This window comes from Falco rusticolus, chromosome 5 (assembly GCF_015220075.1).
Source record: "Falco rusticolus isolate bFalRus1 chromosome 5, bFalRus1.pri, whole genome shotgun sequence".
Classification (NCBI taxonomy): domain Eukaryota; kingdom Metazoa; phylum Chordata; class Aves; order Falconiformes; family Falconidae; genus Falco; species Falco rusticolus.
In genome coordinates, this window is record NC_051191.1 from 65,360,193 (window position 1) to 65,504,371 (window position 144,179).

The 144,179-nt window shown below is 40.6% G+C and overlaps 3 protein-coding genes and 1 long non-coding RNA gene across 5 annotated transcripts; 2 read left to right on the forward strand and 2 right to left on the reverse strand.

Annotated features, from left to right (window-relative positions):
* The first annotated feature begins 17,158 nt into the window (after positions 1-17,158).
* Positions 17,159-45,502, forward strand: FAM180A (family with sequence similarity 180 member A). The gene is made up of 3 exons (XM_037390452.1): positions 17,159-17,402; positions 41,541-41,641; positions 42,609-45,502. The coding sequence occupies exons 1-3, from the start codon at positions 17,327-17,329 to the stop codon at positions 42,948-42,950; spliced, it is 519 nt and encodes a 172-aa protein (XP_037246349.1). The 5' UTR covers positions 17,159-17,326; the 3' UTR covers positions 42,951-45,502.
* Positions 45,503-46,800: 1,298 nt separating this feature from the next.
* Positions 46,801-73,488, forward strand: SLC13A4 (solute carrier family 13 member 4). Its single transcript, XM_037388749.1, has 16 exons — positions 46,801-47,788; positions 53,795-53,923; positions 56,543-56,679; positions 57,235-57,416; positions 58,175-58,229; positions 59,869-59,908; positions 60,567-60,644; positions 61,763-61,953; positions 63,231-63,350; positions 66,178-66,279; positions 67,402-67,503; positions 68,613-68,710; positions 69,873-70,003; positions 70,812-70,973; positions 72,508-72,645; positions 73,289-73,488. Exons 1-16 carry the CDS (start codon positions 47,690-47,692, stop codon positions 73,424-73,426), a joined length of 1,902 nt encoding a protein of 633 aa, XP_037244646.1. The 5' UTR covers positions 46,801-47,689; the 3' UTR covers positions 73,427-73,488.
* LOC119148504 lies at positions 56,670-58,187 on the reverse strand. Its single transcript, XR_005104408.1, has 3 exons — positions 58,060-58,187; positions 57,204-57,392; positions 56,670-57,120 (listed from the first exon to the last, which is right to left on the reverse strand). It is a non-coding gene; the product is annotated as an uncharacterized LOC119148504 (long non-coding RNA).
* A 7,271-nt stretch (positions 73,489-80,759) lies between the features above and the next one.
* STMP1 (short transmembrane mitochondrial protein 1) lies at positions 80,760-87,205 on the reverse strand. 2 transcript variants are annotated; one of them, XM_037388752.1, is made up of 3 exons: positions 87,073-87,205; positions 83,552-83,605; positions 80,760-81,223 (listed from the first exon to the last, which is right to left on the reverse strand). In XM_037388752.1, exons 1-3 carry the CDS (start codon positions 87,085-87,087, stop codon positions 81,143-81,145), a joined length of 150 nt encoding a protein of 49 aa, XP_037244649.1. In that variant the 5' UTR covers positions 87,088-87,205; the 3' UTR covers positions 80,760-81,142. The 2 variants fall into 2 exon arrangements, with proteins under 2 accessions (XP_037244649.1, XP_037244648.1); XM_037388751.1 differs by lacking the exon at positions 87,073-87,205 and adding an exon at positions 83,738-84,095.
* Between the last annotated feature and the right edge of the window lie 56,974 nt (positions 87,206-144,179).

Here is a 144,179-nt window from a genome sequence, read left to right on the forward strand (position 1 = left end):
GAAGGTGTAAGTCAACAGCACCTTTGCTTGATGGAGCAAACATGGACATGATGGGGTCCAAATTTATGACAGATGCTTTGCTATAGTTCAGGTTTTATGACGTTCACAGTCCCTTTTGATGTTTTAATAGAATTGTTAAATTCCAAGCATGAAGATGGCCATTGTAACATTTTTAATTCTGGTCCCCACGCAAAGATGTCTTCTCCTGCCACTCAATTTCTCAGCATCTGTGGAGAGGTTCAGGGAGCAGTGGGGAATCCAGAAGTAACGTGTGTCTCTGTTGGCGGTGCTTGCACAGTGGCATTTCATACAGCAGGCTGTACCCAGAACACCCAATACGTGGTCGCACAGCAGTATGGAGGGCATTCTAGAATAGGCAGTGTTGCAGCAACGGGTACATTTGGTCCAACTGCAAGTGCCATGAGTCAGCTGGAAGTGCAATACTAGTTAATTAAGAATGGAAACACTTGAGTATTATTTAAAGTTCAGTTTTCTTTGTAATGGCTTGCTTTTTAGCTATTTTTAGATGAAGTTTATTATTTCCTTTTATTTCAGAACACATTAAAGCTTTGAAAGTCTTAAAAAACCTCATCTGTAACCAAATCCACACTTTTTCTTTTTCTGTTTTCACCCAACCACAAGAAGTGTAGGGTAATTTCTTGTCTCCTTTACACATTTATGAAAAAAATCATACCAATCAGAAAATTTAGCAGAACAGATATTTTGTGGTCCAAATGTCCAGCATATAGGTCATGTTTCATGACAGAGAAAGTGTTTCAGATTAAGTCATTTCACATTTTAATTATGGCATTTTTTTAGAAATACTTTTTTGAAACTTTATTTCATGTTTTCAGAAAGCATGTTTATGGTAGCATCCAAAATAATAATTCAAATAGCTTTTCTTCTTTTCTCTCTTTTTTCCCCATGGCTTCAACCTGATGTCTTAAAGCTTACTTAGACTTTGAGGTAGGAGAAACAGAATTTGTTCTGCCTATTTCAAGAAAAAGCTAGAAGAAGTATTGGTAAAAAAAACCTGAAACAAACTTTAAAGAAGTCATAAAGTCTGGCACTATCAGAAAGTAAGAAATGCAGCATTCCAATGAAATATGAACTTCAGCTCTATCTGTGCTTAAATTCAAAGTCCAACCTCTTCAATTTCACCAAGCTGTGAAAACTTCAGGAAAAAAGGACAAAATGTTCGTGATTTTTTTTCTCAGTTTTTGGGTAACTGGAAAGCAGATCTCTTTCTGGCATAGCAGAGACTTTATTGACCAGACCCAACTGTGCTGTGCTTCATGGTCCTCAGCCCTCTCTACTGGTGGTGGAGACGGGAGGAGCTACAGCCCCATGGCCACCAGGCAACCCTCAGGGACAGCTGGGAGGTCTGCCCACCTGTGGGCGAGGTCCAATCCCATGACCTCTGTCTTTCCATGGATACAGGCAGCACAAGCCCTAAGAGGGAGGAGAAGAGGTTGCAAAAGCTGTGGGTTCCTGTGTGAGGTTTCCTCCTCCTCTAGAGTTACAAGACTCGGGTCTCTACTGGCAAAGGTCAGACCTGAAATCTTGGAAGCAGCTACTGAAGGTGGCAGTCAGGTAGCAACACCAGCATTTCACCCTTTTTTGGTAGCAGCCAGCTGAGCTGTCTCAGTGAAGCATCTGGGAAATATATTCTCAATGCAGTGCATGCTCTCTTGAGTTACAATAGTTCCTTTACAACAAACAATTTGAGATTTACTTCTATGAATTTTTCACAGTGTGCATTACTTTCTTATTTCTTAACTTTCCAGTGCTTCTCCAAACACTGATCTGTACTCAGCAAGTATTTTCTTTCTTCTTGCTTATATGTAACTCTCACATATTTACAGATACTGTTAGAAGGGCTTTTACCCTGTAGGCAGAATTTTAGTCTTGCAATCAGTCACACATTGAATTTTTTCTTCCAGAAAACAGGAATTCTTTGCCTGAAATTGTGCAACAAGGCATTTTGAACACAAAAATAGCTTCAGGTCCAAGCTAATGGTCATAAGGCTCTAAAGAATGTGACAATTTTCTCAAGACAATTTAAACCAAATGCAATTCATATCAAACGGCAGCATATCTTCCTAGCTAGCACAGGCACCAAATATTAATGGTGTCATTTTCTTACCACGAACTAACTAAACCCCAAGAAAAGTCTATGTAATGCTCCCTTGTTAAGAACGAATGGTTCATTTAAATAGGATTCATAGCTTTCATGACAAGTTTGAGAACCTGAAAATTTAATTTCTGTGTGGGAAGACAAAGTGTGCTTTTTTCCTTTCCTAAATACAACTTTCCTCATTTTAAAAAAGGGGCCTCTGAACCATGGTGGAACTTCTTCTTGTGATCTCCCATCTGACCTATGGTGGTGATAGCAGGAACGCTTGCCCTGTATTCCCTTTCCAGGTGTTACTGTGGCTGCAGAGCACCAGCTAGCTTCTTCAGAGAGCTTCTGTGTCTTCGATACAGACTGCTTCTGCCACTGAAGGGTTACAACTCTCCTTCCACCACTGTATACCCCAGCTGCACCCACTGAGATGGGCCATGGTGTACCAGGACACAGCAAATGCTGGTCTGTTTGTTGTGACTCCTGGTCCTGGGCGTGCAATTCTGTATTAGCCTACTACAGATGTCAGCACCCCTGAGCAGCGCCCATGTTCCTAAGTCCATGTCTCTTATCGGGGGTGGTCTAGGGTGCTTTGCCAGCTGGTTGCAAGAAAACTGTTCTGCTCTTTGTGGGGACAGGAGCGGAAAGTGAACTGTTGGGAAAGGCTTGAGGGGCCGCAGATGTCCTTTTGCACTCATATAGGTCTTTCTCCTCAGAGCAAGGAGAGGAGATGCCAGCCCAAGTCCAAGCAGATCTCAGGGTATGACCACCAGGTGCAGAAATCCGCTAATCCAGGACAGAGGCTGCTCCTCTGTGTTAACCATGCAGAGAAGATCTAGGCTAAGACAGAGCCACAAGCTAAATAAAAAACATTTTTCCTTTCCTTGTCACAAGAAACCTAATTTTAAAACTATGTGCTCACTGTGAGTCTGACAAAGAGCCTGCTGGGCGTCTTCCTAGTAGCTTCAATAGCCTTGGGTGGGGTCTTGGACATTTTGGTTACCTTTTCTTGCCAATGGTGTCAGCTGCTTTTTCTGTGGTGATGTGTGTGCACGAGAAAGAGAGAAAGGAAGCATTGGGAAGGCATTGGCACACCTTCTGTCTCTCCTGGAATTCAGTAATGCCTCAGCAGACTATTTAGCAAGCCAGAGGGAGCCACAGACACTAGGCACTTGTGGATATTATAATTAGGAGTAAACTAATGAGAGCATTTGGACAAAGAGAGAGGCAGAGTAAACAACCACAGGTAAACTGCTCAAAGCCACAAACTTAGCATACAGTGCTTGGCTCCCAACTCTCCTCTGCTCCTGCTGTTCCCCCTGCCCCAGGGGCTGACACCAGGAGGAAGCAAGACACAGGGTCACTGAAGGGGAGACTATGGGACAACGAGGTAGAGAGAGGTAAGAACAACAGGCGGAGCAACCATAGTGGCTGGAGAGAATGTGAATCCTCCCCGCTTTGCGGCTGCTAATGGGTCAACACTTCGGGGGGAGCAGTCTCTACTTCAGCATCTGAATGTCCTATCTCTTTGCTGCCAGTCAAGCACCAAAGTTCCTTCCCATTCAGCTATCCATAAAGACCTAACAGTTCTCTTGCAAGTATTATTCTGTGATTGAAATGGGAGTCCTGAAATACGTACGGTCCCCTCGTCTTAAAGGGTGTTTCAGGACCAAGCCCTAGTTTACTAGGAGAAAATTAGAATAACATCAGAGCTATTATCTCCCTGGGACACATGCTTGAACCCATTTATCTGCTAAGTTACTTTCTGCTTTCCAACTAAAGACAGCAGGACATGCACATCCCCAGAGGGAGGGGGTGGAGGGAATAAAAGAGGTTATTGTCACAGAGGCAGTAACCTGCAAAATCTGTAAAGCTGCCTTCATCTTTTCCCTTTGCTGTTCAATGTTTCAGAAACTTAGCTCAGCTGTTGGTGTTTTCCGTTAGGCTTACTGTCAAAATAAAAATAAAAGAGGAAGATAGTGACTGAAAAAGAGAGAGGGAGAAGGGATCAGCTATCTTTCTTTTATAATTTCAAAAAGGATTATGTTAAATTCCTTTTTTTTTTTCTACGTCCCCAGTTTGCTAACATTTACATTTAATCTCACTTTGATACTTACTAGCATCTGCTTCAACATAATCTGTCTTCTTCTCTTATTCTTTCCATAACTATTAGATCCAGCCCTTAAAGATACATGGTCATTTTTGCTTTCCCTTCTGCTATGCTAGCAATGGCCAGCATTATGTGAGGAGAAAGAGGGACCTTTTAGAGAGGAAATGTACGTAATTTTGGAACACTCTACTCATCTGGTCCTGTTGTTTTAGTTTAATGAACAAGTAGTTATACAGGTCACAAAAGAAGGTTACCTAATAATGACTTTAATAATGATATAGACTCTACATTCAGAGATTACTGGGGCATAGAAGTGGTCTCAAAAGAACTGTCTGGACATTTTGTCCTACTCTTTTTTCAAGTGCTGTTTGGTTCCTAAACAACCTGGTAGCACACACTGTTCACAACACTGTTGTTATCACTGTAGTTGTGCCTACCTGTTTTCAGATAAAATTTGCCATGCATGCTTTCCATATCCAGCCAGCCCTGCACACCTTTGTTAGCACAAGGCATGAAATCTGTCCTGGAAGGGAACCAGCTCCAGACCAGTGAGGTCAAGCAGTTCCCAGCTGCACCAGCGTGCCAGTGGAATGGCCAGGAAGACAGACCAGTTAGGGGACCAGAGTTGTAGTGAGGCTACAGGAGTGAATGAAGCCACGCTGGCCAGAGCAGGGGAGACTGTCCTCATCCCCCAACATGGAGCAGAGACTTGCCCTGGTGTCTAGGAGGGATGGGGGTGCTCATGGCCCAATAAGGCCCCTGGTAAATCAGCTCCTGTAGTAATCAGTGGAAACATCAGGCTGGGAATGCCCAGTATCCTAAGGCTATAAGGCTCTTGACTCATGTTGTGACTAAATCCACAGAATATTGTGCTAAGGTGGATTTTATGTAATTTTTTCTCATTTCCAGCCATGCTTTGGAGTTTGGTTCAAACCTTTGCTTCCATTCTACAACTGCACATGCATTTGTCAGGATGTTACCTCTTCCACATTTCTTCCTCTGTGCTCTCTTCTCCCCTTTAGTGTCTGCCCTGCAGCACTGCACCAGTGGAGTTATTTCTTATCTCCCATTACACCTCCACATGCTCTCCTGACCACCTTACTTACGCCTGAGAGCACTGTAAGAGCTTTCCAGCCTCTGCTGCATCAGTTAACCTCACCATGCCAGTAGTGCTGCATAGTTGTCTTCCTGTGGGCTCCTACAGGTGGAAACATAGTACAAACAGTGGGATGGGTCTCATGTAGTTTTGCCCAGCTCCCATCGTACTTTTCTCTGACTCTTGATGGCACCTAACCTCTGCAGCCTGTAGGTCAGATACATCTGTCTTTCCTGCACTCTGGATGGTGACACTAATGCACCCTCTTGATGCTGAGCTCTTCCCAGCAGATCCATATTACTAGAGACCTAAATTCTGCTTGGTGATATCTAATATCTGAAGCCTGGTTTAGACACAGGGTGTCACAGCTGTGTGAATACAAACATATGAAAGACAGACAGACAGGCATCTTGTTTTGCATTAGGCATTTGCATGTTTCTTTGAAGACCATTTTCATGAAACCTGTATCGGTAGATGAAAACCTACCATTGCTTTCTGTGGAGCCTGACATAATGATTTGGCTCCAAGAGAAGTCAAACTGGAACCATTTCTTCAACTGCTTGCATAATTCTTTTGAGCTTTGTGAGGTCAACTAAAAGAAGTACTAACTCCAAGCCATTCTTGGTTTGGATTTTAGTACCCAAACCTCACCTCATGAGGTTTATGAAGCCTAGTTCTGCTTATCATACTGCCTGTTACAGGGGCACAATTTATATTGAGTGGAAACCAGGTTTCCTGTCCTGCAAAATTTTTTCCATTGTCAAAAATGTTCTGTCTATGTTAAAACAAACCCAACACCTTTCAGAGAGGAAAAGAGAGAGAGAGAGAGAGAGGTTTGACTTCAATCCTTTTGTTGGAGTGTTTTTACTTTGTGTAAGTAATTAGTTGTTAAGAAGAAGAGTGAGGACGGCATTAACTAGGGTTATAACATGCTCACGGCATATGGAGAGGCCAAGTTGGGATCCCTGCCTCAGTTAATATTGGTTTGCTTGAAGGAAATAGAGTGCTTACAATGAAGGAGCCTGAAGGACTCTCTCCTCATGTAGGCAATAGACAGATAAGGTTCTTGTCTCACATAAGGAAGTTACAGGAGCTTAAATCCAAGTTTTCCATACCTTATAGCATTGAACTGTAAGATTTCATTCATCCATTGAGTACCAGGTGCTCTTTCAGGTTTGACCAATAGTTCCCCTCTGGGATTTAGAAAACATTCCTCCCCAGAATTGGTACACACATGTTTCCCCTACCTTGGAAAATTTAAGTTTTATTTAACTGATGTTATTCCAAGAAAAATACACTTATCATGCGGTTCCCTACCACCTCTGAATTACCCGAATCTCATTGATTTTGCTGTTTAGAAAAGGGAGACAGTTCTTTCTCCCTCTCTTTTGCAGCATAGCCATCATTATCGGTAAACACTTTGCCTTTTTTATCTTAGGTGACACACAAGAAATGGGGTCAGTCTGGCCTCCGTTACAGTTTTTACTATTGTGTATGGCAGAAACAGTTGGAGACAACAGTAATGGCTGAAGCCCCACCGAAGCAACTTAGCAATAGTGAATTGTTCAGCTTACAGGTACGAGCTAGGTCTCCAGTGTGGCCAGTACCATCAGTTCACTGGAGATTCGCTGCAAGTCAAGCTAATTAGACTCTTGGTCTCTTGGCACTGATAGCACAGCCCAGGATGCAAGGTGCAGCTGGTACAGCTTCCAACGAATGACAAGTGCATACTTGTCAGAGAGGTAAGGTTGTTGCAGTGCAAGCAATTCCCTACTACTGTGCTTTGCAAGTACAAGAGACAGCTTTCTCTCTTGCTGAGGGAGCTGCTTTAAGCAGCACTCCCTCCTTTCATATGCATACACACACACATGCATATACACTTATATGTATAGTTCTTCAAGGAGAAAAAAAGGAGGTGAAATTTGCTGGCTTTTCCATTACATTTGCTTTCAAGCTTTTGTGGCAAGCTGAGGAAGGAATAAGTGGGAGCATTTCAGAGAGAAACCAGCCCACACCCCTCTTAGCAATGAGAAGGGTAATTTGGTTGTGTTGTCACCCGTGCACTGTGCCGTACATAATCAAGAAATCTTGGCAGATAATAGGAACAGTGTGCTATTAATTTTTGGTGGCTTGTGGGTGCTAGGCACAAGAGAGGCAGCCTGTCCTGAAAGGGATCAGGGAAATGTAGCAGGCGGCAGCACCACCACAAGCTAGATTTTCCCCTGAGGCAACATGTCTGACACAATTGGCAGCTCATTTCTCCTGCCCTTGGATGTGAGCTGCTTCTGAATGCCTCCCTTGTGCTAGGGCTGGTACTGAGCTAAATGTGGGCCTGGTGCCAATGATTACAATTCCCATTAGCTGGAATATACATTAACTTCAGAGGTTGTGGACCTCTCCAGCAAGGGAATAGCCTGCTGTATGCATCCATTATTTTTCCGGAGGAGAAGGAACTCTGTTGTGCGTTATTATTCACTCACACAGTCTGTTTGTTTGGTTTTTTGGTGGGGTTTTTTTGTTTGGTTGTTTTTTTTGGGTTTGTTTTTTTTTCCTTAGGAAACTGGCAGCACTGAAAACAGTTTTATAAAGGCCCTGGGCCAGTTTCATCACCAGACTGTAGCATTTTAGGTTGTCAAGCACTGAGGCACTGGGCAGCTGCAGCCAGCTGGGGATGAGGACATACCCCAGCAACAGGCGGGTCCTCGAGCCCGGCAGGATGGCTGGGAAGTTTGCATCAACCTCTGCCCTGCCACGTATATACACACAAAGCAAGAGGATGCCCTGTGAGCCTGAGCAAGGAGAGAGGGATCATAGCTGGGAAGAAAGCCTCTTGAAAGCTGCAATGGTTTAAAGCAGCTGCGAGAGCTCTTTTGAACCCAGGGCATTACCTGTGGTTTACACTCACCTTTGCTCCTTTATCCTTGAACAAATCTACCATCCCTGACAGATATTAGCTATAAGCATGAGTAGTTAAATCAGTGAGTTGTCTCTCCTCCTGAAGTGTTAGATACAGTCTATTGCAGGGGTCCTCAAACTTTTTAACCAGGGGGCCGGCGCGCGGATGCAGTGGCAGGCAGTCATCTGCAGCTGCTTGGTTCCTCCCCCTAAACCCCCGGCGGGGGCGGGGGGGGGCAGGGGGGTTCTGCAAATACCGGGGGCCAGATTGAGGACCCTGGGAGGCCGTACCCAGCCCGCAGGCCATAGTTTGAGGACCTAAGTCTAGGGCTTTAAGGTGCTGTTCACTTTAGAGCTACTTACCAAGAAAAATCCTGGTTCACAAATGAACAATCATCCAACACTTCATGTGTTCAGGGTATTGATTGCTACTTCAGTCTGTGCAGCCTAGGAGATTTAATTGGCTCTGACCTCCTTTTCCTCTCCAACCTGTGTGTTATTTTCTGTGCTGTCAGCAAAACTGTGTGTCTCGGTTCTTATGATCAAGCTGCTGTTTCACAACAGGGAACCAAGGAAAGGCCTGGAGAAGTAAGAAGCTGGTATCCGCTTCTGCTCTTGTGTGTCCTCACACCCCACCACCACCGAAACAAGGTGGGATTTTTCACTTGGTCATTTTTTTGTCTCCTAAGACTGCTAAACAAAGCTGTGTGCTAAATATCTCTGTGGTTAGGTCATTTGGGATTGAATCAGAATGTGACCTCTTGACGAAAATAAAGTGATAATTGCTTTCTCTCTTCCTTCATCTTCCTGGCTCACTATAAGCAAAGGCACGGTGTTGGTGGATTGATTGGACACCTAAAGCATCCCAGGGCCTCAACAGAGGTGAATGCTCATGTGTGCTTAGTATGGAACATACAGCCTCTGGCCAAGAGGTTTTAAAGTCAAAAGAGATAAACAGATGAGGGGCAAGGGCAGTATTGTTTTCCCTTTTCTGCACACAGGGAGTCAAGGCAGAGAAAAGTCAATGTTTTACTCAAAGTTTGCCTGTTGCCTGAAGCCTGCACCACACAGAGAAAAGAATGGAATGGTCCCTGGATTCCTCTTAAAGACCTTTGCCACAAAGTTGTTCTCATATTGGAAAACTTTGCTGCTTCAGAAAATTATGAATTGCTTCTTTGGAGGTCTGACAGCCAAGCATGCTGGTAGCATGGAAAAGTAAGTCTTACATCTGTGAAGACCTGTACATTCTCAGTGGATCTGAAGGGTCAGGCACACATTAAGCCTCCCAGTTTTTGAGGATGTCTTGGCTCCCTGTATCATCGCTACTTGCAAGCTGGTGTAAGGGGCTTATTTAGGCAACTAGAAACTAGCAGGATTTCATTTTGAAGAAGAAATGCAATTGTTTTGTTATTTTTCAGTGTAAACAAGCTTGATGGGGTGGAGATACTCATTTTGCAGAGAGAATGATCAGTCTGCAGACTAGGATATCTTAAGGCTCAGACTATGCTTTGCAGGTCACCTGTTGCATCTCTCATTGCTTTCCTTACATGGCTGCTCAAGGAGAAAGGAAGAGCTGGACCACTCTTCAGCTTCTGTCTGGGGGGAATAGGTTGAGTTGTCCTCTCATCTCACTCCTGTTTTAAATTATCCACACTCCCTTGAAAACCCCATCAGTGCTACACTGGAGTAAACGAGTGGGAAGTCAGTGTGTTAACTGGAAGAAGCAGTAGGTGGAAGAATTAATTCAGAGCAGGAACAACTGGGATCTAACTTTCATGTGTGTGCTTCCCATTGGTTCAAGTTTTACATCAGGCCTTTTAAAAAAAGAGTCCATCTCTGTTCATTCCCTGTGCCTTTATGCTGATGCCATAACCTCATCTGCATCTGGCACTCATTTTTAATCCCACCACTCTTCTGTCATCCTCTTTGTATGATCAAGCCTCATCCCATTCCCATTTGACTCTTTATGTAATGCCACTGCATTACACCCAGCCTCTAATACTATCACCACATAATCCATCTTTACTGTGTCTCTAATCTCTCAATTTCATAATTATTAGGCAGAGCCTTTGCCTCTCTCTTTACCCCAGGACAATTTCCATCCACAATTTCAACAAACTGATGAATCTACAGTCTAAAGTAAGCCATAAAATCTGTAGAAGGCTCTGGTCTGGCTGTGCTTGGTAATAACTTGTGGTAATGAGCTTATGTTTATAATTTGGTGTTTCTTTGAGCTCCGGAGATGGCATCGGTTATTCTTAGTTTTGTGCTGTCAAATTCTGGTATTGCTTTGGATTTAACATTTCGTGGCTATATTTACTGAAGAGACTTTTTTCCTACTGTTCTGAGGATTTAATCATAAAACTCCCCCTGTGAATGTTCACTGCTGTCATTATTGACTTTCTAGGCTTGAAAAGCAGGAAATTCCCTGCATAGCTGACCTTCCTTTATGATATTAGCAGTGATTTATGACAAAACATTCTTGTCTACTTCGTTTCAGACCTCATCTTACAGTAGCACTTCTAACACCGTTTTCTGTTGCTTAACTGCAAGTCATGGCCTTGGTGTTTGCATTGGCTTTGTGCCACTGGAGCTTACATTGGCAGCCAACAGGTTGCAAAGAGGCAGAACTGACGGAATCTTTGAAAAGTTTAAAAGAGTTATGCTGCATTACCCAGCACAGACTACATGCTAATAGGCAGGTATAAATCAGCACAGTTCTTCCCTATGGTAGGTGTAGCTCTAATCATTTACATCAGCAACTCCCCTAGCAGACACAAGGAAAATTAAGTCAGTATTTTGTAAGTTTATATTTTACAAGAAAAAGAAGTCAGACTCCCATAAGTGACTTTCTGTGCTAGCTTCTGCTGACTTCTGTATCTCCATGCTCCTTCCTTAGTGTGAGTAGCACCACCTTGACTGATGTTTGAGGATCAGAACAAAAAGTCTTTCCATATTGTCTTGAAAATCTTGGGGAAAAAATGTGACAACCTTAATATTTTATGTAGTGCAGCACACACTTGATCAAAGCAGCCTTACTAGCACATCAGTTTTGTGAATTCTTGATTTAGGAGACACCCTGGCTCAGCATTGATGGGTTTAACTGTGAGCATGCTTAACTTCACTCTAAGCTTCATTCCCAGCCCCAGTTTCAGTATTTAGGCTATCTGTACAGTGCCTGGGGAAAAAGCCTGATGTCTGATGATGACTCACATAGTCCAGGCTGAAACGCAGAGATTATCTAAACTAGTCAAGAGGAAATACCAAGGAGAAAGGGGCATAATAAATTTTGTGTCTTTTTGGAACTTGAAGCTAGTGAGAGTTATTTGTCTCTGCTCAGGTTTTCATTGCAAACATGAATCCTCCCCTGACTTTATCTAAAAGATGAGAAGGATCTCTTCTTAGTTAATTAGTTGGTGTACTTGACCAGGATCCAAGAACCTGGATTCAAATACCTCTTATTCCTGAGGCAACTTGAACTTTCATCTTTTATATGAGCCTTTGAATAATGAAGTATCAATGGTATGTATCCTACTTCCATATAAAAAGGATGGGTAGGTAGTAAGACATGCATCATATGTGTGAGTGCTGTGATCACAGTGAAAGGGTCATCCTCACGTTCCTTCTCTCTGCCACAACAAATATTTAATTACCACCCACAGATAGTAACAGATCCAGCAAATGAGTTGAAAAGTCCCATCCAAGAAAATCCTGTAATTCAGGTCTTAGAGTCATCTCTTACGGAAGGTATTCACATCTCCTCAGGCAGAGAAAGGATCTGAGCCAGGACACTTTAGAATGCAGGCAACTTCTCAAACAATTGGAGTCAACGAGTAAAATATATATTCCATCTGCTTCCTGATTATGTGGAAAAAAACTGAAATGTGCAACACGGGACTTGAGATGGGGCATTGTGCAGTCATATATTTTTGTAAATATTAACGCAAGTCTCATTATTTTGTGTGAAATATGAAATAGGTTGTAAGTGGCTCAGTGTTTTCAAGGTAGATACAGTGATACAAGCATTTTAAGGAGACTCATAGGGGAAACTTAGGCACACAAGGAATTCAGATATCTGCAGAGCTGGATTTAAATGTTGGTTATTTAAATGTGGATCTGTAAAGTATCAGCTCAGCATCTAAGTGCTCTTGTGAATGTGAGGTCAGGCAGCTAGATCAAGGAAGCAAAGAGACTCTGGGGCAGAAGGACAGCTAAAAGATTGCCTCAGAGTCCCTTCCAACTTACAACTCCATTGCACTGTATGGCTATGTAAGGTTCATCCTGGCTGCTGTCACTTTCAGGCTCAGTGAGATTCTGCTGTCCAAACTGTTGCTGCGGGAAGCTGCAACTTCAGCTGAGGGGCCAGCAAGAGTCATTATGGATAATGAGGTTCAAATGCCAATAGTTGAGTTGAAAAAAACAATGTTTCTTCTCCTGGCAGCTTGTCTACAGCTATTTTTTTTTCCTCTCTTTGTGCTCCTAGCTATGAGGGTATTTCTTGGCTTCTTGTGGAAGCTATTGGTATATGGCACTGGTGCTGCGTGAGCTGCTGAAGTGCCAGACCAGCGCCTTATATTTTGGGCAGAGGAATGGAACAGCTCTTGGTTTCTATCCACAGCTCTACCACCAAGTCATTCAGTGAGTGAGTCACTTCGTGCGTATGTCTCCACTTATCTGTCTCAATGGTGGGAAGGAGACCAATGCCTGTGTCATGCATGAATGCTGTTCCACTGTGCTGGCACACTAGCAGGAAGATGCTGCACTGCCTACGGTGCAGGGCAGGGCTCTGGCTGCAGGACAGACTTTCTGGTTCAGAGGAACTTCCTTCACACACACACTCTGTTTTCTAATTGAAACAGGGCCAATCTAAAAAATACGTGTTTCACAGAAGATTTGCAAGGGACTCTTAACTGCAACTGAGGTGTCAGGGCAGACTGCAACGCTGCCTTGGGTTTGCAGGAGCCCATCAAGGACAAAGCTGAACCAACACCATGAGCTGGTACTGTCCAGTGAAAAAGAGATTATTTTTTTTGAAAGACCCACAGGCTGCTCATCTTGGATCACTTGTTGCCTTGTTTCTCCTTCTATTATCTTTTTAGATTATAAATTATTTCACACAATGAGCTACTAAAGAAGACACATAAGGGCACCTCACCTGAAGCACTGGTCACTCCAGAGCATCCCCTGTGAAATACAGAGTTTCTACACTCCCAGCCTGCTGAAATCCTTTTACCATGACAGCACCTGAGATGGGAAGGAAGGACTGCTTTGGAGTACCACAACCAGCTCTGCTCCCACTCTGCATGGGCTGCAAAAATGCAGCTGGCAGCTTCTCTGTTCCATTCTTCACCCACTTCTTTTCTCCCTTCCCTATTTCCAAGTTTCTTAAAAAGACTGTGTGGGAGTAACAGCATGTACAGACGCTCACTGACAGCATCAGGATGGAGGAATCGAATGGAAAAGCTGCTCCCTTGGTATCTAGTCATACTGCTGATAGTTGCATAAATGTCCCTTTTCACCTCAAACAGACTGCCAGAGTCTTTCTGTGCCTGAAGGGTCTCACAGATCTAGGAGCACTGGAGGACTTGCATCTCCAAATTTATGACAACTGGAAAAACATAAATAGTCACCTTAACATAACTGTGACACTGTCTAGCACTACACCGGCTTAAGACCTGAATATTGACCAGCCGGCAGACCAGCTCTCAGCGTCCTGGCTTCAACAGCATGGCACCCTCTCCTACCGGACATATATTCAGGATGAATTCTTCACTGTAAAGCTCCTCTGCTTGATACTTCCAAAGCAATCTAGGAGTGTTTATTATTTATAAATACAGACGATTTCTACCCTGCTTCAGCTATCATTATAGTTGCAGAGATTCAAACCTCCAGCACAGGCAGAATTTGTCTTGAGCTGAAATTGAGCAACTATCTAATAAAATATAGTCATGAGATGAATAGAAACTATATAATTGAAGTGCCCTGAGCATGCCTAAGAGATTTATTTCTTGGCTTCATCTGGAAGGCTTTTTAATATGGAGGGTATGACTCTGCCTGTATATAAATCCATATGGGAGAAAAAAAACCACCTACAGTTTTAAGAGGGGGAAAGGGGCATTTACACTTCTTAAGGAGATGCTACAGGGAAAGCATTATTTATTTTACATGGATCTGTTATATTTGCAGCTGCATTTCCTGTAAGAAAATATATATGAGTACATCATTCAAAGTCTTAAAGTCAAATTTGCCCTACAGTTGTGGTACACACAAGGAGGCAGTCAAAGACGGGATGACTGAAGACTGCACTGAGGAGTGAGGCTTTGAACCACAGATGGGGAGCATTTGTATTTGAGCTTAGATAAGGAAAAGGCTGCTAAAGAGAATTCTGTAGTCAGACTCAGATTAAGGAGAAATAAATAAAAATAATAAAATATATCACATATAATGTAGCTTCAGAGCAACATCTCCAGGGTCTGAAAATGGAGAGAACAGCGATCATTTCATACTCTTATATCCCTTTGACCTGTATGCCAGTCTTATCACACATCTCTTCTGTCTCTCTCAGCAACTCTTCCTCTGTTGCTGCTAGGATGCTTGCTCCGGAGGCTGGTGGCAGAGGCGCAGATTAAGGAAGGAAATTCCTGGTATTCTCCTCCCTTTCTAGGATGGATATATTAAGCAGTGACAAAGAACAAGCAAAGGAAGTGTCTGTTGCTGGCAGCCAGGAGACAGAGCCATTTTGCAGGGCTCTTTCTGCAAAGTTGTTCTATTTCTGGTTCAGAGAGGGCAGAGCCCTTCTGGCCTCCTTCATCCTCTTTTATCAGCTGCTGTTTCCTTAGATGTAAACAATTAAATGATACAGCACCTCAGAAGAGTTTCCATGCCCTCTCCCCAAATAACAATGAAAATGTGTTCCTTCGTTACCCCACAAGATCTTCAGGTTGCTCATAATTTTCTTTCATTTCTCAAGCCTGCGACTTGCTTCCTAAGTGCTGCTTCTCCCTTGTCTACCTGACTTTGAAACATCTCATTCACAGACCCTGCTGACATTAAAGTGATCAAGCTGGGTAGCTAGGCTGATGCAATTAACTTAATGAAGCCTTCTATACCCACTGTGGTTGCTTGTTAAAGGGCTTTCACTAAGGTGGTTTACTAAATCAAAGTGTACTTCCTCAAGTTCTCCCTACTGGTTGAAGTCTTTCCAGTATTAGTTATAAAACAACGGTTTTTCCTCAGTGGTTGACAGATCATTATCCCCGTACTACGGTGCAACTTGCACCTTCTTGATGCAAATCATCTTGATGCACATCATCTCAGAATTGGCCATGCTGATGACTGGATCCACCTTCTCCAGAAAACAACTCATCCTGTCATAAGTGACTGAGCTAAGTAGGAATAATCATCCTCTTGCAGCATCTCTCTTTCTCTCTCCCCTTCTCTAGGGAACACAAAACTAGTTTGCTCCAGCTCTATAATTTCTTCACAAATACATTTGAGTGAGCCCACGTCTAGCTTTAACCTTGCATTCAGATCCATCCCTAATATGTATGGTAACAAGAAGAGTATACAGCAAGAGAGTTAGTTAGCCACCCTTTGCTTGAGTTACACATTTTGTCATCTCCTTGGCATGTAAAATACTGTCTTACATTCATGTGCTGTTCATGTGGGAGTAACCTGTGGCAGTCTGAGCACTGGAAAATCTGTACATGTAGGAAAAGAAGTGGAGTCGCCTTAAGCAAGACAACCTTATTTGACCCTCCTCCTTCCCTTTACAGCTGGTGTTACTTGAAGCTGGGACAGAGAAGAATGAGGGGACTGAGGTTGAGGCCAGACATTGGCATGAGGCATACAGGAGTTGAACAGGTTTTCTCCATGCCTTCCTGCCAGTGCTTATTAATCCTGAGCCATAGTGCCCTCTGTCATGCCAGCTCTTGGTCTTTTCCCTTAATTCTTCTATTTATACCTTCTGAGCTGGAGTGTCCTTTCTTAAGTGCCAGTTTTACACCAGTGTAAATTCATAGATGTCTGTGGATTTGTTCCTGGCTTACACTCAGATAGAAAATAAAAGACTAGATTCACTTCTAGGAGCCAAATGGAGTATCTCCTATTGCTTGATTCTGCTAAATACTTCTTGTGTTCCTATATTTCATCGGTCTGTTCCAACATACAGCAACCTGCTGCTAATCCAGCGCTGTATTCCCACAAAGCACACCCTGCTGCGGCTGTTGAAACTGTGCCAGGGACAGTACATACCTGCAGATTCCTCCATGCCAGGTCGCTCTGGGATAAAGGCTTCCAGTGTTGTCTTCCCTGGGGCAAGTGTCAGCAAGGAGAAGTCTATCAGCAGCCTTTTTGTTCAGCATTACCTCTCCGCATTCATCCTGGTTACTGTAGATTGTCCTTAGGATTTCTTCGCATTCCCCATAGTACCGTTGAGAAGAGCCAGTTAAGGATTTGGATCCTCCTGTTCTCTGCACTGGCCAAACGGAGGAAAAGGCCAGGACTTGCCTTGCAGAACTGAAGTCTAAGCGCAGCATTATATGTTCTTAATAAAGGAATGATTATATGAATCACAGTAGCAAAATGTTCTTGCAGATCACATGCCCCTCTCCCTGGCTTAAGCATCCAAGGGCAGCTGTACATCATTCCAGAGGAGGGTTTCGCCTTAGACACAGGTTAGCATATAGCCCCCTGCGTTGCAGAGCAGTAGCTACACAGCTAGGATCCTTTAATGAAGTTACTTGTGGCTGTTTATTGGACAAAAATAAATTCCAACTGGCCCATATAAGAAATGAAACTCAGCTACAAAAATGTAATGATATTTATTCACACAGTTGCCAGCAAACTCACATGCCCCATGAGTCATTCCAGATGTGGATAAAAACAAAGTCTGTCTGTGAAAGTAAGTTTCCTGATCCCGAGGAGACTTGGTTTGAGAGAGGAGCTGCACACTGACTTCAGCTGTACTCAGAAGAACAGACAGGTTCTCCTTCAAAGGGGGAGGGGGAAAGGAAAAGCCATTTATTTATTCCTGAAAAGAAAGGAGGTAGGAAATTAAAAATCAGCTATACAGCTAGACATACGTATTTTAAAGAGAAAGATGCTTTGGAAGACTTTGCTGCTGCTGCTGTTCTATTACAGTGCTCATGCCACTGTGACCCACAGATGGAGCAGAGGTAAGATTTAAACATGAAAAATTATTTAAGAGAAAACCTTGAGTTTGTAGATCTGGTCTGAAATTATGTTCCATTATACCTATATATACCTATATATTTATATACAATATTTCCCTCCCAACTCTGGAATTCTTTTTCTCCATTAAATAGGTCAGCTAAATAATTATATAGACAAATAGAAAAATACACATGCATAAGTGCATAAAGGTAAAATGATATATGTATTCTATTATAATCAAATATATATATATATATAAATATCCCAAGAACCAAAACTCCATTCTTTTCTCATTTTGTTCCTTTCTCTCTCCTTCTCCTTTTTCTCCTGCATTAACAACAATTATAGGTCATGGAACCTTAAAGCAAAAGCCTTTGCAGTCACAGGTGACGTGACATAATCTTCTGCTCCACCGGGCAGATACCTGGCAATAGTAAACACAACAATGAATTGTGCAAGGTGCCTAGGAATGCCTGCCACTCTGCCCTGACAGACTAGCACATACAACATAGAGAAAGCTCTCTGCGGTGTTTTACGCTTCAGCTGCCAATACAACAATATAGAGTTGTGACATATTGGTATTCAAGTGTGTGACAGTAACACATGAAATGGTTTGGGGCTATTGGATTGCATATGAGATGCTTCCTTAAAAGCTAGTGATGATGTCCTTTCCCTTTTTTGTTTTATTCTCTCCTCTGGTATTTGGCACGGGTTCAGTAGCTGCTGGAAGTGGAGAAAGGAAACACCTCCCAAAAGATTTCTTTGGTTCTGATTTTGAAATTCACAGAATTAATGGAACCAGAGTCTGTTAGAAAACCAAGCATTCAGATGCCCCACTCTGCACCCCAATCTCCCATGTTTTCCTCATTATAGCTGGTTCCTTTCTAGTCTGCTATTTAGGTTTTGTTTTGATTTTGTAGGGGAGGCAATGGCTGAGCGAAGGAATGAAGAGCTGTGCAGTTCTGCTAAGGCTGTGTGAATGCTCAGTTATTCCTTACAGTTAGTGGGGGCTCACGGACAGGGCATGGACCTGGGTCTCAGAATGGCAGGTTCTTTCTGCAGCTTTTCCATCAGCCTCTTGGATGATAGTGGATGGTCATTATACCTGCATGTACCTAACTTTTCTCTTACTTACTGTGTAATAGAGGTAGTGACACCGACTGGCATCATAAAATCCTTTAATTGTGTAGATAAGAGTTTGTCTTTCCAGGGATGACGCATAAAAAGGTGAGGAAATCAGAACTAGATCTGCATATATGAAAAAAACCCAACCCTACCTTTTGGAAGAATGAAGTCACCTTACTTATGAAATGTAAAAAAAAAAGAAAAATGAAAAGAAAGGGGTTCATTTCCATGGAATAATCACTCTGTAATTTAAGGATGTTCTTCACTTTTGCTTACACACTGATTTTAATTAGAGAACACCACAACCACATTCCTAAAAAGAATTCATGCAACTATTAAAATCCAATTTTAATCACCATGAATATTTAAAGGAAAACATCAGAATTCTGTTGTGCCTTTTAGGAAAGTAGGTTGTTTTCAAGGTGAAAGCTCTAGAGCTTGCTTTTGGAGACTTCAGAGGGAAGAGAAGATTCATCCCCTGTTGTGATAAGGAGTTCAGTTCTCACAAATATTGTATACAGACATCTGCTGAGGAGGAAACCAAATTTCTTCTCCACAGCTGCTGGGACTGTTTAGCTCCAAATATGTTTCAGAGGCATGACTCCTTCAACAATAGCTTCAGAGAACCTCCACTCCCCTAAGCTATCTGTGTGTCAACCTAACCAATCCCATCCTAATCTGCAGTATGTAGAGGGCCAAAGCACTGTCCTAATTTTTTAATTGCTTAGAAACCAAAGAGGAAACTTGAGTACCGAGACATGACACACCCTTCTGCACACTCAGAGCTCTTCCCTCCCTCCACAAATGACAACTGAGCCTTGCCTGGGTTAAACCTCAGTAATTTAGGTCTTGTCCAACTGCTGATCTGAGTTTTGCAATGGAAAAGCAAAGACAGATCAGCATCTGGTCTGATGGAAGTGAAAGACAGATCTGCATATCATTTCCATGTTGACTAGTAGTCCAGATTGTTTACAAAATAGTAGAACAAAGGGTTCTGCTTTATTTATCAACAGTTATTTGCAATAGAAATGAACAGTCAATATTGGATAAAACAAGGTCTAGCTTTTACTGTTTTTCCGCTAGGGAGCACTGGGGCAGCCTTGCAAGCCCAACCCTTGTAACCAAGTATTTAAGCTTTGGCTCAATGAAAAAGTCAGATGGGAGTAAACTCACTTGTGCTGACTGGTGAGTGGGAACTCCAGACTGCCACCTCCCTTTTCCCTTTGCTTTTACTAGCATCAAAGAATGGGGGGCTGGGGCGGGGGGCGGGAGAGAAAAAAAGATTTCTGGCAGGAAAACTGAGTGCATTTTCTTTCCTTTTTTAACTCCGTCACCCATTTGCAATAAAAATCACACACTGCTCAGCCTGCCTAGATCCAGCTGCAGACATTGGTCCAGAAGTCACAGGCAAAGCTTGCTACCTAGGATGGCCATGTTCAGAATAATACAGAAAAGATCCTGAGTGGTGATGAAATATTTTGCTTGTCATCATCTCAGGTTTTCTTCTTGAGCCTCTTGTAGGCTTAGCTGTACAATATTACTCTGTTAGATTTTGTGAAGTGCCTGTCTAGAGAGAAAAGGTAACATTAGGTCTCTCTGAGTGGTATTCTCTATGCAATAGTAGAAGTGGGTCCTTCATTTCTCAAGGTCCCAAATAAAAATTCCAGATCTTAAGAGGTGTGTTTGCCAGAGAAACCAAGGAACAAATCCTATTCTTTAATGACAAAAATAAACAAAAAAACTATACAGCTGTGGTAACCAGAGACAGTGTCACTTCTTGCCACCCAGTTGCTTTCATCAAACTGTTCTGATCAGTGCCAACACATTGGAAAGCAGAATGTGCGTTATAAGAATTGCCTGTTCCCCGAGGAGAAACTCGAAGGCAATCCTTGCTAACACGTTTTATCTCAGCTGGCTGTAGTTTATTTGTTGTAAGGGCTTCCTGATTCAAATAAACAACACACAGACAGTAGCATGCTTGCTACACAGGTGTTCACTTGTTCAGGGAATGAACTACTGAGGTTCCATGATTTTGGGAAATAGCTGTGCTGTGCTTTCCAGACATCAAAAGCAGTATCACAGTTGCATCCAGATCTATCTGGTCTAATGTATTATTTTGTACTCAGTCTCTAGTGCTTGGTGAAAGTCAAATGGTTGTTCCATAACATCAGGGGAACAGTTTGTTCTCCTTAGAGGCTTTCAGCAGAAGGAATTACTTGGAAGAACAGAAGGCCCATCCTCCTTGATTTCCCCACAACAGTACAAACTTTGAGTATTTGCTCTAGTGTTGTGGCAACTGAGTTTGTGAGTTTGATGGAGCAGCTGCTACATGAGCAACTTTTGCATGGTTCTTCTGCTTGTGGGCTTAGCTACAGCAGGCTGGCAGCTCTTCAGTGCCAGGAGAGGGAAAACAATGTAAAAGAGAGAGACTAGCTGTTGCTAGAAGGCTAGACAGTCCTTTTATGAGGAAGCAATGCTTAACATATTCTATACTCCGATCATTTGCTACGTACCAGACTGCCGATGATCTTGCTGTGTGGGCGAAAGATGAGTGCCTTGGTGATTAGGGCATGCACTGCATCCGCACACATTTTGACCTAATTTGCCTCTCTTTCCCTGCATTTCATATTGCATCCTTACAGCCAGGCACTCCCTTCTTGAGCAACTTCTGGGTTTCCACTGCTGACAGTAACACCTATGTGACATTTTTGTCTTGGATAGCACAAGCAAAGAGAATGAGGCCTGATCGACACATGGAATTACAACACAAACGGTCAAACACATGCACACATATTTGCCCAGCAGGCTTTGAGTATGCCAGGTTATGGGTTTGGTTTATTTAAGACATGCTGAGGTTTCCAAAGGTCTGGTCCAAGGGTAAAAAGTAATTAAATCATCTGGAGTGGCCACAAGAACTTTTTAAAATGCAACATTTATTTAATTTCCATAAAGCCATTTTTATCCAATTCTTAATATGTAGTGCACATAAACCAATGAAAGATATGAAATGTTATGAAACTGAGCCAAACCTGTCTAAGCCTGGCTGTGTAAAGAACATTTCTTCTTATTCAGAAAATGTAATATTTCCCTTTTTTCTGGCTCCCACATGATCACTTGGAAAATTGCCTCTACTGCACCAACTTCCATGCTTGTTGGATCCATTCCAGTGACTCCACCGGAGCTCCAAAAGGCTTGATCAATCTGCTGCAGAGGTCTTTTCCACCCACCCCAAGCCTGTTCCATAAGTCTGTACCAGTTCCTAGGAATGCATGCTTGTAGGCTGGAGTATCCTGGTATGGGGATTTATTTGCCTGATGTAAGTTATTACCACACCAAGTACCACAAGTGCACCTATAAGAGAGGAAGGCACTGCCTGAAGGGTAGCCTGAGACTGAAATTCAGAGGAATTCAGGCCAATTGTGTGAGGTTCAACATGGCTTGGTGTCAGGTCCTGCACTTGGGTCACAACAACTCCTTGCAATGCTACAGGCTTGGGGCAGAGTGGCTGGAAAGCTGCCTGGAGGAAAAGGACCTGGGGGTGCTGGCTGATGGCCAACTGAATGTGAGCCAGCAGTGTGCCCAGGTGGCCAAGAAGGCAAACAGCATCTTGGCTTGTACCAGAAGTAGTATGGCCAGCAGGACAAGGGAAGTGACAGTTGGCACTGGTGAGGCTGCACGTCAAACGCTGTGCTCAGTTTTGGGCACTGCAAGAGGGACGCTGAGGTGCTGGAGCGTGTCCAGAGACAGGCAACAGAGCTGGTGAAGGGTCTGGAGCACAAGGCTTATAGGACCATCTGAGGGAACTGGGGCTGTTTAGCCTGGAGAAAAGAAGGCTCGGGGGGGGTGGCAACTGGAACTTTATCCCTTGCTACAGCTACCTAGAAGGGGGTTGTAGACAGGTGGGGGGTAGGTCTCATCTCCTAAGTAACAAGCAACGGGACGAGAGGAAATGGCCTCAGGTTGTGCCAGGGTAGGTGTTGATTGGATATCAGGGATAATTTCTTCACTGAAAGGGTGTTGAAGAATTGGAACAGGCTGGCCAGGGAGGTGGTGGAATCACCAGAAGTGTACAAAAATGTGTTAAAATGTATATGTATATGTATAAAATGTAAAATGTATAAATGTGGTGCTTAGGGACATGGTTTAGTGGTGGACTTGACAGCCCTGGGTTAACAATTGGACTTGATCTTAAAGGTCTTTTCCAACCTAAATGATTCTATGAATTAGCTTTGCAGCTGTATGACCTGAAGAAGACAATTTATATACCTGTGCTTTTACTTCCTGAATTCCTTTGCAAAGAGCAAAGTATAAATGATGAGTATAAATGTACATCACAGACCTAAACACAGATCCTTAAGAAACAAATTTTCCTACATTGTAAGTAGTAGGAAAGAGGCATTAGAAGAATATTTTCTGGCTTTTAAGAAATCAGAAAAAAATAAAGGCAAAAATATGTTTTCAAGCAGATGTGGAAAATATTTGAGAATTAATGAACTGAGGAGGCAACTGAGATATTTGTATGGCACAACTGTGTGTGAAGCTGAGATCACAGACCCAGGGCAAAGGCAATTTGCCTGCTTTGCATGTCACAGGACAAGGCAGGGACTTGCTGGTGTCCCAGCAGGCTGATAGTCACGTGCACAGCATGTGCCCAAGGGAATGAGCTCTGCCTTTCAACAGGGATCACCTGGCTGGACCCAGTGCCACACTGATACACCGCTTCTGGCTCTGGCATCTCCGCCCTCTGCTTTGCTGTGCAGCACAGATGTGGCCTTCCTGTCCTTGTGGCAGATCCCTTGGGCAATCAGCTGTAGTGGCAGTCTGAAACTATTAAACAAAACGCTATTGCAGGAAGAGCAGAGAGAGGACCGAAGAAGAGGCTGAAGAGGGATTAGTTATTGGTACCTGGGAAAGCTGCTTGGTATTGCAAAAGGTAGCTAGAAAATAACGGTCACTGAATGGATTTCACCTGCACAGGATAAATATCCAGTAGGGTAGGGCTGCAGCTGTTATCAAAATCCATTCTAGCATGCCCTGATTCCTCAAATACTCCTTTCGGGGCAGACTTAGTTAATTTAATCTGCATGGAGGATGATCCCTGAATCAGAATTCACAGTGGATACCTGAAAGACCTACAAAGGATGCTTAAAAAAAATCAAGGTTTCTAATCTCTTCTAGGGCAATGATGTTAAACTGTGATGAGATCAGAGGGAGGATAGATTACAGAAGTTTCCACATTTTAGTTTAGATCACAGATGGATATTGTACTCTATAAAGGCAGTCATGCTGTTAGCAAGGAGGGATCTAAGTGATTCTGAGGTTCTTCTCACCACAGGAAGCAGCCAAAAATGACTAAGGCTTACAGTCATAAACTGGTAGGCAGAATCAAAATTTTAAAAGAGAAAGGAGCTAGACAATTTTGAGGAAATCTGGGTAAGCAGCAAGAGGAAGACACATGAGGTAAAGCTGTTTTCTCTTTCCTATGTGCTAGACTAAGTGAGAACTGTGAACTGAAAGTGGCACCAGTAGAATCTTCTCAGCGAACCCACTTCCATCCCAGTGCTGAGGACTGGCAACTCAGTAAGACATTTGTTGCTACTTTGGTCAGTTTTTTTAGGATTCCTGTGCACTGTAATGTCACTTCTATTTGCCTCAGTCCCAGGTATAGAACTGTCATGGGTTCCAGATCAGTTTGCACAAGGGTCCTCATGCCCCAAAGTCCAGCTCAGAAGCAGCTCCTACCATTCAAATCCCTCTTTACACTTTCACATGGAAATAGGTCTTACCTTTAACAACTGCCTCACTGCTCTTAATGCATGCTGTTAAGGCAACGTTCCCTTCCATAGGTGAAGACGCTCAGTTATGAATGAAATAACTCATGTACACAAGCAAAGACTGTAGAGCATTCTGTGAGTTCCATCCTAAGTATCTTGTACTCGACTGCTGTGTCCAGAAACCCCTCTGGTACCTGGCATTATGCAAACACAAAGAGTAAAAAAAAATATCTTTCCTTTTCCGAAGAAATTTCAGTGTAATTAAGGAGAAGAAACATTAGCATCCCTTTTTATCTTGAGGCACAGAGTAATTACATCATTTGCCCATCTCTTCAGTATGACTGTGTGTGTGTGTGTATAGTCCTGTATGTTGTTAATAGTGGTGATCTTTTTTTTTTTTTTTTTTAAATTCTCTTTCTGAAGCATAAATTGCTTTTCTTGTTTTCTGGGCGTGGATCATGCCAGATTAGGCAGGAGCGTAATGACTTCTCAGGCAGAAGAAATCCTGTCAGAAGCACTGAATAGTACAACGTCACTGAAAGGAAAGTCAGCAGGTCTTAATGAACATCATCAAGCCACGGAGGTTCTGACTACTCCAATAATGACAGGCAAGATGTAAATTGCTGAGGTAAAGCACTGAGTGGTGGAGCAATTAACTTTACATGCAGTGCCTGTGCTCGGGTTCAAGGCAGGGCAGGACCCATAGGCCTGGCCTGGGGTGCTGAAGACGAACACCGCTATTTGCCCATGTGCACAGCCTGCATCCACCTTGAACTGGGGCTCTGCAAAGCTGTGCACTCTCCCTCTGCACCCCAGTGGCTCTGCTAAAGGGAGCTGAGTCCACCCAAAATGCAGAGAAGCTAGCTGGGTTCATGGACCCAGTTGGAGCAAAACTAGGAGCTGTGTGAGTGTCTTGAAGTGGGCAAACCAGTCTGCTTCCTGCTTTAGCTTTAAAAGCATTGAAGTGTGCAGACCGTCACCACTGAAGTCAATGGGAGTTTTGCCTTCTCAGGAGTGTGGACACAATCTCAGTCACTATCTGGAATCTGGTTTCCTGTAGTAACCCTGATTGTTAAAATCTTCCAACTGAAACACATATAAAAGTGTTTTTCAACAAAATGGCACTGCCATGAATGAAGCTGCTACAGGTCACTACATGGATAGCTGATGGTGGGAAGCAGAGGATGAAACACACCAAAGAATCATAACAAGGACAAAAAATGCCACCTTGAGAATAAGCTGCAAATAACACTTGCAGGAAGACAAATAGAAGTCCCCAAGGGGACAGTAACAGATGAGGGTTTCTCTCCCACTGGAAAGAAAGCAAGCCAAGGAAGGGATCCTGTATGCCTCTACTGTGCCTTTGTCTCTCATTACCCTAAAATCCTGGTTTATTTGGCTGTTGCTATGGCAGCTTTATGATATGTCTCCCACAGAATACTTTCTTATTCAGAGACATTAAACCAGCCTGAGTGCACCAGAAGCCACAGCGCTCCTTTGCTACTCAGTGGCTAAACCTTAGCCAGTAACTGTTTTTATATCCCCTGAGATACTCCATGCTGCAGTAATAACCTGGCTCCTCTTGTCTTGCTATCACGGTGGCAGGGTGACCTCAATGGTGAGCTTGAGACTAAGGTGAATGTGGGGAGGAGAGGAACAGAGTTAAATAAGCTCCACTATTCCCAGTTTCCACAAACATTCCTTTCTTCTGGTGAAAGCGCATGTGGGGCCTTTCCTGGCCCAGTTTGCCAGTTAGGTTTGGCAGCTCCCCAGTTCCCCTGAGATCAACACGCATACCACTCATCCTCTGGAAATTCCTCCCCAGCCACAGGGAAACAGGTCACCAGCCAGGAGCCAAGCTCTGAACTCACTGAGTCTCTCTCCACTTAGGAGGAGCCAGGTGGGTAGCTGAAAAAAAGTTGCTGAGAAAGGGAAAAATAAGTTGTTCAAAGCTCAGAAGTTATTTGGCAGGAAATGGGACAGTGGAAGGGCAATGCTATGCTGCAGTCTGATGTTAGAGACCCAAATGCACAAGGTCTTCTGCAGTGCCTGTGTGACCCCCTCCACCCCCTGCCATGGCGCTGGAGGAGTTTTGCCTAATATTGAAGAGAGTAAACTGCACTGGACTGGATGTGCACATCTGCTGCTAGCCAGAGCATCAGGATTTCATCATCTCCATCTATTTGGCAGGTGGTGGCATGCCCCAAATGGAGCCAATGCTTCTGGTCGCTGTCTTGAAAAGAGTACAGACTTTCTAATCTGACAGGGTTTATTTGAGCCACAGAGAGGGAGATGAGCAGTGAAGGCAAAAGGCAGAGGTGTTGGGAAAGAACAGAGAAGAAGCTAGAGGTAAAAATGGCAAATAGAAGGAAGTAGGGTGAATGAGAGGAAAGAAGAAAGAGAAAGGAAAAGTGTGGAGAGAGAAACTGTGATAAATGTGGATGGGAAAGATTAAAGCACACATACATTTGAGATTAGGGTAACATTCACACCCTTGTCAGCATGTTATGCAGCCCCATTTGAACTTGGTCTACAGCTGGTCTGCATCTTATCTGTCTGCTTCTCAGGCTCGTGGATTGGTTGCATTTCTCTGGAGCTGGCATTGCCTTTTTTGCATGTAAGCAGGAGTTGTGTTTGCTCCTGGTCCCCACCAGACTCTCAGTACACCACAATATTGAGATACATTAGTCCAGGTAGTTCACCATAGGTGACAGTATAGGAGTTGAAGTTACTGCTACTGAATCAGCAATATGTTGAGGACTCTGCACATCTCTCTCTATTTTTTTTTTTTTTTTTTACCCCCTTCCCATTGAGCTTCCTAAACTATGTAGGTAAGAAAAAAGACTCGTCCCCCTGCCCAAGAAACTGCCTGCTTTATTCCAGAGAAACTGCAACAAACTTGCTCTTTTAGAGGGCTATGAGGCTACAGCATTTCCCATAAATACTAGTCAAGCTTCCCTGTTATTGCCAGTCATGGTAACAGTGTCACAGCTGCACAAGTCCCTGTTTCCCCCTGTCAGTCCCTGGAAGAATGGATCAAGTTCTGCCAGCCCTCAGTTTCCTCCCTGATTTTCATAATGCTCACAGCCATGACGTTACATTTCTGTTTATGCCTGGGTCTGAGGAAACACAAAATAATTGTTTATTGAATTTTTTTTATTAAATGCAGATTTTATGTCTAAGGGAACTGTTCAGTCATAAGACCTCTCCTAAAATAAAAGACATTTAAGGCATGTGTCATTTTTATTTACTGTAATTATTCATGGCTTGGCATTGAACAAATTCCATTTCCAGTTAAACACTACTTGTAGACATCCTAATATAGTACAGCATGTGTTAAGTGAAACCATTCATTTGTCATAGTTGCAGCAACTTCTGGTTTTCTGGATTATGATGCCAATTTGGCAGAAAGTTTTTGAAGGTAGTAAGTCTAATGATAAAAACATATATACTGTTTTTTTCTGTTGCTTTCTACTACTAGAGTTTTTAATAAACAGCTCAAAGAGGCTGACTTACCTTGACTTGTCCTTAGCAAATCTAAAGCTCAGCTGGGTCCTCACAAAGATTCAAGGACAGAAAAGTACCCAAAGATTTTTTCCACACTGGGGTATCCCATAACAGGAATTACGTACAATTGACAAAAGTCAGATACAATCAGGCCCAATTAGGCTCAAGTGGCAAGGGACAGGGTGTGACTGCTGTCTTGGGCTCTCCAGCAGAAGGACAAGGATGACCTGGCCCTGATTCCACACAGAGTGCCTGGGAGAAGCCAGGGTGAAATAAACAGGCAGCACGGCGTCCTAGCTCAGCTCAGAGGATCCCAGTTTTGATGAATGGACTACAGTTACCAGGTGTCCTCTGTCAACCATCAAGAACAGCCAAAATCTGCTTTCTGGCCCAGGCCTGGGATTTTTAGCTGCCTTATCTAACCTTCCTGCCTTTCTGTACCAGGTCCTTGCCTCTCACTGTGCCCACCTCTCCCTAAAACCAGCCCTGCTACACAGAGGGAAGACAGCAGCTACTTGGCTGAGGTCAGAGTAATGCTGCATGCAGTGGATGAAGGGAATCCTCCAGGAACACAGAGAGCTGAGAGGGGAATTTGGATGTTTAGCAATGGAACTGAGAAAGATGAGACAGTCACAAGGTGACTATTGCAGACTAGGGGCTTGTCTTGCCATGGTGCGATATTTCTCATGATCACAGCAGGGAAATGCTGTGGGCTCCAGCTGATGAAGTCTGTCTTTAAAGAGTCTGCCTGGTAAACAGTTAAGTGTTAGAGATACTATAAGGAATTCTATTTCCCTAGAAAGACACTCCTTTTCTAGCCAGAAATTGTATTTAGAAAGCAGGCTGTTGGACATTTACTGGGAATTTCTGGATGCCCTTCAAACCCCGAATGACTAACTGTGTGTGCCACAGACCATCAATTCAGCATGGATCCAGTTATACCAGCCCTAATCTCTGTGCATGCTGCTCGTGGCCAGCATGGTCCAGCTGAGGTGAACTTCAGTGCTGAACAACATGTGCACCTATATCCCCAAAGGAAAAGATGGGGGCTCTTAAGTAAAATATCACAGTCAAGGCAAAGAGCTCCGTTTTTACTTGCACAAAATTGTCACTGAGGTAAATACAACCGACTCATCATATGTCTTATATACTCTATACCCCTCCCTCCTTTCTATTTACGTGATCAAAGATGGAAGTGTGCATCATGTCTAGCTGGATTTTCAGACCCATCTATGATGTTCCAAAGGAGTTTTTCACTCCTGTTGAGTTCATGCTGCCAAACAAGACATAAACTGTCAAGGAAGCAATTGTATCTCCGCTGATGCCTCTGTGTATGAATGCTGCTGAACCCAATGCTGGACCTCAGCACTCCCTGAACATCTGCCCACTGAAGTGGAAAAGCGTGCTAGTTCTCACTGCAGTTCAGCTGGGAACAGCTACTTGAACATATGGTGGTTTATTTGTCCGTCTTCAAAACGCAGTGCATTTCCGTATGTGTGCTTTTGTTGACAAAGTAGCACATACATTATTTAAACAAAGGTATTAATCACCTTCTGAGTGTCCCCTTCACAACAAACCAGAGTGCTCACACCAGCCTCTCACTGTAACCCAATGCAATGGGTGACAGCTACTAATCCAGTGTGTCCAAGGAGCTCAGCCATGACAAGCTGGTTTGCATTCTGCTCCATCCTTAATATCTGCACATTGCTCAGAGGTCAAAACAGAACTTAAAGATTACTGAGTGTAATTAAGATTACACTTAGAAGTAAAAATAGGGGGAAAAGTAGTCCCTGCCTTAGTTTGTGGCCACACTAAATGTCAGTCTACCCCTCCAAATGGTTAGATTGTTGTATTAGCGTGCTCCAGTATCCCAGACAATGATTATCTCTTATCTATAGGGCAAAACCCAGTAATGAAATATCCCTAATATGACAAAAGGAAGTCATATGAAGATGACATGATTATCAATCACATGTTCATAGCGGGATGATCTCTATAAGTTCTCTTAGATCTATAGATCTATACAATCTCTGTAAGTTATCTGGGACATCATCAGTACTAAGCCGAGGAAGAACTGTCATGCAGAATTATCATATGATGAAGTCTACCTTTGCAAGGAATGCTTCTCTAGGCACAAGACAACAGATATCAGCTTGACCAAAAGATTTTTCATTAGCAGCCTATAATGACAACCCACAGAATGAATACATGCTGGCAAAAAGTAAGCAGGCGTCATTATGCAAGCTTGAGAGTGTTTGAATTAGCAAGAAGAAAGCCCAATCCAGGAAAAAACAGATTGAAATTTAGAATGCTTCACAGCAGATTATCTAAAGTGCTTCTCCACAGTAATAATGTCTTCTTTACCAGTCCCCATGCACAAAGGAGTTAAATCAAAGAATAAACTCCCAGCTGGTTTCAGTCAGCAACATGCTAGAGGTTGTCACTGGAAATCAAGTCTTCCTCCCTTTCTCCAAATTTTTTCTTCCTAAATTTAGGACATGAGGTCATTAACATTTATTTTCCTGAAACATTTACTTAGACTATTTTCCTGTAAGCCAAAATCTATTTCACAACTTCAGCCCAAAAGACTCCAGGAGAAGAGAATGTATGATAAGAAAGAATATCACTGAATCAAATTGCAGGGTCCTCTTGGGTTGAAGAGTGAGAGACGGCATCCGCAGGGGCAGGAACTGCAGCAGCAGCAGATGTTTAGTTTTGATGTTGATGCTGAGTTTCCATCAATTTCAGGTGCAACTGTCAGCATTTGGTGCCTTCCAGGTCCCACTCCTCAGAAAACAAGATATTTGGGTCATTTTGTGGGCTTTAAGATTTCTGCAAGCCTGAATCTAACCTTCTTCTCTTCCCTCTGATCCCAAGCATGTCTTTCACAGCACAGGGCTCTCTCTGACCTGGCTGCCCACAGAGCAACATCACGGGGCTGGTGGTGCCAGCTGAGGTCATCTGGACCTCACCCACAGTGTCCAGCTGCCTTTAGCAATTTGCAATATTCAAAGTTCTGGCAGAGATTTCTGTATTTAATGGTGAATCCAGTTATAGAACAGTTTCAGTTTTATTTCAGCAGATTGTGAAACCTGAAAGATCTAGGAATAGTCAGATTTTAGGAGTATGAAATAACAAGGAACAGTGGAAAAATGACAGCTTTGCAAAATAGAAATCCCATATGCATGTATGTACAGTGGGGAAGGCAGCTATATCAATAATCCATTTTGCATTCATCCTTCAGATTTCTTTGCTATGTTTCTAGCAATATCACAAAGACTGTCTTGGGCCACCATTGTGTCTGCACACATTGAAATCCACTGATTAGATTTTGTGGATGATTATATTTGAGTTGCAATAATTTTTAATATTATTTTCATGCAGATGCAGAAATTAACATATCAGAGCCCAGGCATTCATGCAGGTGTGAACTTGACAGAATAGACAACTTCTCACACTGACCCTCACTCACTGCTCCAGGAGAGACATGTGGCTCCCCTGCCTTGTACCCAGGGCTACAGCACAGCTTTCACCCTTCATGTTCCACTCAGGTGGCAAAACAGCTGTACCAGTTCAGTTCAGAAAGATACCTGAATCCATCTTGAGTTCTGAGGCTCCACCATCTCAGGCTTCTTGTCTTTATCATCACTACTGGAAAACACACAGTGTTTTGAAAAGGCATTGTCTCCAGAAACAACTCATTTCCTCACAAAAAGGACCCAGGATACCCCTGCTTTTTGTTTATTGGGCAAGGCTGATTTTGACACTTTCTCCACCCAGCACATATTCTTGTAATTAAGAAAACCAGCAGCAGGTGCACTGACATTTGGAGCTCAATGAACAGCTGGAAAGGCAGCTGGGGTTTCCCTGTTTTTGAAGAGCAAGTGAAATCCCAGAGCAGAGAAAGCAAAAAACTGGAATTTATAAATTCTCCTCCTAAAAAATTATTTCAACCTGGATGGGGATTTGAAAGAAAAGGGAAGACAATTATGGTTCTTTCTAATGTGAAGGAGAAGAAATGGTCAACATACTGTTTATTTCTCCTCGGTTTTGAGCTGCAGTATTGATACTTAGTGAATTTGAGGAATAGCTTATTTTTTTGCATGTGTGCTACTATATGTGGGTGATTAGTTCATACACAAATAAAATAATAAATAGTTTGCTATCAGTTCAATAACAGTTCCTAGATCCACCATCAAACACTTGAATTTACTTGTCAGTTTAAACTATTCACAGATGGTTTAAGTGAATAATTCTAGGGTCCTCATAATTTCTTGTTTTTCTTCACCTCAGCTAACAGCTCCATGACATCAGGGGGACAGTTCCCATAGGATAATTCAGCACAGGACAATTCAATTAGCAATAACAAGAAATCTGCAGATCATATGGCCATAGATTTTAAAGTCAGAATGCCTATGTATTTTTTCAATTTGGCCACCTGAACAGCATTTCATGTAGTGTCCCTTGCAACAGATCCAATGCATTGTGTTTCGTTAACACATTTTTTCTGAAAAGGCATATCGTTCAAACCGGAAGACATCATGAGATGGAAATCTGCTAATTCTTTCATTAGCCTGTAGTGGGCCATTGCCGTTGTCCCAAATAAAAAGGCAAGACAATTTCAAAGAGATCTCCTAAACCTACATAGTGTTGGTCATTTAGATAAAGTACATGGTATTGTTTCTACTCTCTGAATAGACATTTTATGGAACTAGTCAATGACAACAGTTAATACTTGGACTGAAGAATCTGAGCTGTCATTTATGGTTATGAAATAAAATTCATACTGCTCCCTGCTAGGTCTGTGGTTCAAACTGGACCTTTGATTCTTTTCTTACCATCCGGTCTTGGAATAAATTTTAGATATTCTTTGTGCCAGTTGAATATACTCTGTTAAAAGTTCAGGGTAATGTAAGCATAGAGTGCAAAGAAGTGTTTGGCATCTGGTGGTCCCACAGCTGATCTTAACCTCTAGCGGGATCAAAGACTACACTAGTCGAGGTGGCCATCCACAGAAAGGAGATCATGAGCTTGGTGGCTAGATCAAGGGTGTGTAGGCATGAGGACGGGCTTCTGCTTTTCCTTAACCAGGGCTGATGTCCATCCTTATGTCATCTGAAAACTGGAATCATCACCAAATGTCTTAAGAGCAGCTGGACCACACTTGCACTGGGAGTTTCTCACATGTAAGGGGTGCTGCTGGTGTAGCAGCTGTGATAGAGAGTGAGACAGCTAAAATCTATCATTCTTTTTGGTTTGCTTTTCCTTCCATTCATGACGCGATCGATCCCTGGCTTGGCTCACTGTGTGACCACACAAAGTGGTGTTGGCACAAAGGGAAGGAGAGAAAAGCCCCACAGGTGGCAGGTGTGCTGGACTGCCCCTTGCAGCTGCAGCTGCAATTAGGTCAGCCTCAGCAAACCCCCAGCTACTCAGCCACCTCTGCCTGCCAAGAAACCAGGGAAGCCTGGCTGAAAAAGAAAGTACAACACAATTAAAAAAAAACATTCTTAACTACTAGACATCTCTCCTCTATGCGTAGTTTGTCAGCTCTGTGTAAATATGTATCTGGGAGGTGGTGCAGGGCTCAAGCCCACCCCTTTGGGCTCTATGTTGCTAATATAAAAAGGGCAAAGAACTGGAGAGAGCGAGCTGGTTTTGAGCAGCAATAGCGTAAGACACAGACCTCTTGGAGCTGCTGCAGCTCTATCTTTTCCTGCGAAGCACACCTTATTTCTTTTGCTCTCACTCCATTTTTCAATGTGAGAGTCATCCACTTCACTTTGCTCCTAGGGTCCTTCCCCACAGCGCAGCACCGGAATGCCAACACGTGTCTGTATTTCTTCCTTCCCTCACTCCCTCATTCTCTGTTCCTTCCTGGGAGAAATGGAAGTAGACTGGAGTGTCATTATATCCCTTCACTTGTTCATTTGTAAGGAACATTTTCAAAAGGGCTTAATTAAGATTGCTTTGTGCCTTGGCATAAGGGCTGTTGTGAGCAACACAGATATGGAAGCAAAGGTGACCCTGCAATGAAGACAGAGATGTAAAGCACTCTTTCATTTCCCAACACGGCCTGAAATTTCTTGTGTTACCAAAATTACTTATTGCCTCTGTGTTAAACCTGTGGAACGGGGTTGATATTTCCTTTCTTTATTCCAGCCCTTCACTCATATAGTGTTCACCATAGCCTATCCCCGGTTCCTGGTAATATAGCAGCAAACTGAAGGATAACAGTATATTTCACTTCTTTCCTTCAGTTTCTCTGTGTGCATTTTTTCTCTCCATGCCATGGCAACTTTACACCAGCACATCAAAGGCTTCTTTTGGCTGACTGCATCTTTTTTTGTGAGCATAAACATTACCAGGTAGGATCTGCTCCTTATGACCAAGGGAAGAATAAATAACACAGCATACATTGCTCCAGGCTGCAAACAGGTGAAAATGCTGCATAATGGAAATTCCATCTGAGGGAATAAATTCTCAGACCATTTTAGTTGGCTGATGTTAGTCATAGCTTTAAAACCATTTTACTTAAATCATAAAAGAAAAAAATACCCTCCACCTCTCACAAACACAGGCTCAGATGCACCATTTCCTTCTCTAGCAATACCTATTTCTGTAAATATAAACGGTGGATTTTTTTTCTAATACACCTTTACTTTTCTTACTCATGCCAAGTAGCTAGAAAGGCTATTTCCACTCTAGTTTTTATATAGAAACTCTGTTGCAGCTTAATCTCATCTAACATATCTCAGGACATTTATGAGGTGCAGAAGTGTAGGCTGGAGTGGGTTCTGTTTTATAGAACTGAGAATATGTGTGTTTCTTAAAAACGAGATAAATTAGTAAGAGGCCACTTTGAAAAAAAATGATTATGTGATAAACTAAGGAATTTGATACAATCTGCTATTAATTCTAAGAGTTTTAAACTGATATTTTTTTTCTTCTTAAGAACAGTGTTGCCTGTTGCCAACTTTTGTAGGGACATGTACTTCCTCCATCCTTATTGAAAAAACTTATACTTTCAAGTTTGAGCTTTTTTCTTGTAACCATTCTTTTTATAACTAAAGAAGAAACATGCCTATTTTCACTTTTTGCCAACAGGCAGGAATAAAAAGAGACCATTGCCACTATTAACTTTAGTCTTGGGAGCTAAGATAGCTAGGATAAGGAGCTGGAAGTAAGAAGAGGCAAACTCTCTTGGTAGCTGCTTTTAAAAATGTGCTAGTTCATGTTGGTTTGTAATTAAAATGTCTTCTCCCTCTTGCTGCTGTGTTCTCCTAAGGGGCATTGGGATTTAATCTCCCAATAATGGAGATTTAAATGTATTAAAGTTGGAATGCACTAGCCTTTGCATTGCACTTGTTGTCATGGGAGCTGCTTATGAGAGTATCTGCAATTCCAGATACAGGCTTCCGAAGCTAGCCTATAGCACTGCAGTGGGTTTTTTTTCCCCTTCTTTTTTCCAGGCTTTTGTGAGGTTTTCCCTTATTTTATTCCTCTTATTCTTCCTCCAGCTTCCCGCTCTTTCCATTTCTCCTATGCCAGGGCAAAGTGTTCAATAATTTCTAACATAGCAGTTTGACACAGAAAAGCCAAAGGTCAGGAAACATGGAGGAGTTATGCCTGAGCATGCCCCGTTGCAGGGCCAGCCACAGCCCAGGCTCTGCCCTGGCAGCGACTGCAGGCCCAGGGCAGTACAAGCACCTTGCAGATGGTGAACGTGTGTCCTTCTGGCGATGAGGCAAGTGCAGCACAAGAAGTAAATGAGGATGGGATTACTATGCATAAAGCCTGATCACCACTCACTATCACTGCACTTTTTGTGATTTACATGACTACTTTCACTGCCCACCATGCCTCTTATAGGTCAACATGACTTCACCCTGGGGGAAGCAATGCTTCTGGTATCAAGATCTGCTGCAAGCACAAAGCAGGTAGTTGCTAAGAGCAGAAAAATATTTAGTGAGTTTGACTGCAGGATGGTAAGGACAGGTATTTCATACAGCCTGAGGCAGTAAATTGGGGACAGTGAATTGTCACTCTAGCAATGGAGTAACTCAGCATAAGGACCCACCAAAGAGTCATCTGACAGAAATAAATATGTATAAAATATACTTCTCGTCTGATAGTAAACCCTCATAAGTAAGGTGATCAAAGAAGAACATGAAACTAAAAGTCTTTGTCAAGGGTATGTCAACTTTGACACTCATGTACTCTTCTCTTCTGCAAGTACATGTTCGAGGAGAAATATAGAGATTGAGTTCAAACCAGTGCTTCCCATACACCGTTAAAGAAAATCTGCTTGTGAGCATTTCTTCAGGCATTTGCCCAAAGAACAACATCAATAATGACTTTTAGGAACTTCCCAGCAGTCTCTGCATCAAAATAGGTTCATCCAGCAGTAAATCATTTTATTGCTTACCGATAAAATAAAGCCAAATAAGAAGAAATTGCTGTCGTTATAACTTAGGATAACTTCTTTCTGTTGAGGCTTAGGAGTCTCGACTTCAAAAGCTTTGAGCAGGAAAGGGAAACTTTTGCTATGAGAGATCAAGCTGGATGTGCTGCTGAGCTTGTAGAAGTTTCTCACTATTAAGGTGCGGTTGTGAGCTTGCAGTAAAAAGACAGTTGTGGTGATCTGAGTGGATATGACTTTGCAGAGCCCTGTTAATCCCTGTTACGACTGCTGGCAAACACATAAAGGAGTTTCAGAGATCACTTTTCCTTTTTAGGTCCATCACTGAGCAGGAACTGCTGCTGCTTGTGCAACTGCTCCCTGCCTTGTGTTCCCAGAAATAGGGGGCTGGTCCCAGGAAGACAGTGATGCCCAAAGAAATTATTTTAATGAGTTTCTTTTGATTCAGGCCCTAGAAACCTAAGACATGAGAACACAACTGGCAGCCTGCTGGCTGAGTTTGGATTACAGGACAACTCCAGCTGGGCCACTGATTTTCCCTACACCAACAGGTGACTCCTTTGCTTTGCTTGCAGGGAGTCAGGAGTTTTGGCCCACAAGTACTTTTTCCTTTCCTTCTCCTGTCCTTCATGAAAGGAGTCCCACTGAAGCAATGAGATAGCCCTTTTCCTTGCTCCTGAAGTCAATCAAAATAATTCTTACTGAGTCATGACCCAATTAAACTGTGTTCATGTCCTGGAGCACCAGGGAGATGTACGTGCTTTGGAGCAATGATCTGCACAGGGCCTGATTCCTGCTCTTGCCTTCATGCCTTTCTACAGGAGAAGAAAAGGGTATTGATGATGCACAAATAATGGAGCACTCCTGCAGCTATGCTCCATACTTATTGAGCAAACACATCAAAGGTAGCAAGTGGGAAATCAGAAGCAGGAATGTGAACTGGAAAGAAAAACTAAGCACCTGTACCCTCACCAGTGAAACTGCACAGAAAATCTGGAAGAGGATCACAAATGTTTTTCATGTGGCTAACGAGGTCCAGAAAATTCTGGTACAGTTCTTAAGAAAGATAAAAACATCTATAAAATAAAGCTCTTGTCAGCCTCAGATCCGACATTATGTTTAAACCGTAAAATTTCTAAGCTGTCATGAGTTGAATTGTTAGAAGCAGGCCAATATCTCCAGCTTTTGTTTAAAAATCCAGCTAGTCCTGAAGGAGAAGTCAAGTTGAGTTAGCAGAGCCATAGGAGACTGGACGGGCTCCTGCAGTGAGCAGTGCAGAAGACAGGGACTCCTGTACCACGTTTTGACAGGCATTTGTAGCCGCCCTTTGGACTAGACTTTCTGGCTGCCCACCATCTCCAGGCACAAGCAGTGGTGCACTCCAGGGCACAGGATGAGGCCGTTCAGGGTCGGCAGGTGGGCTGGGAGCGGGTGGCTGCACTCGGGCACAGTGCTCCCAGCCACCTCTAGCCCTGAGGCTTCAGTGGGCAACGAGGGAGGTCAGATCAAGGAGCACTCCTAAAGCCTGTCTGAAGAAGGAATTTGGACGAGGATGAGCCTGGTAGTACACAGATATATAATAGAAAATGTTTTCAGTAAGGATAACAATAACCTTGTTTTTCCTACCTCTGTGGATCATAAGCTTTTTGTTATGTGACTGCTCAGTCCCTAGGACAGAAACACCCACATCTCCATTGGAGATGTCTTGACACATTTGTATGAGAAGTAAAAACACTAAATCAATAAATGACTTCAGAGATCACTGGGTTGAGCTGTCTCTGTCATTACTGATCAGGGATCTCTGCCTTTTGGACATTCATGGGTATTGCCATTGAAACCATTGGCTGCAACATCAACATATAAATGACACACATTGGATGCATCTTCCTATGACATAATTGCTTCACAGCTTTTCAGGGAAACCCCTTGGGGAAGTAAATAGTAAAGAGATGGAAAGTCACAGTAACACTCCTCTGCTATATTTGCTACTGCCCGGCTAATTCATGTCAGAGATGGAAGTAAATGCAGGAAGAAGTCATGTCAGCACAAAAGTTTCAAGTGGAATTTGCAATTACTAAATGCAGAAACTGGCTGCAAGTATTCCTCTGTCTTAGCTTTTGTGCTTAACTTACATGCGTATTAAGTCAGGGTAATGAAAATCAGAGAGTGCTTGCTCTAAATGCTCACACAGTTTTGGAGGAACTGGCGAATTTATGGAAAGGACTGTGGAGGGAGTGATGGTGGAAGGATTTGACTACTGTGCAGGAAGAGAAAGGGAAGGACTGAAATAAAATGTGGCTCAGGAAAATCCGATCACCATGACAAATACAAAACAGTTCCTGAGCAGAGTCTCTAAGAACTGTAACAAAGTTTGATGTGTTTTGGGAACAAGATAGTGAGATCAAGGAGTCAGAGCTAGCCTGGTCCCTACAGAGGATGGCAAGCTTCTGACACGCATACAAAGTCCTTTTTCACAGTATAGCAGTTCAGGCTCTTGCACCTTTGAATCTCCTAACCTAATCCACGTTACACTGGGAACAGCTGGGTAGAAAAACCAAGCTGCTTTCTGAGGTGTTACCTGTGATTCAGCAAGTAGGTCAATACTAAATTGATAATATGGCATTCATTTTTGTGCAAGTCCTTCATTGAGGCTTTTCTGGGTGATTGATGATGGGCTGGTTCTGATAACTCCTAGTTCAGCTCCATGGTGGGAATCTGCATTTGGCCTGAAAGCTAAAAGCAATTGGTGTGATGACAGTGAGCATGACAGCACTGAATCAAGATGCAACATTTTTCCATGGCTTAGAGAATATTTCAGATGTAAACCATCTGCATATGTAGAGGTATTCTGTACTCTGAGGCTTTTTCCACTGAAAGGGCATCTAAAAGATAAAAATGAATTGTCATCATTATGGACTGGATTTCTGCCAGCTGCTTAGTAATTACAGTTTTAATTGCTTGGTAATAAAAGTTTTAATTACTCAGCAATTAGTGCTTGAAGTTTCAACATATGCACTCAATTGCATTCTCAAATTGCCCAGAGCAAGAGATGGATTATCTCCAGTGTATCTCAGCAAAGCTCTGAGCGAGAGAGGTGAACATCAGTGATGGAGCAACAACAGAAAATGGGTATAGCCCCAGTTGCCAGTGGTCAGCTAGGCAAACACTCCCACAGAGCAGAATCTGAAGGCAGCATGTGACTTTTCCCAAATTCATCACCTCCTCAGCTGGGCCAGACAAAATGCTTGGGCGGTAAAGGCATCACGCTGCAGAAAGGCTACTGCAGAAACCAAGTCCTTTTCAACATCTGTGTTCTTTTACTTGGTGCATTCATTCCCTCAGGCTTTTAGTCACATAACCTGCAGGTACTATTCTATTATTTAAACAAGTTTTAATCTAAACTCACATGGATCCAATAGGAAGCTCTGCAGGTGTCTTACCAAAATGCCTGAAGCCCATTCCTGCAGGATACATTTACAGTTAGTAGTATCCAGCTGCAGTATGTTTATTGCAATTTAACAAACTGTTTTACCTATTGTATATTCCCTAGCTAATTCAAGGCCAAAACACACGTTGCTGGGTCAGGCGTGAATTACTTCATACCTAGTATTATCCCAATTAATTTTCCTTATGCTAGATAGTAAAGGTCGTAATTAACACAATCTCTGAGGGTCTGGTTTCTTTCTCCTTGCATTACTAGAACTTAAATATCATTAACAAGTCAAACTTTAACAAAGTCAACAGCTGGCAATGGCCCAGGAAACAGGACTGCATTTAGGCTTCAGAGTCTAGAAGCAATTGCATATTTGTGATCTGCTTGGGTAATCAAAGAGGCAAATTGTCTGAGGAACCATATAGTCAGGGAGCAGGGACAACTTTTCCATAAAATAATTACAGTGGCTCCAACTTTCATTGCATGCCCAGCAGAGAGAGCTTTAAATGACATTCAGGTTTTCTACAGGCAGCATGCAAAATCCATCACAAGAACTTTGGCAAAACAAGACAAAATTGATCTAGTAAAAATATTTAATGGAAAAAAATCTGGTACAGAGAAGGTGGGATTAAACTTTTCAGAAATTCAGAGTAAGCTGTATGTTCCATTAAATGTTACTCAATTGCAGAACTTCAAATTTTGGAGGAGGGATCATAATACCACTCAAAAGGTGTTTTCTTCATTTTTTTTTAACTGGTTTCCAAATTTGTCTATTGGTAAACAACAGTTAAAGTTGAGAAGTTAAGTTTATGAGGAACATAAGCACAGCTTTGAAAAACCCTTCCTGTTCCTGAATGTTAGAAAAAATCCAACAAATCCAAACTATGGTTACCTAAACATCAACATCTAAAACATATACACTTAACATTAAAAAACCCCAGAGTTTTCCCCCTCTGCTCTGAAAGGAACTTACACCTTTTAATAGTACTTAGTTACCTGGTTAGTAATCTAGTTAGCAACTCAAAGCATTTAGGTGGTCTGTAATGTAGCATCAGATGTTTTCTATACTCTGGACTGTACAGGCCATTGATTCCACAAACGGTCTACTTCACTGGGGTGCTGAGTTCGGGGGCTATACGTATGTTTTCTGTCTCATTTCCCTGAGACAATATCTGTATTACATTTCACAGTGGTGAATAAAGACCCGATCATAGCAGACTTTGTTGTTTCTAGGTGTAACACTGTGAAGTATTAACATCATAACAAATTTTGATTCACCTCATTGAACGTAGCTGTCTTGTCTAAGCTCGTAACAGGCTCAGTGAATAGACACAGACATCTCCAAAGGGTGAGTCACTCTTCCAGACATATATGCCCAGGACAGATGAGATTACCTACTCTCTGTAGGAGTTGTCTCAATCAGCTAAGGAGATCAACTGTTAGACAGCTGAAACCAGGAGAAATGTAGTCTTAGAAGTGTGACAGTGGGAGAATGGCCTGAATAAAGTGGGCTTTCTTGAGGGTTGCTGTTGATTCCCCCTTGCAGAGCATGAAATGAAAATACATGTTTTGAGAAGAAGAAGGAATATTTCAGGCAATGTTGATGTGATGGTTATCATTATTATTCCTTACACCGCGGCTGCACCTCAGACTAGGCCTGGATTATAAACCGCTCTGTGTTAGCCACTGTATACAGGACAAACAGTTAACCTCCATCCCTAGTAGATTATTGTCTAAGCAGTCCATGCTACACAGTTGTACTGCACTGTAAATCTTTCCAACAGGCTGTAATTTTGTTGAATCTACTATTGAAAAGTGCTTCCTCTTTTCAGTGTTTGCTACTCTATGGAATTTCTCTTTTCCCATTATTATTTTCCAGCTATGCTTTTCCCAGCTGCTCAGCGATTCAAGAGGTCTTCAGCTGGCTTCCTTAACCCAGTGCTACAAAACTCGCTGGAAGATGTGGTCCTGCTTTATGAGGTTCGGTATATGGGAGCAGATGGTACCTTAAGCCCTAACCAAGACTGTGGTGACTGTCCATATGGGGGTTATCCACCTTCATGACACTTTCCCTCATCCCAGCAATAAAACCAGTGCTGGCTATGTAATAGCTCAGCAGAAGGCAGGGAACAGACATATATATGACAAACTTGGCTCTTTCAACACTTAAGCAGGCAGCAGTTGCCTGCAGTACCTCAAATGTGGGTTGTAGCTCAATCTTATCCAGAAGAGTTACGTACTAACAACACAATGCGTTTAAATTCTTTGGTCTAAGTCTCAGTCCCAAATTATTTGTTCAGATCATTAAAGGCACAAGTATCAGTCATTGCAAAGTAGTCCCAAGGGCATGACTGTTTCACTTCAAAATGATTCAGGTCCCCACTTTCACAGCAGTGGAGACTGCAGATATAATGCATAGTCTGGAACAGTGTCATACAGTTAGCTAAGGGAGAGTTGCCCACCTGAAGAAGGTATACGGGTCAAATCTATCTATCCCACACCCTGAGAAACTGGGATTGGATGTCCAAACAGGGGAGACAGGCTGGGAAGCCACTGCTGTGGTCTGTCACACAGAGCTAGGCCACTACTGCTATCCCTGGCAGGGTAAAGAGCTTTTCCCAGCTGTGCTGCTGCCTGTACCTCTCTAATTCCCATGTGGCACCAGCAGCAACCCATGCCTGTTTTGGACAACACAAGGCTACCTGCTTTTTCCTTTTCCTCTCTCCTTTCCCCATAGCCTGTCTCTAAGTTTCCCAGGTGGGTAATACAGGAGTCTGAAGTTCACATAGAGCCTTTCTGGTCTGCCTCACTCCAGCCAGTGCAATGAGAATTTTGTCTCCATTTGACCTAAAATAAAGACCTATGGACATGTTGATAATTCACATTTACTTTGCCTAGATTCTCTTGGAAAAGATAAATAGCTTTCTGTGTTCTGATTTTGTACCAGTTTCTTTTAGCTGAGCTTGACATTGACAAAGGTCAGAGGATCTCCATCAAAGATGAGGAGCTTGCTTCACTGAGGAAGGCTGCTGAGTTTGACACCATCTGCAATGAGATTATTCCCAAGAGCATCACAGAGATCCGCAGGCTGAGTAGCAGGCTGTCTTCCTACCCAAGGGTCCTCAAGAAAGAAGACTTTGAAAGGACAGTGCTGACCATGGTCTATACAGCCTACAGGGCTGCTCAGTCCCAGGGGCACCAGAAAGACGCTTGGGCTGAATCCTTTGTCAATCTTTACAAAGCGCTGAAGCACGACTTGATGTTCCCATACAACAAAGAGCCATCATAGTGGGAGACTTGATGCAACGACAACTCAGCCACCTCTTCTGGTTGATAAGGGACACGTAGCACGTCCACCACTTTATTCTATAAAGAGTTTTAATAGCCTGCTTCAAAAGATTATTTGTTTTCTAGCTCCCTCTTGTGGAATCCACTTTATAGTTCCATGTTAAATGGGAAAAAATGTTGTCTTGGGAATTCAATTTTTGTGCTCACTTGGAGGCACATTCTGTGACAGGCAAAGTAGGGAGTCCGGTGTACATGCCAGACAGATATGCCCTTGTGTCATCTTGTGGGTTTCCTATAAGCAATACATAAGTATACTATCCTTGTGCTCACGTACCTAAGTGTATGTGCTGGAGAATGCTGCTTTCCTAGCTGGGGAAACAAGTTCATATTTTGGTTGGCCAGTAAAAGAATATTATACAGAAATGCAAAAGTCCTCTATAAGTAGAAGAGGTTTCATAACTTTCAGTCTTCAGAAATTATGCCACTTATTATTCATTCCAAGTATTCTTGTAAATAAGCACTGTCTGATTCACTTCATTTGGCTGAGCCAGTTTTTAATGGCAATAACATCTGCAGAAGACAAAGGGCATTGTGAACACCAGCAGTAAACAATGCCTGTGAACATATTGCCTGCTTCATAGAGCCACCCTCCCAAACAGTCTGCAATGATTCTTTCATTATTTGCATGACCGTGTTTCTGCTCCTTGTCTTTTGACAGGAACATGGATTTGTTCTCAGTGAAGTCAAAGGCAAGACAAAGACCCTGTTTAATTTAATGATGACCCATTTTTCCTGGTTCTATCACTTGAACTAGTAGGTCACCTAAACCCATACTTCAGAATCCCCTGAGGCAAGGGAGGAAGGTGCATTAAAACATAACTGGTGCTGAATTTAGCAGTGTGGCTCATTTTTGATAGCAAACTATATATCCACTTGTGTGTATGTGTGTGTGTGTTCATGTATGCGTGTGCACTTAAGTGCTGAGTACATGGAAGAATCCTAAACTGTTCAGTCAGGAAAAAATTGCATCCAACCACTTAGCAGAAAAGGCCATTCACCAATCCAGTTGTGGGAATTATGAATTTTGGAGCAGCGGAAAAGCAGTACTTGTTTACAGCAAAAATTGTTTGTAGAAATAGTGCAACTGATTATTATAAACTGGAAAAAAATCACGGACAGAAGACGGAGATAAAAAGGAGATATATATATCTTGTCAGATAGCTGACTAGCAATGAGAGATCCAAACTATTCTAAAGCATTTTCCTCTATTTTTTGTGAAAAAATTATATGAACTCTGTTTCTCTATTGTAATTAGAGGTGCTTCTACTTCCAAAGCACAGAAAAACATCTGAACATTTATTTCACCTTTCATACCAACACTATCTCTCTACTTGCATCATATCTTAAGGATACAGGCCCAAATCACAAATCCCTGAAGGTGTAAAAGTGAACTGAGGGTTCCAACCCTGTTTCTGAATCGTGATTAATTTCTTTTGCATCACTTGAGCAAAAGGAATGAACTCTTCAGTGTCCCTTAACAGGGATACCCCAAGGACTGGACCTGAAAAAATTGATCCAGCACCACCTTGTTGCAGCAAACAGCAAATAGTGCAAGCAGTCAGAGTGCACTGGGTTTGGCAATCACCTGTGGGAATGTGGGAAGACAGCAGCTTTAGGGGCAGGCTGACAATGGCATAAGCAGCTGGGCAAAGGGCCTATAAAAGACACAGACAGCCCTGTTTCACCCAGCAGCTTCTGTATGTGTATGCATGAGCATGCATGTTTGCATTGAGACGCACATATGTGTAGGTGCACTTTTAAACCTGAAGATGTTTCTTGGCCATCTTCAAAGACTGGCCGGCATACGGCAAATGAAACTGAGAAGCTCAGCCACAAAGCTATGAGCCACAAGTACCTCTGTCTCCTCTATGTGCACACACAGCTCAGCACCCACAAATCAGCCTTGCGCTTTAAGCTTTCAGCATCAACACTGATGATCTGTTTGTGTTTTCTTCTTACGCCATGCTTCACAAACACATGGAGGGGAAACGCCATGGACTGCACTTCTGCCTTTCCAGCTCTCCTTGGCTCCCTGAAGCAGCACTTGCTGGAATAGTCTGGAACCCGGGCAATTCATAAATCCCTTACAGCCAGTGATGCCAAATCTGCAAAAATAACCAGAGAGCACCAAAGCAAGTATTGTTAGCAGTCACCATCCAGAGAAATGCCTCCTAGTCACACTCCTCACCCCACAACAGGACTGTTTAGCAGGCAGAGTTTACTAATCATAAGTATCCCATGGAAAATAATTACCGATAATTCTGAATATTGGATCATCCCCTATGGCATATATACCTTACTGTACCTTACAAATTGGTAATAGAAACGTTTATCTCCTCAGCAGAAGATAGTTTTTCTGAGTTTGTTTCCCTCCTCCCATTACTGTGTGTAGTGTAGGAAAAAGATCTATTCCTTGGGAATGTGCTCGGACTGCCCAGGTTAATTTAACTGAGACGATCAATGTAATAATAAAAATATTCTACATAAAACTAATTGTTTTTGTATTGTGTTGATTTCAGCAGTAGATTTACTATTTAACAGCTTGTAGCTTGAGTAATTGGTTACCTCAGCCTGCAAAACTCTTCATGGGAGCAACAGTACAGGAGAGAATAGGGAACAGACCTTCCCTCTGATGGGCAGGAGGAGGTAATAAATAGGAATGAGTGCCTCCTTTTTCCAGAGTTCAAGTGGAAATGAGCAATCTGCCTCAGGGCAGCTCTTTGGGCTTAGGGCAGCTTTCCTCTCTCAGTATTGCTTAAGATGCAGCCATAGGTTTCTTGCTCCCTAGCTCAGTTCTCAGTTTGCATCTCATCACTTCAAACTAAATCATGTTTATAGACAGTCCATCTCTCATGGGGTAAAGAGCCATTGCCCCTAAATAGCACCTTTTATCAATCCTTTGACCTTACAGATCATAAAAAAGTGAAATAAAGCATAGACTTTTTTGATTTAAAATAAAGCATTTTTAATTTTTTGAGTATTTTATACATTATTTTAGTTTCTCTGAAACAACTGACAAAACAGATATAAATCCTCTGACTGTATTGGCTAACCCCATATCTTCACATTAGCTATATTTTTGATTCCAGAACCAATTGCTAAATTTGCCTGAAGGGTCCCAAGGTTCTGCTGCGTGATGGAGGTTCCAAGGTATAGAAACATTACACAGTCTTGGATAATTACTAATTCCAGGAAGAATTCACCCTGCATATCGGACTCCTTTGCAGGTCTGCCTTTGCCAGTTCTCCAGGGCTCAGTGTCACACAGGCATTGCAGTCCAGTCTGGGGAGCCCAGTTTGTGTCTGACAGCAGAGTATGAGGAGATGATAGGCGAGCAAGGTTTGGGAGCATGGAAGATCCTAGGTGTGTGGCTTCCTATGAGGTACAGGGCAAACAGATGGCCATCTACAGGTCGTGCAGCACAGAATCCGTACAAGGGATTCAGTCCTAAATCTCCAGTACTTTCTGCCCCACAGAAAGCATTAATAATGGCAGAGTTGTAGAAATGTTTCTCCACTAGAAGACTAGAGTGGAAAGCCTAAAAATTCTCAGTTTGAGTCTGAATCGTACGGTTACTGTGGGCAAATGGATCAGTACAGAGATCGGTGTATGCCTTATGAATAAGTGACATTCACAGATCAGGAAGGAAGAAACATGAAAAACAAAAGATACTGTTTAGAAAACAATGATTATTTATTTATCATCACTACTGGGACCTTGAAACAATAACAAACTGTTCAGCAACTTAAAAAAGGTCTTTTTGTATGTTTGCGTGCATGTCAGAAAGAGGAGGCTGCTGATTTTCTCAAATGTTCTGACTGGGTTTTGGATCATGGGTGGAGCAACTCCTACTGACTACAGTCCCCATTGGTCAATTAGAGCTGCACGAAGCTTTTTAACAAGTTTTTGTCTTCAGACCAAGTATAATCTGTGTTGGAATTGCTGCCCTGTGAATTCCAAACTCAGGGCAAAAGTAGGGTAAAGGTAGTTACAAAGTAGAAGCCAAAACTATAGCAAAAAGACAAAATCTGGAGGAGCTGTCGGTTGGGTTTTTTGGTGGTTTTTTGTTTGTGCTTTTTGTGTTTGTTTTGTTGTTTTTTTTTTAAAGAAGGAATACCTGCAAATTTGCTTCTGTGCACTGAACAATAAACTGTTGATTTTAATAACTTTTCAACAGAAAAGAAACCTGCATTTGAGACATTCAGACTACTAAACAGGAGGAAAAGCAGCAGCCTGAAGCATACCTCGCCTGGTTTATTAAAACAGGAACTACATTGCTAAATGATGGAAGAAAAAAACTTTCCAAAACATGGAGATAAGGATGCAACACAGCTACATCTGTTATCCTGAAATAAAAAGAAAAATTGTCGAAAGATCACTATGCTCCAACTTGCAAACCTCTGCATGTTATGGTGTTATAATAATTTGGATGTGCTGGTGAGCCCTACATAAACTGAATGTCTTTTTAATTGAAAACAACCTTGTTGAAAAAAACAGATTGAAGAATAAATAAATTGAGAAAAATATTTTAGGTGACTGGGTGGGGATAGAAAATGAGGCAGTGAAAGACCTTTTGGGGAAATCGATAAACAGGTGAATAAACACGTAGAGTGGAAGCTGTAATATCTGAGGAACTGGAGAAGATACCCAAGGAAAAGAAAGCCACCAGAAAGTAAGAGTATGGCAATGATGAAGGAGATTCTCCGATCCAGAAATCTCTTGCTCGTTGTTTTGATTCCACTTCTGCTGCTTCCTCTGCCACTCTTATATCCCAGCAGCGTAAGTACATTTTCATTTTCTTTTTAGCAAACCCTCTGAATGCAGTAGGTAGTCATGATGTGCACAAAAAGGAACGCCAAGACCTAAATAAGCATAGCTCTTAGAAAAATCAAGAACTCAGATATGAAGGATTGGGAAGGCCACTGAGTCTTCACAGTAAGAGTCAGAACTACCTTGAGTCATGTCACAAGCAGAGGTGAAGAATCAGGTGAAGCTTGTAAAGCACTACTTTAAAGCAGAAATATTGTATTTCTCCTTTTTCTACAATAATATGTGTGTGAAAAGGGGAATGGAACAAACATATCCATAAAACTTTCTTTGAGGAGAGGTCTTTAAAAGGAATTCTTTTTGTGTCTTTAGGTTTTACTAAGAAGTATGTATGGAGAGACTTTCAGTTTAGTGTGGGTTTATAGGATAGCAATTCCAGTGAGGCTGGAGTTAGGACCATACATGGCGCTGGCTACTCTAAAGCAAGTGTAGGTACCTCTAGTGAAACATCGCAGCTCTGGCAGTGGCTCGTAAGTGATGGCTCAGAGACATACACAACGGTACAAAGGAGGGAATAGCCTGTGCTTAACACACAGACCAGCGCATGGGAGTGAATGCAGCTGCGATACTGTTTTGGAGCTAGTGAGTAGTACCCTTGGCCCTGTGGTTAACTCCTCTCTATGCATATCTCTGCTGTTGTAAACCATCAAATAACAGTTTTCCTACCTTATAGAGATGGTGATGTTTAATTTATAAAAAATTGCAGTGTCTGTGCAATATAAAAATTCTGTGGCTGGTGCTTCCATAATCCTAGACATAAATCTGGCCAACTGGTGCAGCAATTTCCATTCTGTCTTTCCCCTGCTAAAGATTAATTCTTCCTTCTAGTACCAGCGGATTTATGAATACTACAACTTTATCAAATAGAAATGGAAAGGATTAGAAATTGCATAGCAGTTTTCAAAAATAACACTGTAGGATTTTGTTTGGAAAGAAAAACAGGATTCATAGAAAGGAAATATTCCTACACCACTGAATTGTATGTTGCACTTTGAATGAGTTTTCCTGCTCTGAACTTCAACGTGTATCTCAGCTGTCCTCTCATAGTAGTTTTCCATCTCTCCTCTCTCTCTCAAGGGAATGAATGTCAGACAAACATGCTCTTCAGGGAACAGCAGGGCTCACCATTTCACAGAGGCTTGTTTTAAAAAAAGGGTTTAATCTCTCCCAATGTCACTGGAAGGGCGACATAGGAACAGATACTCTCTGACATGCCCATAAGGCACTGTAACTGCAGCATGCTCTATGTCCCTTGAGAACCTCTCCTCAGAAACATGAGATTCACTGCACTAAAATTTGTCACTCTTGTTTGCTCCCTACTGGATTCAGAGGAACAGGATGCAGTAAGGAAACTCTTTAATAGCCAAGGGAATTGTAACAGCATCATATGGATGTTGAAACAGAAGTTCACTGACAGTATTGCTGCAAGAATTGCTACCATACAGTACAAGCTCCTCTGTGCTATTACTCTGCACCTCAGTGTGCTTTATTGCAAAGTCATATGAAAAACCTTCAGATGCAGTTTTACATCCACTTTATATATACATGAATGACCACAGATGGTAAATCTGACCCAGAGTTGGACAAATGTTTACAGTACTATTAAGAAGACATCTACACCAAATAAACTCAGTTGACAATACACTATTCAAGTGGTTTAGTGTAGTATTTACTTTGCTACAACCCATTGACTATGATTACTTCTTAAACCTGAAGATTAAATTTGTTGCCTGCTCACTTATATTTTAATTTATCAGATAATTATTTTAGTTTTCTGTCTTTCTTATAAAGATCAGAATTACCAGGTTGTTTATATTTGCATTTCTGCAGGGAATCATCTTGCAGCTTCTTTGATGATATCAGCACAACTCTGGAAATGTCAAAGGAGCATTAAATATGTAGCAGCAGGACTGATCAAAGGGAGCACAAGGACTCAGAACTGTTTGTAGATATGGCTAATGGGAATAATGTCCACAGTTTCTTTTCTATTATTTTATGACAAGAAACGGTTGGGTAAAATTTCAAACCTGAGCAAATTTGCTTTCATTCTTCTCCCCTTTCCAAAGTTTATACCTGAACTATGGGTTGCACAAAACTTTGGGGCATGCATAAGTGCCTTTCAGGTCATGACACAGACAGAAAAGAACTTTGTATGCTTTACAAACTATGAATCTTTTTCATTCTGTCCTTACTTCCCTCATTGTTAACAGTGACATAGGAACATTTTTGTCTCTTTTTTTCATCTTTATCCACCTTTTTTTCATAAAGCCACTGTTAATACCATTAAGCATGTCAGATGAATCCAGTCAGCTGTGGGCAGGGTCTCCCATGACTGCTCATCCTGTGGCCACACTGAACACAGTCAAGGACATGTAGATGACTCCTCAAAAGTCAGCAAGAGTTGCTGTAAGCTGTGAAACCTGCAGCATCAAGTGATGTTGACAGCCTGACAAACCAAATGAGCAGAATGGACCCTAAAGCACAGAACAGGCTCTGAACAGCAACGGATGGTTTAATTTCGTTCACCTCTGGTTTTACTTACACAAGCTGAAAGGAGGGAATTACGGTGTGATTGCATAAACTCAAAGATGGTAGTCCAGAGACTAGATCACAAAGACTAGACTTTGCACAGCTTGACCATGTACCTGCTTGCAAGATATGCAATGCACATTCTTAAATGGTCAAATCTGCAACGCAAAGTTTATTCTTCTTTTTATTCACTCTGAGAGCCTCAGACATTTTAGTTACAAAAGTTTTATGCATGACCCTTATTGTGGAAATTTTATTTTTACCCAGGACTTCCTTTCAGCTCCTCTCTTTTCATCTAAGGGACTGACTGAAGATAGGGAGTAGTCCCTCCACCCATCACATGTTTCCTTATTCCCTGCTTCAAGTCCTGAGTTGGGTTTAACAGTAATTTTCAGGTGTACAGTAAGAAGTGAGAAGTGAAACAGTTAAAATTATACAGTTGCTACTTCAGTCCAGTACTTAGTAGCTCTGGTAACCATTAATTAAATATATAAATTCAGTTCAATTAAATAGAAGAGATTAATATGGTTTCTCTTGGAAATGAGCTGGTTTAAAGCACTTCGAAAATAAAGTTGCTAGACAAGCTGATTAAGCTTTTAGTGCAGATTATCAAACTTTGGCTTTCCTAGTACTTGCTACTCAGTTTTATACCATTTCAAAATGTGCTTTATTTTAGTTTTGTTTATAAACTGATTACAGCTTTGTTTATAGGAAACACAAAGACTCAATGACCAGCTTAGCTTTAGCTATGTTTTGATAGAGATGCAACTTCCTTTTGTCCTACTGCATTTCCACTATCAGTCTACTCTACAGACCAAGGAACAATAGGAAATAATAATCTTTGGTCAAAGAAATTAAAGAGGAGTATATTTGTGGAGTGAGAAAATAGTTTGTAATCCAGTTAGGATGAAAGTAATCTTACTAATTTTGGCAAAACATATCTCTTGTATCTTACATCTGCACTGCTTTAAAATGAAAGTCAATGTTTTTTCATTAAAAGGCATTTTTCACCTCAGACAAGTGCTGGATGTCATACAGAGCCCATGCAAACATAGAAGTTTGTTAGCAGAAACTAATGAGTTAAAAATTAAAAAAATATGTCAGTCACTAAGTCACAAAAATGACCCTATGCTCTGCTCTCTGTGGAATATTAACCATGAAGTACATGTAGTTAAAGATGACTGAGCAGCAAGGTGGCTAATGTTTATGAGCCCATCCATCGGTTCTGTGACTCTCATCTAAAATAGTTTTGTCTTCCTAGTAGAGATTTGTAAAAATCTCTAATGCCTGTCATACCACTTTTTAAATTATTTCCACTTTTAAGTCAAAATTATTTGGTTTTTTACTGAGTAATCACTTGAAATTGTTACAAACTGAATACCAGTCTTTGGAGTTTCAAACAGAATAGTAGTTCCATTTTATAAAATGCATGCTTCACAATCCATGAATGTTAAAAAACCGCCTCTGATCTCATCCATTCTATGCCAACCTCCTCTAGCCTCTCTTATAATTTTCTCTTGGTAGCACTGAAGCTACAACTGAAATAAAATCTTTTAATATTTTGCTGAATGACCTGATGGTAGAAGACTAGTGAAACCTGTACTGGAAATCTTAAAACCTAAACCACTCTTCTATTGTACTAAAGGAAAAGAAACTAGTGTGTGTATTTCTGTGTGGTTCAGAGGACTTATCCATCTGTAAAGGAACAATCCAGAGCTAAATTGCCCCAATAGTTTTTCAGACACTCTTTATAGTCTCTAAAGTAATTGGAATTTATCTGATTCAAGGAAATTATGTTTCCTGATAACCTTATTTCAGTTATTTGGTGGCCCTGCTTACTTGAATCAGAACTGTTTAATGTTACACTTTCTGAAACAGGAGTCAGGGCAAGGTCTGGCAGCTAATTTAAACTCAAGCTTCTGAGTAACCTTGGCTGCAATTTTTAAGCAGGTAAAGGAAATGGCACATAGCAATCTATCGTATTTTTTTCTCTGGGCTGTGTTCTGCCTGTCATCACTATAAGCTGTACTAAAAAAGAGGAACAGCTGATTGTGGCTCTTCATTAGAGGTATTGTAAAAAGAACAAGTATAAACATGAATTTAAATACAAGCTATTCATTCCATTGAACCCATATCCCTGTATAGTCTTACTTCAGACTTTACCACCTTGTTCACAAAACTGCTTGAAAAAAAATTAAGTGTAATACATGATCATTGATTTGCACAAGGATCTGTGGGAACTGCTTGTGTGACTTCTTGAAAGTTGCTTAATTTGGGAGTCATCCGGTCAGGAAACAAAAGTAATGAAATTATATTTTAACACATGCAAATAGCATTTTTGAACAGTGATTTTTCTAAACAATAGCCTTTGTGACCTGTGAATCCATGCAGCTTGTTAAGTTCATACAGAAGACCCAGTGAATAATGAAGAATGAGTAGATTTATAGCTGTTCTAAATCAGTGCAGACCCACTAGCTTCCACAGGACTACCAGTTAGCCCCATTACAGGAGCCAGCTTCAAATTTGATAAAAGGAAAGGAAAAATATTTACCTGAGTGTAATTTCTGTAATTATTAGCAGGAAATAGCCTCAGGTTTCTAAGCATAACAAACTGAGCCAAAGGAGAACTCCACTGAATGCCATAAATAAAGACATTTCTATCTAAAATATGGACCAGAAGACTTCCGTGGACTAGCTGTGTTTTCCTGTAAAAATATTCAGCAGATAGCACCTCTCCTCATCATATGAGCTCCATGAATGCTCATGAAGTTGTCATGGCTTTCTCTACCAGAGCCTTGGACAGCAGCAAATGTATTTGATTGACCCCATTAACCCATTGCCTGTAAGCCCTTCAGGTCTGTGGTCGTCTGCCAGGGTCTGTGGAAATTACTTGAGAAAATAAATTCAACTGAAAAAAAAAATAGGTTTGCGCAGTGTTTGAAAAAAAAGCAAATTTTCAGAGTATTCCCCCAAAAAAAGCCACAATATAGCTTTATTCATTTTATGGCAAATGTGAACGTTCTCATCTGATCCTGAAAACTATGGCTTCATGTTCTTGTCCAATGTTGGAAAGAAAGCCCTGTAGAAATACCAGCTCCACAGGCCCACTCTGAGGACTCACGGCTGAACACATGGATTATGGTCATCAAACAAATCCCTAAATGCATTTGGAACCATTATTTTGCTGATCATTATGTTTATTCCAGTGCTTTGCCCTAGCTTATGTGCGAAACCTTTCATTAGTATCATCTTCTGGAACTGGCCTAGATTTCACACCCGAACAGCTGCACCTTAGGAGGTCCTCATGCAGTCCTTGTTGAGTTTAAGTCCAAGCACCCACAGTCTGATGAGTCCTATGGGCATACTGACAAGGCTTCCACAGCAGGTGTTGGGACAGGAACCCATAACATCTGTGCTTTCTCTCTACAGGAAGCCTCATGCGCCTACGTGCTGATCGTGACAGCTGTATACTGGGTCTCTGAAGCGGTACCTCTTGGTGCAGGAGCCTTAGTTCCTGCTTTCCTATACCCACTTTTTGGAGTCATGAAGTCCAGTGAGGTCAGACCAGTGTGTACTTTGTTATGATTTAATATACTTACTCTAAGGTAATTACTCGAATAAAACTAATCTTAGTGGACTAGCAAAGACTAAGAGGTATGGGAGGAAGAAGTGTACACCTTATAATGTGTAACTTGGGCTGACCAGCTCTTTCTTCTACTGAAGATAGATATAGGAAAGGCTATATTAGCCAAGAGGGATGTCCATCCTGTCAGCTACTGCGTCACCAATTCCCAAAACCTACTGCATCAAAGGATCCCTCTTTTCCCTTCCTCCAGGACCATGTCAATAGCAGCTATGGGATAAACTGTAGAGTTTCCTTCCTTCCAATTATATTTATTATAGATGTTGTGTAAGGCAAGAGGCTACATATGCTAAAAACAGTTACTATTTATTGTATAGGACTAGATAATTTTGTTATGCTGTCTAGTCTTTTTCCCAACCTGTAACCTTACTGCTGCCTTGTAGCCATGAGTTCTAAGGCAAAGCAGAAGCCATACAAAAAAGTCTCTATGATTAGTTCTGAATTACTTACTTGAGGGTTTTTTTAATGTTACTTTCTTTTATAACATCCAAGAATTTATTTTATTTCATCTACAGCTTTCCCCCCCGTGCTTTTTTCTCTCTTTTTGGGGGGTAAGGGGGCATCGCATTTGATTTACAAGGATTAGAAATAGAGATAAGAACACAGAAGAATATATAGCAACCATACAATTAATGAATTTCTAACACAATCTAGCACTGGTCATACCCATCTATGGATAGACTCAAGCATAAACCAATAGTTTTATGACTTGTCATATTTCTCCCAGTGGTGTGAAAACTGTGTAATATAATCAGATTCATTTCCACACCAACACAGTAAATTATTTTCAGGATTTCTTTTTCCTCACATAAAGGTAAAGCAGTTACACATTTTCATTACAAAATACTGCAGCATATTGAAAAAGGAAAATTTAAGGGCAGCCTGAAAGAAATTCAGTGTATTATCAATTTAGATGACAGTGAGACTTGAAAGTGAGACTGCCATGAAGAATGTATTATTTGCTTTAAGTACAGAAATAAACCCCTGTATTTTAAAATAAACAACTCTGACGCTGCTTCAGTATTTCCAGTTTGCTGTTCTACAGTGCAAAAAAAAGTCCAGGGCTCTTGCCTAGCAGTTTAAGCTACAAATAACTCACAGGGGCTCAAGAACATGAGCCAGTGTGTCGTATATGTGGGCGTGTGTAGTAATAAGGATATTAGTATTCACTTATTTCTCAAAAAAGTCTGGGAAAGGAATAAAGGAAACAACAGATTCTTTGTGCTGTTGGCTTGATGGATTCCTTTCATTCAGTTCAAGACCTTTTTTTAACAAGGTAGCAGGAAAATAAAGAAAGCTAATGAGAAAGAAATCAGTGAAGAGAGCCAAAAAAAGTGATGTTTAAAAGCTGTGGCACACAGCTATGAGACCAAGTCTATTTAGGTCACCGTGGGGATTTTTTAAATAAATATAATTAAATACTTAACTTGCTGCAGCTTTCACAAAACAACATTAGTGTCATTCTTGCACTTCTATGGAGAAACGTCGGTATAACTGAGGACAATGGAAAAAATACTGCTTCTAATGATTTTAATTGTTTTAAAATGCTGGCACCTACATTTGGTTAGAGGAACAGTTTTAAACTGAAGAAACAATGTTTTTGGAAAAATATTCCTGCAACAACTTTGGAAAGATTCATCAGAATGAAATGAAAAATTTAGCTAGACTCCAAGCATCTTTTTGAAACTACTATTTTCTCCCATTTTGTTTGCTTTCACACAAGAGAGTCTCTAAGTGTGCATATATGTGAATGTTTTGGTTTGCTTCATCTGTTATTTTTGCAGCCACATCACAGAACATCATGTTGTATCTTAGCAAGCCCCACATTCAAGAATGCTGCTTTGGAGGACCACGTGTGGTGTCTGAATTTTTTCTTGAGCCAGCTGATGATTTACACTCACCCCCATTAAATTAAAAGTATTTTTTTTCTTTTTTTTCTTTTTTTTTAAACTTTGTTCTATTTTCTTTATCCAATGGAGATGGATGTCCATTTTGAAAAGTTCTGGCATGGTGTTTGTGGATCATCACAGCAATACCCCAACCTTCCTTTATTGCATTCAGAGAGCATGTCACAAAGGATTTTTTTCTAAAACTGTAGGTTCCAGCTATGTCACATTTTGCCCAACAGTTGAACAAGATAAGAATTATAAACAAGGTAGAGAATAGCATCTCCAGAATGATGAAGCACATGAATAAGCTGCCTTCAGTGCAGAGGTTTTTCTGTAGCTGTTTCAGCCTGGGCCAAGCTCAGTATGATTGATTAACTGCAGGCAGTGAAGTAAAATTTCTCTTGATCTGTTCAAAGCTGAGAAACGTACTAACAAGTGGGTATAGAGCCTTGTTATTTGTAAAAACAGCATGGAAGAGATTAAAGACAACATTTTGACTTATGAATTATTCATTTTCTCCAGCTCCATGTCATTCTCTAGGGGGAGAAATTCCATAATACCATATTTCCTCTCATTCAGCATGCTCTCTGTGTAGAGGGGTTACTGCTGTTTTAACTGGCTGTTTCCCTCTTGCCCTTAATGCAGGTGGCTGCTGAATATTTCAAGAACACAACTTTGCTCCTCATGGGTGTGATTTGTGTGGCAGCTTCTGTAGAAAAGTGGAATCTTCACAAGCGAATTGCCCTGCGCATGGTCATGATGGCAGGAGCAAAGCCAGGCATGTGAGTGAACCTTTGACTTTGGGGTAGCCTGAGGCTGACAGCAGCAGCCTGAAAAAGCAAATAACAACTCCAACTTTCCCATCCACGGGCAAAAGCTAGCTTGGTTTGGGACTCTTTTTCCCCCTCATATTTCCTTTCAGAGTTTGAAAGCTTACAAGTTTTCTCATCCCCTTTCTGCCACCTCCTGTTCCTTGGCTTGTTGTTCCTTTGCTTTCAATTTTTTTACCGATGCTGATTTCACTCTCTCTTTTCCTTCTTTGTGTGCTGTTTAGCCAACACAAAAGGATGCTTAAATCTTGGATATGCTGAAAATCACTGTTTCTTATGTCACATGCTGATTTCTACACAGGGCAGCAAACGGCTTCCAATGACACATTGCCTTATGACAGTTCTCAGCACAAGGCTGCATTTTACCTTGTGCACAGCATGATATTTTGGCACCTGCAAAAAGAAAAAGACTGTGTAGTTATCAGTTGACTAATGAAAATGTTAGGCAAGGAGGTCTTTAATATTTGTTAAAGTACCTCAAGAATATTTCCCTGTGTTATACTCCAGGTTGCTTCTTTGCTTTATGTGTTGCACAACGGTGCTTTCCATGTGGCTTTCCAACACATCCACCACAGCCATGGTGATGCCAATCGTGGAGGCAGTGCTCCAGGAGCTAGTGAATGCTGAGGAGGAGCATGAGGTCATCAGTACTGCAGGCAGCACCACTGTTGAAGAAAAGGAGCCAATAGGTATTTGTCAATACTGGTCATTCTTTTCTCATTAGTTATCAGTGACCAGACTCATTGATACGATACACATTATTCACATTCTATTGAGGTCAGAGCTATCTGACTTGTACTGCCAAAAAGGCTGCTCCATACTCTTTCTTTTTGTACTCTGATATTTCTTTCGAAAGCTCCAAGATGTGATGGGACAATTGGAGTTGGGAAACTCTTTACGTTGGATTAGGGTATGAACTGGAGATTGTGTGTTGGATTCTTAGGTCATAGGATTTTACAGGGTTGAAAAGAAACCTCTGAGAAGAAAGTCAAAAAAATGTAGAAGAGGCCTAAAAATGCGGTCTGTGACAATTCCACTCTTGTCCGTTCTGCCCTTCCAGGCTGCCCAAGTCAGAGCAGGTGTCACACACACACACACAAAAAAAAATTAGAACAATTGATAAGAGCTTTAAGATTTGTTTTGTTCATTCTTTCCCAGAAAGAAAGGATTTTGGAAGAAAAGAGTCTCCCTTTTCTTTCAACTCACAAATTCCAGGCAGAAAATGATGTCATCTAATCTTGCCTATTATACGTAGGTATTATTTTAATTGCCAGAAGCACGTGATCAGGACACTCTGTTACAATAAAATGCTGCATAAGGGTCACACAGTACCTGAGATGGTTTGGACAAGCTTTTTTTTGCAGTAATTTCTCCAGGTTCAGTGGTGAGTCCCAGGGGATCAGCTCAGTTCATATCCCAAGGGCGGCTTTCTCTTCCTTCGTTGCAGGTCTCAGCGAAAAGAATGGCCAGCCTTCACTGGAGCTCATCTTCATCAATGAGGAGTAAGAATGAACTCTGTACATCACGACTGGAGATTTGAGCCCTACACAGGTTGCAATGAGATGAACCCAGGAATAGAGCCAGGAAGGGCAAGCAGAAGCTTACAAATGAGTGTTTCAGATGTGACTGACAAAGGCTTATATAAGAAATGGGATTAATGTAATGGTCTGGATCTCACTAAAGCTTCCTAATATTCATATAGTTTTTAACACTATGGCCATTTTAGAGAGAAAGAAAATATTTCTCAGGGTTTGAAAGATCTTTTGAAGTCTGTGCTTGTGCTGTGTAAGAGAGTGCTGCCCACAGATTTTGCTTTCTGTTCCCCTGAAGGAACAATAATGGAGAGGATCCAAGCACAACATGGAGTATCCACAGGACATATCCAGAGGGAAGACATGTACAGAGGATTCCTGAGGAAAGTCTAAATTTCCTGGATTCAAGCGACAGTTGAGAGCAGAGGGGCAGAGGGAGGGAGAGCCAACCAAAGACACCCCCTCCTCCCCCCAAAAAAACCCTAAAATACTTCTTTTAGTGTAGACAAAGTTCTTCAGAAGCCTGAAACACTAACAGTTTCAACCAGATCTCTATTTGGGGTAAAATCTAGTAATGTGAAAAGAGAAAAAAAAGGAAAGGACTAATTTTTCTGCAGTTCAGGATACACAAAAGAATATACAATGTTATTGTCCTAAATCTATGTTATGGGATAAATCTTGAGCATCTTCTTACAAGGTGTGAGAATAAATTGCACAGTGCCTTCCTGAGCTCCTTCTATATTGTTCACAAGTGTTCTAAATAAAAGAGAAACAAGTTCTTGTAACATCTGTAAAAATTTTACAGATTTAAAATAAAAACTATAAAATCAAACAGAACCTGTTGACAACTTAAAGTTAATTTACAAGATCTAAATAGTTTTCTCATTAGTTTAGAGACTAATGGGTTCTCCAATATTCCCTCTGTTACCTCTTTTTATCCCAGCCATATTTTCTGTGCAGTATAGAATAAATTTTTCGATTTGGCATTGTGCATTAATCCCTTCAAGCCCCATCAAAGAGTATGTTTGGGATATTTCATAAAAGAACTATTAGTAAAATAACATTACTTGAAAAAGAGCTTGAAAATTGGTAGGAAAAGAAACGCAGCACATCTAAAATTAAATCTGTTTTCAGTGTCAAAGTAAAAGTTTAGTGGATTTTTTGTATGGCCCACATGCCACATAGGACAGATTTTAGTGAAGGCTTTAATGTAGTACAGGTGGGTGCTCAGAAAGAGCAGTTTGGAGAAGTTGATCAGAGAACTTGAGTAGAACAACACAGTAGTAGTACTGGATTGCCTGGTGATTCACTGCACTGTGAATTGAGTGCATTCCTAGGATGGGGTATATACTACCTAGAATACATATTTTTTCTGGCATGGAGATGGAACCCCATTGCTACATAGCTAGAGACAGGGCTGTGGAACGTAATGATGACTCATGTATCTGGCCAAGACACCACATAAGACACTGATAAATAGTATTCTTCACCACTTCAGTAGGCACTAGTTATCCTGCAGATCTTGCCTCTCCTACCCATGATGTGTGCCTATTGAGGTAGCTGGGTGAACAGGCATTTTTAAAGTATATTTTCCTTTCTTTGTTTTTAGTGCTACTACTACTGACTTCAGCTCCTTGATGCACTCAAAGGTATTGTCATAGGTACTATCTCCTGAGCTACACTGTCTTCTAATGCAGGAACCATCAACAGAGTCCACACAGCTCTGCAACAAAATACTGTTTCCTTTATTTCAAACAAGTAGTGATTGTTGGCAGAAAGTAAATATCGCAGCACATCCTGTTTTGTATTTAATCTATCAGACTGCTTGCACAAATCAAATTGGGGAACATTAGCTCTGTAGTGTTTGTTGTACGTATTGCTGGAGATCCTGAGATCCAGTCAGTAAACTAATGATTCCATATGGTTTCTAGAAAATTCAGATATGACCTTTTATAGTCCAAGTATTGCCAGCTTCTGCAGTTTAGTTGCTAGAACAACCTACACATACCACAAAGCCATAGCCTCTAGCAAGGGACCCGTTAGATTCTCATACCTGGCAGACGGAGAAGACCTAAACTTACTATAATCTGACTTTTAAGATTACTTTGAAGTAAAATCAGGTTGGTGGCTGTTGGTTATTATTTTTTCCAGTATAAAGTTTACAGCTGAAATTTTAGTGGGGTTTGGGGTTTCCCCTGCCCCCCAAAATCCCACTACCCATGACCTTTACAAAGTATCATAAATTCTAATCTAAGTGCCCCAAGGAACATAAGAAAGGCTAATCCAAAGGCATTTACCTCTCTACAGAGTATGAATGGTGTGCACATGATAGCCAACTCAATTGGAACGATGAATTCTAAGAGCAATGGGCAGCACCTACCTCAGGTAAGGAGATGTTAGACCCAGGGGGTGAGGGAAAAGACAGACATGAACATCACCTGCACTGGTATTTCTGCCTTGCCTGAAGGTATCCAAGAAGTGATTGCTGTTTGAACTACAATTATATAGTATCTTTATGGCATAAAATAATAATCTGGGAAAGGTTAGGCTAAAATCGACACAATTTTTTTTCACAGTTCAAAAGAATCTGAGTGCATGTTTTCAAAAGAGGCCAGTGGGCTGCTCCTGGTACTTGATTTCCTTTATATACCCATTTCCCATACACATTCAGTGGTTATTTTATAACTAATATACTCACTTCATTGTTAACCTACAGGGATTTTAGCTAGGGTACCCTCACAATGATGATGAACATATAGCATGACTGAATTTAGTAAATAAACCCAAATCCAAATTAATAAATTTAACTAATCTATCTGAACCACTTGCTGCATTTTCCTGATCCTAAATTATAGTCTTGGGTTGCATGTGAAGTGCCTTGAAGTACTGTACTCTTTTTCCAGTACGGGAACTTGATTTACCAACATAGAGACTTTCCTATCACTGCTAAGAAAGTTTCTTTTGGAACAGTATTTTCCTGTTGCTTTTTCTCTCACTTGCCTGTTGCCCAGCTTTTCCTTTTTTTTTTTTTTTTTTTTTTTTTTGTGTGCTACTTCTGAGACCCCTAGCACTCCATTCCTTATTAGAGGGTCTGAGCCACTGTAAGCATAAAAAGTCCACCAAGCATTTACCAAGCATTTGTCTGGTAGCTGCTCATAAACCTCAAGGATTATGGATTCCTACTGATGCAGTGCTGGCATCCTGCCCGTGCAGCCCACTAAGGCTTTTGGTATCCTACTGAGATTCCAGTGAGAACCGGAGCTGGCTCAAACCATAGCCAGAAGTCTGATTACTGTTTGTCCTACATTTCTGCCACAGACAAGGCAATTTCAGGCCCCTGGACAGGTTTCTAGTTCTGATCCCAGTTAATCCCTGTGAAGAAAAATCTGCCCCCTCTTATGCAAACCTGTTGTTTCTGAGGGACCAGTATCACCATAGCATTAGGGCAAGTTGGGCTTCTGTTCTGATCACCTGCTTTCTTTGGTGGATGTATTCCCTTACAGGCTCAGATACTGGTCCTGCCTCCTAAGCCCTCAGAACTGGGCCTGAGCACTAAGTACCGGTATCAGACCAGACATGACCACATGGTCTGTAAATGCCTCTCACTAAGTATCTCCTACGCGGCAACCATTGGAGGACTGACAACCATCATAGGGACCTCCACCAGCCTCATATTCTTAGAGCACTTCAACAAGTAAGTGATACTACTGGAGTTGTGTGAGAATGGTGGCTGGGTCATTACAATCTCTGTGGTGCTCCCCATGGGTTATTTACTACCTCAAGGAACCCTTGTAAGACAGTGTCTCTGAAGGCAATTTTGTTTCCTACTCTACTCTTATGTTGTTACTAATGGTTAATGGTTGAAAGGGGGAGCATAAGTTAATACATATCAATATCTTTCTCCCATGCAAAATAAAAATTCCTCAGCATGTGGTAACATTTGAGTTTCTTCACCAACTTCTTTTGATTTTACACACTGATTATCATGAAGACAGCAGGCACTCTGGAAAAGCAAACACTAAAGTCATGAAGATACAGCAAAGAAGACAAATACTCATAAGAGAAGAAATGTCATAAGATCAGCTTCAAGTTGTTCTATGGATTCTTAGAAAGCAAGTCCTTATGGTGAACCAAGAGGCATCACTAGCGGTACTTGGGCTGCTCTACATGTAGTGCAAAAAATAAATAGACCTAGAAATATGGCCTTACATCTTTGCTTCAGAGGAGATGGGAAACAGCTCTGTGGTCAGCTAAGCATTCCCTTTATCATATATGCCCAGGGCTTTCAAAAACATGAATGTTACCTTTGTCAGAAGCCTGGTGGTAATCCTCATGCACAGCTATGTGTCCAAGCTCAGACCTGATTCTGATCATCTACTGCCGCCACGGTATCCTTCATTTCTTTCTTTGAAATGGTGGTAGCAAAGAAAACTGATTTTGGAAGCCATCCTTAATCCAAGGATTTGGATTTTACAGAATTTCCAAAGATCTTGCTGTTATGATAGTTGTATCAAAAGCACATATCAGACATCTTTGTCAGAGCCCAGCAGACTATAGTCATTATTCACGTGGTCGACAGTAAGACATACAAAGAGACTCTGGGTGAAATAATTCTTAAGTCTGCTAACGCTAAAAAGAGCTTTAAAGAAACCACAGGTAGGGCCAGAATTTCACTCCTGGTAACTCTAAAGGTTTTTGAAGCTGGCTAGGTAATCCAGACCATTTGGTCTTAAAGGTGTGAAGTCTTACATGGCTCATCTCTTGGTCAGGCATGGTCAATGATTGATATTCTTTGGCAATTGGTTTCACTATGTGCATGTAATGCAGCTGTTGCAAATACTTCCTGATGCAATTTTTCTATCATGTCATGACAAATATATACACACATATATATATGTGTGTGTGTGTGTGCATCTGTGCATATTGGAGTTACTGTTCTAACTTCTGGTGCACCCTTTTTTACCTTTACAGCCACTACCCAAATGCTGAAGTGGTGAATTTTGGAACCTGGTTTTTATTCAGCTTCCCCATCTCCCTCATCATGTTGGTCCTGACTTGGTTCTGGATGCATTGGCTGTTCTTGGGTTGCAAGTGAGTGGAGGTTGTTCAAGATGCATGGGTTACAAAAGCAGGGCATCTGTGGCTACTCTAGAACATGTCTCATAAAGATGTTTCCAGTGGCAAGTAACGAAAACTAAGGCACAACTTCCTTCTTCTTTCCAGAACAGTTACAGAGGAAATCTGATTGTTTAGCTGTGCTGCATAGACAGGAGTGTACTGTATTGCTGCTTGAGAGTGAAGTACCTAGGTATTGCTGATGGAAATATTTACTATGCATTCAACTGATTTTTTTTGTACTCTCATGAGAATTCCAATGTGGACCAAAAATCTTACTAGAAGTCCTTTTGGAAAAGCACAGCTTAAAAGTTTAATAGAAAAATAACTGCAAGTGAACAAGTTACTTTTCAGATCTTCCCCAGCTCAATGAAATTAACATAAGGCCAGTTAAAATTAAAGGTAAATAGACTCCATACATATTTCTCTTTAAAGTGGGAAGGTCTCACAGCCTAAGAGATTAATATCTTTTGATACCAGTAAGTCTCTTAGCCCCAAAATAGGAACAACTCTCAGTCTCCCAGTTCATTTGTACCACGTACTCTTTTTGCAGAGGCACTCAGCAAAGTTAACGAAAATTGACTAAATGTGTGCATTTAGAGTAGATTAGTTAATCTGCATTAAATTGTGGTGCAGACACATATACTCAGAATTAAAGTGGTCTTAATTTGATTTAGTTTACTCTTAAAAGTAAGATGAACTGACATCACTAATTTATTTCACCTGAGACAATGAATAAATTGATAATGAATTCTGCTTGGTGCTGACCTTGATTAGATTTGAAGAAATAATGTAGAGTTCTCCAAGTCAGTCTCCTGAGCCTTCTGGTTCCAAATTAAAAGGTTGGGTTTTTCTAAAAAAAATCTTGAAACAGGCCCTAACATGACCTTCAATTACCTTATTTTCTTTTTTAAAAAAAATAAATATAATTGAAACTCTTCATTGCATCCAAGACCTCATGCTGATTAATGTTGTTCTAAATAATACCAGAGACTGAAGCATTATTGACTTTTTGAGAAGTACTGGTTGATTCCAAGCCTCCTTAATCTCTAACTCCTGTTTGCTGCAGTTCATTAAAGAATATATTATGTTAGGAGCTTGGCTACAATACTCTGTCTTTACATCCTCCTAAGCCTGTAAATACTTACATGTTGAAACAGCTGCCTAATGCCTGTGGATAAATGTTTACTGAATTCCCATAATGTTCTTGTTCTTTTCTAGGAAGCCCAGTGTCCTCAGTCTGTTCTTATCTGGCCCAGCTGGAACATGTCAGACTTGCTTTTTAGGCTCTAAACTTGGTCAAAGGGGAAGGATAACGGACCCACCAAATTATTTTTGCCAGCAAAGCAGAGCTAAGTGTAGAATCATTACTGTAGAACTGGCCATTATAAACCACATAGCTCTTTTCCAGCAACTGCATTACTGCTGGTGGGTTTTGCTGGACTCCAACAGCGAAGTCTGCAAGGAAATTTAAATACTTATAGGTGCAGGGTGGTGCTAAGTGCACTAAAACCAAGTGTCACATAAGTATCCATTTATGACTGAAATGAAAAGCCTGTTTAAGACTTTCTGTTTACCAGACAGGGCCTGCCTGCACCCTGAGCTCTGCAAATTCCTTTGAGAATCTGGCCTTAACCAGATACACAGAGTGAGACTGTACTCCATGGTTTGGCATGGAGCTGTAGTAGGATACCAAATTAGATATTAAAATAGCAGGAACTATAAAAGCAGGCCATGGTGCTCCCATGGTACTTCATTCCCTGCTGCTGCAGCCTATTTTAGCTTAGAATATTAACTTATATTAGCTTATAAACCTCTGGCTTAGCTGCAGAGGTTTCTCAGCCCACCCCACCCACCTTCGTGTGACAGAGCGTACAGCTGAAGCTGAGAGGCAGAGATCTGTGGCTCAAAGCACAGCAAAGTAACGCTACTAGAAAGAAGAAAATTTAAAAGCGAGTTTGCTAGTATCTCAATTTTAATTAGGAATGCCCAGGTTTTGTTATATTATGAAGGCAATCTGAATAAAGTAAGGGCTTCACCTAGTTTTCATACAAATGTATAACAGGTTTAAATACGCTCAGCTATGAACTGTGCTTGTGTGTCAAGAGTACAGGCGTTTTTGACCCAGACAGAACAGTAGGCTTGTTGCCTTGGCCTCTGACAGAGGCAATTTGGTGCTACACAGATTGTGCCTGGTTTAGAAACAGCTACTATTAGTAGAAGCAGACAGGTTGTAAAAGCTATTGGGATCCTCAGCACAGCTTTCCCCCATTACTTATTGTAAATCCTGAATATTTAAAGTCAAACTTGGGCTCAAAAGCCAGACTGGGTCCCATATGTTTTGGATAGCCCTGATCCAACTGGGGAGCATGCCGTTCCTCCATTAAGAAAATCTGTTGACAGCTGGCCTCTGTCACAGTTTTTCCATGCGGTGACAGAAATTAGCCATAGCCTTTGGAGGTTTCTGACACCAGAAGAATGTGGCCACCAGCAGTTGTTTGAGGAAGCCTACAGAAAGGGAGCCCAGTCAAAGCTCGAGATGGCTCAGTGATTAGCCAGAGCACCCTGGAGACCTTCCTACTACGTCTAGGATTGATTCTCAGCACATCTGGCAACTAGACTGTGCAAAGGTCACATGCAGTAATTTCCATTGCCATCAGGCCTTGCCCCAGTCACATCTTCTCCCAACAGCCCCCAGGCAACTGGAATTTTCAGTTTGTCTCATGGCTATTATTTTTCATGACTTTTTTTTTTTTTTCCCCACTTTATGCCTGTGCCTAATTTTACTGTGCTACCTACTCAGTTTTAAAGAGACCTGTTCTGTGAGCAAGAAGAAGAAGACCAAACGGGAAGAAATGTCAGAGAGAAGAATTCAAGAAGAATATAAGAAACTGGGAAATGTTAGGTAAAACATACCTGCCTTCCTCAGGAATGTGCCTGTTTAGGCAGGACCACCCTCTCATCTTGCCCTCCATGTTGCCTTTGGTTCTTAAACTGTCAGCTCTTTCCCCTTCTTTCCGGGATAGGAGTAGAACTAAATGCAAAAATGAACTAAAATCAGACTTTTTTTTATTTGTGAAGCAAAAGGAAATAAATGGAAAGATTCAGGTTTATACCAGGGTGCAAAGGTCATCTGAGTCAAGGTTTGTCTCTGCCTTTGAACTAAATTATTAAAGGACCCCCTCCCCCATTCAAGCACACACTTGTTTTGGTGGATAGACGTTCACTGTTAGCAAAGGCTTTGCAGCAATCTCCCATGCCAGAAGCTGTCTGCCCTTCTCAGTTGCCCATAATCTTTATTCATGGTGGCAAAATACGTCCCTTGGAAGGATTATTTTGCAAGATTTTAATTTTTCAAAAGGGATGATACCTCATAAAACTTGTTCTTCCCAAAACGTGTTTGTGTTGTTCAACTGAAATATTGACAGATCAACAGGCTGAATACGATCAACTCTGAATCCAGACTATTGTTCAGACTGTGCCTAAATATGACAACATGCTTAATTTAAAGCAATCCTAAATGAAAACTCAGTATCCTCAAATCACCTTATATTTATTCCATGTGTTTAAAACATTTGTGCTAATTTACATTGTCATTTGCTCTTAGGCTTTCTACACTTTTAGAAAATGCAGTAGAAAGTGTTTACAGTAGAATAATAACATGAGCTTTACCTTGTTAATGCATTTAATCAGATAATAATGCAAATACAGACCAAGAATTTATAGTAAGTTTCATTCAGGACTTGCACATAAATGATTGAACTGCAAATATGGAGGGATAATTTTAGCCAATTTTTTACTGGGCTTAGACGGTTCTCAGCCGGCAGCCAAATGTAAAATTCTTTAATTCAAACTAATCTTCCTTTCTATTTTCTGTATGGCTTTTATCCTTCTTTTGGAACAAATTTCTGCTTTTGTACTTCTGGAACTTGCTCTCGAGTTTTCAGACAAACCTTGGATTATATTCCTAGCTTTTTGTTTGTTTGATTGTTTTTGGTTTTTTTTTTATTTTTTCTTTTATTTCTAGCTATCCTGAGATGGTGACTGGATTTTTCTTCATTCTGATGACCTTGCTTTGGTTTACTCGTGAGCCTGGCTTTGTACCAGGATGGTCATCTTTTTTTGAGAGGTAAGTAAAATTCCCTAAACAACTTGCACCAGAATATGGCCTTGCTTCTTCTGACTTTCTGCAATAATTTTTGGCTTTAATACACCATCAGCCACTTTTAACAAGGTGGTGAAAAATTAGGACTTTATTTAAAAAATAGGATTTTTTTCTTTTTAAACTACACGTGTTCACATGGTGGAAAATTGTATTCCCTTTCAATAAGCAGAGTGAATTAAGTAGAGAAAACAAAATAAATGTATTTAAAATGTAAAAAAAATAGGAGGGTCATATTTTGAAGTTACATCATTTTAGTGCATTCATAGAGAGGCTGTCACCAGAATAGACTGGAACTATAATTGAAAATAATTTTAAATATATATATATTTTGAAAAAATATTTTTTTTACAAAAAGTGTATTTTTCTGAAGATAATTTTTATCAAGAAAATGTCCGTTTCCATTAAATATTACACAAAATTGTGACTGAAGCAAATATTTTTTATTTTAAATAACACCAAAACAAATAAAAGTAACTATAACACACTGCATATTTAAGAACAAGTTATTTAAACTTATATTTTCTTAACATTTCTACTGCATAAAATTATTTTAACATACCAATTTTGACAAGAAAACAATTCCTAATACTGGGATTTCCTGAGGATCTCTAGAGTTTGGTACTCCTCAAAACAGTTTTTCAGAATTAATTTTAAACATTTAATGTACAATCAATCTACAGTTCACTTCTAAAGGATCACTTGGGTTTGATGTTTCCCCAGCATGTTTACTGTTTCTTGCTTCTAATAAACACACTATTTTTCTGTACCTCCAAGTTAATAGATTTGTAAACTGAAAGGCATTTCTTATTTTTAATGGAATGTTAAAAATTGTTGAGCAGTGATTGAAGTTAGCCACAGGACTCAGTTTAAAAAAATGGGGGGGGGGGGGGGGGGGGGGAGGAAATCCAATTTGTATCCTTGACATGCAGACATATTTTTCTAGTGGGCTGTCAGTGAGATTTCAGATGAGGAAATACAACTTCATCTGCAACAATTTCCTTGGAGCCATGTACCTTGTTTGGAAATGTTTCTTTTAGTGAGGTTTTATGATAATCCCACTGTTTCTTTCCTAGGAAAGGTTACCGGACTGATGCCACTGTCTCTGTATTTCTTGGGTTTCTCCTTTTCCTGATTCCAGCAAAAAAGCCATATTTTGGAAAAAGGGGGAAGGGTGAGTAGGATGCAGCAAGAAAGAGATCTGGCCCATTTTCCAGTGACTTTAATGACATTTTCCTGTTCTCTGTAAAATATTCAGGAAGAGATTTTTATTGTGGAAGGTCAGGGTTCACCTTCCCCTCTGATACCAGCCCTTCCCGCATCAAGTCCACTCTTCTGTTGCTTTTATTCATATAGTGACATCCAGCAGATGACAAACAGGTCTTGTATCTGAGACCAGCATCTCTTCTGTGCTAACAGAGTTATCAAAATTTAAGACTGAGTTTTAGGAAAGGTTCAGATGGAGTTCCATATTGAGAACTGTAATGCAGATGTTTACAAAAGCAGCTGAAGATAAGCTCTAGTAAATAATTTGGTCACTGCTTACACAGCAGAAATAATTTATAATGTCCTAAAGTAAACATAAAAGTGGTCAGTAAATATCAGACAAAGTTCCAATTTTGCACAATGCTTCTCGCACAATCTTCTTGATATTAATAATAATTGGTATTTCACACTCACATTTGGGTAGCACTCAGTGGTATTGGTAAGTTTGCTGTGCCAGGCTTTCAGCAGTCCTGTATGAAAATAGAATTGCCTGCATAGACTCTTACGTAGAGATTGCAAATTTGTATAGATATGCTTATTTTTTTATACTGACATATATTATGCAGCATTTAGGAAAAATTATACTCTCTAACTCCTACTTCAAGAAAATACTTAGGCATCCATAAAAAATATTGTCCTCAGATAAAACCTAGGGGCATAAATCCACTTTTTCAAGCCTCATGGTCTACTGGAAAGAGAAAATGCCCTTCTTTGAGAAAATAATCACATTTTAACTCCATCTTTGCAGTCTACATGTAATTTGCACATGTGTATACACAACAGAGCACACCATTCCTCAAAAAGCCATAGAATGAAACACAGGCATTTATAATTATTCACATCAACAGAGCAGCCAAGGTAAAGTCAGGACATTTGGAATTAATATGCTGCATTTTCTGAGGCTGAGCTAAACAGAGAAATAGGTCACACACCTCTTCTTCACCGCTCTCACAGACAGTTCTCAAAATTACTATGGATATTACATTATTCCTACTAGTGTGAAAAATGTGAAGATCTTTGCAAAAAGGCCAATGTGATACTGGTCACACATGTACTTTCTTTTGATATAGGAGATGGTGAAAAGTCAACAGACATGAACACATTGGATCCCATCATTACCTGGAAGGACTTCCAGAAGACCATGCCATGGGAGATCGTAGTGTTGGTTGGAGGAGGTTATGCATTAGCAGCTGGATGCAAGGTACTGATTTAGCTTTTTACCCTCCTTCAGACAAAAATTATAAATCTGGACTTTCATCCCTTTGTATGCTCCCGAATTTGGATTTACAATGTGGATACTTTCAAATGTATACATAACCTAGTCCCAACTCCCTGCACTCAATGGACAACTAACTAACAAAAGGATGTTTAGGGCTCAGGACAATTGTGTAAGCATCTGCCATTTCAGACACTTTAGAATACCTAGATATTCCTGCAAGGCTAGCAGGCATGGCACAGGATCTGAGGGAGACCTCACACTTTCTCAACTAGCAGAGGGGGAACATCCCAGCTGCCACTGGATGCTCCTCTTTAGGCAACTGAGTCAAGCTCCTAGCGCTGACTGGCCAAACCATATGCTAGGCTTTACTGACTGTATCTACACTTAGTATAATTCATGAATACACACCTCTCTCTGCTATAGACTTCTACATGTAGACAACTAAATTTTTTTTATTTTAATCTCAAAATGAATTCTACCCAGACTGTGCAATCCTTCATCACCAAATTGCTATACTGCAGTTCTCATGCTGAAGAAAGAGGAAAGGTCATCTTTGATGCCTTTTTAATGTTATTAACTGCCAGATGTATTTCTTTGTTACTAAGGACAACTATCTATTAGGCACCGCAGTGAAATGAAATCCAATTTACTGAACAAAAGGAAAAGCAGAAAGCATTGACCTAAACTTTGGGGTTTTGCTGGTGGGATTCTCTAATGTAAACTGCCCCAAAGAGAAGAATCTGTTTCACAAACACATTAAGTAATTCTTGCCCTTCCGTCCTTTCCCCAGACCTCTGGTCTCTCTATGTGGATTGGACGCCAAATGCTGTCCCTGAGCAGCCTTCCCTACTGGGCTGTAACTCTGCTGGCCTGCGTTTTGGTGTCCCTGGTAACGGAGTTTGTTAGTAATCCAGCAACCATAACTATCTTTCTGCCTATTTTATGCAGCATGGTGAGTAAAAACAACAACATTTTTAGCTTCTTGTTTGCTGACAGGCTCATGGGAATGTTTCAGGACATCAGGGTATTGCCACTCTGTTCACATGAAACCTGGTCTTAGTTCCCAAACTGCCATCCCGCAGTCTTGAGCTCAGGGAAAAATAATAAACTCGGGCAGCCAAAAGCCCATTTTAGCATCAAGAAATTTATCCAATATCTCTTCAGGGAAAATGAAAACATAGCTCCTGCACCGAGGGATTCATAGTCTTCGTACAAGAAAAGGTGACATTGCAATCAACAAGACAGGTGATGTCCACATAAAGCTTGAGATACTCTCATCAATGTTATTTTAAATGTATGGCTCCTTAGTTAGTAGTCATCCACTCACTACTTGTAAGAAAAGACTGTATGATTGAATTTTATATCAGATTTAAATATGTTCAAGGGGGTGATCTGGTAAGTGTACTATCATTCAATACAGAAAGCAGAGATGTTTGTAAGGGACAGAAAAAAATGAGAAGACTGGTGACAAAGGCAGAGGAAAGAAATACAAATTGAATTCTGTATGGGAATAGCAGTTACAGAAAACTGTCTTTTTTATTTTATGTAATGTGAAGCTTTTCATACCAAGAATGCAGGTCATTAATTGTGTTTCTCTATTATAACAACTTTACGGGACTGTCCCAAAGTACATTATGTGAGCAGCTCTGAGGTAAAAGGAAGATATGGTCAGATGAAAATAAGTAATTACATTTGTATGGATTATGAGTTCAGATCTACTTCTGCTCCATGCATAAAAAGGCTCTCCTGATGAGAAATTTAGAGCAGTAATCTACCTTCAGTAGTCTGAACTTCCATCTTAAGGCAGTCTCTCTTTTTTGATGTAAAAGTATCCTGGACACACTTCCCTTTCCAAAATGAAGTTAGCCTTGTGAATACCCTTCCCTTGCTCTCTGACATAAAACAAGGCCATAGCAATGTAAACAAAATGCGAAATTTCACCACCACTGAATGCTGCAGTGCAAGAATAATTCTCCAGACCACTGTAAAGAATATTCCAGCATCTCTGCCTTCTCACCATGCAAGCTTGGACCACAAACTAGTTTTCTTAACCACCATTCAGGAGGACTTTACATAATGGTCTCAGTACCCTCAGCAACTGAAAGAATTTTGTTCTTCATGTCAAGCTGTTGTGACTTTTCTTGGGTGAAGACTGAAATGGCAGTCAATGTTAAGCTCCAGAAGACACAAACAATGACATGGAGAACAAGTGGGAGAAACTGCAAAGGCAGTCTAATAGTAGCAATCTCCACCCTCCCTCAGTGTGAAATGCCTCAAAAGAAATCCCTGGAGCATGACCAGCTCCAAATTACAGCACTGCTCTACTCTAAAAAAATACCACAAAAGACTTCCACACTTAAGTTTAGAAATCAGGGAGAGGAGATTCACAGAATCTTTACATAGAGCAGAGAGGGTCCTTTCATCCTAATTGTAAGCAGCAGCTTTTATTTGTGAAGTGAAACACCCCTCTGCCTTTCTCCTTCCAGTCAGAAACCCTGCTTATCAACCCTTTATACACCCTGATTCCTGTCACCATGTGTATCTCGTTTGCGGTGATGCTGCCAGTGGGTAATCCTCCAAATGCCATTGTCTTCAGTTATGGGCACTGCCAGATTAAGGATATGGTGAGTTTTAAGATTGGGTATATCCTCCCATGCTTCATGTCACCTCAAAACCTTGTCCTCACATCCAGCAGCCAATAATAATAATGATGATATTAGTGCTAATATAAACTCATATTGATCTGCACTGCTGTTATAAAAATGAGCTGTCAGGTTAAGAACATCCACACATCTGCTGGAGGAAATGTACATTTCTATTCTTAGTTTTTTAGGAATGTAATTGTCTGAAGAGGTATCAAAGAACAGGAGTACACAATTCTTTGCACTGACCTCTTAAGACAAGCACAGGAGAGGATGAGAAATTAGATTTATCACATAGCTCCATAGTAAGTCATGCAGTTATTGCCCTGCTGTGTGTGGTATAACTCCCCATTCTGATTATCTGATTGAGAAGTTCAAGTGACAAACTGAGCAGTTTTCCAATGAGCTGTAAGAGCCTTTGACTATCACTCCTGAATGTTCCCACAATGTACACTCCAATACATAATACTCATTGTGTGTTTTTTTGCCCTAGAAATCAGTGTACATAATTTATCACACCATATGTAAGTCAGTATACATACATCCTATTGCCTTCTTTTTTCCCTGTTAACTGGTTTTAATCAAGTTGTCATTGGTTGTGCTCTGATTCATTTTGCTTTTGTAGGTGAAAGCTGGCCTGGGCGTAAATCTGATCGGCCTGGCTGTTGTCATGGTGGCAATCAACACCTGGGGAATTAGACTCTTCCAGCTGAATACTTTTCCAGAATGGGCAGCAGTCAGCAACATCACTAGCCAAACATAATCTCCCATGAAAGATAAGAAAAAAAATTAAAAAATGCAAGACCAAAGCAAGTTGGGATAAAATATTAAAACTACATTGCACATACGAAAGAAAGGAGAAAACTTGTGTATATGTAGAACCAAGATCCATAGCAAAACCATGAAGAAAATCCACAGGGAGGTCTTCTGCATAAGCTTTTCCATTCTGAAAATCAAGAAGAGTTAAAAGGAGAGATTAGTCTTGCTCTATTTTTTCCCTGGGATACCATAACTGAAATAACACTCTCCTCCAAATTCTCTGCCTATGTTTTTTTCATGCCCTAGAACAACTATGTAGGACTTGTAAAACAGGGGATATAGGACGCCAATGGCAGAAGACAAGTATATACACACTGGTGTACTCAGTAGCCAAGTATTCAGTCCTACCATTGACTCCTACAGTGAATAAAGGGTGAGTCTTATTCACAAACCCAGAGTTTTATAAACCTACTTCTTTTAAAGGCAAATTATTATTCTTGTGAGGTGACTCATCACTGTGTTGGAAAAAAACACTTTCCTGTCTAACCACATGGCCTGGACAGAAACACAACTACCAACTACAGCATTTCAAAGGGATAACAGAGACCAACAAACAGATAGGAAGAAGTCTTCTCAGAAGGAGAATTTTTTTTTTCCACAGCACTACTATAAAGTTTCCAGTGTTGCAGTACTTGCAGTCTCTGCTTTGGAAGAAAGAGCTTCAGAAACAGATAGAAAGTTTTGTTCAATACCTTCTTTCCTTGTCATTGTACTGCAGCGGGGACACTGACCAGCAAAACCTTACCAGGCCAACAGGCCCATTGGTCTCTCTTTGGCTGCTGTTTAGTTAGTTATGCAGTTATGATTTCCCTGACAGAGAAAGTACAATCTCATCCAAGATGGCACTCAGTGCTGCTCCATGAGTAAGAAGGGAGAGGGCTGAAGTGGAGTGGTGCTGGTCTATCTCCTCATCGTGTGCATTCACTTGAACATCACACCCACCTGCTCTCTAGCAGCCCAGGGAACAGGAACTTCAAATGTTGGAAACTGTGACGTAGAGTGGATAACTACTAAACCAAAAGGCCAATGTCTTTATAGTCTGCAAAGTGAATGCCCTGCTTTTCTGACTGGATCCCTGTGATACTCAGTAAACCTTCTCTTGTATTATGTCCTGGTTTTAATAATTTCTTTAATGTCAATGCATTTAAGTTGTTTGTTAGGATGATCGAATCTCATGTAATCATGCTCTTTATATATACACTTTAATGATTTTTTATGCTTTACATTTATAATCTAGTCTCTAGATATTAGTGGGAATATCTATTCTACAAAAATAAAATGTCAATAAAATAAATTATTCACTACTGCATATTGTGGTGCTCTATGAGAATATAAATAGGATATATTTCACCTCACAACTCACCGAAAGTTCTTAGGGAAGCAGTGTTGAGCAAGAGGCGTTCGTTACTGCTTCTGCCAAAACAGAGGGATCCCAAAGACTTGTCTTGGAAATAAACAGACAGAGTAAAAACATAGGTTGGCAGAAGAGGAATGAAATGGTAGGGGGAAAAAATAAAACAAATCACAAAATCATGATTTAGCCCTTGTACAAAAAGCAGGAGGCAGCATCCCTTAGCAAAACCATTGCTATTCATAGTAGTTCCTGTAAACCTGGTTTTGAAAAAGCATTCCTGTGAATTAACATCTCAGTGCATTCCCATGCCCTCCTAATCCACAAAACAAGACCTCAGCCTCACTTTCTCAACGCTTCTCAACTACCCAGTCCCTGTGTTGCCCCTATCCTGAGCCTGCTGCTCTGCTGCACCCCAGCATATAAAACTCATGCCTGCCGCTGGGATCCAGATCCTCCACACCACTCCGGCTCCCCTCCTTGGGCATTTTGTTCACAGTCCCCCAAACTCCTTTCAGCCATCTCCCCCTGCCAAGAAACTCTCTGGCTTGGTCTCTTCCCAAGGCTTCAGCTGCTCTGTGCCTTTTACTCTGCACTCATCTAATGCTTTTCACTTCACACTTCATACACCATCACCTTCAAATTGCCTAGCTGCTCAGGGACAAATCACTCCCCACCCTCCCCATACTTATTTCTTGCTCAGCTCAGCTCCCATCAGGCCTCTGCTATCCCACAGCTCTCCCAGGGGATATGAACACAGGATATTCTCATTTGCAAGAGACAAGCTGCTGGCACACTAATCAGCTTTAGGGAGATCTAGGATTACTCACAAATCAAACACAGTGGCCACCGACACTCCTTGGTAATAACACCAACAGCATTAGCTAAATGGAAATTGCTCAGTGCTGTCTTGTGCACCTCAAGCAGTATTCCTTCAGAAACATTTCCATGAGTCTCTGGCATAGTTTGTGTCTCATGAGATTGGTGCAGAGAAATTTGGAGTGGACCCGGGCAAGGAGTTTCCCCAGCAGCCTCTCCTCCTGTTTCAGTGCTCTCAGCACACTTCCATGTCCACAGCTGCTGGCACTTGTCACTGCCCTGTCCCACCAGGCATTTGCAGGAAGGCAGTGCACTGTACCAGCCTTTTTTCCATATTAGATAAGCCAGTGCATGCACCACAGCCAGATTCTACCCTTAGACATACATGTAGAATTCCCTTTATTTCACTGAAGACATAAGAACGTACCCAAGAAAGTATTTTGTGGCAGAATCTGAATATAGCAAAGGAAAATAGCAGCAGGTGAGTAACAAGCTTGGGGCTTGGAAGCTGCGCAGCTCATAGCATGACAGCAATGGGTGCTGACTGCTGCTCTGTTTTTTTTAAAAAAATAAAATAAATGGCAAGTGAACAAACAAGTGGGATATTTTCACTGGTAATTTATAGCATACTGTCACTCAGCTTCACATTTGTCTCTACCAATAACCAAAGCTGAAGTATTTTCACCAGAGAGAAGATAAGCCTGATTTCAAATTAAGTGATTTCCAGATGCTTTCAATATTCAGCACATACATCAAGTCCTAAAAATAAAAGTTCTGCTTTCAGCCCAGAATTTAAGATTCCTATCCAAAAAGTATAATCACATTAACTAGTAAGCAGTGTACTATTCTATGTTACAGTTTCATATTACATTTTACTAGAATCCTATTAAGGCTACATATATATTCTTTTCACAGTGATATAAAACCTGAACAATTTAACTGAAGTAAACTGAGGTGATATATATTGAGCAATTTTTCATTCTTTAACTGATAGGCTAATATTTTGTTTCTCAGGAAAAAGCAGCAGAGCACGATAGCTGTACTTTATACTTGTACATGGGTTGTTCAGTTCTCTCTGGTTTGCAGAAAATGTGAATAATAGAATTTAAAACAGGCCCTTGTTTTTTTGTTGTTGTTTTTTTTTTTTATACATTCATTAGTATCGTACTACTTGGGTTGCATCTTTAAACCTGAAGGTACAGTTGTCAGAGAAGGGCTCTAATTGGTGTGATGAAAGATTGCAGAACCCCTGTTTTCACACAGAAACCCAACAGTATGTTCCACTCCAGTGTCTGGGCTTACAAGATAGTAAAGTTACTAGAGTAGTTATGGTTTGAGTTGGCGATTTACAGAAATGGGGTATGTAGGTATTTTCCAGATGTATTAAAGACTAAAGCCAGAATTGACTTTGGCATGAATATCTATTCTGGGGGCAATTTATGCAATTTGTTCAACAAAGGGAAATAAATGCAAAGTCCTGTATTTGAGGAGGAATAATCCCACACACCAGTACAAGCTGGAGCCCACTAGTTGGAATGCAACTTGGTAGAAAAGCACCTGGGTGTCCTGGTAGATGAGTTGAACATGAGACAGCAATGTGCTCTTGAGGCAAAGCAATCCAACAGTACCCTGAGCTACATTAAGCACAACATCCTCCACAGGCTGAGGGAGGAGGTGATGCTTCCCCTCCTACCCCTGCTGAAATACATCTGGACTGCTATGTCCAGTTTTGGGCTCCCCAGTACAAGAGGCACATGGGCATACTAGAACAAGTCCTGTCCAAGGGCCACGAAGACCAAAGGGTGCATCACGCACCATGAGACAAGGGGTTGTAGTTCTGTGACATAAAATGGCACCACTGCACATTCATGTTAGTTCTGTGAGGTAAATCCACTGTCTTTATTTGAGCTCTGGTGCCCAGTAGGCTAATGATTAGCTTTGCTATCTGGCGTTTTGTGATTTTCAGTATTAATCCTTTACTGTATTCAATGGAAGATAGTCTACAGGAGCCTTAGGGCAGCATTTCCCATCACAAGATAGTAAGTCTCAAGCCACAGCAAATATTTGATTAGTAGCTCATATATTCCTTTACCTCCCTTCTGCGTTGAACCTTCAGCTCCTAGGACATGTCTCAAAAGAATCAATACATGAAAGTGAATACAACCGCTTTTAGTAAAGGAAGGAAGATGGCATATTTTAGGTGGAAATTCCAGCTATCCACACAGGCATTTTGAACATGCAGGAATTCACAGTACCCACTGTAAGCGGGAAACTTGCTCCTGGATATCTTGAAGGTGCATGCATCCTTTGTGACCTGCTATGACACCACTGCAACCAAAGCCCTCTGAGCCTTCAGACGTAACATCTGCACCAAGCAGATCTCTGTGTACTTTCTGCCCTCTGAAATACAAGGTTAACCTCTAGTATCCTCTAGGATAGCCTCAGGCTGAATCACTTAGGTAAAATGTGTCATACAGTAGTTGTAAAGTCCACAAGAACTCTGTTACAATGTTATACAGCTCTCCAGCTTACAATGTGGGGCAAAAAAGACAGCTTGAGCTAAAATGGGAAGTGTTACAAACTGTGAAACGTTTGTCCTATCTTTAATATTAATGAGCATATACTGTTTCTACAGCACTACAGCTGGCTGTAGCTGGTTCACTTCATAATCTGTCAGGGAAAAAAAATAAAATCCTAACATCTGCTTGGAATGCTCAGCTGAAAGTTTCAGCTCCAAATAACACTTTGAGTAACACAGGCCTGTTTGGCAACAAATAGAGATTGCAAATATTACTTCCTTTCTTGTCTCTGTATAAAGGGAAGAACATAAAGCATGTTTGAGGAAAGAAATAATCCAATTTTGAACATTACCATAATTTTATATGACAGGCAAAGAAATATGGATGGGTTAGAGCCAGCATTGAACTCTGCTCAAAAATAGGAAAGAAAGAAATGGGGATGGGGGGGGTGGGGGCAGAGCAGGAAGCCAAGTTCACCACATTCATGAAAGCATTAGAACAGCTGTACAGAGCTGTCTCACTCTATGGAAAAGTTTGTGGGTGTGTAAGACAGTTCCTTCAATCTGGTCTGAAGTCTAGGAAAGCCAATGGCAACGCCTTTCAAAGACCAGAGCGTACACTACTGCTTCAGTACAACAGCTGTACTTTGGGAACTCCCTTCACCAAGCGCACTCTTAGCATCTTCTACACATACTGCTACCACTGTGCTTCTGGTAGCTAATGTTAGGTAGCACAAATAATTTCTCCCTGTTCAAGTTTTTTGAGTGTTCACTACAGGGAGAGTTGGTAGCATAGCTAGTAAGATTGTGGTTTTTAAACTTGTCAAATATTCATCAGTAAAGACTGAAAGTTTTTATGTTTAGCTACACATTTCAGGGCAGATGGTAAAAGGAAGGATGGGAAATTACAGGTGAAGTATTTCTCATACAGGTATATATACATACATTCCTTAAAAAGGAGAATCTTTAGATGAGATATACTTTCCTCAGTTGCAGAACCGCATTGTAGAACAACTCTGCCACCACCAAACTTTAGTAAAGGAAGCAAAAGTTTGGTGTAAGATACTCTGAAAATCTGTCTTTGCCAATTCAGTGAAAACTCCTAAGCCTGGAATCCACCTCGATGTATCCAAATTAAAAGCTTTGGGGTGGAGGGTGAAAATTACAATGGGTACATGGGGATCCCTGTACTTGAGAGCTTTCATGTTATGTTTATCTCAGAGAGCACAGTCCACCGTGTCTACGGAGCAAAACAGTTACTGCCAAAAGCTTGTGGTATCTTCCCTCCAAATACCTCTAGGCCAGTCTCATGGACTAAACATCCATTAGAGATCAAAGCACATCTTCTGATTTAGTCTCTTCTGAAAGGAATCCAGTCCATGTGCTCTACAGTTTTCCTATAATGACAATGAAAACATGGTAAAAGGGCAATTCACTTTGAAGGCACCATCCTTACCCTAACTAAAACACTACCGGAGAAGCACTCTAGGTGTGCTTTAATCAAGAGCCTGAAAGAGTAGAGAAGGTCATTCTCTGTGCTTGTTCCTCCTGCTTGTTCATAGCAGTCCATCACCAGGCATTGTTAATAAAAGCAAGGAGAGTATCTTTCTGGTGCTTTTCTCTGTCCTTCACGGCCTGTCTGTCAGGACAGACTGTCAAGAGGACTCAGTGATTTAAGCCACCTTACAGAGTTGATAGATCTCATCTATTTTACAGAAAAAAAATATTAAATTTTATTTGATAGACTGTTGAATTAATAAAACTTACATCTATTCAAATTATGGCAATATTTTCTTCAGAATTTACAAAAGAATTTCTGCACAACTATGGTTTCCAAATGCAGACTGGTTTTCATTCAAAGAAATTAGGACACCGCTACAATATATGTATTTTCTCACACACCAGGGTTTTCAGTGGCACAGTGGCAGCAATGGGTGAAGAGCATACCAGACAACAAGGGAGACCAGCAGATCAATGGTTCTAATTCTAAGAAAATACATGGTAGACAACTGAAACAAATTGCAACGGCAGTGGGCTGAAGACCACGCACAGGAATGAGGAAGTAATGACAATACCAGACTTACTTGATAGAAATACTGAGCTCTAGTCCTTGTTCCACAACAAGTAGCAATAAAAAAGCATACTTAGAACAATTACACATATTGGGTCATTAAGTAAGTAAATAAAGTGAATGGTTTGGATTCACAATTTAACTGCTGACCTCCATGTGCCCCAATTACCACATGCGGAAGATAACTCTTCTCTCCCCCATCCTCCCCAATGCTCCAGAGACACCCTCAAGCAACCAAGCAGAAGGGAAAGATGAAGAGACAATAATAGAAGAAACCATAAATTTAAAACATAGGTTAAAGTTGATGGCCTTTTACGCTTTTTAAAATCAGCCATGTTTGTGCAAAGTCTACACTGCTGGAAGTGATGATTTAACATAATGGAAAAGGCAGGAGCTCCCCACTTCCCCCCAGGTTTATAGTTTGACAAATGAGCTTTCCCCATCTCCAATAATGGAACGCAGATCTTGAGGACAGTGAAGTATCACTGCTCACAACAAATGACAAGAAACCCTGAAAGTTACTTTTCTATGCATTTAATTTCTTCTGCGATGTTCTAAGACCTAGGGTTTTACGAAGTGTGAGGTATACATAGTAACAGGACTAAGAGGACTCCAGTTTGGTCAGGTAAAAATGGGTTACAAAATATTAGGAAAAGCAATAACAAAAATTACAAATGATCTTATCCAGTCGCATATCAGCTGCAAATCCAAATTCTGAAACCCTTGAAAATCAGTCCCAGGAAAAGTTCACGGCTGCTCTTTCCAAAGAAGGACTTTCCAGTTCTAGGAGACTAAAAGTGGTGGAACCTCCCATGCCAACCCTCTACTTGATCTTTGTTGCCTGAAAGGTAAATTGCATTCTTGATGCACACACAGAGATGACCTGGGTAACACTGCTCTCTTAGGACTTGTCGCTGGGAGGTTTCTTCTTAGCTTCCACATCCTTCTTGAAATCTTCAAGCTTCTTTGCAATGTTAGGAATCTTTAAAGACAAAACAACAAAAAAAACCAAAAAAACCACAGAAATTAACAAAATCTCCTCAGCTACATGAGCTTCAGCAGGAAAGACAATACTATAAACACAGCAAGAAATTCTATGAAGTTTAAACTGGTTTCTAGAAGATACTTGCTTCCAGGATGTTACCTTGCACAGAGGTTAAAAACAAAGCAATATCAAGCAAACAGCTGACAAAAACACTTCACATGAGGCTTCAGGAGATATTTTAGATTGTTAAGACTAAAAGTCAACCAGTAGGAACAGGAGGAAAAAAAAATGTCACTTTACAGGAAGTTTATTAAGACCAGTCTGGCTTCCCCACTGAAAGATGACAGACTGCCAAGAATAAGCCAATTTAAACACTGATGCACAAACTTTAATAATGACTTTTTGAGGGAAAATTAGATTGTACTATACTCATCACAAACTAAGAGAAAAAATAGGTTCAAGAGCAGCAAATATGTTCTCAAGAAATTTATGAAGAAATACTTCTCCTGGTCCACCTTTGGGAACCAAACTTCCCCACTTGGGAATTCTACTACATTGCAAATTGGTGACCTTTTGCAGTTTCACACTTGAATGAAAATTCAATTTACTGCTCGTGAATTTCAAAACTTCAGCTCTCCCATGCAAATAAAAGCATTTTAAAAAAATAATCCAACAGTAAATTTTGACAACTTTTTAAAAAATAGCAGCAACTTTAAGGAGCAAGGAATAGATTATCTCATTACTCTAGCTAAAACGGGGAATTGACAACACTGGATTTCACAAGCTAACTGATTAAAATGAAAAGAAAGCAAAGTTCCCCTTGGTATAATTGTGAAAAAAAAATCATGGGGTTTTACTTCGTATGTAACCTGACCACAGAGCAGAAGTGAATCCCAACAGACTGGATGGTTTGGGCTAATAGTACAGGTAGCATCCTAAGTTTTTCTCTTACCTTCCCTTTCAAAGTTAAGCTCTGTTTGTGCAAACAAAATTAAGAGCCCAGCCTGCAACATGCCTGACATTTAAGCTAAACCAAGAGAATTCCACTGCTGTCAAGAGAACCCTCCATGTGTTTATAACTAAGCACATGTGTGTACAGCTGCAGAATTAGGACCTCATTATGACATGTTTATCTTAGATGTCATTTAAAACAAATCATCTTCAATACCAGCAATAAAATGACCACGTTCATCCTGCAAGTCAGTGTTACCTTCCCAGGGAACCACTTCCTGCAAATCAAAAGCATGTCCCCCTCTTGTGGCAACACTTTATTAGTGCTGCCAAAAAAACCCACTATACCATGCTTACAATCCATATTGATACACCCAAATATATTCTTATGGTTACATTTTCATAATACTGTTAAAACATATATTGGAAAGAAACACCAGATTTTTATTAGTACTCCTACAGGAGTGCTGACATGAAGCATCACAACAGTTTGTGCATGACCAAGAAGCTAAAAATAAGAATTCTGAAAGCGACATGACTTCAATACTGAAGATGAGAGGAAAGCAAAACACGTCTTCAGAGATTTGAGCCTCAACAGCTTTGCTTTTTTAAACTAGTCTAATACAGTTTGCATAAGAAAGGAAAAAACTTAATGTTAAATTTTATTAACTCCTCTAGCCTGTAAAAAGCTAAGTGGCACTGCTCTTAAAAGGGATTCTGCTGACCACTGAAATTAAAAGCTTGTATTGAAGACTCAGCTCTAAATCTGCTCTAACTCCCACAGTGAAAAACCTCTGTTCACAGTGGGAACTCAGGAAAGGAAGTTCACTCTCTTCTCACTGTGAGAAAAAGAGGAAAGAGACTGTAGCTCAACACGCTGTTTGAAGTAGGAGCACATGCTGAATTTTCCACAAAAGCTGGCAAAACTTACTTTCATTATTGGTACAGGAGACAGAAATTTCAGATGCTCTGAAGGATTTTTAAGTAACAAACAGGTGTAGTGAGTGGAGAACACTGTAAGCAGACAGTCCATCAGTCAGGAAACCAGTATTTTAGTGCTGATATAACCCATAAACAGGTGCTAAACCTTTTCTGTTTCTCCTGTCTCTACCTGTGTAGATACCTATTTACCATACCTGTGCTCTAGGGCCCTAACACCAGTAAAGGCTATAAGCATTACTCCTTCACAGGGAAGATGTCAGAGGTACATGTTTGGTTCCATTTACACTCAAGTTCACCTGTAACTCAAGTCAGATCTGCACTGTGTTTAAATAAACCATCAAAATAAAAACTGATTCAGTTCCAACTGAGAGAAAACAGCCTTATATCTTCAGTTCAGAATAGGTTTAACTCTGAGAATACAAGGATACTCACATCATAGTTCTGAGCCAGATACATCCCAACCACATTGCCAAGAGTAAAACCAAGCTAAAAAGGGAGAGAAGAATAGTTAACGAATGTGCTTTTGATGGAAGGATGTTAACATAAAATTTTAAAAAAATAATATTGCAAGTCATGTAGACTAATGATTTTCAATTCCACTTCTACTTAATTTCTCACCTTTCCTCCAGAGAGGTGCATTTTAACCATCTTCCTCACTAGGAAATCCTTGTCATCATTTCCAAAATACAGCACAGTTGTGTTGTCAATACACATATCCAAGACTATTTGGATCACTTTTGTAAAGTTCTCTGCATACCCACAAAGGCAGCAACTCTGATAAAAATGGGTGAGATAGCAGCACAAACCTACATAACACATATCTCTTGGTCCATGCCTGTAAAGCCTCAAGAAACACCCCACTAGAATAACACTCCGTGCTGGGAAGGGACACACATATACAAAGACATAACACAATAATATACAGTAAAAAAAAAAAAAAGTTCACAAGCTTGAAAGTCAGAACTCTTGAAAGTCAGGCTTTGACTGCAAAAAGATCCCAGTCTCACCTTAAAATGCTTAAAAATAGAGCTTCTCCATCAGCTTAAACTGATGAAAGTTCTCTTCTGCAACAATTAACAGCTGTTCACCTCCAGACCCTTCTGACCCCAAAAGATTAGTTTTCAGCCAAATCCACTCTGATCGTAAGGCAGGAAAACACTGTTGGTTGGAAGCAGGGCACAACCTCTCTTGACAATTTTGCAAACTAGTAGCTGCTGAAGAGTGTCTGTGAAAATGCATGCTGGAAGGAGAGCAAGATTAAAACAGAAGCACAGTTCCTGGCCTAGACCTTGCTTGCCAGCTGAGGAAAATCTTCAAGTGTAACAACACTTTTGGGGTGAAAGAAATTCCTCTTTTCAGACAGGGGATGAGATTTTCATTCACCAATTCCCCAAGACCCTAAATTTTATTTTGATATTTGTATTTCATAAGAAGTACATCCTGTACTATGAAAGCTCATTTGACTATTTTGGGAGGACGCTACTAATATTGTGCCTTCATTCATAGTCAGTAGACAAATCACTCTGACAGATGAGGTCAGTTTAATAATTTAAGAAAATTATTATAGCTTATGGTCACTGCTGTCAAAATAAGAATATTTTAAGAAAAATAAAACCACTGTTTACAATAATAACTTTGCCATCACATACTGACTAGACATCTTTTCCATGCCAAAAGCAGGATATACGGTATGGCTCATATTTTCAGTGATTCAGACTCCATAAGCATCACCAGTTAAAAGCTTTAGAAAACTAAAATTGGTTGAAAACTGTCAAATGAACCATAACTGCAAATTACTTCAGTATATTCTTAAACAGATTTTTAGTCTTATACTTTGCTTACCATTACTTTTTCTAGGAGCTTAAACAATTTAAAGAAAAAGTAGAGTTCTTTTTGTGTACACTACACTGGTTATCATTTGCTCTTGTAGTTTCAATTATCAGTTAAAGTAGTACTCTGGGAGATATTAAAAATATTACACTGATGTAAACCAGACTTGTGCTTCCTCTTAATGCAGAGCATCATTCCAGCAAGAGAATTTCCTCTATCTTTAGCAGCGTCTGAGAACTCACTTGAAAACACAAACAAGGTCCTTGTTTATTAGCCGTCTCCTAGGCTTTCACCCTACAAAAGGTAGGATGAGACAACTTTTTTCTGAAGATGGGACAACTATCATATTCTGCTGTGTGATAAACCTTATTTGGTACAGAGCAGTGAGATCAGTACTCCCTTTAAAGGTACCCCTTTACTGAAAAGTCTAGCACTGCATTCAAGAGCAGTCTACCCAGTTATGTACACTCAAGCAGTGTGAAAAAATTCACTATTTAGACTTCAATCATGTGGAAAGTAAAGAATATAGCCAATTAAAACGTGCATGTTGACTAAAGACAACAGGGCGAATGAGAGTTTGGGGTCTTCCAGTTTCTACCCAGCATTTCAAGTCACACTTTAAAAAAATGTTTATTTAATACTTGGGACAGCAAAAATACAAGGTTTGTGAGATTATCCCTTTATCTCCTTGCTACAGCCCTAACAAGGGGCAGCAAGAGTCTACACCCAAAGAAGGAAGAAACACAGAATTAGTGTATCTTTTTTCTAACCTTCAGGTGCTAATCAAGAAGTCATAATTAATATCTAGCAACAAAAGATTAGTAGCAAGCAGTGGAGTTGATAAACACAGAAACTTCGAGAGTGGCTAAGCGTATATACCCTCACTGTTTTCACCAGAGCGGACAGAGACTGTAAACAGCTACAGAAATTACGGAGGCTTTCATACTTGTTGCTCCAAAGTTGAGATAAGAAATAGGCCTCATTTATTAATTTCATAAAACCACAGAGACTCTCCCAACTTACAACAGGCCATCTCTTCTTGCTCTGTATCAACAAGTGAAATTTATTAGCCAGCTGAATTACAGTTCCCCCAACAAAAGTACTTACTGGGACATACCTGAACACAACCAAAAGCCTGAAGTATCCCTCACGTCACTAGAACGAAAACCAGGAGGCTGTTTCCATGCTTTGCTATAGCAGGAAACACCATCTTTTTGGTCAGGTAATTTATTTCCACACTGGGCAGTAAAAATACCAGCATTGATCAAGTATTTAATGAAGAGTAGCCAAGCATCCAACGTCAGGCCCCCAGAAGAGTTTAGGGGAACATATAGAAAGGACTGTTAGAAACGTACAAAAATATTCAGTCTAATTCTGTTGTTCTTAAGGGGATTTAATGAAAGGCAGTGATGAAACGTGACCCCTGCCTTGACTTCTATATATAAAAAGCCCGCATCTGAAGCGATAAATGATTTAAGGGTGCACACAGCGGCACGGCCCGAGCCCCGCTCTCCCGTAACGGGGAGGCACGTACGGCAACACAAAGGAACTCCAGCGGCAGGGAGGGCACAACCGTGACCAAGCAAAACCTGCTGAGTCTCCAAGGCAAACTAGGGGCACACCTGGGAGAAAAAAGCAGGCAGGAACTTCATTTTCGGAGCAGTTTTAAGGTTTTACGCGTCGTTTTAAGGCATCGTTCGGCGGGGAGCAGGGACAAAGCGAGCGGGTGCCCAAAGGCGCGGCGGGGCGACTCAAGGGGTCCGGGCGGGACTGAAGGAGCCGGAGCGGGGCCGCAGCCGCCCGCAAAGGGATGCCGCGCTGCCGGGGAGCCAGAACCGGGCGCAGTCGCCCCGCTGAGACGGGCTCACGGCCAGGGGGGCGAGTGACGCCCCGGGGCAGGAGCACCCAAGGCGGCTGAAGGGGGAGGCCGCCGCCAGCCCTCCAGGCAGGGCAGCGCGGCAGGGGTTGGCCGCCACTCTCCGGCCCCCCCGGGAGCGCGGGTGCGGGCGGTGACGGCACACAGCGGCTTTTCCTGCCGCCGCCGAGGCGCGCACCCACCGCCGCCCCGCCCGCCTCGCTCCGCCGCCAAATGGCGGCATCGCCGCCGCCCCGCGGAGCCTTACCAAGAACTGCAGCATGGCGCCAGCCTCGCTGCTTCCCTCCCTGCCCACCAGCTGGGGAAGTCAGGCGGGCGGCGGCAGCTCCTCTTCCGGGTGCCGGCCCGCCCTCACCGCGGGGAGGGGTGCGCCCAGCGCCGCCCGCCCGCGCCCATGGGCGGCCCCGGCTCCACCAGGCCCCGGGCCGGGACCCACCCGCTGGGGGCGGGGGGCGCTGCCGCCCGCTCCCTGCTGCTTGGTGCGGGGCAGAAGCACGCAAGGGTGGCGGCGGTCCCGCTTCTTAAGGCCTCCCTCCCGCTGCACGGGGAGGCGTCTGGTGCCGGCCAGCCGAGCCCGCCGCTCCCGAGGGGCGTTAAATGAGAGTTTTTACACTGCGGGTAGTTTCAAAATGGAGTCTATCAAAAGGAATGATAGGAGGAACCAGGCATCCAGGTGCGGGCGAGGCCTGTATGATTTGGGTGTTCCCTGCCTTAGTGCTTGGGAAATCCTAGCCTCCTAGGCTGGAGAGGCCTGAACGAAACGGGGTTTGTTTGCTGGGTTTTTTCATTCCCTACTCAGCACTTGCTAGATCACATCTAGCGTGTCCATGGCCGGGCTTAGGGCCCTGGCACAGGGAAGACTTGGACAAGCTGAAGCAAGCTGAGCACAGAGCCCAGGAGCTGATCAGGGCAGGAGACCTCCCTGCGAGCAGAGGCTGAAGGAGCAGGGAATGGGCAGACCTGACAGCAACCCCCCAGGGCTCACAAGGGGGATATTGGCCAGGTGGAGCTGTGCTCTTCATAGATGGGAGGATGAGAGATAGCAGGGGCATGATGAAATGAGAGGACTGGGCTGAATGTAAGAATAGGCTGTTTTGTCACTTATAGGAGGCAGGAGGTTGGCACAGACTGCCCAGAGAGATTGTGCTGTCTTCACCTTTGGAGGTTTCCGAGAGCCAGATGGGTTAAACCCTAAGCAACCCCCACTCTAAGCTCAGAGAAGACCCTGCTCTGTGTAGGAGGTTGGACTAGGGACTTCCAGAGCCCCCCTCCCACCTGAATCAATCCCACAAGAGCTTTCAAAAAAAATGTTCCCTTTGTTTTCATCCCTTTTTTTTACTAGCACAACCAGAAAACGAAGAGTAGTTGTCCTTTGCAAAATGCTGGGTTTGGTTTCTTTTAATGGCTACACATAATAAATTGAGATTTGGGCAGTATAATACTTAGGGAGATCCTTCTGCTGAAAGCCAGTAAGAGACTGGAGATTATTGCAATGCATTACAAGTCTCTTTATCACATACCATTTCAGATTTCAACCCCCCCAAAAAAACCCCCAAAACATGTGCCTACTGTGGAACTATTAGGCAACTCTTCCCTGAAACCATGTCAGCTCAGACTAAGCCTCTGTTCTCAGAAAGCTCAAATGCTCCATCTGACAGAAAGCATGTAGCTTCCTGCCTTTCTGGAGCAGGTACCTTGGTGAAATAGAGAAATATCTTCTACCCATTTTTAGAAAGAAAGCACAGAAAGAGATTAACTTCTTTTTTTGATCCTGGTGATACTGTGATGAGGAGCTGGATTGGAGACAACTTTCTCCTGAATTTCAGGCTAACCAAAGCTGCTATATTGAGCTTCCCTCCCTGGGCCAGAGCTGACATCTGGAAATGGCACACAAAGGGTTGGATGGATGTGGCACAAGAGGCAGGGTTGGGATTCCTTGCCTTCTGGAATGGGTCTCCCAGGAGTCTTGGAAATGAGCTTGGTTTTGGCATCAGGAACAAATATATCACTGGGTAATAACTTCCTGATGCTGAGGCCATCTACATGTGTGCTGGATCAGATCACTAATATTACAGATTCCATTCTTAGCATGTCAGAAATCAGAAGGAAACAAGGCTTTTAATAATAATAATGCCTCCACATTATCACCAAAGGGACATAAGACTTTTCCTGTTTTCTGCTCATTAAAAATGTTATTATGCTTAGGCTATAATGAGTGCAACATGTTAGATAGTCTTGACTCAACAGTACTGGGCACAGTTGTTTTCCTACATGCCATGAATTTCCTTTGTGACAGTGGGCAGCCAAAAATAATTTTTTCCTTTAAAGGAAATCCATTCCATTTACATCAGCCGATGCTGAATCATTCTGAGTTAGAGACTGTAGAGGGCAGGTATGGTGGATGGCATATGTTATTGGAAGGAAGAGCTCAGTCTGACAGCTATAAATACAACTGTCATAGGGTGGGATGGGGGTTGGGGTTGGGGTTGGAGAGAGGAAAAGAAGCAACTCCTTTTTTTGAGCTCCTCCAAATATGCCTTCACCTCAGATCAGAGAGTCTCCTAAGCAGGCAGCACTTACTCCACCCTGGGCATTGGCTGTAACTTGTTTAGAGTGAATGTATTTAATCTTGAAGAAGAGAAGGAATCAGGAAGAAGCACAAAAGTCTACCCATCTCCAGGACCACTGGTGCTATTCTGGGCAATGTTCAGGGGGTGGAAGGAGTCCATTGTGCTAAATGGCACCCATTTTGTTTTGCCTGCTTGGGAACGGGCCAGTTATATGGCCTGCTTTTCATTTGCTTTGCTTTTTTCATTGCCTGCCTGTCCTGCCAGAGAATGATACAAGTTGTAATCCTTCTCAGACCAGGGACTTATGGCTGTCTGGGTCTTATTAAGGTAGTTCCTTCAGCTTCTTGCCAGCTGTTGCAATAGAGATTGGTAATTCACATGTGATGAATAAGGACGGGATGAGGAGCGGCAGCTCAAATGGGAGTACATTGAGCTTGGGGAGAACTGAACTGACTGCACTCAACTGACTACCCCAGGGAAAACCTGGGCTTAGTGAGACTGACAGCTGATTTACAGTATCTTTGCTTTAGCTCCTTCCACATTGCCATCACACACACATTTTAGGAAATTGATTTTTTTGTGTGGCAAAACACAGGTCTGAATCCAGAAGTGTGAGTATCTGCAGTATAAAGAAGAACGTAAAAGTTACGGAGCACCAGTGAGATCCCAGGAGCTAGTGCATGCATTCAGTCCAAACCAAAGCTGAAATGCTGCTTATCAAGTACAGTGAGTTCTTCAGTTACCTGCAGATGAGACATACAAATACTCTGGTAATTTTGAACAGTAAGTCTGTGCAGTCAAGTTGTAAAGGCCATAGTAACATCCATAGATATAATGAACAATGTCTTTGAAAACAGATTGTCCCTTGTAACCAAGAATCTTGAAGAGTAAGCTACTTTAAATGAGTAAGGTTGGAAAACCCATTCTTTCTAACTGACATAGGGACAAAAAAAGATGTAATTTTTAACATATTTTCTTCTGGTGAAGAATTTCTCAATGTTACCTACTTTACTCGGGTGCATTACAAGTATAGTCAAGCCCATAAGGTATGCAGAAAGCTTGTTTGTCTGGAAGTACCGGCTATTCCACATTATTCTTAATTGTGAAATCATATTTGAAAATGTGTTCATGTTGATTTAATACTGTTTTTAACATTCATGTGTGGGTATGTATGTTCTCTACTCTATGGAAAGTGAGAATCCCTATCTTAAAGGATAATATTTAACTTACCCTGGCTTTTACAGTACATTGGCTGGTGTATGAACACACCACAACAAGACAGTTTTGTATGTTAGACCAGTAGAAAAAGAAGAGTGTTATGCCATTGTGTTGTGAGAAATGGTAATAAAGAAGAGCTTATGCTCTTACACCTACATAGATCTATGGGTCTGGATGAAATCCACCCCAGAGTGTTAAGAGAAGAGGCCGATGTTGTAGGGCCACTTTCTATAATATTTGAAAAGTCATGGAGATCGGGGCATATCCCTAATGACTGGAAGAGGGCAAATGTCATACCCATCTACAAGAATGGCCCAGGAAGCTACAGACCCATTAGTCTTACTTCAGTCCCTGAGAAAGTAATGGAACAAGTCCTCTTAGAAACCATTACAAACCAAATGAAGCAGATGATTGGAAAAGCCAGCACGGATTTACCAAAGGCAAATCATGCCTGACAATCCTGGTCACCTTCTACAACAAAATAACATTTTCTGTTGACATGGGGAGAGCAGTAGATGTTGTTTACCTGGACTTCTGCAAAGCATTTGACACTGTTTCCCACAGCCTTATGCTGGACTGACTGGCAAGATACAGACTGGATGGGTGGTCTCTGAAATAGGTAGGAAATTGGCTCACAGGCCTCACTTGGAAGGTGGTGATCAATATTTTTTTCAGGGAAGACTGAAGGAGTCAGGTCTTTTCTCCCTGGAGAAGAGAAGGCTCAGGGGTACCTCATCATGGCATTCCAGCACTGTATGGGCAGCTACAAAGAGGATGGAGGTTCTCTCTTCACATGGAGTCACATGGAAAAGGCAAGGGACAATGGGTACAAATTGTACTGGGAGATGTTCTTTCTCAGTGTAAGAAAGAAGTTTTTTACTGCGATAACAATCTGTCACCGAAACAACCTTTCAGAAATGTGTTACGAGTCCCCATCACCAGAGGTTTTCAAGGTGGTGTTGTAAGGGTACTAAATAATCTTATCTAGGCTGCCTTTCCCACAAAATATTGGACCAGATGACCTTTTGAAGTCTCTTCCAACCTGGGCTGTTCTATAGTTCTATGATACTAAAAGTGATCTATGTCCCAGACTGTAAAGGTACTTTCTCCATGAATGTTTGACTCAGTGAGCAGTCAAGTGGTCATCTGCTCACTCTTCCTTCCAACTTGCTTTCTCTGTACAGTCAGTGAATATGTTATTATCTGACCTGAGAGCAGGAACAATAAAAGACTAGATGTGAATACTTGTGATAATTGTTTTGCAAGTGTTTGAGAATTCATTTGAATAAAGCAGTAGTATTGATGATTTAGCCGTCATGAGGATGTAAGCAAGGCAAGATCAGTAGTGATGAACAGTATTTTAGCAGTCTACGCCCTTTCTTGCATCTGAATATGGTTTAAGTCACAGACTATAAACACTTAAAAGTATTCTTATTCCTTCACAGTAGCTAATATACAACTTTGAATGTAAGCCTTCAGGATGCATGAATTTAACTGTCCTTTTAATACCTCTCGTCATTTCCAGTGTATAGCTGAAGAGTGGATTTCCTTTGGCTAGAAGTTCTGTAAAATAAACACCAGATGGAGCCAGAAAACCATATATTAAAATTTCTGTGTATATTTTTATATGTTTAATCTTCGGATTTTGTTTTAGTTCTGCCCATTTTCTTTTCTTTGCCTTAGTAAAATCTGTTCTATACAATCTGTAAGGTGGTTGAGCAGTTTCTGAAGAGCTGTAACTATCCAGGACTTTTTTTGTCTTGCCGTGGATATGTGCACTATTTTAGCACACAGTAGATACATAATGTATTATACACATAATATGTATAGAACAATGTGGAATAAGAAATCAGAATTTCAGGGCAATCATCTTATCAAAAAATTATCAGAACTTACCACCTTTAAATATACCAAGTATAATTGCCTGCCTGGGGAAAAAAAAAAAAAAGCCTTTCAGTTTGCATCTCCTTAAATCTTTTCCAGTGAAGATGCATTTTAATGTTAATTTAAACCTGTTGAAAGAATCTTTTTCAAAATAACTTCCACTCCCTTCACTCTACTCTTAGATGCTCTATCCCAAATATCCTCTGGAGTTCTCAGATCAATAACCTGGTATGTTTTTCACAGAAAAACAGAAGGCATAACTGACTAACTATGTTAGTATGAAGTTGTTTAAGGCTAAGGTTTCAAATGTAGTTATTGACTAGAAGAGATAGTTGTTTTATGGTGGTTCATATTGACTTTTAAAGTCTAATTTTTACACAGAGCACTATGAGATTCAAAGATAATTCCTGACACTGCAGAACAGGGACAACTGGCCTAGTTCAATAGAGAGAGAAAAAAGTTTAAGGAAGCGTCAAACTATTTACATTTTTTTTTTAAGAAAAAAACACTACATTTTCCTCATAATGTATGTGAAAGTATTGAAGTCTTCTTCATGTTAGCTGTACACTTGAGTTTGCCCAGCTCTGTATGAATGATTTGTCTGGGGCAGAGAGTGCAATAAAATGAGAAATTGGTTCTTATTCTCATGGCACGGTGTGATGTTGAATGACCTGATTCAATTGATGAACCTAAAAATCTAATACTTGCTCCTCTTTAAAGTTAATCCCACAAATTGTTTTGGCACAAAGGGATGGACTCGAGGGACTTGAGAAATAGCTAGAAAATCCAAAATACCAGCTGTATTTTCTTTATGTGCAAAGTATTAATAATGAGATGCTCCTAAAACAAACCAGTGATGTGAATGTCAAAGAAATACTTTGAATGAAAAAAAAAAAGAAGATAATTCAACCACACTTTTTTTTTTTTTGTAGATGCATGAAAATGCATTTCCTGACTAGTTCAGCCATTCATTCCACTCTAGCATTGCAACTTAATTTCCACAAAAGGACATCTGCAACCTCTATCTATGAATTTATCATGTACCTTGGAATTATATTACTGTCGTGGTTTAACGCCGGCTGGTGACTAAGCATGAAACAGCTGCTCACTCCCTCCCTCCACAGTGGGATGGGGGAGAGGATTGGAAGAGTAGAAGTGAGAAAACTCATGGGTTGAGATAAAGACAGTTTAATAGGTAAAGCAAAAACCACGCACGCAAGCAAAGCAAAGCAAAACAAGGAATTCATTCACCACTTCCCATCGGCAGGCAGGTGTTCAGCTATCACCAGGAAAGCAGGGGTTCATCACGCATAAAGATTACTTGAGAAGACAAACACCATCACCTTGAACATTATCCCCTTCTTTCTTCTTCCCCTCTCAGTAACGACATCATATGGTGTGGAATGTCCCTTTGGTCAGTTGGGGTCAGCTGTCCTGGCTGTGTCCCCTCCCAGTTTCCCATGCCCCTCCAGCCCTCTTGCTGGCAAGGCCTGAGAAACTAAAAAAATCCTTGATTTAGTATAGACACCACCGAGGAACAACTAAGAACATCAGTGCATTATCAACATTGTTCTCACACCAAACCTGAAACACAGCACTGCACTAGCTACTCTATCCCAGTTGAAACCAGGACAATTACCCAGTGATGTACATAGCCTACAGATGGTTTGACTTGCTTAATATCTGACTGCACACCTCGGTGGCTATGGTTTCTCCCATGTAGATGGCTCTACTTTATCATTTTCTGTCTATTCCTTCAATATATGTATATCCTTTTCTCTCCATTCCTTCAATATATGTATAGGCAACTTATATTTTAACTGAGACTCACTTAGCTTTGAGCTATTTCACCACTAGGTCAGTCAGGCAATGAGGCAGGTAGGCCAGAGAGGCTATGTCATCTCCATCCTTAGGTGTTTTCAAGACTGAACTGCATAAAACCCTGAGCAACCTGGTCTAAGCTCACAGCTGCTGCTTGGAGGTGGAGGTTGGATTAGAGACCTTCTGAGGTCACTTCTCACTTGAATTATCCTAACCTATGATTTTACTATGCTTTCTGTTTATAAACAGTGACTTCTGTTAAAGTCACTCATTTCTTCTTCCTGTTAATGGAGGAAACAGATTTTTCAGTCTTAACAAGGCTTGCATCCAAAAATCATTAAATAACCATCTACCCTTCCAGGCAAAGTAGAAACCTGTCCAGCAAAAGTTCCAGTGTATAAAAAGAAAAACCTCAAATCCAAAAGGCTGATACTTTCTTTTTTAGGCAGGGCAACGGAGTATCTTGAATGCAAATAAGTGATGGTTTTACCCTGAAGATAGAAGATCTAGAAATGTTCTTTAAACAACTCCTCCCCAGGCAGCTGAGATGTTCCCATTGGTCGCATGGCCGTGGGACAAGGAATCCATGAGCACTGAAGACTGAGTCAAGCAAGAAATTATTGAGCAACTGTACCTTTCAGCTGTAGCTGCTGGGCTATGGCTTGACAAGGGTAGTAGTATGAGAAGGACCTGAATTCTCCTGTAGTTCGCACAGAGGCATAACTGCGTGAGTGCATAAGACGTGCAATGAATTCCCCTGTGTGCCAGACCTGTGCGGGCACGAGTGCCAGTCATGGAGATTTAGCTGGAAGTTTCAAACTGTAGCTGTGCATGCAGCTGTGGGAGCTCCTGGTTCAGCTTCTCAGTTCTGGTTTAGAGACAATCATCACAATCACATCAGGTGTGAAACACTGGGAAAATAGCCCCATCACTCATAGGATGACAGCAATCACCAGCACACCAATTTTCTGAAATTGCTTTTCAGAACAGCGCTAGAGCTTTTTAAGAATTCAAGTCGTATCAAACGTACAGGAAAATGAGCAAAGAAAAAACTTATTTATAACTAAGCTTGCTTGGTGCTGTTAGGGCCCCGAGTGCACCAGCTGGCTCTACAGGCTCTGCTGCCACCCCTGGGTTGTGAGACAGAGCTGGGAGAGACCTCACTGAGGGCCTCTGTGCCTTAGGTCTGAGGCTGCATGGGTGCTCCAGTTCTCAGTTCTGTCCAAAGCAAGGGTGCTCCTGTCCTGGTCACTGTCACAGCCCAGCTGCCGGCTCAACCAGATCTCTGCCCCACTAGGGCCTGCTGGACCACCACCCTCAGTGCCCAGCACCATCCCCACACCCACTGGGCAGCCCACCCCTCTGCTCCTGGAGCACTACTGTGTTCTCACCAGCCAGCATGCAATCACTTCTTCCTTCAGAGGGAAAGAAAATAAAGGAACTTGGATGAACCACCTTTCTGGAAAAAAAGTCAGAGCCTTCAGAACAGCTATAAAAAGAAGATGTATGTGATATAATTAAAAGAGTATAATTAGAATGTGTCTGGTAGAACACCTGAATAATGACTTGAGATTTAAGTATAGTTACATCTTCTGGGTGTAAGTGGGGAGAGTGTTTATGGCATTGGATGAGTGTTGCTCTCTCCAGTGAATACTCCTCGGTGTGATGTTCTTTGTCACAGCTGGCACTCTGGCAGAAAAGCAAGCTCAAAAAAAGCTTTGGAGGTGAACTCAAGAACTCAGTATTCTCTTTAGAGCAGAAAAGCTGCATGTCTTTTAAGGAACTGTTAAACGATACTGTAATTTGGTATAAATCTGTGCTGGGACTGAAAGGGCAGTCCTTGTCCTCTCCCTATTGGGGCAGCTGAAAAAGAGATCCTACTTAAAAAACCACCTTTCCCCTGCTTAGGTTAGTTCTTCACAAAAAGTGCTAGTAAGAAGCAGGCATATGCAACAAGCAACTGTACTAGGAAAGCATGTACCATCCTTTTGGTAAAAATGTGGGTTTATTTAATATCGCTATAGGTTCTGAAGTTCTTAATTCATGTTAGTAGTTTCTTAGCTCATGCTTTCTGCTGCTAAGGTGTTGCTTGATACTAAAACAATAGAACATCACAGTGGTATTATCTGGTAGCTGCAGATACGTAAACCTTCTTTCACATGTGTTCAAGAGTCATCCAGAGCTGCTGGAATTAAGATTATAATATTGTATATAAGTAACCCCATGCACATGAAGCATCACACTGGAATTTCAGAGTGATGATCAGTAGATGGTGCTCTTTTCCTGAGTAAAAATTGAAGAAATATTTTCAAATTATCAAAACTATTACCAACCTCTTTCAATCTTTTTATCCCACAGTTAGATAATACTTTTAAAAAATCATTTCAAACACTTTTTGCAGTCCAAAAGTCACTCTAGATTTTCACTATATTTCATAACAGAGAGAGACTAATTTAACTGACCCACTTCATTAAACCTGGTGGAACAACCTAATTACGGTGTTGCACTTTACCAAGCAGCATTTCAAAAAGAATTAGATTATCTGTCCAGATTTTAATTAGCTCTCCTCTTTCTATCATAAGGTTGTTTGTTCTGCTTTTTTATGAACAAAACAAAACAAAACAAAACAAAACCAACCCCCAAACAAAAAACTTCGTACTGTCTGGTGTTATTTTCTTAGACATCATTTGTTGCATTTATTAAAATAATCTGAATAAGTGCAGAGATCATCTGTAGGGTCAGAATGTTTTACCACCTGTTCTTGTTACAGTACGAATGTCAAAACAAAGTGGTGTTTTATTTTAAAGTGCTCTCAAACTCAATCAAAACCTCTTGCCTTGGAAAGACTTCCAAGTTTGCAGTGAGAGAAGTTTGGGTGCCTTCATGGGACAAGTCACAGAAGTTATGTCTTTGCAGGACTGTGGCTCTAAGTATTTTATTAATGTCTGATGCAAGAAAATCAACAGTGATGCTTTCTGCCGAGCCCTGTTTATATTTCTTTTTAGTCTTCAATGGAAATGAAGAACTTGCACATATCACACAGAAATGAGAAGTCCCACTTACTTGATTACAGTTATTTGATATTAACTTGATATCAGTCTTTCATTGATGATTGTCATAGTCACTGGCAAGCAATTAGAGTTCAAATGCTTCCAGTTACCAAGAAATTTTGTGCTGACACTTCCCAAGTTTCCATCACTGAACAAGGCAACCCATCCAAGTAAATTTGGGAAGCACAACTTCTATGAATGCTCTTTGGCCACCCTGGCCCTGCCTGCTGCACCTGGGAGCCTAAGAGTGCTGCTGCTGGGGAATTATAACCCTACAGCATCCCAAGCTTTATCCTGGATTTGGGATGTGGGCTAAATATTTTAAAGGACTTCAAAGAGAATTTAGGGTTTCAATTGCTAGTAAAATCCAAAAGATTTCAGATGCCTTTCTGATGTACTGGTCTTAACTATAGAAAGGCTTGGGTATTTAGTATAATGGCTAGTCACATTCTCATCACTATAGTGTCTAAGAAAGCCAGCATCTGAGGCTAGCAAAAGGAAGGAAAGTAAAAACCACTTCAAGTGAAAAACTCAGACACTTCTTAAATCTCTGTACAAAGTACTTTTTTTCCCCTAAGATTTTACTTTTGATTGGTACTCATTACTTTTATCTCATAGGATCTTCAAAAATACCCTGAGGACATCTTAACCTCTTTTCTATAGTTGTCCAGTGTGTGCTAAGTCTTATGTGACATCTGCCCTTGCAGAATGGAAAATTTACAAGAATTTAATAAAAATGAAATAAAAAGTCTAGAACTCTTACTATGTACAAAATTATTCCTACAATGATTTTTTTTAATCCTTTGAGTAATTCTTCTATTTAGGCCAATGTGATCTTACTGGGAGAATACAAAGCACTGTGGTTTCAGACAGCTGAAGTCAAGGATATTGTAGGATATGAGACTCTAGCTTATGCAGAAATATTAATTTTTTTGCAGAATGATCAATTTAATATCAACTCTGTGCTCTATACTTGTCTGCAATATGTCATTTAGAACAGGCAATTTAGTTCTGTTTCAGTAACTGAGTGCTCCTACTTTCATAGACTCGTTTAGAGTGAAGAATGATATTCTTTGCTTCAATAGCATAATTTTTTAAGATGAACTGATATGTCTCTGTCTCTGTTATGCTTGGGAGCATTGCAGCTGCATAGATTGTAACATCTGTGATGAGGAAATGTGATAGACTTCAGAGCCTAACACCAAATTATGAAAAGTGTTGGGTGTTTAGGGCCAAATGTACACAGGGACTAATGTTGTGCCTTGCCTTCTGAAAGTAACAAAGTGAGATGATCCAGCTGATCCTAACTTCTCTCTGTTAGTGTTCCAAGAGTCAACAAGACAAACTCATAGTTTCCATGAACAGACACTTGTTAGTCACGCTGTCATATTCGTGCACTATTAAAAGAACACACCATGTTCATGTATAAGTGTCATGTAAGCTTTATATAACATTGTGTATATTTTAACATGGTGTAAAAATCTAAATGAAATTAAATAACATGTTCTGATGATTCTGAATGGGAAGAATTTTCACTCCCAAGAAAGCATTTTAAATATTTTTGTTTGTTTATTTGTTTCAGATTGAAGCATCTGTTGCTATTGATACTTAATTTCTGAATGGGAGAGGAATGAGTAAGCTCAGGGATGAATTGCTATGTGTATTTAATTCTGTGTTCTTGTGGGAAGCTACACAGAGGTCTCAAGAGCTTTGTGAAGTGTTACTGTGTTGTACAATGCATACTAGTTCTTGCAAGTCCTTATAATGTTCCTGACCTCTGCAAACTATCATAGGCCAAAACTAGCATATATTTTCTGAACATATTATTCTCTTTTATCATAGTAGAAAAAAACAGGGAGCCACAAGGGCTCCAGCTTCACCTAAGTCATTTCATATTGCTCATGGTATTCAACAACACATACAGTCAGATGCACTTAGTCTGATCCTGCATGGCAGTTCTTATGTGTTGGTGCTTAGTATCTACCTGGGTGTTTTGGCCTGCCTTTTTTTGTTAATTTTGCACTGCTTGTTTCAGGAGATCATGATAAGTCCTGCTGTTTTCCAGGCAGAGCTCCCTTCAGAATTCTGTTTAAAAATGCTTTTTTGAGGTTTTATTACAAGGAAGCAAAAGTTGTTCTTCAGATACAAAGATCTGTGCTTTTTGAGAGGCATCTTAATGTATTGATAGCAGTTGCGAGTTCTTTTCACATTAATTAATGCTTGCTACTTAGGTCAAAGCAAAGAGGTTCTGGCAACATCCGTTTTAGAGTGAAGATTAATAAACAATGTGATAGTTAACAAGCATGAGGGTATAGACTTGAATAACAGGTATGGAATGCATGCTCCAGTTGCCATAGTAACCATTCGTTCCCCAGTGAGGATTTAACTTAACCCAATATTCAGTGTAAATTTAACCCTCAACTCTTTAGATATTCCCCTTTTATAGTAAACAGAAACATTTCCTAGAGCTGGAATAAAATCGCTGGAAGAAATGGTAGTGGATTTGTAACATTATAGCAAATCTTTGGCTCCGTTCACTGTTCACCTGTTAAATACCCTGAGGACAGGACACTTTCCCCTACCCTTTTTGTTTAAGAACCCTGCACATAAGGGTCAAAAGCCTCATTAAAAATGAATTTTTATCTGAGGATGAGTTTCTGTGGAAGCCCACATGTAAGCAAATGTTGTTCTAAGGTTGCTGACACCTGTTTAGCAAAGCAGTTAAGCAAAAAAGAAAGACCATATTCTTTTCCCCTTCCTATCCCTTATTGGCACCAGGTAGCTACTAGCACATATAATTCTCTTAATGGTAATGAAGAAGGATGGCTAGGTATATACCTCTTCCACTCTTTAGCATCCTTCTTCAGTGTAACCTTCAACAAACACCAGCTATCTGTAGAAGATCAGAAAACTGCAGGTAACTACTGGCAAAAAGCAAAGGCAGTCAGTGTTACAGTGAGAAAGTAACTCATGGATCTTCTCCTTTCTGACATTTCCATATGGTGACTGTGGAGCCAGGAACACTTTTCAGCTTATTCAGCAGCTCCTTCTCTTATTCTCCTCTCAGGTAGATTTCCAGGGAAAGAAAATCCCAACATGCCGGCTAAAAGTGGTCATGGCCAGGCTGGGAGGCTGGGAGACCAGAAGCCCAAGGCTGCAGTGGACATCATAGAGCACACCAGCCTCTCAGTGTGGACACAGCCTAACATAATTTAATGGTCCCTCTGTCCTCTCTCCATACACAGGGTGCCCAAGCAATTATTCTTGCAGCTCATTCCAAAAGCTAGCTCTAATTATTATGGTTCACATCTGCTGAAGTGTGAAGAGAATTAAGTCTAAGCTTAAAGTGTGAAAGAAAGAACCAAAGTGTTAAGCTGCCGTTGGGGCTGCTTCTGTACTTAGGGAATTTTTCACAGTACACTGTAAGTCATATCTTAAAAATACAAAGGGAGAAAGGGAATTAAACTGCGCTCCCTTCATGTCTTCTTGAACTAGCCCCTAAAGGACCTGATATAAGATGAGCTCCACTGAATTCAAATCTGCACTAAAAATTTGTGCTGGCATTGCTCGGGGCTGTGACGAGGTGTGATCCCTGAGTGACAGACCTGTGCTAGCAGAGAAACCTTGGTAAGAAGCAGTTCAATGTGTCACAGGTCTCACTGTATGAATTGCAGCTGCTGGAGCTGTATTACCAATCAGAGCAGTTTGCTTTTTTTCCCAGAGTCAGTGAAGCCTTGCTGGACAGTGTCCTCTTATTTAGATTTTACCAGATCCATATCCTTTTTCCCTTTCAGAATCTTGTTTTGGTGTTTCAAAAGTTTCATTTTCCTTCTGTCTAAAACACTCAGAAGAACACAGCTGTGTTGTGCCACGTGGCCCTGTTAAATCTGTTGATGTGAAGCAACATATAAAACAAGTTCATTTTGAGTGGTCTATTGAGTAGATGGCCTGGACCCCAGGCAGGAATGCTTAAACACAGTCTCCAGAGAGCCTTGAGACTTCTTTATAGGGGGAAGGGTGCCTGCTGAGAAAAACAGCATGTAAGCATGAAATGCAAACTTACGTGACTATGTAGGAACAGAATTGCACAAAGGGAAGGAGCACAGTTAAAAAAGCCTCTTTAATCCTCGTGCTCCCTAATTTTTCAGAGTAATATATAATTATTTTGCATGCAGTGTATTATTTATGCTGTGAATGCCTCAGGACAAGCTAAATGATTTCAGAGTCCCACTCTACCTCAAATAAAAAGGCCAATAGAAACAGAAAAAAATAAGTGAATTATGTGAACAAGTATTATTTGGAGAAACTATTTTGTTGCTGTTGTTCATAAATTATCTTTGACTTTCATTCCAATGAGGCAGTTTTCTCCATTTGCTATCTCCCTTTGCTCTGCCTAAGGATCCCAATTTAGCCTGACCTTTCTACCTCATTGTTTCCACATCCTTTACACCTTAGCACAGGTTAAAGCCTGAAGCTCAGAAACCCTGAGAAAAGCCTTGCTGCAAAAGCCAGACTGCAGACTAAGCAAAATAATTCCCTGGTATTTGAATATATTTCTTCAAAGGAAGACAGTAAACTAGACACAACAGGCAAAGTTCCATTGCAATGCTTTCTTTGCACAGATGACAGTAATGGCTATGATAGTCTTTCTTCTTTTTGTAGTCCTTCATTTCTTTCTTCAAGCAGACCCTTGTAACATTGTACTTAAAGTGGAAGCAGAAAAACACATTCTGAGGAACCCACACAATTGCAGTCATGAGCTCTGCAGTCTAGCAAAGCTCTTCAACACACATTTAAGTCTAAGATGTGAGCTCAAGAGCTTGTTGTGGTCAGGAGCCACTTCCCAGTATCCTATGAGTTTACAGAGAGAGAGAAGCAGCAATATTTGAACGTTTGGCTTTAGAAGCAGGACTCTCATACTGTGGAAGTGTCATGGATCAGGGTGCTGAAGGATGTTCAGCTCTTGTATAGTCAGGAACTGCTCAGGGAGCAGGAGTGCTGACGGGGTACTACACCTTAACTGTGGATTGGTTCAAAAATTAAGCCAGGCAAAACCAAATCAGGCTTTCCTTCCAGGGCTAGCTTTCATTTGGTTTAATTCCCTGAACCATTTGGGTTTGTTCCCTGAACCAGGTCATAGGATCAGCGAGGTGGGAGCGTGTAGCATGCATCAGGAAGAGATAGTGCCACATTAGGATGGCTTAAAACTATTGTGCAACTGTGCTGTTAAGTACAGTTGCTTTCACCCTTAGCAGAAAAACAATCTATGTCCTGTTTCTTTAGTTTGCTGGTAAAGTAAGGGGAGGGAGGGAGGGAGTGCAAAAGCTACAAAATCAACCTGATGAGTTCCTGTACCCCTCAGCCCCACAATTACAAGGTGTAACTGATTGCTGGATATAAAAAGCTCTCCATTTCTTAGAAAATTTGAGTATTGAAAAGAAGGTCCATTTCGTGCATGTGTTCTTGTCTCACTCTGCTTGCTTTTCATATCTTGCAACAAAGAGAAGTTGTGCTGATTTGGGTGGTTAGTAGCACAATTTCAAAATGTTTTTGTGTGTACAGACTGCACATCTTTTGGCTGTCAGGTATTATTCAGATTCCTTTTTGCTTTGAGAGAGGTGTATGGCAACATTTTAAAAGATACCAAATAACCATCCTGCAATAAAGCTTTTGATGAGCATGAAAGTCATTAGGCCAGACAGGCAGGTAGCTGTTCAGGGTCTGCTAGAGTGAGAGTGTGAAAAGGAATTGGTGAATAGGCTCTTAGATCCAGAGGGAGAGTTACTCTTCTCTCTTCTTTTCCCTTGTATTTCTGAGCCTCAGAGGAAAAAACACTAACAGCATGAAAGTCAATAGTATTGGAAATGTTGTGGAGAAAGCAATGCTGAAGGGTGCAAATGCAGCTGACATGAATGGATTGAAAACTCCCATTATAGATCCCTGAGTTCTTTGGGGCAGTGAAACCTTTCTGTGCTCTTTGTGCGAGTGCTGTGAGCTGATAAGACTTCTAAATCGTAACACAATGCCAATGGAAAGAAAAGATAAGTACAGCAAAAAGCAACGTGCTGACTAGCAGGTGAAACCACTGCCACTGCCACAGGCTTTTCTTTTGAAATCATGCTCATTGCTTTTATTCTAACTCACTCATACTAGTGAGAAATAGCTGTAAACAATTTTCAGTCCATTAACATGAAATATTTTTCATCAGAAGATGTCAATACACTTCATGATGAAGTCAATGTGATTGGCATCATTTTGCAAATGGGGAAACCGAAGCACAGAGAAGTAGCAGAGTTTGATTCAAGGTCACTCATCTCTCCGACCGTACCACAGTAAATACAGTCCAGGAATCTGAAGACTGAATCTAACATTTTCTGCAACATTATCTTGTTTAAAGTGTGTGTGTATTAGTACCTAGAGGTGCACACACATATATACACAAACACATATACTAGCAGATATTCTAGAAATTTCTGGAAGTATAATTCCATACTAGAAATGACCTTGTCAGGAAGGCATTGAGCACAAGTTATCAAAGAGTGTTCGGAATAATCTTACCTCTAAACACTTTCACCTTTGCAATCCATTAAAAGACACATCTCTGTTGTGCCTTCCATCTCATTTTTTTCAAGAGGCCCTACTGATCTGACATTTATTGATCTGAGCTTGTCTTCCAAATTGCTAATTTGTTTATATGCTCCTAAATGGTTCTAACCGTGTTTCTGCCAGGATTCTGGTAGAATCTGAAATAGACTTTTTTAATAAATGACTATGCAGCTTGTATAGTTTTTATAATAATATTTGATTACTGCTCATCATGTTTTTACAAAATACTTTAATATACTAAAGGACAACACCAGCCCGTGGGTACAATGGCTACTTTTGTAAACACTGTAACATCCTTTCAGTTAACCCATTTAAATAAGCTGAAGTTAGCCTGCCTAGAATTGTCCCAAGGGAACAATGTGATCTATCTTTTTTATTCTTTAAAGGGTTCGTTTCCATTAAAGTCATATTGGCTATTATGAAGAAATAACAACTTAGCAAGTATTGCATGCAAGCTACCGAGTTACTTTTTTCCTTCAAGATGATCACATCTGCTCCAGTCATACAAAAATACATTCAAGTATGAAATGGTGGGTGGGAAAGTAGTGAGGATGGTACAATGGGACCAAGTGTTTTTTGCCAGCACTGTAAACTTACTTATTAATTTGGAGAGTAACAAATCAGATTTGTTTTATTTTTCCTGTTATACTTGTTCGGTACTTAATTTGTTATAATATTGTTCTGATCCTCTTTTATTTTAAGATGCAGAACTGGTTAGAAAATTGCTAGCAGTACTTCCACTTGAAATTACTTTTTCATCCACTTTCTTTGGATAGTTGTTTATGATTTCATTAAAAATGGCAGTACAAAAATGAAGCGCTCAGGATAAATTTGATCCTACCATCTACTGGGGATATTCCAAAGTGAGATCATCAGAAACCGTCATTTCTAAAGCCACCATTGGGCTGTTAGAGGCAGATTGAGGACTTTAAGCCAAACAAAGTCTGTAGGCTCCTGGCAGTGCAGATGTGGGAGGTGGCACTCCACCTTTTGCAGAAGAGTGAGTCTGGGGTAGGATATGGATGCAAGCCTAGCAGTAAGAGGCTGAGCCCACTTGAAGCCACTCAGTTGCCCTTCGTGGCAGCCCATTTTCCTTAGGGATCTGCTAAAGCTCACCTCAGTTCATTGCAGTTTGCCTGTCTTTGCTCTCAAGACCAAAACAACCTCTTCATTTCCATTCTGAAGGAGTAACTTTTTCACACTCACTACTGGCTGGCTGCAATCCATTTCAATGGCCTTATTATCATCTAGTGGCCAAGATGAAAGAGTTTGCATCTAAGTGTCATGGTTTTAACTCAGAAAACCCAGAAGAAAAGATCTAGCCCCAGAGAGAGATAGAGATGAGTGTATTACCAGCAGCTTAGACCAGAATTTCCTCTCTCATCCATGCCATCTTTGGATCTGATTGATTGCATCTCCATTTTACCTCTTTGTAATACACTGTAATGTTACTCCTGCTATAAGTTTTGGATGCTGCAAAAGCAGAGGGGAGAGATGGAAAACTTGTTGTGAAATTTTTCTCTTACTAGAATAGCAAGCTAGTCAAGAAAGCACTCAAGCAGCTAAAGCACCAAGCAACAGAAATATTCTCCTCTTTCATGCATAGAGTAAGAGCTGCACTTCTGAGAATTGGAGAAGAACAAAGTCTATGCAAAACCTGGGCACAGTAGGAAAGGTTCACGGGTGCCTATAGCCTACAGCATTGGCTTTGTGAAATTAAATCACACAGTGCAAGTTGATACCTAAGATATTTTTTAAATTTTATTTATCAAATTATTTAAATAATTTCTCCCACTGTAGTGTGGCAGTTATTGAGTATGAACTAGAATTAATTCTGTAACTCTCTGAGCATGAAGAGAAATGCAGATACATCCGTGAAGCTTCTTCACATTTGCTGGTACCTCAGAATCCCCCCAGGAACTGTAATAATGCAAAGGACATCTCAGGCTCAGAAAAACAGAGAACATAAAGTTATCACCTCCTATGTACACAATAATATATGTTTGTCAAGCCTTTGGATGTGACATCTGATGTTTTACCAGATTTCATGATGGTCAAAATTCATCTATGCTTCATTTGTTTTCATGGATAATCTCAGTATTTACCAAGGCTTCTGGGCATCCAACTGAGTGCGCGTGTGCTTGCTTAACTCCTGCCAGTAATGGTTCATCTATAAAACATTCACTGCCAGTAAACGGGTAAAAATAACTAGAGTGGAGAGCTTTGACCCGGAAGACTTCTCCTCACTACAACAAACTGGCTGAAGCCCCCAACAATTTAATTCATCACAAGTCCTGCCGATGCAGGCAGTCCTTAACTCTATTCTATCAACCTTTGTTGATCCACTTAGAACAGAGACTGTGGAGTTTTCATTTAGAGCTGTTGTTCTTTCATGTTTTTCCTCTAGGTTTTCTCTTCAGACAAAGTTAAAAGGCACATTTCAATCAATCAGGTTGATGTTGTCAAGCTCACGCACTGAATACCCATGGCAGGTGGGTGGGGGGAACAACAAAACTTTCTACGGAGAAGTGAAAAACAAAACTCTTTGCTCCAATTATGTTAATCAGGAATCTGTCTGGAGGATGAGAGTAAAGGGCTGAGTAGAATTAATGGAGGAGAAAAAACCAATTTAGTCATTTATATTTGAGTCAATGCATCTGATATCTTGCACTCCAAGGGCCTTGCTGTCAGGAAAAATGTACCACTGAATACTAGTAAAGAAATGGTATAGCAGCATTTCCTTTTTCATAGGAGGCAGAAAATATATTAACATATATGTCAGAATTATACAGTCATAGAAAACAGGGCTGGAAGGGACCTTAGTTAATCATCAGGAACATGTTGGCACCTCATGTCTAAAATATACCTGGCAGACATCTGGGAAACCTCAGCCAGTGGACATCCCACAGCTTCATTGAACTACTTATTCACTGTCCTTAGCTTTAGTCCCTTGTGAGAAAGCACATGCTTTTACTTGAAGCCCTGTCCTGGACTACCCAAACCCAACCTTTTACAGTGCAGCTGGAAGCTACTGGAGTTAGTCCTGTCCGTCTCTCTCCTTTATGTATAATTTTAGCCTAGTCATATATGCTTCCTGACAGCTGTTGCTAAGCAGGGCCTAAAGAATAAGATTTTCTCAGATATTTGCCTCAGCTAGGTCTAGATCCTGCCCGTTCACAACTGAGGGTGCAAAAGGAAGGAACAGCAAATGAAGCTGAAAGGAACAAAAACAATGCCTGTAAGATGTTAGCATGGCCTCGTATCGGCTATGTAAGTTCTACCAATTTTCTTCTGAGCTGCCTGGCAGGACTAATGAGAAGTGATGACAAATGGCATGAGGGTGAATATAGTTGATCAAGTGTGATAGGCCATGAAGGTTTCCTGCACTGTTAATCAGAAATTTGGTTAAATGCCTGTTTCCCCCTCCTCAGTACAGCAGTTGCCACCATGTGCCCTTACTACTAGGAGAACAGGGACAGGGGTAGAAGTCTCCTAGGTGTGCATGGCTTCAGTTGCACTCTGAGCAATTTGTTTTCAAACACAATTAGAAATATATGGAATTGTGGGGTTTAGGTGGTTTTGGTTTTGTCTTTTTTTTTTTTTTTTCTTTTCCATTATCTCTGGCGTACCCGGTCAAGTAACAGCACATACTTCATACCACATTATTTCCTCCATTTTACCTGGTACGTGAAGCTTTGTAGCTGTGTGATGCACAAATCTAGACACTTGCCTTTTGATGCTTCACATCGTTGTGAAAAAAATCTTTATTGAAGCTGAATGTCTAGCAGCCTCTACTAGTGTGATTTTTCATAAACAATGGTATTACTTTCATAATTGTGTTCTTGGCTCTTCACAATGTATCTGCTGTTATTTTAACACAACTTTGCTTTCACCCAATACCCAGTTTAAAATACTTTACTGACAAATTAGGATAAAGATACAGTAGATTTTTAGCAGAAAATGAACCTGTTTCTAATTTAAATGTTGTAGGCTTTTCAGAGAACTGATCTCTTCATAATGTTGGGAAAACCTACCATTTTATGTAACTGAAAATTCAGCCACAACTGGTAAAATAATTAAGAATTCAATTTCTGTGTACTGTGCAGCAGGAAACAAGTGACTCCAACCAGTTTGTTTGCTTGACTGAGTATAGACAGTTTTAAAAATTACATTAGTGTCTATGAGCACAGAATCACATCCAGATCCAGTGCCCTTCCAAACGCAATCTCTTCTCAGCAAACATACCCCGTGATGAAGACCCATCTCATATCAAAATTACCAGACAAGTCACAGTACATCCCTAGCATTGTGATAAGGGCTCTGTTTTGTTCTCTTTGTTTATGCAAAATTCCCGTGAAAGCAGAAGCGGTTTGATTGTGAGCGCTTTCTGCTTTGCACAGTAGGTAGGTTTGCTGAGGGAGGGGAAGGGATTAAGCCTGCCATGAGTGTTGCTCTGTACAGGATGGAAGCAATAGTTTTGGCTGTGTCCTTGTGCACCACCCTCCTCCCGTCTGCCTCCGCTCCTACAGGCCAGCTGCACCCAGTTTTATTATCAAGCAAGGCTCATTGCCCAGGATGGTGATGCAAACACTGTATAAATAAGAAAATAACAGGTAGAATCAGCAAGGTGAAGGATGGAAAATGTCTCCCTTCCCTTTAAAGAGCATCCATGGCTCTCACCTCATCCTCAGTCAGCAGGAAAACATCTCCCCTCCTGTTTCAATCTACTTTTAAACACACTGCATCTGTCAGGGGGAGTTTGGCTTCTTTAAGGGACAGAGAATGGGCAGAGTACCCACTCCAAATCAATCTCTCTCTGTTTGAGGGTGCAGGATGTGATCTGAGGTGAAGTGGAGAAGCAGGAGGGTGATTTTAGACAGCAGCCTTGCTGGGTAATATATTTATCTAGTTATAATTTTAGGCTTTGTTAAATAAACATGCTGGCTATATCTGTAAATATTTTAAATACTTCAGTTGGTGGTAGGTGTGGGAAGGGGATCCAAACAGGGATCCTGGGCATTTTCCTTGCTGTTCCTTCTGACACGTCAGTTCAGAGCAGCTGGTAACATAGCGACAGGCTGCAGCACTTCATTATCATCACAATCTGCTACCTTTTTAATATAGTATCTGACATTTCAGTCAGACAGAGAGCTTTGTCCTTAAGCTGGCAGGAACTTTATGCCTTGCACTCAAGAACATCGCCTTGTTGGGTATATGGACCAGGCAGGGCACGTGCTGTCTGTGTTTATCTAGATATGTCAAAGCATGGCATTCAGATGAAAGGCAAAAATATATAAATACAAACGGAAAATTGCAAACAAGAACTCAGCCATCCTTTGCAGTCTGGCAAAAACATTCCCTTGTTACGCAGTTTCCAGCAAGGGATCACACAAGTATTTTACTTGAGAGGAGAAAATCCAGAGCTCACCTGAACTTGGTAGTGGAGCTGAGGTACACACTTGGGCTGGTGCTTGCGCTGCCTGTGCCATGAGGCTGTAGAGGAGGTGTGGACACGGAAAGCCATAGAGCAGTGGGGGTACAGGGACACAGGGCTGTGACGGAGCAAATGAGGTGGGAGGCACAGGGAGGAGGGTACTTTTGGGATTGCAGTGCAGGGAAAAAGAGCTTGGGGAATTCTGATTTAAAAGTATCTCTGTGCCTAAGTCTTTTCCTTAGGTATATTAGAGATTTATGATTTCATGTCTTCTTTGCATGGCATTGCATAACTCATCTTTTTCATTCTGTTTTGCTCTGCTTACTTGCCCTTATTGGGAAACAGCCATCAGAAAACCTAACTAAATGGCAGAAATGAGAAAATGCAATATCTATTGTTTATTTGAATCTATGCGTCTCAAAATCTCTAAATATTATCGAAACTTTAATAAAATCATACCTGGAATACAGGTGTTACTAATATTAATTTTCTAGATGTGTAAACTGAGGCATAAGTACTAACTGACCATGTACAGCTTTCCTACTGGGTAGCAGTGTGTCTCCCAGGAAAGCCATGAAATTTATGTATTATGTGGACAAGATGCCATCCCACATGCATGACAGTGGTAGGATTTGGCTCCAAATAAGTAATTTCTACATCAAGAAGGTCTGATTTTGTTGGACTTTCCCACTTTAACACCCCTGACAAAGCTGATGTTTCCTGTTACAGTTAGTTGAGATTTTAGTCTGAGGTATCAGCACGACTGAGAAGAAAGTCTAGCCTTTCCTGTGTTAGATGCTGATCAGCAGAAGGGTTGCTGTGTTTACCCCAGAAGTAGCTATATGGGAGTAGTGTGTGAAATCCTCATTGTTTGCGATGCCCTCTGTGTCATCCAGCTTGAAAGGTTAGATAGGCTTTTGTTAATATTTCAGCAAAAATTGTACCTTAAAAGAAACAAATCTTTGATCAAAGCCCAAAATGAACTTATTTGATCAAAGATGACTTAACAGACAGAAGTAGAATAAGAGGATGATTTTCACTCTTCTGATTTATCTTGGCTGGAATATTTTTTGTTAATAATTCATGTATTACAACATCCATAATCTTTCCTTTATTAAAGCTAGACTATTTGCTTTAATGCTAGGTCTAAAATTCTGCATAGGGTAACTCTAGGGGTTCTGTGAACTGAATTGTTAACACTTTTCTCCTTTATAATTCACTTAAACCACAGGCTGATTGTGAGAATAAAAGCCTTTAGCATTTAAGTTAAACTGACACATGATGTATATAGCAGTGAAAAGAGAAAGGTAAAATCTTTTTCTTATCAAGGAGAAGCGAATGTATGTAACATAATCCTGATCTGATTTGTGTGCAGTATTTCACCACAGTGATTTAGGGGGAAACTTTTCAAAAGTGTTCCAGTAATTTAGGAACATTTGTCTTAATTTTAAAAGCCTCCAGGACCTGTGAGAACTTTCCTTGCAAGTCAGTGAGATTTGGACTCCTAAGTCACTAAAGCCTTTTGAAAAACAATCATTAAATTCTCAGGAGCCTGTTTTTCCCTCTCAGTTGAAATGCAGAGGGTTTTTTATGTATTAAACTGCCTTGATACCAATACAAGTTTCCCTCAATCAGCCTTTTGAACTACTGAGTAGGTATATATGGGAAATATGTAGGATCCTGTTTTATACCAAAAAACTTTGCATTTATTGGAGCTTTGATTACCTTCAAAAACAAGACAATGGAATTGTTATTTGCTGTTAAAAAAGGTCTGTCACATGCAGCAAAACTAACCTCTCTGCATGTATCTCCACTACAGTTCAAGACTGTGTCTGTCTTCAAAGAAGCTCATAAGCAGCTTGTGTGCTGTGTGCCTTGCTGCAAAACTGTGCTTCCAAGTCTTACAGGAATCAGAGGCGAGGGGTTAGTCAAATCTTTGTACAATACAGTTATTCTGTAGGTTTGCCAGCACCATTGAGAACTAACAGAAAGGCTTCAAAATAGCCCAGGACAGTGGGGCAGAGAGCTGATCCCCTCCCCCTCCTCCATCCAGTCTGGTTTCTGGAGCAGAAGACAATTAAATGTTGGGTTATGGAGGCAGGATACCTGGTTAAGGAATCAATCATCTTTTCAAAGCCTAAATGAAGGATTTCATGAGGTGATGATATATCCCCAAAACTGTGTTGTAGTCCAACAAGATGTCTGGCTACTACTTTAAAAGAGTCACTGTTTTTGAAACACAGTTTAAACAATAGCTGTGGTAATGGGTCCTTAGGAAATACCCGCCACTGAAGGTATGTAGGTATTGCCAGCATCCTGACTGATCACTGGAGTACATTAAAGCATGTGATACATGCCAAGGCCAAGCAGTATCATGGTATCAAGCATACCAAGAAGGTTAAAGCTTTCTTTTAACATAGCACAGCATTTTTACTGGCTTAGGAAACTAATTTTTATCACATCTGTGACATCATGCTGATCTGGTTGGGAAACGGGCTCATCATGCATCACATGGGAAAGACCAAACGTGGTCTATTTGTGAATGATGGAGTAACAAGATACTAAGAGGGGCTGCTGGCCACGCATTACTTGATCCAACATACCTCTTGCCCAGTGAAAGGCTAGCAAGCACTGATAGATGGCACTTGTAAAATAAGAAGGGCATCACACAGCGAGAATGTACCTGGGAACCATCGTGTTTCCAGATGTGTTGAACATGCTTACCATGGTGATTGGAAGTCACCACTGGTTTTGGTGGTCTGATAAAGCTAAGTAGTCATCTAGGAAACATGCAGGAGGTATCAGACAGCAGGCAAATGAAGGGCCATTGAATTTATAGCTCAGTCACTGGAGCTGCAAGACTGCTAGAGTCTGTTGTGCAAAACAAGGCTCATACCATTTGTTACATTGCGTAGCATAAGTTGGCTGGCAAATATCGTCAAAGGGTATTAAACAAACATTCAGTCCTTGAGCAGCTGAGTAGCTTCAGTGCTGAAGGCTGTTTTCTAGTGTGAGATGAAAGGGATTCTTCACCATTATAGCACTAGACTGCAATACTTTGCTGATACCACTCTAGACTTCACATCTCATTTTGTAACAGCTATTTCCCTGACAATAAGTGCTTGCCGTGTTGCAGTTTAACCCCAGCTGGCAACCAAGCCCCACAGAGCCGCTCGCTCACTTTCCCCCAGGTGGGATGGGGGAGAGAAGCGGAAGAGTAGAAGTGAGAGAACTTGCGGGTTGAGGTAAAGAAAAATTAATAAGCAAAGCAAAGACTGCTTGTGCAACCAAAGCAAAACAAGGAATTTATTCACCACTTCCCACCAGCAGGCAGGTGTTCAGCCATCGCCAGCAAAGCAGGAATCTATTGCACGTCATGGTTACTTGGGAAGACAAACACCATCTCTCTGAATGTCCCCTCCTTCTTCCCCCAGCTTTATACGCTGAGCATGATGTTGTTTGGTGTGCAATATCCCTTTGCTCAGCTGGGGTCAGCTGTCCCAGCTGTGTCCCCTCCCAGCTCCTTGTGCCCCCCCAGCCCGCTCGCTGGAGGGTGGGTGAGAGGCAGAAGAGCCCTTGGCTCTGTGCAAGCCCTGCTCAGCAGCAAGCCAAAACACCCCTGTGTTATCAACACTGTTTCCAGCACAAATCCAAAACACAGCCCCATCCTAGATTCTATGAAGGAAATGAACTCTATCACAGCCAAAACCAGCACATGGAGGCAGTCTGGGTCTAAAACCAGTGCTGATCCTAATGGAGGAAAAGAATGGGATCTGAATGAATAATTTGGTTTAATACTTTATATTGATGTTGCACTGAAGAGGGATTTCTGGCAGTACTCCCACAGTTCTGTAAACAGTACTTCCATTTTATTAACAATGACTGAAAGAAACAATTATGTACATTTTTTTCCTGAGGCAGCAGTTTCTCCGCCTGAAGTCCTTATAATGAAGCGCCATTTTCTCTTCCTTTCCCAAACAAATTTGTTCATAATTGCTACCTTTTAAAAAGAACACTTTTGAAGATTTCAGTTTTCAATTCCGGGCCAGGTATTTAACATAGGGAGGCAAAACAAATAAGCACAATCTCAAAAGTTCTGTGGTTTTTTTTACAAAAATAAGAACTAAAATAACAGAATAGGACAATGCTCCATGGAGCTCTAAAACTTTGGAAAGAACCAGAAGTTTCCCATCAGGAAACTGCCTAATTGTGAAACATTATACAGCTTCATTAAAAATATAGAATGCCTACCTAACTCCAAGTAGTGAGAATTTGTATGCTATAGGGGGAAATAAAGACCTGTACATCTCATAATTTGTTATCTGGGAAAATACAGCCTGTCAGTTAAAGGAGAGTAAACTGCTGTATGTCATTTTGGGTATGTTGCTGAGTCTGTCATTGATTCACAGCACAGCACTGAGCAAGGAGCTTGATCTCTTTGCAGTCTAGTCTATAGAACTATTTAAAAGATGTAATGAAAAAAATGAAAGGTTTTTTTAAGCTTTGTTGTTCGTAAGATACCAGGGCAGGACCAATCACTAGAGGAATTTCAAAGTATAATTAGTATCCTAGGAGTATTAGAGGGTTTCATGCTTAGGTGATAGTTAAACAATTAACTCTTAGGCTATTTCAAAGTGCCTAAATCCAAAAATTTCAGTCCATCAAACACTGACACAAAGTCCCCATCTATGGTAGCACATAAAATAGGCAAAGAAAGACAAAGATAAAGGCTAAGTTACAAAGATAAAGATGATAAAGGTGAAGATATATAAAATGAAGATGAAGGTGAAGATAAAGATATAAAAATAAGGTAAAGATAAAGGTAAAGGTAAAGATAAAATAAATATAAATATAAATATAGATATTAAGATTAAGATAAAAAGATAAAGATGAAGATAAAGATAAAGATAAGATAAATATAAATAAAAATATAAAGATAAAGATATAAAGATAAAGACAGGCAAAACCTGCAAACTCTCGTTTCGTTCTTCAAGCCATGTAGTGACCAGTAAGCAAATGCCATCTCTAATAAATCTTTTTCCTCTTGACTGTGTTGCTGAGATATTCATTAATTTGTTCCAGGATGCTGATATCAGGAGTCTTGGATGTAAACCAGGCATTTTGGTAGTGTATTTGAATTAACTTGCTGTGAAAAAAGATGATATTTTAGAAGTTTTCTATAATACATAGCTGAAATTGTGTTATACTGCAATATATTCATGATGGGTGCTAACTGATGACCTAGGTAAAGCCAATGGATAAACTAAATATTTTATCTTTTCATGTATATTGAGGGAACAATTTAATATTTGGGGAGCCAGGGATAGATGCAGCCTCACTTTAACGGGAGGCACTGAGCAGTTCTACCAAGAGAGCACGTGCCAGAGCAGCTGTCACTCATGGGTCCAGGGAGCCCAAACTCATCCAGCCCCATGTAAATTTGCATTTGGTGGTTCAGCTGGTGTGGTGGTGGCCACTGCCAGAAGTGTTGGGAAGCATAAGGCTGAGCAGAAGGTGAACAATGTAGATGAATGGGTTCTTGTGGGGGCTGGCTGCCAGGACTGGCATTGGGGTACAAACAGATTATAGAAGGTTGTGTGCTTCCCTGTGCACGGCAAAAAAAAGAGCAGCAAGTGCAACCAACACATTGAGAAAAAGCCAGGAGCCCTTATTTCATTTTGCAAAAAAGAGAGTTACCTTTCTAAACAAAGATTTTTTTTCCTTCTTGCTTTCTGGAAAGTTTGACCTAAGGCACATTATAGGAGGCAAGTAATAAACTCAGTTTTAACCAGTTTCTCCTATCATTACTTGCATCTCAAGGTTTTAAAGCTCTGCAGCTGTATCTTGGTACAAGAATTTCTTGCTTTTCTTTGGGAGATCAATTTTGGAAAAAAAATCATTGAGTAGGGATTAAACTAATGTTTATATGAGTAATAGAGAAGCTGAACATTTATCATTTTTTCTTTTCCTTTTCAGTTTAGAAACTTAGTGACTTATTAAGTCATGTAGATAAAATGGAGCATGTCCCAGTAAGTTCAAAGCCCTCTGAAGAATAAATGCAGGATTGTCTTGAAAATCTTTGCATTTCAAAAGTAAAAAATTTATACTGAATTCAAATTCAGATTGTCTGTCAAATTCAGACTATCTCAAAATTTTCTCACTAGAAAGGGTCTAAGACTAGTTTTCACATGAAATTAATACATGAAGCAAGTATGATATTTGAATCACCATTGAGACTCATACTGTTCTGTAACGGCTCTCACTGAGAGGGCTAAGGACAGAGGATTTGTGCAGGTCTTCAGTGAAAGAAAACCAAATTTATTTATTTGTTTGGAAACCTGTAATAAAAACCCCCAAAACAAAAAAAATGTGCCTTGACTTTTTCAGGGAAGTTATCCCATTCATGAGCACTTGTGTAATACACAAAAATACGGGAAGATGAATGAAACAAAAAAGCCAGTCCCTGTTACTGCATGTCTTAGGTTTACTTTGTATTCCTGTAGCCTCTTCTTTCCACTTCTTACATGTATGCATTTTTTTCTTGGAATGCCACTGTTAGTATTTTATGCTAAAGTTTCTACAAAGTAAACCTGTTTCCATGTATGTTTGATTCTGTTCTGTTAGAAAAATAACTTATGTTCCCATGTTTAGCAGTCACCTAGTGTTGCAGCATCACTTGTGTTTATTCCCCTCAAGTATCTAACTGTTCTCTAGAAAGATACAAATCTAATGTCTTTTACATTTTGTTAAAAACTCTACAATCCCTGTATCACATGGATCACCTTTGGTACTTCTTATGCATAAGACTGCTAGAATTTTTACTAAAGTTGTGTCTTTTTTTTTTTTTTTTTTCTTCTTCTTTTTTCCACCTTCAGGGTCAACAGCAAATAATCTGTATATGATGTCATTGTACTGGCAGTGCCAAAGTAGCAGTTCTGTCTTCAGAACCCCACTATTTGTTTTGGATTTAGGGCAGTCAGCAGCTGTGAGTTTGGATGAAGATTCAAGAGCTAAGTTTATATGAATACATTCAAAAAAGAGCCAATATTAGACAAAATAAGTAAACACATAAAAAGAGGCAAACCCAGAATCCTTTAAACTAGTCACATACCTTGCAGCTTCATCAGGTAAGGTAGTGCTGGGTACAGTCTCCTTGCTGAAATGAAATGATTGGACTTGTGTAGAAAAGTAGAACAATCGTACTGCATCCCACACAGGGGCAACTATAGGAGGGACTTTCTTTGACTGCAAAATGAAAACGCACCAGAGGGGAACCTGATTCTAACAGGTGTCCTTCAAAGGGTTTGAATCTGTCAGCAGGTCCAGTCACCTGCAGCTCAGTTTGCAAAACTTTTTCAGATGTTTCTTTAAATGTGAAAGTTATTATTTGAAAATGGATTTGTCAGATATTTTAAAAAGAGTCTGAGCACAGCAGTGTTACCAGAAGAACAGATAGCTGGTGATCTTTCTGAACTCCTTGCCATCCTAACTGCACCTTCTTGATCATTTAACGTCATGCTCAAGTCCCACATTGTTCAATGGCATGAAATAAGGGGTGGAGATTGTACTGGTTTCTGCTGGGATAGAGTTCATTGTCTTTATAGCAACTCATGTGATGCTGTTTTGGATTTGTGGCCAAAACTGTGTTGATAAGACATGTATGCTTTAGCTATTGCTGAGCAGTGCTTACACAGTGTTAAGGCCACCTCTGTTTCTTACGCTGCCCTGCCAGCAAGTAGGCTAAGAACGGGCAAGAATCTGGGAGGGGACACAGCTGGGACAGCTGATCCAAACTGACCAAAAGGATATCCCATGATATATGACATCACACTCAGCAATAAAGATGGGAGAAAGAAAGAGAGGACAGTCAGGTTGTGGCATTTGTCTTCCCAAGTAACTGTTATGTGTGATGGAGCCCTGCTTTCCTGGAGGTGGCTGAACACCTGCCTGCTGATGGGGAGTAGTGAATGAATTCCTTGTTTTACTTTCCCTGCACGTGACACTTTGCTTTACTTATTAAGCTGTCTTTATCCCAGCCCACAAGTTTTCTCACTTTTACTGTTCCTATTCTCTCCCTCATCCCATTGGGTGGTGGGCATGAGTGAGTGGCTGTGTGGTGCTGAGCTGCTCACCAGGGTTAAACCGCCACAGGCTTCCTTTACTGTTGTGATTGGTTTCTAAGCCAAAGGAGCAGTTTCATAAATGACACCTTTCCCTGGCCATTTCCCGTGATGTAACCCAGATAACAGGTAGTTCATCAGCTAGTAGAATGGCCTGATAGGAGCATGACCTGTGTTTTGCAGTGATTACAGAACAGCCATCAGTCTCTGCAGCTGGCATTTCCAGTCTTCATTGTAGATGACTTGTATCATCTAAGTAGGCAGCTTTGTATTGAGTGTTAGTCTCTGGAGGTCATCCATCAGCCTTGGAAAGGTGGCCATGACCTCATATGCTGTGAATAGCATCAACCTGAAAGAATGAGTATATGGGGAAAGAAATGAAGGTTTTTGTTGCACAGGTGGTTTGTATGTATCTGCTCTGCAAATCTTGTTGAAGAAGAGAATATGACTTGTGAATTTCTGAGAACACACTAATTTGGAGGAAAAAGTGCATGTAGTTATTTTCTGGTTTTAAAATGTGAAAAACCCAGTGCAATGAAATAATTGTCATCAAGTGATCTAAAATGTCAAATACTTTAATTTCTATTAATTTAGGCTGTTTACAAATGCAAGAGGAGTTAATTCCAAATATGCCTCTCTGAAATGCATTAAGTGTAGCAGATTCAAGAGCTTTACAGTGGCAACTTAGTTCTGTCAATTGCATAGCTGTGGTAGCAGAAGACCAAGAAGAAATGGCACTGTTAAAAACCTGTCGCTCCTGACGTTTTTTCCGTCCCCATTGCTGTTACCATGAATGCTGTATCAGCAGTGGGTGGAAGATGCAAAAGCCTACCTTGCTGAAGCAGAGCAGTCTGGCTAGCACGATACAACTTTCTGTGATAAATCTAAATCCCATATTCCTGAGCAGAGGGGCTCCTATTCCATTGGTCAGGAAAACTACCAGCAGTTGCCAAGGAAGTTGCAGCATTGTTGGAGGTGTTTTTCAGAAACTTTTCCTTTTGGGGAGGATCAAGATGGAATGTGTGATTGAAATGAAGGAGAGAGATTTGTAGGACAGATTTCCTACAGTGCCAGGGGACTCACTGGAAATGTGGCAGATCTAGTTTCGAACCCCAAGGAGCAAATGCTCTGATCTGTTTGCTTGTTTCTCATGGAATCCTTGTCGAGGTCTTGGTTTTACCCTGATGCATTGTAGGCCATACTGCTGTGAGCACCTAAAGTTTCTTTGGTTAGAATAACCATTTTCCACATACAACTAGGTATAAATGCTTTTTATAAATTGAGTAAAGTGCTTATAATTTTGTTAGGAATATGAAGTGCTGTGATGGTATTTTATTAGAAATGGATTACATGATGTTGAAAGCTGAGAAAAGAGTGAAATTTCATCAAGCCCTGGAGGTGGAAGGTGGGATTTGTTTCTCACTTTGGTCTCTGGTTTTGGTATGTGTGGATGAGTACAAGTTCAAAAGGTAAAAGAAATTAAACTGAAGAGGTGAAGATTCAGTGACAAAAAGTAAACTGGCAAAGACCATGACCATGCTGGATAGCAGCCATGTAGGGTCCACTGTGGTAAGTCTGAGGAGTGAGGAGGAACCTTCCCCTGCCCCTTCTGTTCCTTCCAGTGGTACTGCACCCAGCTGAAGTTGTTTCAAGTGACTACCACTGCTTGATTAATTCATACTTTCCCTAAAAATATCATTCACAAAACTCACTTTTCATGAAAAAGCTAGGAAAAGTAGTAACAAGTGTTATTATCAGTTTAACAGAATTTCCCATGCTCTCTTTAGATTCAGTTCTAATCCAGGAGTTTTAAGAGGTGACATTTTAGGCAAACATCACTCAGAAACTCATATTTCATGCAGTATTTAATATCCCTACTCAAAGGTTAAACCTACCATTTAAAATAAACTCTTATTTCCCAATATGTTGCAGTGTTGAGAACGATGTGGAGTTGTGCTATTTCAGGGGTGGCAGCTGCCCCCAGGGAAGCTACTTTTCCTTTGAAGAAACCATCTCCCAAGCCTCCCTACTTTTTCTATGAGGAGATTTCTTCCAAGAGGCCAGTGTAGTCCCTTCACCATACTGCCAGAAAATGGTTGATGCTTCAGAGGAAAAATAATAACCTGTGTTCCCTCTATTGTCCAAATGAGGAATGCAAAAAAGAACAGAAAGCAGCACGTGACATGTAGAGTGGCAATGAGGCAGGTCAGGAATGTTGTCTACAAGAAACTTGCTAAAAGCAGAAAAACTTTCAGTAGGAATTTTCCAAAATGCATCAAAGCAGGAAACCAACCAGAGTCAGTCAGGATAGAAAATTCTCCAGGTGTAGAAGTTTAAAAGTGAAAAAGTTAAATTTTGTTATGCTCCACTTTTCACTGTAGAGAGGTTTAAAAAAGGGTCCTGCATTCAAGTACAACTCTGAGAACCTTTTACAAAATGAAAGGCAGGAGATCTATTTAGAACAAATTTATACAATTAATAACTGCTAAAATTATTTACTAAAAACATATATGTAACTTTTAAAGTAAGGCTTTTTATCAGAAGACAGAGGATGTTAAACCAATTTTTAAGAGAGATTTCAGACAAATACAGCTCAATAAATCTGATTTCTGCAGTAAGAAAACTGGTAGACATTATAATAAAACAGGAATAATTTCCTATGTATAAGTACAAAGCATTGGGGAAAAGTCAACGTGTTTGTCATGCACCACAGATCTGTTAGCTCCTTTGGAGCAGTCAAAAAGCAAGGGATAAAAGAGCCCTGGTAAATACAGCATTATTGAATTTCAATTAAATTATTGACTTTCAGAAAGCTACTGCAAAGGTAAATGAATGGTTTACCACTGATATTTTCACTCAAGAATCTTTTCTAGAGCTTGTGCTATTCCGTGTGTTCATAAATTGTGTGAAAGGAGGGGAAATTAGTGAGGTGATAAAATTTGCTGCTGACACAAAATTAGTCATCACAGTAAATATTAAGTGTACCTAAAGTTTTGCCAGACAACGTATGACACTGAGTTACAGAGACATGAAATGAGAAATGAAATTCAATGTTAACAAATGCAAGGTAATATACATGCAGAGAGGAAAGCAAATACATAAATACCCACATAGGGATAAGTTTAAAAAAATATATAATCATGATCAGGCACAATGCTTGGAAAATATCTTAGAGCCAATGTGTAAAATGTTAGCATTCTGTATATTGAACACCTAGTGTAGTTACTGAAGAAGGATATAGCAGGAATAAAAAAGGTGCAGAGAAGGACAACATGTATGATGAGACATGAAGAGAGGCTAAACAGATTAGGACTTTTCAGCTTGGAAAGAAACAGCTGAAGGGAGTTACAACACAGAGCAGAAGAGCTAGGGGTGCTCTTATCTCCAAACCTAAACACCTGAAAGTTCTTTTTCAAATGCTGCATTGGCAATTTTGGAATGTATTTATCTAGAACATCATGAGGGAAAAAAAGTATTAGCACATTCAAAAGTTAGACAAATTCATCTAAATCCTGTAACTAATCATTTCTGCAAACAAGGCAGATATCCAGGAACTGCTCTCCCCTTGCTTTGATGCCATGTTCTTCCCTACACATCTTCCAGCCACACTTAGAGACATATGCTGGGAGAGAAGAGCTGGGTTTGGCTCTCATTCCTATCCTCACCCATCCCTGAACCCTTCTTGTAGGAACTGGTTTCTGAGGAGACTATAGAAATTCTGCACTGTTTTGGGTTAGGAACTGTAATTCAGGGCAACCTCATGTCCCATGCGGGAAGTACAGCGTGAATCTCAGTCCCGTCCTGTTGGTGCATGAAGCGCAGAGGATGTCTTAATGAAAATCTGGTAAGATCTTGCTGTAGGTTGCAAGCTTCTTGTTTGCTACAGCAAGACACTGTAGAAAATGTGCCCTGAAAATAACACATAAAACCAACCCCCACCAAAGTTCTTTCCCATTTTACAACATGAAGAAGAATTTTCAATGTTGCGTTAGAGAGACAGTGATACTCGGTACTGATGAGAAGTTTATCAATGCCAAGAACAGGGGACTGTGGGGGAATAAAAGTTTATGTCTCAGTTGAACTACGCATTATTTATGAAAACAGTTCCCAGGTTAAGAAACCAGAACACCTCTTCTGAAAAATTTCTACCAAGAAGACATTTGTTTCACAGCCTAACACCTTTGGAGGCTTACAAGGATACCTAAGGCCTCCAATAATCCACCCCAAACCTCATTTCTCTTTGTCACCTTTGTGCCCTTGATACTATCATGCTCCAGCTACTCATAATTAAACCTGTCAGTCAGGCAAATATCCTGACATGTTCTGAGTGAGAGAAAAGGTAGCAGACATCGTGCTGAGGTGTTGCTAATGTGGGAACCATGGATAACAAGTTCAAGCGGTGAAAGAGGTAAAAAAGATGATGAACTGTTAAGGGGACTGGCTAGTTAACAGGACTGGCTAGAGCTACAAACTACCTTTTACATTACTAGTTTGAATGTGTGTCAATATAGCATTGCCTTTGTTGGTGCTAACTGAAATTGTTGCTAAGCATCTCAAGGACTGCATCAGGAATAAAATTAAGTTTAAACATATGGGGGGAGGGGTAATGGGGATGGGGCAGGCAGGAAAGGCTTAAAAAAGCTTGACTTTCTACTTCCCCTGTCATTTTTTTCCGTACAGAAAGAGATGACAGCCTTTACTTGTTTCATTCTGGCGTCTTTTCATTAGTGCTAAATTTGCTTTCTAAAATTGGGCAGTAGCACCAGAAACGTTGTCTGTGATTAAAGCAATTTTAAGGCTGAGCTCATTTTAAGTACCTTGCTGAATCAGTGCCCAAGTTTTCAGCTCCTATTTTTGGCCCTCAACAATATGCACTAACAGTTTGATAAACCAAACAGATCTCTCAGGGAAGTATGTATTTCTAGACTTGAGCTTTCTGTCTTTCCCTTCAAAATAACCAAAGCAAACAACTCCATGTTACAAATCAATCTAGATTACTTTTTTTTTTTTTCCTTCTAAACAGTTGAATAGATTTTAAGCCATAAACATTATCTATTCTGACTTATCTCTTCATCTGACTCACTGAATTTTATCCAGTCATTTCTAGTTTGAACCTAATAGCTTGTAAATGAACTAGAACTTTTCTCCTGGGTAGACGTGCAATCAAGGAAAATATTGATTTAAAATTTATAGTGTGTTGTTTTCAAAAAGTGTTTTCTCTGTACATCTTTATCTAAAAATCTGACTACAAAGCGTCTTAAAACAGTCTCAGGGTATCACACTGTCTGGAGAAACAATATTTTACAAAATATTCATCTGACAATGAGGAGTGATGCAGAATATTATATTAGTGAAAAAAACCCTCGAACTTTACATTCAGTTCTTGCTTTAAAACCCCTGGAATCATTTCTAAGGGAAGCAAACTTATTATCTTATTCCAGATCTGCTTTAAATCTCAAAATTACATAATTGTGTCTTACCTGCCAGTGATATGAGAATGCTATTGTGTTGATACCTTTAGCTTCATGAAACAAACAGTTTGAACTGTATTTCTTGGCTTGCAAGGGACAGCTTTCTCATGTAATTCACTAGAGTTATTTTTGTGGAGGAATAGGAAGATCCAAACCCAGGAATGGAACTAAAGTGGACTTCTCCGTTCATTTCTACAAGGCTCCTACTTCAGAAATGTTTGTGTTAAAGTACATAAGACCTACAGTGCTGGAGTCATGCAAAAAAGGCAGTCTTTGTAGGATCAAATTGGGTTTTGTCATTGAAAAGCACATTGCACCAGTCAGGGGGAATTCACAAGGATCACGTAAAGCTCTTCTGTTACTGGGATGCTGTCTGTGAGGTTAAGTTACCCTAACTACTAACAGAACTAATGTACTGAAATTACTTCTGGGTATCAGCCAAATATAGAGAGACTCCCTTGAACCTTGTCACACCCTACACACATACAGGTGAGATGATTGTGAAAAACAGGGGCTGCTATGCTTTCTCCATGCTGGTGTGGGCTTCTTCGGAGTGAGGTGATTCTCCCATGCATTCTCTGTTTCTTGATCTATATTTTATCCACTGCATGTTCAAAGGGATTGTATCAGGTCCCAGCATTCATCCTATAGCATGCCTTCTGCTGTGAGGTGAATGAAATCATAGTAGTTAAACTGCTAGGTATCTTTTTATCACACGGTTCACAAAGATGCATTTGTGGTTCTGGCCAGCTCTAACATAAACACAGGTTTCATGATAATTTGCAGGCAGAATTTGAAAGGCTTCTGGGCACAGAGGGGACATGAAAGAGGAAAGAAGAGGTGCTGAGGTGAGATGTGAAACCCGTTATCAGAGGTCAGGATGTTTCAACCCTGGATGAAGTAGCAGAGGTGTTAAAATCAAAGATGTTAAGTGCATGGTTTACAGTGTGAAGCCCAAACGCAGGAGAGCACAGCATATCTCAAAACTGCTTAAAGGAAGTCTGCATGGTGTCAGCTTCTTCTGTGTCTAGGCTCTAGAGGAATCTTAGCAAAGGTCTGGGTTTCATGCCAGAAATGTTAAGAAGCTTGTCCTGATGGCTCAGCTCTACAGGAGAGCAATCTTTGTTAGTGTAGCTCCCAGTGCTGTGCAGCTGCTTCCCGCTAGTCTGGCTAGAAATGTCAGACCACATAAAGATCTGAGAACAAAATAGCAGCAGACAGGTTTTCTCTCATCTGACTTTTCAATAGAGATATTATTACATTTTAATATTTCCATTCATATGGCCTGCACTTCAAGCAGATAGTATACAATTTTATCCCAAAGCACATCCTCTCTGCTGTATTTTCTACTACTGAAGGACACAAAATATGCTTTACATTTTATAACCAAAGCAGCATTTTCTATTGTCTTCCACAACTCAGCCTAAGAGCTTTCAAAGGTTCATCCAACAAAATGACTTTTTGCTTTTGTCTCCCACCTCTGCCTCCCTCTGCCATCTTTCTCCTTTCTGAGCAAAAATATAAATAAACCAAATGCTTTTATAATGAAAAGAGCCTGAATTTTAAATGTAAAAATTATCTCAGAGTTTAGCTGTCATCTTTCTGAAGGGCTTCTGATGGTTAAATGATGTTTGGGTTTGTTACTCTCATGATTCGTTTAAGTACATAAAGGTAGAAATTATGCTGAAGAAATTTTTATTGTCTTAAATTTTGTGGGCTTTTCAAAGATAACCAGCAAGACTCATTAATTCACACATTTCCCCCCACTGACTGGAAGAACACTTTTGCAGGTATCATTACATTTGTATTTCCCCTGCTTCTCCATAGACTACACACTTCCATGTTAGAATCTGTGAGCTCTATATCAAGTTTAAGAGTTTTAGTCCCAGGAAAGGATAATGAAGAACATGGCAGAAATATAGAAGGTTGCAAATATGGTGGAAGAAGAGTTGCCAAATTGCCATTATATATTTTAATATTTTTTTTTTAGAGTCATACTGTAGGAAATAATACAAAATAAAAGACTGAAGTCTTTTAGTTGACAGGGTTGGTTTTCTTTTTCTCTGTTGGTTTCTATTCCCATGTAAGTGGTCAGAGGTTAGTATAGAAAACAGAAGCTGATAGTGATTTTCTAAATTGTGGTCATATGAATGGCTAAGCCTACTCCCTTGAAATGGAAAAAAATAAAACTGCAAATTACAAAGTTCTTTTCATTATCCTTGTTTCAGCTCTCCCTGGATCATTTTGTTCAGGCAGCGTTTACCATATGCTCAAGTGCTTCTCACATACTCACATAGCTTAAAAGACCAAAGAAGTAATTTATTAGCTAATACACACCACAACTACACTTACCAAGCTATTACTCTAAGCATTCATATGCTCACAACCCCTAATAAGGAGCCCTGACTATTTGTAGGTCAGGCAGTGGTCAAGGAGGGGGCAAAGGCTCAGCCTCCACTGCTCTGTGGAAGAGGCCAAGCCCTGATATTACTCTTTTGCTATCTTATGACTCCCAGTTTTTTTTCTTTTAGGGTTTTATACACCAAGTCTTCACGTTGGTGTTTTCCCTCTTAGGTCCTCAAGCTGCTATGAGTTTGCAGTTTTAGCTTCTTTGTCTTGCATGATTGCATGCACTTCCTCACATCTCTTTCTCACAATAAACAATTTGCTCTGACATTTATCCCTGTGTTTTGCAGCTGGACTGCACTGGAGCTAAGCCTTTGGCCACAGAGCACTGCATCCCTTAGCAGAGGAACAGAGGAAGAGGGTTACAGTTACCAACGTCTTTGTGTGCCTATGTTTATGTACATTTAAACAGAGATGAGAACAGTAGTTGATCCCACTCTGAGCTATTGTTTCAAGGCACTTGTAGACGCAAAAAGATATTACATTGGTTTATATGTGGTTCAAATTACCAACCAGCTTGCATCCTGCTTCCTCAGCTGATTCAATTTTGTCTGTGCCTTTGGAGCACAGGAGTTTTCCATCGAAACAGTGGGAGTACAAGCGATAACTGTATGCACACCCTCATTTTCCTTTTGTTGGCTTAGGGGGTTGGCTTCCTGCCCTACAGGGAATTTAGGATATCTTATTGTCAAGACAACTCTCAGCAGGATCAAGGCCTTGCATGAAAAACTGTGTTTGCCACAACGAATGCTTTAAAACAAAGCACAAACCCACCAGACAGTAGGCGGTAGTTCAGGGTGGTATCTGATGCCAGATCATTTCCATAGAAAAAGAAACTTATCCACAATTACTCTGTTCTGTGGATATCATTAGATTTTTTTCCTTCACACCGGCTGGTTTTCTTCATCTTTTTTTAATTAGATTGAAATTATTGATGCAAATTAAAAGACAAAAAAAATTAGAAAAAAACGAGGAGGGAAGAACGCTATACAGAAGAAAACATGCCAGTGTCTTCTAAATAGATAGAGGGGTGTGAAGATGCTGAATAGAGTAAAAAGGATCCCTATGTCATAAATTATGTTGGCCAGTGATTTGGAACAGAGAACATGCTTAATCCTCTGAGAGTGCAATACCTTGCATGATGTACAAGCACCTCACAGACAGAAATTATTATCACCATTTATAATATAAATGACCATATCTGTGTAACAGGTTTCATTACTGGATAATACCTTATCTGGACTGAAAAAATAAATTGTACAATAGCAGCACAACAGTTCCCATGACAATAGAGCTACACGGCCATTAAATTGAAGCTAGTCTTTGCAAGGACATTCAGAGTCCTCCAAAATGCAACATATCCTGTGCTCACAAACCCACCGGTCTGTAGAATTCATTGTCAATTATTTGCCTGTGAAAAATTCATTTTTCTCATTCAGACTTTTGCAGCTTTTATTATATGTGGTTCCACTAGAAATCCACTTAGCTTCAGAAATCCTGGGCTTCAAAAATCCAGCTGCCAGAGGAGTCACACTCTTAGAAGGATGATGAACTAATATTGGATTTACCTATTAAAGACAAGAGCATGTGAGAAGCCACTGTCTTTGGTCACTTGAGACTCTGCTGAGAGCACCTTGAGAGAGCTTTGTGAAGCTGTGCTGACTCCTCACACTAAGCCCATAAGCCATGTTCTGTTGGCTGAAGCTTTTCCAATTTGCGAATGTCTTTGGCCATATTAAGGGGAATCTGAGAAAAGCTTATGGAGAATTAGAAGTCCTTATTCAGAACCCAGTAGCTTAGCTGCTGGTTATTATTCTGTGCTGCTGGTTTTTCTAATGGCAATTTAATGATTTTCATTTCAGAAAAATCATCTCAATAACACGTCGGAAGCAGGAATAATAAATACCACTGTTTGGAGGCTACTGGCTCAATAAATGTAATTTCTGTCCAGACCATGTATTCTGCTAGAATTTTTCACAACCATTAATCTTTTCTATTATTTTTTTTTATTAAGAAAAGATAAAATAGATAAAGGTGAATATTATTTTGTGCTACAGAGAAGCCCTGTCTTCCTCTATGGGATTTAGGAGTTCTTGCTACTTAGTATTTCCTGAGGTTGGAAATCTACCATGACACCGCTATTGGCATTCTAAGTGTGGCTCAATTTCATTTGTGTTACACCATTTAGGAGATGGAGGATGACAACAGTCAAGCGTTCAAAATGCCAACAAGTTCAACTGAGATCACTCCTTAGTCCATAACTCTCTTTTCATGATACAAAGTGAGTGCCAGTATTTGCACCTTTCCAAAGACAGATTTATTTGGGGTATTTGTTCAGTGAGGTAATTTAAAATAAATGTTGTGCAAAAGAAGTTATTAAAATAAAGTCATGTAACAAGGGCATATATTTAAAATAACCTAATTTTCAGACACTATACTTTATGCCAAATTCCTTCTGGTTAAATTTATGCATGGAACTCATCAGCTGTGTGACTTTAAATTCCTCCTCCATAGACAATGCAAAAAGAGAGGTACCTGCAAAATATTGATTCAGTCCACCAAGCCCTAAAGCTCTGCACAGCCTTGAAGGGAACTTCTACTGAGCAGAACCTTTGCTTAGACGTCTGAATTACATGAGGCTAAACCAAGTCTTTGTTGGTCATATAGACTATCCCATGCCATCTTTGTCATGGGATAGAATTGCTGTTGCTATTGCCTTTTGCGGGTAATTGCCACTAAACATTTGTTATGGAGAGGTGTCAGTTACTGTGTATGGAAATGCTTTGTTTCTACTCCCCTTTCTTTTGATGCTGAAGAGCATTAAGTTCATTAACATACACTATGAAAAATCTATTGGTATTTAATAGATACAGAAAGCGTTCACCAAGATCAATGTAGATGATTGCTATACCAAGCTGTTCGCTGATATTTTCAGGTCCACGTACCTGAATCTCATCCTGTTTCCTGACTACTTCAGTTGCTTCTTTGTGCTCTACAAAGCCATGGCTATAACCCGTTTATATAGTGTTCAGAGATAAATGAGTGAAGGAGAATATAATCAACATATCATGAAAGGAAGTAGTATAAAAGATACTAGTGGGATCAGGTATAAAGAATCCAGTGTTTCCTAGGCTATGTATCTGAAAATCACTCATCGCTGAGCCACTCCCTTAGGAAGATAGCAATGGAAAAGTTAGTACCCACTGTAACAGGGACTCTGGCCATGGTAAGAGTACTGATGAACCTTGCTACTAACTAGACTAAATGTTAGATGCAATCTAGAGACCCAGGAGCTGATCATGTTGTAGGAGATGGATCAATTGCATTCCTCGGAAAGATGTACACTTTCAGAGGAACCGTTTCCTTATAGTGTTGAAAGAGATAAAGTGTATATAACTGGGGTTTGTTTTGACAGCTTTCATGTCTCCTTTCACGTCCATGCTGAGAGGCTTTCCTGTCAGAGGAGATTTCCATTTCCTTGCCCAGACACCAGTCAAAACAGCAGATGCACCCAAGTTTGCAAATTTCCTGAATTTCTGTGTGAACACACGAGCCTTATGACCTATATTCTGAAGTTTTGTGACAAAAACCCCCTTTTGCCTTGTTAGAATCTCTTCTAACCAGTCGTCTCCCTGTGAAACACAAATACCAAAATAATAGAATCTCACAAATGAATAAGAAGAGTGTTAAAATCAAATGTACTTTTTCTATTGAGTGATCAGATTGGAAAATCACTTTTGTTATTTATCTAGGGTCACATTTTTATTAATATCCCCACAGCTTTTAACCACCGTAATGTGTTGAATAAAAAGTGTGCTGCACAAGCCAGGAGAAGGTCATAATTTCTCCCTGTACCTGCTGTCCATGCTCCTGTTAATAAAATCCAGTTTACACCTTCCTGCACCACAGAAGCACACTGGTGATTGCTGTTCAGCTTGTTGTCCACCAGGACTCCCAACCCCTTTTCTCCATCACATCTTTTTAGCTAGCCAGCCCCCAGTTTATTGTATTGTATGGGGTTATTACAGTCCTGGGGCAGGACTTGGATTTACCCTTGCTGAAATGCATGAGGTTGACCCATGTCTCCAGCCTGTGAAGGCCCCTCAGAATGGCAGCCCTACTCTCCCGCAGATCAACCACTCCTCCACCTAGTTTGCTTGTTTGCCAGTCCATTGGGTGGGTATTCGATGCTGCCAGTCCTTAATGAAGAATTTAAACAGTATTGGTTCTTGTGTCAACCACCAAGTAGCACTACTGGTACCCAGCTGCCAGTTGGTTCAAAAACCTCTCTCCGTTAGCCCTTCAGGCCAACAATCCAGCAATTTTCCATTCACCTTATACACCATCTATCCAAAACATACCTCTTTGGATTAGCAACGTGGAATACCATGCCGAGAATATTGCTAGATTCAAGATAAACAGTATCTGCTGTTCTGTCTCCTTTCCATAGATCAAGTCATGTCCTCTTGGAAAACAAACCAAGTTGATCAGTTGTACTTTCTATTGCTAAATCCATCCTGGCTTGTACCAGTCACTTTCTTGTCCTTCGTGTGCCTGCAAATGGTTTCCACAAGAATTTACTCCATTGTCTTCCCAAAAACTGAGGTTAGATTCACCAGCGTGCAGTTCCCCAGATTCTCCTTGCTTTTCCTCTTGCATGTTTTCCTCCCTCAGAGTGAGGATAGGTGCCTCAGACTCAATTACACACCTTCCCTTTTCATTTCCACCTCCTTAGAATTGAATCAGACTCGTTCTTCATTCAACAGATCTGTAACATGGTGAGAAAAATGTTCATTACATGGACCTGTGTTGATAGCAGTGGGTCTGTGACATCCTGATGACAAAGAAGGCTAAAGCGATGAATAGCAGAGGGCTGGTTTGGGATTTGGTCTCCACTTGTGTGTAATAATTCTAGTGAACCCTACTGCAAGGTACTATTTTAGGGTCTCAGCTGGCTTCCTTAGCTGTGGGATTTTTTTTCTATTATCACATACATTATTTTGCTGGATATGAGAAATCTTTGGTTCAGCTACAGTAAGATCCACCCTTTCTCACTTGCTTTTAAGAGGACTGCCTTAAATTTTCCTAAGTGTCTACATACAAAATTAATTCTGTGGCACCCTCCGAGTTTCAAAGCATTAAGCATTTCAGTAAGCGCAGTTGGTCGTATTAAACTTGTTTGCACACACAGGTGATAATTTCATTCTGTGAAGTATTTTGTTACACATAGGATCAATTAAGGAGACTGCGTCTGCTGGAAACTCAATTAGGATTAATCAGTTTTATCCTACTAATCTCAGAAAGGAGTTTACTTGTACTGTCAATGGTAGGATCTGGGCATATCTTTTAAATATATTACCTTATTAAGAAGTTTAATCTTCCTATTTCCTTAGGTGTACCTTAAGTATTTTGTTTTGCCATATCCCATCTGGAAGTTCTCAGGATAAACAGGCATTCAGTTAGGGATCTAAAGATTATTTCCATTTCATGTAAACCCTCCTACTTTCTAGCAATTTTCTGTGCAGCAAACAGCAACAATGCAAGAGATCTTCAGATGTGTCTGTAAGTGATGCTTCAGATCACCTTTCAGAGCTTCCAAAGCCAGGCTTTTGTTAGCTGCCCTTCCATGTCATATCTGACAGTCTTCACCCAACTAGTTAAGACTGCTCTTTCAGAAGCAGAATTTCTCTCATAGTCAGTCTGAAGAATATTTCCTGAAGAATATTTCCCGAATGCTGTTTCTGTGGAAATTGCTGCTGATCTAGCCACAGCTAGTTGTGCTGCCCCAGTACTTGCTGAATCTGCCACAGCAGCAGCTACTGCTTCTTTCCTACCTGTATGTAGAGGATATTCCATCAGGTAGTGGCCACTAGGTCTTCACTTTCTGCTGTGAGAAGGCTGGTCTCCACGCATGGCATCACTAGCTGGTCTGACTCCCCCCAAAACCTCCATTGGGAAGAATTTCTCCATGTCCCCAGTATTTAGTGAGTGAACAAATTCCTTTTACCTCTGTGGCCAAGGGGTAAACTGGTGCAGAGTACTGAACTTTGTCAAGAAGGCATCCCAATGCAATGTCCCCTTATTTTCTCTTTATAAAGTATCTCATCCTCTGTAGCTCAGTGTGGTGTGGTGGGAAGAAGGTCTCCTGTGTTTGTATTCCAGCCCACCCATGCAGCTGGGTTCCTGAAAATAGTCTCTCAAATGCCATAAAAATGGGATATGGCTTTCATTGCAGTCAATGTTTATATAGCTTCCAGCTGCTTAGTGGTATTCTTTAAAATATAAAGAATGAAATGGGAACACAGGAGCAAAGGTGAAGCCAAAAGAAAACAAACAAAAGAAAACACCTTTACAAGTCATAGAAATGGCAGCACAATTTGTAATAATAATTTTCTAAGAGAAATGCCAAAGCACATGAAAAATGACTATTAAATATTTCTCTGTGAAGGAAATTAAAGGTGTTTTCTATCTAATGTCAGTACAGGTTATTAAAAATACATTCCTGCTTCATTTACATTTTGAGACCGTCAAGTGTCAGGATGCTCTTTGTCTATTTGATTCACCTTTGCAAAGAAGAGGGAAGTGTTATATGTCTGGCAAATTATACTTTTCTGCAGTGAAAAATGCAAACTACAAATTATATTTGACCGAATTGATTCATGTGACTTAGTGAGGCCAGGCAGCAAAAAGGAGGACCTCTCACAAACCAGGGCTGTACGTACAAAGTACTAGTCAAAACAATAGTCTGTCATTCCTCTTGCAAAAGGCACTCATGCAAAAAGTTAGACATGATTATGTGTCTTCATGATGAGAAATAAATGATGTCTTCATCTGCCTACTCCTCCTGAACTACAGAGTGGATCCTGTAATGACATTGTACAACCAGACAAATGAGGTGAGGGAAGACTGACCCTTGCAGTGTAATGTGTGATGATATGAGGAGACTGAAGAGCCCATTCCTAAGTGCTGTTCCTCCTGCAAAAGCTTCTGCATCATCAACTAGGAGAGGAATTTTTTTGGAAACAACATAGCAGCACATTCATAATGACTATCAGCAGCCAGAAATGCTGACTCTGTCTTTTAATAATCTAAACTTTACTTGTTGTGGGGGTAGGGTGTTGGCTTTTTACCTTTTCAGCTGTTACAACTTGCCCATAAAGATTTGCTTTGTTCGTAAACAAAGGTGAAAAAAGTCTGTTTGGCATCCCAAGTGTCCTGAATCCTAAAATCAAATTTAACTTAAGTTATATTACATTGATTTTCAAGTTCTGTATTGTAAACCATACTGTTCATGGTGTCAAGACAATTTTCTTCCTTTGAAAGGAAGGCTTTCAAAAGAAACAAAAGATGGCAATGGAGAACATCTTTAACAACAGTTCAGGAATTTAAGCCTGGATTCACCCCATTTAAAGCACTTAATTGAAGTGTCTAAATTTAGATCTTAAGTTCTCTGTTCTCTGTAAAATGGACATTTCCAGGGAGTACATCCCATCTGAACTGATATTTAAAGCTGGCTTTATTACTGTCAAGAGAACTTAGTATTACTAACTTTCAACATAAGTTTCTGGTTACTTAAGAAAAGGGAAACTGGAAGGTAGAGCTCTGTGTAAGTCCCTAGTACAGAAAGGACTGTGAGGTATTTGAGGTACTAACATATAATCAATAGAGAGAACTTCAGTATTAAGTATCCATGGAAAACAGCCATTCACGATTGAAATGAACGGAAAAAAAATTCTTGAGAGCATGAAAACTTAAGTTGTCTTATTGAGGCCCTTCTATCCTATAGATCAACTATATTAAATAAAAATAATAGATATGCAAATCACTAGTTCTCCAGATATGATCCATGTAATAAATATGTAGTCTCCTCATCTTCTTTGCAACTGCTAAACTGCTTCAGAAAACATGAAAGAAAAAAAATCTGTTTTCCTAGTAACAGTTGCTCACAGATGATACATCCATAATCATGCTGAAATATTCTAAATGAAAACACAATCCTTCCTATCAGAAATAGGAGACTAAAAAGAAGCAATCCGTAGTATATAATATGGGGCATACAGTGGGAAAGTATGACAAATTCCATGTCTTCAGGGTCACTGTTAGTATCACTCACATATGTAAACATTACATATTTGCCCTGAATTTCTTTTGAATTATAAAGTGAAGAAATGTTTATAATAGCTGGTTTTTGGGGGTTTGTTTTTGGTTGTTGTGGTTGGTTTTTGTTGTGGGTTTTGTTTTTTTTTTTTCTCCCAGAAGCCTGGCTGTCTTATATTTCAAGCTCAGAATAGCTGAAAAATGCACTGAAATGCCATTCATGTAGTTCTAATGGAGTTATTCCTGGAGTTGCTTCTAAGTAGACTGATATTCTTGTTTGATATCTCTTCCTGTTCTAGAAGATGTGCAAAATAGTCCGAAACTCTTGTGTTCTATGCAAAATTGTATATCTTATTAAGTCATGGTTTAACTAAAGAGCTTCTGTAATGCTTATGAGAGTCTATGTGGGTTCTAATTATAACAGAATCAGGGTTTACACAAATGTCTGGATTCAAAGAGTAACCTAAATAAGTATCCTGGAGGCTACATCAGCCCTGAAACAGCTTACATTATATAGAAAGCAAATTATACCTTCAGCTGAAAATATGTATGTAGTAAAACATAGCCCAAATTTGAAACAGCTTCATTTGCTGCTTGCTGTAAAAGCAGCTTTAGCCCTTCATTCATGTATTTAGCTGCATGGTAGTAGCACCCAGTCATACCAGTGAAGGCTTAATTCTATCAACACAAATGAAAGGAATGCCTTTGCTATGAAGAACTTGCAGTGTATTTGTGTGATGTGATATGTAGGTGCCATAACATCTAGGAAGATAGAAAAATGATGGTTTTTTTAATCTAGTTCACATAATATCTTTACATGATACACTGGCTGTCACTGTTGGCCAGCTATAACACAGCTGTAAGCTTTCTGGTAGAAGGAGATCTGAATATAACCGTAGAAATTACATTAAACTTCTCATTCATAAATATGAGGTAAGAGAGGAAGTAGCCTGTATTTCCATGTCAGCCTGTCGGACTTGCTGAGGCTGCTATGGGGGCATGAGAGCAGAATGTAGTTGGAGGGATAGTGATGAGGCTCTTTGTTTTGTTTGTTAGACAGCCAGGACTTCATTACTGATTGTAGACCTTCATTTAGAGACAGACCCATGCAAAGGGCATGAAATAAAAAAACAGCAGAAAACTCTGCAGGGAGAAGTATATCCGAAAAACTGAGGATTTATCCCCGAATAACAGCAGAAATAATTCCACATAAACCATTTTATTAGTACATATCTTCAGCTAGTTCCTCACATAGCTTCTTCCCACCCTTGGACTGTTCCACAAGGGAAAAAGTGAGCATGCATGACAAAAAACCAGATCAGAGATCTGGGTGAAGAATAGAACCAGGAACCTCTCCTAGTGTACTTCCTGCAACCAACTACCTCCCATTTTAATTAATTGAATGCAACTGTGTTTTCTAGCATTCATGTTTCAATTGCTGCTTTTATAGCACCACAGGAGCACTGCCCTGGAAACTGTAGGGCATTACCATAAGTACAGTCAATGACAAAAGCAGCTTTAGGCTCAACCATCAGCACTCAACAGTAGGATTCAGGTCAAAGTCAGATCCCAGTGTAGCTTCAGAAAGAAGAATGTCCCCAGTGGAGCGACAATATTTTTTTTTGAAACCAGGGAAAGGAGCCCCCAAAGCACAGTGCAAGTTTGTGAGCTGTGCATTTATGGAGAGCAGTCACAGAGAAAGCGCTCCATCCTTCATGTTTCTCCTGCTTCTTTCAGTTCTGCTGGCCTTTAAGATCAGGGCTACGTGGTTTTTTTCTGTGCTTTGGGATTCATTATTGTCCACTAGCTGGATTTAATGTCTTCTTTACTTTAATCCAATTGGTATCAGTAGTACCAGAGAAGGGATTATGAGCGCTACATTTTATATGATTTATAAAAATATTTCTCTCATACAATTATTATTTATTCTTTGAAATGTTAGCATTCAGTTTTACCGTTAGAGGGCTGTATTGTTTGTTACTTTTTAATCTGTTGCCTGTTGCATACTTGTTTATCTGTCAAAGGCTACCTGTGATACCATAACCATGACACACACATTCAAGTGTCCTGCCTTTCACCCAGTAAGTGGTATGTATCTTGTTTGCTATCAATATCAGGACTACAATAGAAAGAGGGAAAGCTGTAGGTGTTCATAAAATTCCTTGGTTGATCTTAGAGGTTATTTCTGCTACTGCTGATGGCTTGAGAGGATTGGCCTCCTTGAAACAAGGGGAAACAGATAGGACAGTCTTTTGCAGAGAAACCTGAGAGGGAGGTCTCAGAGAGAAAAATCTGTCCACAGTGAAGTCAGGGAGCAAGTATGCCACTGAATTGGGTTCAGGATTTCTCTTGCTTCTCCTAATGCATTAAAAGTCAACAAGGAAAACTCTCACCACTGAGAAGGTTAAGATGACACGTAACCACAATGGTAGGACTTGATGATCTTAAAGATCCTTTCCATCTAAATGATTCCATAATTCTATCTGTAACTTCCCAATTTAAGATTTATTACATCTTCCACTGATATGTTTGGGTTACTGGCCATCAGTGTCAGACAGAGGCACAGTTTGAATGGGGAGAGGGAGGAAGAAGGGAGATTGCAACAGTTCATACTTTCTGTCAAGAGCAAATCCTACTTTCTGCTTAGGAACTCTTAGGACCAAAGAGGCCTGCAAAGAATTCATACAAAAAGATATTTTTTATAAATGAGAAAATTTTTTATGCATACCAAAAGTGGTCTGGCTAAGTAATTCCATCAGGGTTTTTTGTGCAGTGGCTCTACTTTTTTTTCTGACCTTTAGGAAGTACAAATGGTTAAACACTCTGATCGAGTTATCACTGCCTGATAGAGGGAAAATTTTGCACAGTGGAATTAGCAGAGTTGAACATTAGTTTGAAACTTCATATATATATACAAATTAACGTGAAGCAGATAGCACTTTCCAAAGTTACCTGAGTAACAGTACCAGATCCAATTCTTACCACACTCAGTTATATAAAAAGACAAAATTATTTGATATTTGCCATTATAGTGAGCTCACTGGGCTTCGTTAACTGACTTATCTCATGCATCCAGATTAGAAAATGTCAAACCATTGACTGACTGTTCTTCTGAGCAGTCAGTATCAAAACTGCACTCCACTGTATTGCTGGGCTTCAGGGGACATTTTCAAAGACACAAATGACAGGCACTAACTTTCATTATCTGGACTAAAACTTGTTTCAGAGGTTAGGAATATTAGGGGCTTTGACACTATATATCAGGAGAAAATTCTATCAAAATACCTTGTTAACTGGGGCGCAGAGATGAAAGATTATCACAACTCTTCATGAATAAAGCTACGTTCTCAATTCAGCAAATCTTTTAAAGACATGATTATGTCCCTTGATGTTCAGTAAGGCATTTTAGGAGAACGCAGTAGTAATCTACAGATGGCAAATGTTGGAAAAACTAAAAATGCAAAGCTTGATATTACATGTAAATAAAATAAAATAAAATAAAGCAATACAAATTTTAAAAACCCCAGTTGCTTAAAACACCAATACATTTCATATAACCAGTAGGAAAGTTTGGTTCTTAAAAGTGCTGCTCTGCTGGTTTGACATTCTTGTCATGGTTCCTTGTCTGCCCCTGACATTTGGACAGGAAAAATAACTGTGTATACAAATAGCATAGTAAGCATATGGATCTCCACTGAAAGCTTTGGGAAAATGGCAGAAGAAAGGACGTCAAGCTACCTATTGTCCTCTCTGCTTCCTAATATTACTGTGCAATAAGAAAAACAGCTTTCAAAAGAAGAGGGACAAATTTAATTTACCTTCTTAACATGTAGACCATAACATATCTACCATGACCCATGGTATTTATTTTTATGCATACTAGCCACACAGAGTCATGGGGGAGGACTGCAAACAAACAAAAATTCAAGGAATGTCCTTTTATTTTTTGCCTAGAGACGAATTTATTTTTTAGTTTGCTTTTGACTGACGGCTTATCAACATATGGATTAACTCCCTCTTGTCATTATTGGCAGGAATGCTAACGTGTCCTTTTAACACTTCTTGTGTCACCACATTACAGACTTTTTTAGAGAAAATGTTCATGAACAGTTGATGGAAAAATTCTGCCAGAATTCATGCACACAGTTTAATGTTGATTAGTTTGTTGTGACAAAACCCCCAACACTAACATTTCTAAACTACTAGCAAAAAGACAAGACAGATTTTTTTTTAAAAAAATCATGAACACTGTCATCATCAAGAAAATGAAAAAAAACCCTCAACCCAAACAATAAAATATTGGAGAAAATCTTCTAATAATTGCATCTACTTTTATTTGTTTGCATTATCCTGGGGCCTTTGTCTTTGACTTTTAGCCACAGTTTGGGATCCCAGTGTGTCAAGTGCTGTAGGTAGCGGTGCTGTGGACATACAAACATGTTTTGTCCTCAGAGAACCAGAATTAAACTATATGACAAAACAGATGGACGGAGACAGATAGGAGGAGTAAAGGAAAACAGTGAGGCAACATTTGTGGGTGTGCTTGGCTTCTGATCTCAGTACACCAAAACCCCAGCAATGCCCACTTCTGTGAGCACTCTATCAAAGAAGAATGGTGGTTTAAGAGGTGGCTTGAAAGGGAGTAACACAGATTTCTGTGGAAGGTTATAGGAAGTAAAAGACAGGTGGAGGTCCCACTTGATGCCTGAATGTATGCAGTTCAGAATTTAACATGGGTGTGATGAAAGCTGTCCTCAAAGGCCGTCTGGGGGAGGGAAATGACAACTTGATACTGCAGTAAGACCTGAAAAGCTTGGAAAGTTAAAGTACTCTGATGGAACACAGAAAGGGAGAGCAATTGCAGACTGTGAAAGTCAAAGTGATGGACTAGGAAAATGACTTTAGCAGCAACCTTCTACATGCACTCCGGCAGAGCAAAACTGCCTTTGACAGGAACAGACAACATGATGCCGCAGCAACTGAATTGTAAGATGGCAAAGCTTTAAGAATTTAAACGGACAATAAAACTGTATCTTTGCAGTGCTCTGCAAGCTTCCACCACCACTGAAAAAGAATCTGCTACATTTAAAAATAGGTTTTACATGTCAGTGTTAAAAAGTACTCTAAATTAAAGATTAAACCTAGATTATAAACCTAGAAGATAGATCACTTGCATCTGCAATGATGTAGAAAAGGGATGTCTCAGAGGTAAAAGGCAAAAATGCATTTGTGAGGAAAAACATGCTAGGAAGCATTTTTCTATAGTGAAAGCAGTAAAAAGGGAAAATGAAAAGAGCATGAGGAAGACAGACTACACAGTGAGGTCATTTGAACAAGTAAAGGTGTTAAGGAAAAGGCAGTCAAGAAACATCTTTTTTTTTAATCGGTAAATTTAATAGTTTAAGAAAAGGAAGACAAAAGCAATGCAAAGGCACTCGCCTTGGTCAAGTTCCTCTTGGGAGCCTGAGAGGAACTGCTTGTGGAACAAGTAAAATGCTGGCTGCAGTGGGGCAATTCTTGAAGACAGTGACAAGGTGATTGATGGTTGGGTTGAGAAAATCCACTAAATGGGAGAAGAGTTGTTAAGTGGGAAAAAAGGACAGAAAAGATGTAGTAAATGAGTTGTGACATTTCCTTCATAAATGGTCTGGGTGCAGAAAGAAGACCCAGGGGAAAATGCAATGGAAATAAACCAGAGTTTGATTCTAGCACAGACTACAACAGGGCAGACAAGAAAATATTTAAGTATGAAAGAAAGCGAAATCCTGACAACTATATTAACAGAGTAAGGAGAATAGAAGGGAAATTAGGAAGAAGAGAAAACCTGTACAAGGTTAAACTGTAAAGAGCGGGAGGAAAGTTGGATGATGACAGGAGACCAGTAAGTACCTACAAGACCTTAGGTATGCTACTTGCTAAAGATTTTTAGTAAAAAGCACCTAAAAAAGAAATATACTAGTGATTGCTAGTAACAAATGTCAAGGGGTCATTGAACAGGAGATAGACACCTTATAAACTAAAGTCCTTTAGGATGAGACTCTTTTTGACAGGACAGTAGGAGAATATTACATGGTACATTTTTGCCTACAGGACAAGAGAGGCACTCAGTATGGTATGAAAGTCATGAATCCAGAACTGCTGCAAAGGTCAAAAGCTACGTTTAGAAAAAGAGTGAAAAAATTTTTGGAAGGCCAGTATTGAGAGAAACATGCATTGGAGAATAGAATAAAAGATGCTCAGCAAAATGTAATTCATGTAATTCTGTTCTGTTCTATTGCAGTACACATATAACACAGGAAAGGAATATTTTTAGATTAAATAATCAAGACTAATCTAGGATACACTAGCAAGTATTTGTCATCTTAGTATTTCTGGATCTCTCTTTCATTGCTGAAGAGTTTATATTTGGAATGAAATGTGACTCAGTATAAATTAATGACATCTGAGGTAGGTATAAAAGTGACTCAAAAGGGAAAAGACAGGGAAGGAAAACAGTGGTGCTCAAATTCCTTGGGGTGAGAATGTGTCTCCCCATGTGTAACGATAGACTTTCACCTGTTGTATGTGGGATGAGGTGGCAAACAGTATTTTCAGAAGTGAGCTCTACATCTTCTCAGACCCTCCAGATCTGGCCACTGTCCTTCACTACCTGGATGTTTTCAGAACCAATTGATGTCCGTGGTCATTTCAAATTGTTCCAGTGTTTTCTGTTGGTTCTTGCCTGCATTCAGGATGTGCTGGTTTTGGCTGTGATAGAGTTCATTTCCTTCATAGAAGCTAGGATGGGGCTGTGTTTTGGATTTGTGCTGGAAACAGTGTTGATAACACAGGGGTGTTTTGGCTTGCTGCTGAGCAGGGCTTGCACAGAGCCAAGGGCTCTTCTGCCTCTCACCCACCCTCCAGCGAGCGGGCTGGGGGGGCACAAGGAGCTGGGAGGGGACACAGCTGGGACAGCTGACCCCAGCTGAGCAAAGGGATATTGCACACCAAACAACGTCATGCTCAGCGTATAAAGCTGGGGGAAGAAGGAGGGGACATTCAGAGAGATGGTGTTTGTCTTCCCAAGTAACCATGACGTGCAATAGATTCCTGCTTTGCTGGCGATGGCTGAACACCTGCCTGCCGGTGGGAAGTGGTGAATAAATTCCTTGTTTTGCTTTGGTTGCACAAGCAGTCTTTGCTTTGCTTATTAATTTTTCTTTACCTCAACCCACAAGTTCTCTCACTTCTACTCTTCCGCTTCTCTCCCCCATCCCACCTGGGGGAAGTGAGTGAGTGGGTCTGTGGGGCTTGGTTGCTGGATAGGGTTTAACTACAACAGAGGGTCACCTGCCATTATTGTCCTTATCACCCCTTCTTTTCTAATTCTGTATAAAATATTTCACATAATTTTCTTGAAGCATCATATAAAATTTGTGCAGAGCTCATAAATACTGGAAGTGAGAGGAAAAGAGGTGTGGAAGTAGGGTTAAAAGATCTCAGACTGACTGAAAATACTTCACAAATAGACATTTTCTTATAAGATTCTTTGAACAGCAGTCATAAGGCCTGAATCACTAATTTCTGGACATTTCCAAAGACAACAAGCAGGAGAGGCTGATGTTTATTTCTGAAATAATTTCTTCAGCCATTTGGTTAAAATTCCAATGGCATCTGTTTCTCTAAGCTAGTATTACAGCACTTGAAAAATCTCATTCTCAATACCAACAGCAATTCTGCAGCCACGCTTCACAGCCTGTCACCTAGGAAGGATCTGGCTTCTCTGATTTTATCCATGTGCAGTTAAATGTTCAATCTTTAAACTGGTTTTCTAGACTACTTTAATAATTGCTGGAGATAGAAAGATAACTTCCAACCTCTGCTATGGCATAGAAGTTGTACCTGGGGACTTCCAGAATATTAAGCCATTCTTGCATGTTTAGCTTGATGAAAGTATAACAAGTTTTGCCCCAGGACTTCTGTAATTTGTAGATAATGTAAGAGTAGTACAATAGCAACAATATACCACAAAGAGAACAGAGATAAGTTTTGGTTTTATTTTTCATTGTAATAGTTGGAAGTATTTTATGAAAGCATGCAATTAGTATTAACTACATTTTAGAGGTATCCTGATTAAACAAATAGTAATTTAAAATGCCCAAAAAAGAATTTTAGTGTTTCAGTCTTAATTCTTTTTTTTTTTTTAATTATATTGATCTGAAAGTCACTATATAAACACTCACAAAAATTCTCACAAAAGAGTTTTAGTTTGGCCATTCTGTCAGTTCTGTAGAAAGTTATGTGTTCTCTCATTTCTTATCACCACCACCCCGCCCCCCAAAATTGGAATAATAGTTCTTGGCTCTCAGAGTCACTGTACAAAAAAATTAATATTTATGAATCACTTGCATTCCAAAATCATAAGGTCTACACAAAAGCAAACATTTCAACACATTTTCTTGTACATAATGGGATATTTTCACTGCAACCAGCTGTGCAAAAAAACAGAAAAACAGAGAAAAAAGAAATTTGGATTTCTTTCAGTTCAAAGCTCTGAGCCCCAGAGAATAAAATTTAATATTAATTAATTAATAATTAGTTTATAATGAAATCTATTTTATAATATAAGTCTTGTTTCCCCAGACTTGTGAACTCTAACAAGCTAAACTTTGCTTTACATCCGAAGAGTATGAAACTCCCTTTCAATTTACTGTCTAGTAATGACTGATAACAAGTGAATCAAGGCTTAGATTTGTGCCTGAAGGGACCTTTAAAGCAGCATTAGAAGCATTATACAATTATGTGGTACAGGTCTCTTCAGCAGCTTTTGCCCTCCTAATCAAACAAACGGGAAGCACTACAATCAATAGGAGAAAGAAATGCCAGTGCGTACTGATAGTATGAACAGCAATGAGAATCCCAAGTCGCCCAGCATTCCACAAGTTTTACTTGCAGTCCTAGAGTTTCAGAACTGGACAGGGCAAGTCAAGTCTTTGAAGTCTGTAGTGTCATGCCTCCTTGATTTTCCAAAGCACTCAGAACCCAGCAGCTGCTGCTGAGATGCACGCCTACAAAAGCAATATTTGCGTACTTGTTATCTAGATGTTCCCTGTCCCAGCGTGTTGTTCTCAGCTACACTGGGAGTGACTTTGAAGCCCGCGGTAGTGGGGGGCATTCAGAAGCGTTGTAAATCAGATCAATGGCTAAATATAGTCTTCAAAGTCAAAGCTGAAGGTGCAGGTTGCAATGCATGGTGTGCAGCAATGCAGAGAGGGAAAACGCTCAGTGCTGAAGGAATATTCATAGCCTGCAGTTCTCAAACTATAGAGCCACGCTGCCAAACTGTGCAGTCCCTGTTGCTGGAGCCACAGATCCTGGGGAGGAAGAAAAGTGGAGATGTGACAATGGGATAAGTACAAAAAGAAGTTAGAAGGAAGGAGGTTTTGGGGAAGCAAAACCTAAAGAACAAAAATAAGATATTAATACAACTTAAGTACCTAATTAGATACTTTCCAAGCACCTAAGTAACCACGGGTCAAGGAGAAAGAGTGTAAAGCCTTTGTCAAGTGTCAGAGGGAATTTTTTGACTGAAGGAGAGATTACCAAAGTGTTACATGTCTAGATCTGTGTTTCCAAGGAAAAGATGAGAGACGGATACTATAAAAATTGGAAAAGATCTATTATTCTAAGAAAAATGAAAACCAAGTGAATCCAAACATCTTGGAATACAGAACTAGTACAAAGTAGCAGAGAAGATGGGAAAAAGTTAGGTATATTATAAAACTCTTCTGAAATCTGTGACTGGAGAACACAGATCCATGATATTAACTAGGGAAAAGCTGTCACAGCACTCTCCAGACTATCAAGCTGCAACAAGATCTTTTGCCACCTCATACCAGCATACTCTTCATACAGTGCCTCTGCTGCCTTCTCCTCACCTCATCCAGAGCCTGCTCTCTCTTCTCTTGCTTCTTCCTCAGCTGCTCTGCCTTCATTGGTTCTCAACCACTTAACCAGCCACAGCTGCACCTTATCTACATCGGCCAACCCACCACCCTTGAAGCCAGCCCACAGTTGTATATTATCAATGCTAATTAACCCAGCTTCATTCCTCTACAAAAAGCCAGATGGAAGATGATAGAGAAAACACAGTAGGGTACCAAAACTTCACATTATATATGCAAAACTTATGTTTAGTACACAGGACAATCCATTTGAGCAATAATAAAGTGTTTTAAGAGAAAGATTATAAACAGGTGGTTTTAGATACCAGGTACTCTTTTGCTGCTTAGCACTAATTTAATTTACAATTATGTAAAGATCTTCCTGAGTGTCTAACAGGTGATTGACATACATAGATAAGAAGTTTGAGGTTCAAGTCATACTTTGAGAATAACAAATATATAGCCAGCAAGGTTATTATTATTTACAGCAAGGAAGAAAAAGTTTCTCTTTTAAATTCTAAAGTTTCATTTACAGTCTCTGCAACAAGTTCTGTAAATGACCTTTTAAATATTTTCCATTAAATACCCAGCAGCAATTTTTTTTTTTTTTTTTACATATAAATTATGCAACCAGTTCTTCTAATTTGAGACACACTAGTCTTTTGTGTGCTACCTGGAACATAAACCAAATGTTAAATTCTACAGTTCTGGATCGAGCAAGCTATTTGGCTGGTAGTCAGGACTCTTAATTAAG

What these genes read in the sequence shown, in the direction of transcription:
- FAM180A (XM_037390452.1), top strand. Translation starts at nt 17,327, where the DNA reads ATGCTTTGGAAGACTTTGCTGCTGCTGCTGTTCTATTACAGTGCTCAT. An exon ending in GACCCACAGATGGAGCAGAG is followed by an intron (nt 17,403 to 41,540) that starts GTAAGATTTAAA and finishes ATTATTTTCCAG; the next exon opens with CTATGCTTTTCCCAGCTGCT. An exon ending in ATGTGGTCCTGCTTTATGAG is followed by an intron (nt 41,642 to 42,608) that starts GTTCGGTATATG and finishes ATTTTGTACCAG; the next exon opens with TTTCTTTTAGCTGAGCTTGA.
- SLC13A4 (XM_037388749.1), top strand. Translation starts at nt 47,690, where the DNA reads ATGGCAATGATGAAGGAGATTCTCCGATCCAGAAATCTCTTGCTCGTT. An exon ending in TGAAGAAAAGGAGCCAATAG is followed by an intron (nt 57,417 to 58,174) that starts GTATTTGTCAAT and finishes CCTTCGTTGCAG; the next exon opens with GTCTCAGCGAAAAGAATGGC. An exon ending in ACTGCCAGATTAAGGATATG is followed by an intron (nt 72,646 to 73,288) that starts GTGAGTTTTAAG and finishes TTGCTTTTGTAG; the next exon opens with GTGAAAGCTGGCCTGGGCGT.
- STMP1 (XM_037388751.1), bottom strand. Translation starts at nt 83,938, where the DNA reads ATGTGTTATGTAGGTTTGTGCTGCTATCTCACCCATTTTTATCAGAGT. An exon ending in TGCACCTCTCTGGAGGAAAG is followed by an intron (nt 83,606 to 83,737) that starts GTGAGAAATTAA and finishes CTCCCTTTTTAG; the next exon opens with CTTGGTTTTACTCTTGGCAA. An exon ending in ATCTGGCTCAGAACTATGAT is followed by an intron (nt 81,224 to 83,551) that starts GTGAGTATCCTT and finishes TTGTCTTTAAAG; the next exon opens with ATTCCTAACATTGCAAAGAA.